General features: G+C 45.2%; 4 protein-coding genes and 2 pseudogenes across 4 annotated transcripts; all 6 read right to left on the bottom strand.

The window, feature by feature from the left end:
- Nucleotides 1-56,449: 56,449 nt before the first annotated feature.
- On the bottom strand, nucleotides 56,450-57,976 carry LOC136475329 (uncharacterized). Its single transcript, XM_066472872.1, has 2 exons — nucleotides 57,815-57,976; nucleotides 56,450-57,147 (listed from the first exon to the last, which is right to left on the bottom strand). Exons 1-2 carry the CDS (start codon nucleotides 57,925-57,927, stop codon nucleotides 56,538-56,540), a joined length of 723 nt encoding a protein of 240 aa, XP_066328969.1. The 5' UTR covers nucleotides 57,928-57,976; the 3' UTR covers nucleotides 56,450-56,537.
- A 5,690-nt stretch (nucleotides 57,977-63,666) lies between these two features.
- LOC136475328 (protein SMAX1-like) lies at nucleotides 63,667-67,184 on the bottom strand (annotated as a pseudogene).
- Nucleotides 67,185-74,628: 7,444 nt separating this feature from the next.
- Nucleotides 74,629-80,654, bottom strand: LOC136478503 (amino acid transporter AVT1A-like). The gene is made up of 12 exons (XM_066476981.1): nucleotides 79,955-80,654; nucleotides 78,093-78,373; nucleotides 77,794-78,008; nucleotides 77,319-77,342; nucleotides 77,038-77,218; nucleotides 76,717-76,936; nucleotides 76,496-76,631; nucleotides 76,346-76,365; nucleotides 76,095-76,240; nucleotides 75,791-75,834; nucleotides 75,300-75,362; nucleotides 74,629-75,134 (listed from the first exon to the last, which is right to left on the bottom strand). Exons 1-12 carry the CDS (start codon nucleotides 80,170-80,172, stop codon nucleotides 75,042-75,044), a joined length of 1,641 nt encoding a protein of 546 aa, XP_066333078.1. The 5' UTR covers nucleotides 80,173-80,654; the 3' UTR covers nucleotides 74,629-75,041.
- A 3,085-nt stretch (nucleotides 80,655-83,739) lies between these two features.
- Nucleotides 83,740-85,443, bottom strand: LOC136478504 (uncharacterized; annotated as a pseudogene).
- Nucleotides 85,444-87,979: 2,536 nt separating this feature from the next.
- Nucleotides 87,980-92,207, bottom strand: LOC136475327 (amino acid transporter AVT1A-like). The gene is made up of 12 exons (XM_066472870.1): nucleotides 91,988-92,207; nucleotides 91,598-91,854; nucleotides 91,288-91,502; nucleotides 91,004-91,027; nucleotides 90,700-90,880; nucleotides 90,393-90,612; nucleotides 90,154-90,289; nucleotides 90,038-90,057; nucleotides 89,778-89,923; nucleotides 89,362-89,405; nucleotides 88,884-88,946; nucleotides 87,980-88,778 (listed from the first exon to the last, which is right to left on the bottom strand). Exons 1-12 carry the CDS (start codon nucleotides 92,155-92,157, stop codon nucleotides 88,686-88,688), a joined length of 1,569 nt encoding a protein of 522 aa, XP_066328967.1. The 5' UTR covers nucleotides 92,158-92,207; the 3' UTR covers nucleotides 87,980-88,685.
- Nucleotides 92,208-97,199: 4,992 nt separating this feature from the next.
- Nucleotides 97,200-102,748, bottom strand: LOC136478502 (cyclic nucleotide-gated ion channel 17-like). Its single transcript, XM_066476980.1, has 6 exons — nucleotides 101,498-102,748; nucleotides 100,073-100,285; nucleotides 99,674-99,960; nucleotides 99,219-99,330; nucleotides 98,843-99,079; nucleotides 97,200-98,403 (listed from the first exon to the last, which is right to left on the bottom strand). The coding sequence occupies exons 1-6, from the start codon at nucleotides 102,077-102,079 to the stop codon at nucleotides 97,729-97,731; spliced, it is 2,106 nt and encodes a 701-aa protein (XP_066333077.1). The 5' UTR covers nucleotides 102,080-102,748; the 3' UTR covers nucleotides 97,200-97,728.
- Between the last annotated feature and the right edge of the window lie 25,387 nt (nucleotides 102,749-128,135).

Genomic DNA, 128,135 nt, shown 5'->3' with positions numbered 1-128,135 from the left:
AGTAGCTTAGAAATGCAATCTGAAATTCAGATTAGCTCAAACACTTAGAAAATTTCTAAGCTTGTGGACAGCTAGACGCTGCTGTGTTTAGCAATTTATTTGAAGAAATTGGGTTGAGGAGTGGTTTAGTGTTATGATTCGATTTAGTAGTTCCATATGCCATCTAAAGTGTAGTGAAGCCGGTTTAGGTTTAGGAGCAACGGTTTGGTCGTGATCAGCGCATTAAAATTCGTTCACGTCACAGCTTTGTGCTGTCCGATGCCATGCACGTGGTCACCACGCGTGGCCGACCCACGTCGCCGCGCGGTTATGCCTTGCTCGCGCGCGTGGCCGAGCACCGGCTGGCCATGGCCGCCGTGGCCATGCCGCGGCTTGGCCGCACTGCTAGGCCGCCTGTCCGCTCTGCGCCCGACCACCCTTGCCACCGTGGCTGCCGCTGGTGCTGCTGCTGCCTCCACGCCTGCGCCATGACGACGCCGCTGCCGCCACCGTCGCATCACCACGCTGCGCGCCTGTCGCTGCGCTGCGTCGCTGGCCCACCTTGACGCTGCACGCACGTGGCCATGTCGCCGTCACCTTGCCATTGATGGCACTACGGCGCGCGGGCCACGTCAGTCGCGAACATGCGTGTCTGTCGGCTAGTGCCTGGCCGTGGGCTGTGCCGGTCGCACCAACCGCGTCCTGCCAAGGCACACCCTTGCTGAGTCGCTGGTTGCCCCTCCCCCACCGCTCCCTCGCTCTCTCTCTCTGTTCGCGTCTCCCTGCCGCTGTCGAATCGCACCGGCGCCGCAGCTACGGGGGGGTCACCTCTCATCAATCCCTCTTGTCCGTGCCTCCGCCCTCACATCCTCTCTCCAGCCGCCCCCACCCCGCTTTGATTGTGGATTAGCCGAGCCTCAATTTTAGAGCTTCGCCCTGCCACCGCGTCGTTAAGACCCGTCACCGCCCGCGCTATGGCCAGCCTCCACCACTTTACCCCGCGCAAATTCCTCTGCTCCCTCTGCACCATGCGCACGCTAGTGGGAGCACTACCGCCTCCTCGCCGCTGTTGACGTGGCCGTGTTCACCGCGGTTCGTCGCCGTGCTCATCGCACGCACATGGCCAGCCCTGGTCAGGTAGTTGCCGGCCAAACCACCAGTTCGGTCAGGTTCGCGGTGTGCCCCTGGTGCTTATCCCCTATCTCTACCATCCTGTTAGTGTTGTAGCTCGTCGGGATGACTGCAGCGTCGTCGTGGGTGACCGCGCGCGGTGGCAGCTTGCTCTAGTGCGCCCCGTTGCTCCGTATCACCGCTTAGGGTAGGCGTTAGGGTTGTAGATGGGGTTCAGCTCGTTAGTTGGGTCGATGCGAGCCTCGAGTGGTAGGCGTACCGCCTAGTGCCACCAACCGCCACACCGGCAAGCGCGGGGCGTCTCGGGGACCTCTCCGGTGCGAAGGTGAAAAGATACAAGGGTTCCGTTGCAAAGTCGTTGTCTATAAAAATAGTACGTGTAGTGTTCGTGCTATTGTCTGATAACGCGAGGGCATTTTTGCAAGAGTGCCAGCACGCGGGCGGGCTCCCCACCGTGGACTACCTCCGCGCGTGGGTTGTGCCCCGCGTGGGCCACATTGGGCTGAAATCGGTTTATCTTTTTCGTGGAAAATAGAAATAGCTTTTTATTTTAATTCTGAGCTGAACTTTGGTAATTAATATAAAATAATGTAGATATCCAAAAATTGTGAAACTAATTTTGTTAAGTTCCTAAAAACATTTTCTACCTGTTAGTATAGTTAGTTCATACATATCTATGTGGTTGCTAAGGAGCATTAAAATAGTTGAGACGCTTAGTATTATATCGATTAATAATTGTAGGAATTTTTATGGTAGATTGGTGATAGCAAAAACCCTAAAATTTTTATAGTAGCTTCATTGTATTATTATGTGCTCACTGTAATTTTTGTAGCCCTATAATAGACTACTTAATATGGTAGCTAAATACCCTTTAAGGCTAAAGGAATAATGGCATGATATTGGTTTATAAAAGTTAAGCACTTGTAGGGTGAGCTTGAAATCTATTGGGTAGAGATAATGATTAGCTTTGTATCTCAGTCATTAGAGCTAGCTTAGTAGCTTAGCATGTGTATTCTTATTTTAAGAGTTACTGTTGCTAAAATTCTAAGTGTTGCATCATCATTGCATGCATGTAGAGAACGAGTTGGTGGAGTTCGTGACCGTCGGAGAGCAGGAGTACAAGGAAATTTTGAAGAGCAGTTATATTATTATTTTTATTTAGTAAATTATGATTATGTTAATCCTCTAATTTCAATTGGAACGGGAAATTTTAAATTGGAGTAGTAGTTATATTTATTTAAATTAATTTATGATATTGCTAATTTTCTGACCAGCGTTGATAATAGCAATATTATAATTTTGTTTATGAGTTTATGCATTAATTCTATTTTCTGCCCAACGGTGGTGTAGAATTAATATAGAAGAAGTTGTATGTTTTAATTTTGACCAACGTTAAATTAAGACATGCAATTATTATGTTAATGTTTTCTCACTATCTCTAACACTGTTTTTAGGACTTAACCCTATGGCGTTCATCTCGCACATTCCGCCTCTTGAGGGGGGCAACTATCGTGTATGGCGAGAGAAGTATGAGTTGGCACTTGCGCTGTCCAAAAATAACCTAGTACTCACCTCTTCGTGTCCTACTGAGCTAGTGGACCCAGTGAGGGAAGAGAATGAAACTGATGCCGATTTCACTGCTCGAAAGCAAGATCATGCAGAAGTAAGAATGGAATACGATATTGATCATAAGAAATGGGACATTTCGAACCGCAAGTGCTTGATGGTGGCTAAGTCCACTATTTCCGATGCAATGAGGCGATCAAACCCAGATTGTGACCACCGCCACTGAGTATCTCAAGAAAGTGGAGAGTCAGTTTACTGGCTCCTCAAAGGCTTATGCAAGCACCCTAATGAAGAAGTTATTTAATGAGAAATACTCTGGTGGAGGGATAAGAGAACACATATTAAAGATGAGCAACACAGCATCCAAGCTCAAGCCAATGGATTTAGGGCTCAAAGATGAGTTCCTGATTTATTTGATTTTTGCTTCTTTGCCTAATGAGTATGAAACCTTTGTTGTTAATTACAACATGTAGCCTGATAAGTGGGACATTGAGAAGCTCATTGCAATATGTGTGCAAGAGGAGAGGCTTAAAAGCTCACATGGTGACTCTACAAACCATGTGAAGGACAATAAAAGGAAGAATTTTAACAAGAATGCCAAACTTCATGGGAAAGCCCCTCAAAATGATCACCAGCAGAAGAACAACAATATCCAAGTTGACAAGGATCAATGCAAATGGTGCAAGAAGTATGGACATTACCAGAAGAACCGTCCAGAGTTCCTGAAGCCTTTTGAAGAGAGGTGAGGACATTATTACATTCATAGATAAGTCCTTATATTTAAGTTATGCAAAATCTACTTGGTGGATTAACTCAGGTGCAACTATTCATATTGCAAATTCATTACAGGGATTCCATACGAGGAGGACCCTGCAAAGAGGAGAAAAAAGAATTAAATTAGCAAATGGAGTGGAAGCTGAAGTTGAAGCCCTTGGAGATCTCTCTCTAGAATTACATGATGGTTTTGTACTTATGCTTTTAGATGTTCTTTATGTACCCTCTTTGAGAAGAAACTTAATAAGTGTTTCACGTTTAGATGATGATGGATATGATTGCCATTTTGGTATTGGCAAATGTCAGATTATTTTAAATAATAAGTGTGTTGGTCTTGCCTTCCAATATGACAAGCTTTATTTATTATCACCTTCTGAGAATGTGAATGTTGTGAGCATTGACAACGAGAATGCCTCTTCGTCTATGAATGCAAGAAATAAGTGGAAGAGAGTTCATGATGTATCATCAAAATTATGGTACTATCGTTTAGGCCATATTTCAAGGTGGAGAATAGAGCGATTGATTAAGAAATCAATTCTTCCGCCATTAGAATATTCAGATTTAGAACAATGCATTGATTGCATAAAAGGAAAGTATGTTAAGAAAATAAATAAAGATGCCAAACGAAGCGTAGAAATTTTAGAAATAATTCACACAGACATATGTGGTCCTTTTCCTATGAAGAGTGTGGATAGTTATGATTCATTTATAACTTTCATAGATGATTATTCTCATTATGGCTACATTTATCCAATTAGGGAAAGAATAGAAGCATTGGATAAATTTAAGATATTTAAGGCTAAAGTAGAAAATCAGCACATTTCAAAGATTAAGATAGTAAGATTCAACTGTGGGGGGAGTACTATGGTTGACAAACGATATGGCCAAGTTCCTGGACCTTTTGCAAGGTTCTTACAGTAAAATGGCATAGTTGCCCAATACTCTACACCGGATGAGCCTCAGCAGAATGGAGTAGCTGAAAGACACAACCGTACCTTAATGGATATGGTGAGAAGTATGATAAGTTACTCTACTCTACCGATAAGTTTATGGATGAAGGCATTAAAAACCACCATTCATATTCTTAATCGAGTGACAAGCAAGTCGGTGCCCAAAACACCATATGAGTTGTGGACAGGAAAGGAACCTTCACTTAACTATTTATGTGTGTGGGGTTGTCCTGCTGAGGCTAAAGTTTTTAACCTAAACATAGGGAATCTAGACTCCAAGATAGTCAGTTGCCATTTCATTGGCTAGCCAGAAAAGTCAAAAGGTTATCGCCTCTATTGTCCTGACAGACATACGAAGTTTGTAGAAACAAGACATGATGTGTTCTTGGAGGAAGAGATGATCAGGGGGAGCATGGTAGCACAAGAAATTAACCTAAAGGAGAAGCGAGTACATGTGCCTACTCTGATGGTTCAGGAACCATTCTTCATGCTACCTATTGCTGCTGCACCAACAGTGCAAGACACTATAGTGACAACACCTATTGTTAGTTCTCCTGTGACAACAATGAATGAACATGAGGAACATGTCCTTCAGGATCCCATAGAACCCATTGTCACACAAGAGGAAGAGCAACAACAGCCTCATATAGAACAAGCGTCAACTAACAAGGCCCCTAGAAGTTCTCAAAGAGTTAGGAAACCAGCCATTATGGATGATTACGAAGTATATGAATGTGAAGAATTTCAAATAGAGGGTGATCCCACCTCATTTGAAGAAGCCATGAGAAGCGCTCACTCATCAAAGTGGCTCAAAGCCATGCAAGATGAAATGAAATGAATGAGTACCAACAGTGTTTGGGACTTGGAAATAATTGCTAAAGGAGCCAAGACAGTAGGCTATAAATGGGTCTACAAAACTAAATATGACTCCAAAGGGAACATAGAAAGATTTAAAGCATGACTTGTGGTGAAAGGCTTCATGCAAAGGGAAGGCATAGATTACAATGAGACATCTTCTCTAGTCTCATGTAAGGATTCTTTTAGAATTATAATGGCGCTTGTAGCACAAAACGATTTAGAATTACATCAGATGGATGTAAAGACGACGTTCCTAAATGGAAATTTGGAGGAAAATGTTTACATGGCACAACCAAAAGGTTTTGTTATGGAAGGAAAAGAACGTATGGGATGCCGCTTGAAGAAATCCATTTATGGATTAAAACAAGCATTAAGACAGTGGTATTTAAAGTTTGACAGTATAATAAGGAAGTTTGGGTTTAAAGAAAATGTAGAGGACAATTGCGTTTATGCAAAGTTCAAGAATAGGAAATATATTTTCCTAATCCTGTATGTGGATGATATCTTACTCGCTAGTAGTGATATTAATCTACTACAGAAAATAAAAAAAGTTCTTGTCCTCAAATTTTGATATGAAGGATCTCGGTGAAGCTTCGTTCGTTTTAGGAATAAAGATTCACTGAGATAGAAGAAAGGGGGTTTTAGGATTATCATAAAAGGCATACTTAGAAAAGGTTCTAAAGAAATACAGTATGCAAAATTGTAAGCCTTCACCTGCTCCCATAGTCAAGGGCAATAGATTTGGGGAATTTCAATGCCCCAGGAACCAATATGAGATCGATCAAATGAAATTGATTCCATATGCTTCAGCTGTAGGAAGTTTACAATATGCTCAAGTGTGTACATGCCCTGATTTAGCGTTTGTTACCGGATTACTTGGCAGATACTAGAGTAATCTAGGAATAGAGCACTGGAGACTGGTAAAGAAAGTTATGCATTATTTGCAAGGCACGAAAGGCCTCATGTTAATGTACAGAAGATCTGATTCCCTACATATAGAGGGGTATTCAGATTCAGATTATGTGGGAGATGATAGAAAGTCCACGTTAGGATATATATTTACTCTCATAGGAGGAGCCATATCATGGAAAAGCTCCAAGCAAACTATCACTACATCATCTATGATGTATGCCAAGTTTGTAGCGTGTTATGAGGCCACAGGATAGGTGAATTGGCTAAAGAAATTTATGCCCGGGTTGAAAGTGGTAGACGACATACATAAGCCACTCAAGTTGTGCTGCGATAATAATCTAGCAGTATGTTATGCTCACAACAATAAGTCAAGTGGTGCTACCAAACACGTTGATATAAAGTATTATGTTGTGAAAGATAAAGTCCGAGATCATATAATTAGTCTTGAGCACATAAGTACAGAAAAGATGCTCGAGGATCCGCTTAAAAAAGGCTTACCACCCAATGTGTTTAGAGAACACTTAGCCGGCATGGGTTTACGGGAAAGCCTATTGAAAGGGGACCATGACACCTAAGAGGGGGGGGGGTGAATTAGGCAACTTAAAACTCTAACTCTAAACTATGCCCTCTTTTTCTACCCTTAGCAAAACATATGCAAAAGATAAACTATCTAAATTTGCAACTACGGTTTTGCTAGTATATTGCTATCTCTACCGCAAAAGGTGTTATGCCACCTAGGTTCCAAACATATCAACTAGCCTATCACTAAGCTAGGAAAGCAAAGCACACACCAAGATTGTAATGTAAATGCGGAAGCTAAAGAGTAAGGTAGAGATATGCAAACTCTCGTCGATGACTCCGATATTTTTACCGAGGTATCGAGAAGTGCGCAAGCTTCCCCCTAGTCCTCGTTGGAGCCCCTTGCAAGGGCCAAGCTCCCGGTCAGGTAACTTCGTGGATAGCCTCGGGCCTTCCCCACACGCAAGTGGGTTTCCGACGTGCCTTCTGGCAAGCCTCTCTCGGATGCTCCCCGCCGTCTTCACTATCAAGCTTCCGGCCAAAACACCGCGGGCCTTGTTCCCTTTGGTACACGGTGGCGGCCACACCACAAACGTGGTTGGTATGATCTCGCAAGACTACAAGCCCCTTCGATGTACAACAATGGTGCGCGCAAGCACTGAGTGGTAAGAGGTGTGCAAACCTCACTAAACACTAGGCCTAAACCTAGAGCAAGCGTATAAGCGGTGGTCTAATCAACCTAAGCACTTCGCAAAGCACCTACGCTAATCACCTAATGAATCACTAAGCACTATGCAAGTGGAGATCACTAAAATGGTGTATCAACACCCTTGGTATGTTTCCTCAGCTCTCCGCATATCAAATGGCCGGTTGGGGGGTCTATTTATAAGCCCCATGGAGAAAGTAGTCGTTGGGGGCGAAACCTAGCTTTCTGCTACTGACCAGACGCTGTTGCCATCCTGACTGGACGCACTCGATCGTCTAGACCGTTGAAGCTAGCATGTTGATCAGACTCGGCGCTGAGTCTGGTCACTTGCCACCGGACACGTCTGGTCATGTTTGCGCCTCTCTAGAACCTTTCTGGAACCGATCGGATGCTGCTGCCTGGTGCATCCGGTCATCCATCTGCCACGTCCGGTCATGCTAAAGGTGTTGCCGAGATGATGAACAGTGCCATCATCGTGTCCGGTCATGTTTCTTCTTCAGCGTCCGGTCGCTTGCTGACGCTTGCCGCTATCTCAGACTATTCATCGGATGCATCCGGTCCTTACGAAGGGCGCGTCCAGTCACCTCTGACATGCTTGTTTCTTCGTGGTCTTGTGTCCGGCTTGGTTCCTATCTTCGTGCTTGGACTTTGCTTGATATCTTAGGTCTTCTCTTGTGCTTCTAGGGTCTTGCTTATGGTGTTGATCGTGGGATCATCATGTCGCCTTCGTCCAAGTCACGTCTTGCACCTTATTGAACTACAAAACAATTACTTGTAAATTTATTAGTCCAATTTGGTTGTGTTGGTCATCAAACACCAAAATCCAAAGTAAATGGGCCTAGGGTCCATTTTCCTTACAATCTCCTCCTTTTTGGTGATTGATGACAACACGACCAAAACAAGCAAATAATAAAAATTTTGGAATTTAAAAACTATTTACTTGTTAGGATGCAATACAAAGGGCAAGGTTATATGATACTAAAAGATACCACATGTAAACATCTTTGGTAACTTATCTTGCCCTTGCAAATGTTCCCATGTGGCATTATGGATTTAAGCCTCCCCCTAACTCCATAATCCACTATCCTCCCTTTCTCGACCATTACCACTTGTAAATTATTACCATTACCACTTGTAAATTATTATGATCGGGCTTGCTTTTGGTCCTACAAATTCTCCCCCTTTAGAATCAAATACCAAAAAGGAAGACATTAGTAGTACAAGGGAGGGTCAAACTTTGTGATCCTTTGTTTGTGGAGTGGAATAGGTCACAAAATTTGACTCTCACATTATATAGACTAAGCTCCCCCTAAATATATGCACACATATGATGGAGAATGTAGTTTATGCATAATTGGCAAATTAATGCTCAAGGGAGTTTAATCTATATAATGCATGGAGAAAGCATATAAATACCAAAGTGAAATCAACATGATGATATCAGTTTAGAAATACCACATGTGGAAACCAATTTGATTTATACCACTTGCAATAGGTGGTGGATATTTGAAGTATGATGCTTAACTTCGGGGACTCTATTTTCTTTGCAATGAGACTACTACACATGATAAGCTTGAAAAGGTGTTAGTCTCAAAGCATCCAACTTGTAGAGTAACATCCCCCTAAATTTGTGCACACAAGTATGGAATACTTATACGAGACATGCACATTGATTTTAGAATAAAAATACCACTTGAAAGATGGCATCACACGAATGTGAGAATCATTTTTGAAAGTGATATTCGGGAGAAATTATCTACAATTTGGACTTTGGAACATATTAGATGAACAATTATAAAACAAGCTATGTGCCGTGCTCTTAAACAATTTAAACCATGTAGGTTTGCTCCAAGGATTAAGAATGAAACCGAGCAAGCCTACCATAAGATATACCTAGTGTATGCAAGACAAAAGATTAAACATGTAAATGCAAACCTAGGCATGAAAAGGAACTAGATGCTCATTGAAATGGCAAGAAATTAAATCTAGTTACCTAACATGGGAAGGGGAATTTGGGTCTATAGTATTCACTAACCCACTTGGCAATCTCCTTGTCCATAATGATGCACCCCATGAAATGCACCCATACTTTGCCAAGTCTCCAAATTCCCTGAAGTCCATCGGACTTCTCACTTCCCTTTAAGGATCCAAACCTTCTGGGTGCTCTTCATGTTGGAAATGATCTCCTTTGGCACCCAAATGCGTTTGGCCCCATTGTTAGCTTGCTTGTTCACCTTGATGGCCACCACCTTGTCATTTTTCTTCTTCTTGAAGAGATAAGGTGTGGAGGCCTTTTTGTCCACCTTGTTGGTGTAGGTGTTGGAGAGCTTGCTTGTTTCCTTTTTGTTTTTCTTAGTTCCTCCCCCATTTTTCACCTTGCACTTATAGGACTTGTAACCTTCCTTGTGGTAGACATAGCAAACCACAGTTTGTCCTTCATCAAGCTTCTTCACTCCCTTGACGGTGTTATCTTGATGAAGTTGGGCTTGCTCCGTCTTGCCTTTAACTTGAGTCAAGTCCTTGGTGAGGTGAGCCACTTCTTGCTTGAGTTGCTCATTCTCCATTGCGACCTCTTGTGTGCATGTTTCTACAACAACTTTCTCAACACAAACTTGGTTGCACAAGGGTGAGTCTAAACATAAATCATTACAAGAAGTAGAGGCATCCTTTTTAGACATGTCAAAAATTGAACCTTTCTTTTTAAGTGCCTCGGTGGGGGTTGTACCGATGGCTTCAAGATTAGCAACTTTATTAGTTAGCTGATCACAATGTTTGCACATGGTTTACATTTTAGCAAGCAAACTTTTATAAGCATCTTGTGAGCTAGCTAACTTTTCTTTTAATTTTTCATTTTTCTTTACAAGTTGCTCATCATTGATTGTGCATGCATTTGTTGTTGCACTAGCCTCAAGTTGCTCAATTTTAGTAGATAGTTCAATATTGAGATTAGAAAATGTCTCATATTGTTCAAGCATGATTTTATATGCTTCTTGTGAACTATCTAGCTTTTCTTGCAACATTTTTAGCTTCTTTTGTTGGCTAGTGCAAGCCTTAGCATATTTAAGATTTTCTTGCACAAGTTCATTAAGAGAAGGCATTTCATCATCACTATCACTCTCACTGGAGGATGAGCTTTCGTTACCTTGTGCCATAAGGCACACACGAGAAGAGCTTGATGATGAGTGCTTGTGGCCTCGCCTCTTACGATGGTCTTCTTCTTCACTTGAAGAATCATCCCATGACCTTATTGATGTGAGGGCTTTGTCCTTGCATGCCTTCTTCTTTGTCTTGGGTGTGGGCTTGTTTGGACAAACTTCCACAAAGTGCCCCAACTCGCTGTATCCATAGCATCCTTTCTTTCTTTGCTCATTTCTTTGATTGGTGAAGATGAAATCTTGAATTTGGATGGGCACACCCTTGACATTGAGTTTTTGGATCATCTTCTCCACCTTGTTGATAAGCTTGATAGATTCTTCATCAAGGTCGGAGGTGGAGGAGGAAGATTGATCATCATCACTTGATTCTTCTTCTTCATCATCATCATCATCTTCTTCTTCTTCTTCACTTGAGGAGCTTGAGCTTGAGCTTGTCTCAACTTGCTTGCCCTTCATCTTCTTTTTCTCACTACATGTGAGAGCTTTGCCTTTGCTTGATGAAGAGGCTTCTTCTTGACCCATCTTGCATGATATTTCAAATGCCACTATCTTGCCAATAACTATGGCCGGGGTCATGGTGCTCAAGTCCTCCATATTGTGAAGGATGGTGATGATGCTTGCATATTTCTTTTGTGGTAGCACGGAGATGATCTTCCTCATGATGTTTGCATCATCTAGCTTCGTTAATCCTATTGAATGGAGCTCATTGATATTAGATTCAAACGAGAATACATATCACGAACAAGCTCATCATCATTCATTTTAAAGGAATCATAATTTTGTTTAGCTAGACAATGTTTTTGCTCACGGATATTAGTTGTGCCGTCATGGAGCTCTTGGAGTTTTAACCAAATTTCATGTGTCGTATTTAAAGAGAACACTTGGTTAAACGCATCCATACTAAAAGATTCAAACAAGCAATTTTTAGCTCTAGCATTGAAATGAATTTCTTTTTCTTTACTCTTTGTGGGTTATCGGGATTTTTATTGGGTTTCATCCCGTCATGAGTGACTCTCCAAACACCCAAATCTACCGCACAAAGGTGACAAGCCATTCTACATTTATAGTGGGGGAAGTTAGTGCCATCAAAGTGCGGAGACCTAGAGGTATCCATCCCAACCACTCTAAATAGTGTTGGCTCAACGGCGGTGAAGCCAAAGGTCCAAATTGACCCAACCGGCTCCGATACCAATTGAAAGGGGACCATGATGCCTAAGATGGGAGTGAATTAGGCAACTTAAAACTCTAACTCTAAACTATGCCCTCTTTTTCTACCCTTAGCAAAACCTATGCAAAAGATAAACTATCTAAATGTGTAACTATGGTTTTGCTAGTATGTTGCTATCTCTACCATAAAAAGAGTTATACAACCTAGGTCCCAAACCTATCAACTAGCCTATCACTAAGCTAGGAAAGTAAAGCACACACCAAGATTGCAATGTAAATGTGGACGCTAAAGAGTAAGGTAGAGATATGCAAACTCCCATCGATGACTCTGGTATTTTTACCGAGGTATTGAGAAGTGCACAAGCTTCCTCCTAGTCTTCGTTGGAGCCCCTCGCAAGGGCCAAGCTCCTGATCGGGTAACTCCATGGATAGCCTCGGGCCTTCCCCACATGCAAGTGGGTCTTCGACATGCCTTCCGGCAAGCCTCTCCTGGATGCTCCCCGCCGTCTTCACTATCTAGCGTCCGGTCGAAATGCCGCGGGCCTTGTTCCCTTCGGTACACGGTGGTGGCCACACCACAAATGCGGTTGGTGTGATCTTGTAAGACTACAAGCCCCTTTGATGTACAACAATGGTGCGCGCAAGCACCGAGTGGTAAGAGGTGTGCAAACCTCACTAAACACTAGGCCTAAACCTAGAGCAAGCGCATAAGCGGTGGTCTAATTAACCTAAGCACTTCGCAAAGCACCTACGCTAATTACCTAATGAATCACTAAGCAATATGCAAGTGGAGATCACTAAACTGGTGTATCAACACCCTTGGTATGTTTCCTTAGCTCTCCACATATCAAATGGCCGGTTGGGGGGTCTATTTATAAGCCCCATGGAGAAAGTAGCCATTGGAGGCGAAACCTAGCTTTCTGCTACTAATCGGATGCTGCTGTCATCCTAACCAGATGCGTCCGATCGTCTCGACCGTTGAAGCTAGCATGTTGATCGGACTTGGCACTAAGTTTGGTCACTTGCCACCAGACGCGTTCGTTCGCGTTTGCGCCTCTCTGGAACCTTTCTAGAACCGATCGGGCGCTACTGCCTGGTGTGTCCGGTCATCCATCTACCGTGTCTGGTCACGCTGAAGGTGTTGCCAAGATGATGAACAGTGCCATCATCGCGTCTGGTCATGTTTCTTCTTCAGCATCCGGTCACTTGCTGACACTTGCCGCTGTCTCAGACTATCCATCGGACGCGTTCGGTCCTTACGAAGGGCACGTCTGGTCACCTCTGCCATGCTTGTTTCTTCGTCGTCTTACATCTGGCTTGGTTCCCATCTTCGTGCTTGGACTTTGCTTGGTATCTTGGGTCTTCTCTTGTGCTTCTAGGGTCTTGCTTATGGTGTTGATCATGTGATCATCATGTCGCCTTCGTCCAAGTCACGTCTTGCACCCTATTGAACTACAAAACAATTACTTGCAAATTCATTAGTCCAATTTGGTTGTGTTGGACATCAAACACCAAAATCTAAAGTAAATGGGCTAGGGTCCATTTTCCTTACACCTATGATTCCTGGACAATAAGGGCCTAGTTGAGAATTTGTTTCAAAATAGAGTGGTGCATTGTAGCTATTAATCTAATGGCACTTACCATGATGATGAGGTACGCTCTATGCACTGATCTGTGATGGAATGAGAAAAGAGAAAAATGTTTTAAGCTTAAGTCATAAGGTGAGATCAAGGAGGAGAATGTTAGATTGATCTCCTCCCGACTCGGTCCAATGACCGAGTCGAGGACTTGATCCGCGCCATGGTTGGGGGCGCCCAACCGTTTCATGGTTGGTGGGCCCTCATCGCACAGTGCCATATAAAGGAGGTGGGGGAGCCGGGGCTCAAGTCATGAGGTTCGCCTAAGCCACCATACTCCCACCTATAGTCCTACCCTAATCCGATCTAGAGAGGGTGCGCTGCTAGCGATGGGAAGCCCCACTGCCTCACCGTCGTTGGGATGCCACCACCCTACACCATGCTCAATGCTCTACAACCTCACCACCGACGCCGTGGATGGCTCCAGCTCCTTCGCCAAGCCCTCTGATGGTCGGTAACTTATCCCCTCTCCCTCTCCCTCTCTCTCCCTCTAGGTTTCTATTAGTAGTTCCTACATGATATCTATGCCAAGTTTCTAAGATAGTACCTGCTAGATCTACTCCTACTGGTCCACCACATATTGACAATGGTATCAAAGCCGATACTAGATTGTAGATCTAGTTTTTGGGGTCGTTTGATTATCAGCATGTAGAAGGAGGGGATTTAGAATCTCCAAGAACGGTCAAACCCTAACCCTAGGTTGAAACCCTAACCCTAAATCACATGGTCAGAAGGGGAGAGGGGGACCTATCTAGCTTCTTTCCTCGCAGATAAGACCGCCATCGTGCAGGAAGAAAAGGCCCCGCCGTCATGTTGGCAGGACGGTCCGAGCTGCCGCTCGACGTGGCTTATCCGAGGTGCGGGCTTGGACTCAGTGCACCACTGCAACGTGGATCAATGGCAGCACGCTCACCCTAGGGTGAACGCGCATGCCGGTGAGGGGGTCTGCAATGGCATAGATGCTTCCTCCTATCACCATCGTTGCTGTGTTGCTGCTGCGCTGACGACGAGAGAGAAGAGAGGAGAAGGGAGTAAGAGAATGCTCTAGGGTTTTGGGGACAACCGGCTGTCGCGCTAGTTTTATTCTAGTGAAAACGATGGTTGGCCGTGGATCTTCATCTACGACCAGCATCGGCCAGGCCAAATTGAGCCTAGGCGGGCGTAGGAAATTCTGGCCTAGGCCCACGTTGCAGCCTAGGCGCGGGGGAGCGCCGAGCGCGCGTACGAGGCCGACGATGTAGGGCCCGCTCACTGCTGCTGCTTGTGGGCCGCGCGCTGCTGCTGCACGTGGGCCGACGCGCGTGTAAGATGGGCTGCGGGCCGGTGTTATCAGCTCCCAGGCCGAATGAGAGAAAGGAATGATTTTTTCTTAGTTTTCATTTTTTCATTTTTAGCAGCATTTTTTGTCAATATATTTATACAGTTTCATCTCTATTCAATTTTGCACCAATGTGGATATTGTTTAGAGAGTAGATCAGTAAATAATGCTCCTAAAAAGTAGTTTATTTCATGTTTCCGCTGTGAATTTAAAGTTTATTATCTTCTAATTGAATTCAAACCAACAGGAGGTTTTTATTTTGAAGAGCAGTTATATTATTTTTTTATTCAGTAAATTATGATTATATTAATCCTCTAATTTCAATTGGAACGGGAAAATTTAAATTGGAGGAGTAGTTATATTTATTTAAGTTAATTTATGATATTGCTAATTTTCTGACCAGCGTTGATAATAGCAATATTATAATTTTGTTTATGAGTTTATGCATTAATTTTATTTTCTGCCCAATGGTGGTGTAGAATTAATGTAGAAGAAGTTGTATGTTTTAATTTTGACCAACGCTAAATTAAGGCATGCAATTATTATGTTAATGTTTTCTCACTATCTCTAACACTATTTTTAGGACTTAACCATATGGCGTTCATCTCGCACATTATTACATTCATAGATGAGTCCTTATATTTAAGTTATGTAAAATCTACTTGGTGGATTAACTCAGGTGCAACTATTCATATTGCAAATTCATTATAGGGATTCCATACGAGGAGGACCCTGCAAAGAGGAGAAAGAAGAATTAAATTAGCAAATGGAGTTGAAGCTGAAGTTGAAGCCATTGGAGATCTCTCTCTAGAATTACATGATGGTTTTGTACTTAAGCTTTTAGATGTTCTTTATGTACCCTCTTTGCGAAGAAACTTAATAAGTGTTTCATGTTTAGACGATGATGGATATGATTGCCATTTTGGTATTGGCAAATGTCAGATTATTTTAAATAATAAGTGTGTTGGTCTTGCCTTTCGACATGATAAGCTTTATTTATTATCACCTTCTGAGAATGTGAATGTTGTGAGCACTGACAATGAGAATGTCTCTTCGTCTATGAATGCAAGAAATAAACGGAAGAGAGTTCATGATGTATCATCAAAATTATGGTACTATTGTTTAGGCCATATTTCGAGGTGGAGAATAGAGCCATTGATTAAGAAATCAATTCTTCCACCATTAGAATATTCAGATTTAGAACAATGCACTGATTGCATAAAAGGAAAGTATGTTAAGAAAATAAAGAAAAATGCCAAACGAAGCATAGGAATTTTAGTAATAATTCACACAGACATCTGTGGTCCTTTTCCTATGAAGAGTGTGGATGGTTATGATTCATTTATAACATTCACAGATGATTATTCTCATTATGGCTACATTTATCCAATTAGGGAAAGAACAGTAGCATTAGATAAATTTAAGATATTTAAGGCTAAAGTAGAAAATTAGCATATTTTAAAGATTAAGATAGTAAGATCCCACCATGGGGGAGTACTATGGTTGACACACCTGATATGGCCAAGTTTCTAGACCTTTTGCAAGGTTCTTACAGGAAAATGGCATAGTTGCCTAGTACTCTACACCAGGTGATCCTCAGCAGAATGGAGTAGCTGAAAGACGCAACCGTAGTACTCTACACTGGGTGAGCCTCAGCAGAATGGAGTAGCTGAAAGACACATCCGTACTTTAATGGATATGATGAGAAGTATGATAAGTTACTCTACTCTACCGATAAGTTTTTGGATGAAGGCGTTAAAAACCGCCATTCATATTCTTAATCGAGTGACAAGCAAGTTGGTGCCCAAAACACCATATGAGTTATGGACAGGAAAGGAACCTTCACTTAACTATTTATGTGTGTGGGGTTGTCCTGCTGAGGCTAAAGTTTTTAACCCAAATATAGGGAAGCTAGACTCTAAGACAGTTAGTTATCATTTCATTGGCTACCTAGAAAAGTCAAAAGGTTATCTCTTCTATTGTCCTAACAGACATACAAAGTTTGTAGAAACAAGACATGATGTGTTCTTGGAGGAAGAGATGATCAGGGGGAGCTTTGTAGCACGAGAAATTAACCTAGAGGAGAAGCGGGTACATGTGCCTACTCCAATGGTTTAGGAACCATTCTTCACGCTACCTGTTGTTGCTGCACCAACAGTGCAAGACACTATAGTGACAACACATGTTGTTAGTTCTCCTATGACAACAATGAATGAACATGAGGAACCTGTCCTTTAGGATCCCATAGAACCCATTGTCACACAAGAGGAAGAACAACAACCTCATATAGAACAAGCGTCAACTAACGAGGCCCCTAGAAGGTCTCAAAGAGTTAGGAAACCAGCCATTACGGATGATTATGAAGTATATGAATGTGAAGAATTTCAAATAGAGGGTGATCCCACCTCATTTGAAGAAGCCATGAGAAGCGCTCACTCATCAAAGTGGCTTGAAGCCATGCATGATGAAATGAAATCAATGAGTACCAACAGTGTTTGGGACATGGAAACAATTCCTAAAGGAGCCAAGACATTAGGCTTTAAATGGGTCTACAAAATTAAATATGACTCCAAAGGGAACATAGAAAGATTTAAAGTGCAACTTGTGGTGAAAGGCTTCACGCAAAGAGAAGGCATAGATTACAATAAGACATCTTCTCCAGTCTCATGTAAGGATTCTTTTAGAATTATAATGGCGCTTGTAGCACATTACGATTTAGAATTACATTAGATGGATGTAAAGACGGTGTTCCTAAATGGGAATTTGGAGGAAAATGTTTACATGGCACAACCAAAAGGTTTTGTTGTGGAAGGAAAAGAACGTATGGGATGTCGCCTGAAGAAATCCATTTATGGATTAAAACAAGCATCAAGACAGTGGTATTTAAAGTTTGATAGTACAATAAGAAAGTTTGGGTTTAAAGAAAATGTAGAGGACAATTGCGTTTATGCAAAGTTCAAGAATGAGAAATATATTTTCCTAATCCTGTATGTGGATGACATCTTACTCGCTAGTAGTGATGTTAATCTACTACTAGAAATGAAAAAGTTCTTGTCTTTGAATTTTGATATGAAGGATCTCGGTGAAGCTTCGTTCGTTTTAGGAATTGAGATTCACCGAGATAGAAGAAAGGGGGTTTTAGGATTATCACAAAAGGCATACTTAAAAAAGGATATAAAGAAATACAGTATGCAAAATTGTAAGCCTTCACTTGCTCCCATAGCCAAGGGTGATAGATTTGGGGAATTTCAATGCCCTAGGAACCAATATGAGATCGATCAAATGAAATTGGTTCCATATGCTTCAGCTGTCGAAAGTTTACAGTATGCTCAAGTGTGTACACATCCTGACTTAGCGTTTGTTACCGGGTTACTTGGCAGATACCAGAGTAATCCAGGAATAGAGCACTGGAGACTGGTAAAGAAATTTCTATGTTATTTGCATGGCATGAAAGGCCTCATGTTAACGTACAGAAGATCAAATTCCCTACATATAGAGGGGTATTCAGATTTAGATTATGCAGGAGATGATAGAAAGTCCATGTTAGGATATATATTTACTCTCGCAGGAGGAGGCATATCATGGAAAAGCTCCAAGCAGACCGTCACTACATCATCTACGATGTATGTCGAGTTTGTAGCGTGTTATGAGGCCACAGGATAGGTGAATTGGCTAAAGAAATTTCTTCCCGGGTTAAAAGTGGTAGACGACATACATAAGCCACTCAAGTTGTACTGCGATAATAATCCAGCAGTATGTTATGCTCACAACAATAAGTCAAGTGGTGCTGTCAAACACATTGACATAAAGTATTATGTTGTGAAAGATAAAATCTAGGATTATATAATTAGTCTTGAGCACATAAGTATAGAAAAAATGCTCGCGGATCCGTTTACAAAAGGCTTACCTCCTAATGTGTTCAGTGAACACTTAGCTGGCATGGGTTTACGGGAAAGCCTATGATTCCTGGACAATAAGGGCCTAGTTGAGAATTTGTTTTAAAACAGAGAGGTGCTTTGTAGTTGTTAATCTAATGGCACTAGCCATGATGATGAGGCACGCTCTATGCCCTGATTTGTGATGGAATGGAAAAAGAGAAAAAGGTTTTAAGCTTAAGTCATAAAGTGAGATCAAGGGGGGGAACGTTAGATTGATCTCCTCCCAACTCGGTCCAACGACCGAGTCGAGGACTTGATCCGTGCCCTGATTGGGGGCCCCACCCATTCCATGGTTGGTGGGCCCTCGTCGCACAGTGCCATATAAAGGAGGTGGGGGAGCCAGGGCTCGAGTCACGAGGTTCACCTGAGCTGCCATACTCCCACCTACAGTCCTACCCTAATCCGATCTAGAGAGGGTGCGCTGCTAGCGACGGGAAGCCCCACTGCCTCACCGTCGCCGGGATGCCACAACCCTGCACCGCACTCAACGCTCTCCAACCTCACCACCGATGCCATGGACGTCTCCAGCTCCTCCGCTATCGACATGGAATTTTCGTCCCGTGCCGAGGACACATGAGCAAGCCGGAAGGGTCTGCTCGATGGAGCTATAGATCCGCCTAGCTTTAGCGCAGGGATGGTCGATCCTGCGCAATCCTCCTGAGATGTGCTAGTCAATTTGACCCTACAATTAACAAGGAGAGAAAGTTTATCCGTAATTTCAGGCGGAACATGCCGGTGTTGCTAGACTGTCCCGAATGTGTGGCTCTAAGAGCCGATATGAAAGGAGATTGACTAAATAGTCAATTCTAGCACATTCATAAGAATAAATCGGTTAAAGCTCATGGGATTGTGTAAGAAGAATCGGTTATCATTCGGAATGAATATCATTATTTAAACAAATATTGGTCAATGGCAATAAGATGTCAACAGTAATTAATTTATGCTAAGCCAATGACTGCAAGTAACCAAACTCCTTTATAAAAGAAACAGTTCATCATCATTCAACCATTTAATAAAGATAAATCTAGTGAACATATTAGATCTCATCTATCGCTATGACCAGTGGGGCATAAGGCAGAATCATGCAGGCCGTAGAAACAACAATAGACTCGATGATCCTAACTTATTACTAATATCAGTGGGGCATGAGGCAGAATCATGCAGGCTGTAATACAATAATAAGATCATGGGGCTAACACATCTTTCACCCTATTGCTACTTCAACAGTCTCATGACGTGAACTGTTCGTGAAAGCACTCGATATCGGCTAAAATAGCCGATTCAGGCATAGTGCGCAGTTAAGGTCATGCCCTCTTAGGAATAAATCTACCAAATAACGATCCCCACTCCACGGTGTTAATAGTAGGGTGTGAGGCAGAATCACACAGACCATGATAACGGGGCATGAAATGGTTTTCGCTAGCCAATAGATCTACTCAAAATTAGACACGCCTTAACCGCATGCTATGCACGATCAAGATTGATATAAAATAGCCGATAAAACATAACTCATCGTTTTAAGTATAGATTAGATCAGTTTAGATTAACAAACGATGGGTTAAAAAGGCTATAAGGCCGATCTAAATCAATCCCAATCGGGCAAAGTGATATTGCTGTAATTAAATAAATAATAAAAGCAATAAGCAATATCGGTAACTTAATGAATCTATCCGAAGGAACACCACCCTTAGATAGAGCCGGTAACTTGACCTTAATCTAGTTTGAGCAGTGGAGGTCGACCGGATCGATGCAGTCATACTTGAACTAGACAAGAGTCAATAACTAACTCATACCAGAGTCGCAGTGGAGGTCGACCGGATCGATGCAGCCGTATGAACAGAGGTATAAGCCATGACGGTACTTATAGACAAGTAGTGGAGGTCGACTGGATCGATGCAGCCATACTTGCTGAAGAACTCACTAAGATCTACTCTACTCCTACTCCTAAGGGGTGGCTGGAGCCAAAATAGTAAATAATTTGTATTTAATTGATTGTGTGTTTTTACAATAGCCGGGGTTTGATATTTATACCCGGGACCGATGCATGACTCCTATCTAAGCATGACTCATCACAATCTTTGGCCCTAAGATAAAACATTCCTAATTTAAGATAACTTGGACTCTAATCTTTCCCTTTTTGTAGAGTCCAACATGTCTTGTCCCGACGCCAATCGTAGCCTTTGTCATTATCTGTTGGCGCTGCCTGAAGAAAGCTGATTCCAGTGATGCATTCAAATCAGCTGGTTCTGATCTGCACACAATTGATTCCTTGATGGCATGATCTTGGGAGCTTTCGAGTCACTGTGACTCTTCTTCCAAATTTTGGTGTAAACACATGCCCCCTAATTTTGGGATAAAAGTAATTTTATTCCAAAATTATCATGTCTGTGCCCCCGATAGGTCCGCAGTCATGGGTAAAGAATCTTGATCTGGGGTCTACTATTTGTCGCTGTCTATACCAGCTCATGAGCTTATGCTTCAAAACTTTTACGAGAGCATCATTGCTTCACGGGCACTTGGATTCATCCTTCCAGGCCAGCTATAAAATGTCTATCTGACCCTGGCGAGAGCAACTCAACAATCTAGCCATGTTTCTCTTCTATCTACCTCCTCGAGTGCTTCCAACTCCGTTGGACCCTCCATGGTCTATCCTTTTGCTATAAAGATCTTGAGCGGTTAGAAGAATTCTTGTGCATAGGGTGATTGTGTTGCTTATTCTTGCGCCTCGTTGAGCAAGAAGACCAGTTATTACGGTTAGAACAATTCTTGTGATATCACTTAAGTCTTCTCTCCATGCTCACAAAGCCGTTCACAGGGGCTAGAATGGGTGGACACCTTCCCCTTGTTTGTCCTCCAAATGCCCATCGGGAAAGCCACAAGCTTCTTTCCAGCGGTTTCCCAGTCATCGAGAAATCAGTTGGGCATCTGTTAGGCAGGCGGCTTCTCCCCTTCTCTATCATGATTTTATTAATAGGCCAATGTGACTCAGTTTATGACTTTCGGCCCTGTGGGGATTCGAACTTCCTTCAATCCAAAGAAACCTTGGTGGGCTGCTTGCTGGCCAATGTAAATCTTTTGTATTCATCCCACGATATTATGTAACTTGGGGAAGCAATAAGTCCAAATTTGTTGTCTCTTCGTTATCTGTCCCTTGAATTCCTAGAGCGTCGATCTATTTCCATATCTGATTTTCAATTTCACACCTCGGTGAAATCTATCTCTTTGCCTTCCCGGGCTATATATACGGGCCATGGCTGGGGATTGAAAAGTAGCTCACTTCATCTTAAACCTTCCACGTCCTTAGTATAGTTCCTGCTTTTCCATAGGTTTGAGGTCATGGAGAATAGCAAGAGGTTTGCTGAGAAGGCCCTCAACGGACCTGCATCATCGCGCCAGTGCCTTCATCGTCAGGAGGGTACAACTCATGATGCCCCCATTATCTCAGGGGATAGGGCCGACTCCGTTCGGCCTTTAGGGTCCTCTTCATCAATAGCTCATCGTCAGCTCCATTGTTATCAAAGGAGGCGGATTGACAACAACGATCTACTTGCCTCCATTGATCGGCATGGCCAGGGCCTCGCTGAATGCCTCTCCCTTGCAGAATTGACTCTGGCCATGGTTCGATGTCGATCACCTCCCGAGGCCGATTCGGTGGAGGATAGGTTGGCTAAGGCCAAGGCCAGAATCATGGGTGAGACATCTATCATAACCTTTGCTTCCTTTCGATTTCATCCTCAAGATTCTGACCATCTCCCCTTTGAATCTTTTTAGATTTATCTGCCCAGCTGGAGAGCCTCCGATTGGCTACGGAGCATGTGGCGGGATTCATCAACGCTAGAGGCGCCGTCCCGGTGGTTTGCTTGCACGACATCCCAAACCATGTCAGGGAGGTTGCTTTGCATGGCGTTCACCATGGTGCCGCCATGGCGTTGGCTTCTGCGCAAGCCCATTCTAGCCATGAACTTCGGTTCCTTCCTCATGGTTTTCTAGCCGTGACGCTTCCTGGGGATCATGAACGCCTGATTGAGGATTTCTTCAGTGCTGCTAACTCTGTAGCCTTTATCTCCCAGGCTGATGACATAGTAGCCAAAGTGTTTTCTGGCCCAAAGTTTGTAATAGGTGATATTAGCAAACAATTTCTCCGTCTTGAGTGATTTTTCTTTTGTTTCGTACTTCACATTATACTTTGTCCGTGTTTGCTTTGCTCCTGTAGGTGATACACATCGTACCAGCTTTTACCCCTTCGGGTTTATTTTCGCACTAGAGGCAACACCCTTCTGGTATCAGCTATTAGAGCCGACGACCGAGCAAATTGGTTGTCAAGTATTAATCCAATGGCTAGGGTAATATTCCTTCAAATATTACCCATTTGATTGCTCTGCCGAATTCTTCTTCTCTTCTCAGTGTCTCCAAAATATAAGTATTACCATGCGCACAACGCTTGATCCAAAAAGGCCCTTCCCAATTAGGTGACCATTTGCCGAATTTGCTATCCTTTGACCCGATCGGCAATTTTACTCTCCAGACCAAATCTCCTTCAGAAAATTGCTCATTCTTGACCTTTTAATTGTAATATTTTGCAATTCTTAGTTTATATGCTTCAAGGTTTTTCAAGAGCACACAGTCGAAGGCAACTCAAGTCTCCTAAGTCATCCATCACAAAATTCTTGTATACTTTGGCTAACAAATCATTCGGCTCTCCTACTCTTGGCCCTCAAGGGTAATCCATCCCCAGTCTTTTCCAGAATCTTATTGCCATCGATTGTCATAAGTCCATCCTGGCTCAAATACCTGATGATATTCAACAAAAGAAATGGGAACTGCTGGCCAAAGTCAGAGCAGGTAGAGCCATCTGTAGTAGCCTCGAGAGCATCAGCTGAAGAAGACAAACAATAGATTGTAGAAGTTGATGCTACTCGGCTAGAAGTGTTGAGAGTGATTCAGGATGTTCTAGACTTGAAATCTGCATGTTAATGCGTATCTTGTGCAGAATCGATCGTACTCCCCGTTATTTAATTACACTTTTTGTTTCGGCTAAAGAGCCGATTTGATACAGCCGATCCCAGACTTCTAATCTTAATCCAATTAAGTCTGAAAACTTGGCCTTCATTAATCGAATCCTTCGATCTCCTGCCCTTAATTGCCCAATGTCATATTCTCATCGGCATTAGTGAAGTGGTGCTTCACCTTCTATTAATTGCGGTTGCCTTTTGCGCGCCCTAATGCATCCGCCTCTTTGCTTTATGTCTTCAAATATTAGCCGATGGCTTCGGCCTCGAACACATCTCCACCCGCAACTATTCCTTTGCTCTTCTCCGCCTACCGAAACCCTGTAGCGGTTTTCTTTCTCCCTTCCGTAGATCCAATCATCTTTCATGGCCAGCGAGGACAACCAAGGCAAGCGCGCGGCGGAGGAGATCCCGGAAGAGAACATGCCGATGAACCAGCGTCTTTGATGCATGAGGTGAGATTGACATTTCTAGTTTATGATGATGAACTATTGTGACTCGCCTACAGGTTTGTCATGAATGACAATCTTCATCCTCTCCCTAGGGTCGGTGGGCCTTCTGACGCCGCATCTTCTGTGCCGACCTCGTCGTCGGATTCTTCCGACTCCTACAATGGCGATGACGCCCGGTGTTACCTTCATGAGTGGAGGATGGTTTAGAATCATTATTCCAAGGTGACTTGGGAGAACGGCCAACTTGAAATTCACCTCGAGGTCTCTCAGGCTGCCCTTCATGCGGCCGAAGAGGAGGCCAGTGTTGTTCAGGCACGGCTGGCCGAATCCGATGCCATGGTGGCGGGTAAGATGAACTCCATGAGCGCTTTCACTTCGACTTCCATTGTCTTTCATGTTGACATTCCTTCTATCTTATGTGATTATCAGCCCTGGCAGTGTAGTTGGAGTCTCTCCAACTGGCGGCGAACGTGGCCGCGGATGCCGTTAATGCTCAGGGTCCCCTCATTGACGCTTGCCTCCATGGCATTCCAGCCCACATTCAGGAGATCGCCCTTCACAGCGTTCGTCATGGTGTGGCGGTGGTGCTGACCACGACGCAGGTCTAGACTAGGTACGAGCTCTATGCTAGGGAGACTGGCTTCCCAATGGGCGATGACCCTGAGGAACATGAAGACCTACTCGAAGAATTCATCATGGCAGTGGAGGCCATAGTGGATATCACATCTGCTCAGGATGTGGTGAACAAGGTCTTCGATTAGGTTGTATTTAGGGCGAACTGATGAATGAAATCTTCTGCTTTTCCATGATTGTCTTAGTGCAATGCCCTTGTGTATGACTGTTTTTATCTTTGTTTTTTGAACTAAAGGCGATACCTTTCTAGTACCGGCTATTTGAGCCGATGACTGAATGAGTCGGCTATCAAATGTTGATCAAGTGCTAGGATAACGTCCTTTGAATATTCTGCCGCAGAACTTTTCATACCAAAGGTTAACTGACTAATCAACCCAGGTCAAGCATCCCATTAAGCAAAACAGAATTTCTTTAAGAAACCTATCAACTCTGAATCACACTTACGATTCGACTTAGCATTCACATACGTCGGCCTAAACCCATCTCCAGGACTAATGCTTATTTTTTCTTAATCTAATGGCCGACGTGAAGCCGTGACTTCTACTAAAACAAACTCTTAGAGCCAATTGCTTGCATCAGCTGTTGGCTTTCATTGCTGATCTTAATGAAGCCTCCTTCCCATAACTTGCCAGAAAAGAACTTGAAGTCTCCTAGTTCACAAAAGACTAGATCGACTGTTGCGATGCTCACAGACTCATCAGCGCGAACCAGTTCGACATTATCTCCATGCCATTGAATCAAACATTGATGCATGGTCGATGGTATACAGCAGTTCGCATGAATCCAATCATGACCGAGGAGCAAATTGTACGACCCTTTTCCATCAATGATGAAGAATGTGGTGAGCAGAGTCTTGCTCCTGATTGTTAGTTCGACATTTATTGCCCCCCTGGTCTTAGACGTATTACCTTCGAAGTCCTTAAGCATCATGTCAGTCTCCATTAGATCTTCTGGTCCCTTGCCAAGTTTACAAAAAGTGGTGTAAGGCATAAGATTGATAGAAGCACCTCCGTCCACCAATATCTTGTTCATCGGCTTCCCATCAACAAAACCTTTCATATATAAAGCCTTTAAGTGTCGATGCTTGACTGGTTTGTCAAATATTGCTTGTTGTACAACCATCAACTTGGCAACTATCTCCTCATACTCTGACTCATTGAAATCCAAATAAACTTCTTGATTTGCAAGAGCTCTGAATTCTGATGGCAATAGAAAAGCCATTTGGATATTAGCCGATGGTTGCTCTCTATCAACTGTTTGCTTAACATGCCATACTGGAGGCTTGCCAGATGCCTGAGCCTATTCCATCTCTTTATTCCTTAGGCGTTGCACCCTTCTCTTCTGGCCTCTTATCAAACCTCCTGGACACCATTGGACTTCCTGCCAAACATATTCTCTTTCGTTGCCTTCTTCATAACCAGCCTAGTCTTGGTCAACAACTCGTTTTCCAAGCCGATCATGAACATGTTTATTTTTTAAGCGCCGATCCATGTTATTATGATGATATGTATCTTGAGCATGGATAGATCGGCGGTTGATTTGAGATTGCCTAAACTCCTAATATTGATTGCTGCATTCTGGACAGTCGTGTCTGGTAGGCTACTTCAAACCTTCATTCTAGCAATGTCTGAAGAAAGGACAATTCCAATGTGATTTAGCTTGTTTCCTTTCATACCTCTCTTCTTTCAGTTGACGCTGGTATACTTGATCCTTCAACCAATGCTGATAATCCTTTTCCTTCCACCACTGCCACTTATTCAACAGAATCCGAGATGAAACTCATGGCTTTGTTGCCCCTACTTTTGACGTTTTTTCCTACTCATATCGGCTCTTTTGCTTGTCGCGACACCTTCTGATTTCTCTATACTCGTCAGCCAATATTTATATCTTGGGATCAACTGTTCTAGCTTCTCTTGATCTGGTTGATGTTAGGACCTTAGTCTTTCCTTTGAGTAACCCAGCATCAACCATGTTTTGATCTCTTGGGAAAGGATTATCATCAACTTTCATTTTCCGAGGCATATCAAATTTGAGTCTCCCCTGCTGGATAGCCCTCTGTATATGCTGCCGAAAAATTCTACATTCATTAGTGGAATGAGAAGTAGCATTATGGAACTTATAGAACTTCTTATTCTTCAACTGATTAGGGGGCAACATAACATGACCATCGGGCAATTTGATCTGCCCTTCTCAAGTAAGAAATCAAAGAGCTTGTCTAATTTGGTGACATCGAAGTCATAGCTCTCCTCGACTCCTCTTCCCCAAGAATTTGGCACCTTTACTGTTTTCTTGCACCAATTCCATTTAGCCACAACAACCTCTTCTTCTTCATCTTCATATCCGTCATCGACTGAGTATGGATCATAAGCTTCGGCTACTACGGTACTCTTCTGAAATCGGGTATCTCTGCGCATACTCTGGAATTAGCTATTGAGCGCTGCCACTCGTTGAGCCAATTGACCCAAGTTATCAAATTCTTGTCCCAACAACTTTTCTTTCCACATTGACAGCATTCTTTGAATGGCTAAAGCAGCTAGTTGATCATCAGCCAAGTTTAAGGAGAAGCACAAGTTCCTGGTCTCTCGGAACCTCTGAAGAAACTCAGTGCCCGATTCATTAGTCTTCTATCTTATAGTTGTCAGATCAGTAATCTTCTTTTCTCTAGTCCCAGTATAAAAATATGTATGAAACTTCTTCTCTAGGTCAGCCCAATCGGTGATGGAATTGACTGGCAGTGATGAAAACCAAGTGAAGGCTGGCCCTAATAGGGATAAGGAGAAGAAACGAACTCGATGGGCATCCTCAACTGATGTCTCTCCCAACTATGTAAGATACCAACTGACATGTTCTATCATGCTTGTATTATCTTGGCCAGTGAACTTAGCGAACTTTGGGAGCCTGTAGTTTGTGGGAAGAGCGATCAAATCATACCATTCTGGATATGGGTGTTTGTACGAAAAGGTCAGCCCTTTTGGCTTCAGACCAAACTAATTCTTCATCATCTCGGTCACCTTCAGCAGCAACTCATTAGCATTCAAATTTGGATTTCTCTGCACTAGTTGACCCATCTATGGATTGAAATCCCATGTGCCTTGGTATCCTAGATTCAGAATCATGTGAAGGTTGTTATAATCTATGCCATAGTGATAACCCTATGGAATCTCCATATGTTGGGTCCTTTGCTGGCTTGCCGCTCGAAGTCTCTTATTGTAGACATGAGGATCTATATCTCTATGGATTCTTTGAATCAATGGTGCTATTTTTTGAGCCGACGACGGTATGTGGCCTGATGTGCCAAAATTGATCATTTGGTTCTAACCTTGCCCCGCCAGCTGTTGCACATGTTGTACTAACGGTCTAGGATTATACTGTATCTGATTCATAGTAGTACCTTGAGCTTGTTCAGATAAACCCTGAACTGTCTGGACATCACCATTACCAGCTGGTGCTGCTCCTTGATGGCTGGTACCAACTTGATTAGTCCCTTGGGTCGACTGGTCTGGAATGTTGTAATAAGCCAGCCCAACTTGACCAACTGGAAACCCATGAATTGCTTCTTTCATGGCGTTATGGAATGTGTCTAAGAAAGCTTCATTCTAGCTTGATATAGCATCATGAACAGATTTGTCTACAACTTCCTTAAAGAAACGCCTATCTTTAGCTTCAGTTGTATCTGTCTGCCCGTGTAATAGAACTCTTGGTAGTGGAAATTTCTGAACAATTGTGTTGTCACGTATTTTGGTGTAGGACAACGAACACTTGTTCTGAAACTCTTCTGTAGCTTTGCTAATGACACCTTTTTCTCCATCAGGTAGATCTTCATAATGTATCATAAGGATGTCCTTGTTGTGAACCACCATGCCGATTGTGGGGTCCCACCGGGTGTGCCAGGAACACGTGTCGACATAGAATTTTCATCCCATGCTGAGAACACACGAGCAAGCCGGAAGGGTCTACTCAATGGAGTTGTAGATCCACCTAGCTTTAGCACAGGGACGATCGATCCTGCGCAATCATCCCGAGACATGCCAATCAATTTGACCCTACAATTGACAAGGAGAGAAAGTTTATCAGTAATTTCGGGCGAAACGTGCCGGTGTTGCCACACAGTCCCGAATGTGTGGCTCTGAGAGCTGATATGAAAGGAGATTGACTAAATAGTTGATTCTAGCATATTCATAAGAATAAATCGGTTAAAGCTCATGGGATTGTGTAAGAAGAATCAGTTATCGTTCAGGATGAATATCATTATTTAAACAAATATTGGTCAATGGCAATAAGATGTCAACAGTAATTAATTTATGCTAAGCCAATGACTGCAAGTAACCAAACTCCTTTATAAAAGAAACAGTTCATCATCATTCAACCATTTAATAAAGATAAATCTAGTGAACATATTAGATCTTATCTATCGCTATGACTAGTGGGGCATGAGACAGAATCATGCAGGCCATAGAAACAACAATAGACTCGACGACCCTAACTTATTACTAATATCAGTGGGGCATGACATAGAATCATGTAGGCCGTAATACAATAATAAGATCATGGGGCTAACACATCTTTCAACCTATCGCTACTTCAACAGTCTTATGACGTGAACTGTTCGTGAAAGCACTCGATATCGGCTAAAACAGCCGATTCAGGCATAACGCATAGTTAAGGTCATGCCCTCTTAGGAATAAATCTATCAAATAACGATCCCCACTCCACGGTGCTAACAGTAGGGTGTGAGGCAGAATCACATAGACCATGATAATGGGCCATGAAACGATTTTCGCTAGCCAATAGATCTACTCAAAATCAGACACGCCTTAACCGCATGCTATGCACGATCAAGATTGATATAAAACAGCTGATAAAACATGCAGGAGAAGAGCACGGGCTCGGCCTAGGAGCGCCACCTAGTACACGCATGCCTCCTCAAGAGACCTGAGGGGACACAACTCCCCTCGGGCCCATCGGTCACATTCAATGGCCTAGATCCGCATGCATCAACTATTGCAGACCCTCCTCCATTAGATCTGCTCCACGTGGCCCGATGTCCCATCTCCCAAACAAAATGGGACGGTGCGGGAGCGCACGCCATAACTCCCTCCTCCAGGCATGGCAACCCAGGTGCCATCAACTGCCTACACAAGGCGTCAGATGAGGGGACGTGTCTAGATGCCGTCTCGGCCACTGACAGGCAGGCCCCAGATGGCCTCAGGGGCTGCACTGGCTCCTCAGATGGAGAGACACCCAACCCCCTAATCGATAGGCGCTCAGGCAGGCATGCCCCTAGACTTAGCCAACTTCCTAGAGTTGCCCCCCCGAGCCATTGAGCAATGGGCCCAGCGAGGGCCCCCACTCTAATCTCGGTGCATTCTCCACATCTCGAGCCACCAAGGCTCGGGGGCTCCCCGCACTTCGACCTTCAGCAGCCAGAGGTTGGCTCCAAAAGGCTGACCCGAGAGGTTTGAGACTCGTTACCGCAGCCCCCAGAAGGGCATGGTGTGCTAGGTGATCAGGTGGCCCCAAGCCAGAGCCTAGAAACTCTCGATCACCCAACCCATGGTGGGTCCTAACCACAAAGGAGGGTGCCTCTGAGCCCAAGGTCGGCCGACTCCTAGATGAGCACGCTGAGCCCTCACTCGGGTCACAGATCCACTGTGAAGGAAGAGCAGGGGGAGAACACCACCACTTTGGCTTGGCCCCGATAGCCGAGCACCCCCAGCATGACTAGGAAGCAGGCCCCACAAAGGGCCATGGGACTTAGACAGCGGAAGCTACCTCGGTCACCGAAAGATCGAGTTCAGCCCTTTGTCACCATCACCGGTCAGACCAAGTGAGGCCACGAAGGGCTCAGGGGCTCCTGCTGAGTTTCTAACATATGGGTATGTTAATCCTTGAGCTAACTTCTCCTGACTATGAGACCCCCGACCCACCCCTCCAGGATCGCTCGGGGGCTACACCCATCGGGTGTGCCCGCGCGCACCCTCTGGCCAAGGGGGAGGGCCGAGTCCGAGCATGCCCTGGCCTCTACTCGGGGCTCGAAGGCTCGACCGAGCCCTAGACACCCGACCGACGAGGGTTCAGACCTGACCCTTGGCTCTGCCTCGACCTTCAGCTCCATTCGGGGGCTCAGGCTCCAGAAGATGACACCCCAAGCCATCGAGGCTCGGGGGCTCCCAGGCGCTGCCCCTTGGGTGCGGCATTGTCGGCCGCACCCCTAACAGGGTCACGCACGAAGCGTGACACAAGGAGACAAACTCCTTCTCCATGGCTTCAAGGGGCTTAGGGGCTTCTGGGCCCATGCGTCAGCCCCTAGAGCTGGCCTCCCTAGCCACCAAAAGGACTCTAGAAGGTGCACCTAGGGGAGACCATTCTAAGCCAGCAGAGCCTGACACGTAGGGTGTCAGAGTAGAGCAGCCAGATGACACCCAGAGCTTCTTCGATGCCAAGACATCTTTGTGGTCCATAAGACATTGCTGCAAGGCCTCCCTAGACTCCGGTGTATGTAGACCATAGACACATTTCCCCCCAACCGTCTTGTACCTGACCTACCACAGAATATAAGGGGAGGTCAGATCCTACAGAGGGGGGAGGACAATCAGAGGCTGAATAGCCCAGAACATAGGGCATTCCACCAGACTCAATCCTAGAGGATCATGACCTGCTCTCGCCTAGCACCGAGGGTAGAGCACCACCACTCCCGTCATCTTCCTCCTCTTCGGTGAGGGGAAGACTCCACCGACAGCAAGGCAACCTAGGATTAGCACCGAGCTAACCCCCTACCAAATCTCTTCCTACTCTTAGTTGTAACCCCCCGATTTTGGATGCTCTTGAGTATAAGGATCATCAGCTGCTGGACGTAGGGCATCATCGGCACAAACCAGGATAAATCGCCATGTCCACTCTATGATTCTCGTGTTCTTGAGTCCACCCAAGCCACCAGAGGCATCACACTACTGACACCGATCGAACACAATGCTTGCCATGGTTTCGACCCCACAATAGGAAGTAATCATCTTGAAGTTAGACTTTGAAAAAGCGTTTGACACCGTTGAGCATTCAGTTATTCTGCAAGTTATGTCTCACATGGGCTTCCCTATGAGATGGATGATGTGGATAAAATCCATCCTCTCCTCAGGATCTTCTATTGTTCTACTAAATGGTGTTCCTAGGAAATTCTTCAAATGCAAAAGAGGAGTACGTCAAGGTGATCCCTATCACCTCTATTGTTTGTCCTGGCGGCCGAATTATTACACATTCTAGTCAATCAGGCTGCATCAATGAACCTAATCAAAATTCTAATACCACAGCCCTCTGGTGATTTTCCCATAGTATAGTACGTGGATGACACTCTATTATTGATGCAAGCTGATGCTCAGTAGTTGTTCTTTCTAAAGAGTTTGCTGCATAGTTTCTCAGAGTCCACAGGTCACAAGGTGAATTATCATAAGTCACATATGTATCCAATTAATGTCACCAATGAGAAGATGATTCATCTAGCTCGCACGCTAGGATGTGACATTGGCACGATGCCCTTCACTTATCTTGGTTTGCCTATGGGGACGACCAAGCCAAGGATTAAGGATTTCACCCCGATGATGGATCGTATAGAGTGTAGACTTTTTGCATGTTCAACCTAGTTGTCTTATTCAAGTTAGTTAGAGATGGTAAACTCTGCTATAACCCTGACCACAACCTACGCCATGTGCACTGTCAAGCTACCAAAAGGGGTGATTGATAATATTGACAGAGCTAGAAAATAATGTCTTTGGAGAGGCAACGATTCACAGAAGAAGGGAGGAAATTTGGTGGCTTGGGAAGTTGTGATGAAACCCAAAGAGAAAGGAGGACTAGGTGTCATTAACCTACGCCTCTAGAATGAAGCTCTTCTCCTAAAATAGCTAGTCAAGTTCTACAACAATGTTGACAACCCATGGGTGAAACTTATCTAGAACAAGTACTATGTGAAAAGTGCCACACACAACAAGGGAAGTTGGATCCTTCTGGTGGAAGGATGTCCTCTGTCTTCATGAGATCTTTCGTATAATTGCCAGATGCGAGATTGGTGATGGTGCAACGCTTTCTATTTGGGATGATCTGTGGGATGCGTCCAATCTCTCCCAAGATTACCCAAGGCTGTTATCCATTGCTTTTAATGTAGATGCTTCAATAAAAGAGATCATGCAGGCCGAGAACCTTGATGATATTTTGTTTCTACCACTCTCACAGCAGGCATTTGAGGAGTTCCAGCACCTCCAAACTTGATTGCAGAATCTATCGTATGATGACAGTATCACTGACTGCTGTGCACCAGTCTGGGGAAACAGGTATTCCTCACGTCGCTTCTACCAACATGCTTTCAAAGATGTCAAGGCACACATCATCTTCAAGAAGGTCTAGAAGTCCATAGCACCCCAAGAATTAAGTTCTTTGCGTGGCTTGTACTAGTTGACCGGCTAAACACTAAATCAATGCTCCGGCGGCGTCACTTGAATATCCAAGACAATGACATTTGTGTTATGTGCAATGATGGTGAAGAAGAGACCATAGAACACCTTCTCTTCAACTGCTCCTTCACCAAGGAATGTTGGCCAACACTAAGTTTTCAGTGGGACACCTCGCTACCACTCTAGAATCAGCTAGTACATGTAGGTACAAATAGTAATCTTCCTTTCTTCACAGAGGCAGGGTTGATTGCAGCTTGGGAATTATGGAAGATGCACAACGATAAGGTGTTCCAATGGCGCAATCCAACCCCTTCGATTTGGCTAGGCAATTTTACAAACCAATGTAATCTCCAGTCTTTGCATTTTAAAGATGACCTTAGGTCATCTTTCTGTGTTTGGCTTGATGCCTTCAGTGAAGTTTGGATGTAAGAACCCTCCTTTTCTTTAATTAATTTTAAAATCTCTCACTGTGGGGATCTCCCCCATAGTTTTTTGTGGTAAAAAAAACATGGGCATGTAGCAAGCAGCCACACTACACGAGAGCATGGCACGGGGCGGAGTGTCGCCAATGCAGCATAGCCTCACCATGCGCGTGGCAATGCTGGGGCAGGCAGCATGAAAAGCACTATAGGTCACGAGCACCACCTGGCATCGTTGCGAGCGACTACCGATGGGCACTGGTCTTGATTTGAGGGCGGCTAAGGGCAGATCAAATATTTAGACAGCCCTTGGGTGGTGGTGCTGAGAGCGAGCAACGATCTACGGGCTTGCGTCATGTGAGTGTGCAATGGTGCGACCTAGAGGGAGAGAACGGCTGGGGAGGTGTGAGCGGAGAAGGTGGGATGGCGAGTGGACCGACCATGTTGAGGTCTTTGGACTATTAATTGTTGGGCTTATCTGGGAATGTAGAAATAGGGACAAAATGAGATTTTTTGGGGGGTTGAATGTGGGATCTAAATACGGATGGGTATCTCATTCTACCCTTGTTTTCGATTTTTTCTAGAAATACAAAAACAAACAGAACAAATATGGAAAACAAGACAAATCGAGACGGAATATAACCTATCCGTTTCAACTCTAGTTTGATAGACCGGTTGCAAGTGTGAAGAGTAAGTCAGAGGCTTTGAAGTGATGGACTGTGTGGCGATGAAGCTTGAGCAAGACTTGGCATCGATGGACCGACACAATGGTGAAGAGCAAGTGAGGTCAAGATCAATGAACCAATATGGTCACGTGATGATATAAAGTGGATCATATCATTGTTGATCGTGTTGGTGCATGTGTTGCATCAACATTGGAGGAGATGGAATGGAATGCGCAAGACAAAGGTATAACCTATAGGGCATTTCATTTCACTGGTCATAGGTGTGTAGAGAAGTTGATGACCAGGTTTAGGATAGATGGTCATACTATCAAGAGGAACAAACTTGTTTGCATATCGGTCATCTAGTGCCACTTGAGCTATCTAACATTACGACATGCTAGGATTGAGTGGCGTGGTAAGAGCAAGTGAAAATCCTTTGAAAATATTTGGAAAAATGCTGACACATGTGCACATGATGTTGTACACTTGGTGGTGTTGGCACAATTGCAAAGGAGAAGAAGTTGGAGAAGTTTTGGAGAAAACTTGAGTTGAAAAAGAGGAGTGATGGCTCTTGGTTTGGAATTATGTATTTATCCTTTGTGCTTTGGATCAATCATGCTAGTGGGTTGTGTATCCCTCTGAGTAAGCTTTCCAAAATGTCCAAGATCATCGAAATCGGAGTTCAGAGATAAGAGTTATAGCCGTTTTAGCGTTGAAACGTCTGTGACCGAACGCGTCCAGTCAGTAGCAGCGAGTCCAGTCACAGAGTCCGGTCAGTGTATTTCTAAGGGTTGCGTAGGGGCTGTGACCGAACGATGGCACTGGGGCATGACCGGACGCACTTGTGCCATTTTTCAAGGCCTAAAAAAGCTGAGGAAGAGCGATCGGACGCTGCGGTGAGTCTGGTCAGTGTTGACCGGACGCGTTAATGAAAGTCATCTCTGGAACCTCTCTGTTCATGACTGGACGCAGAGAAAAGGAGGGTCCGGTCATGTCACCGAACGCGGCATTGCCTCACATTCGTGGGAGCCATTGGGTGAGAACGGTAACATTCAAACGGTTAATACACATGGCGAGTGCAGTGTGATTGGACTCTAGACTAGACACGTTCGGTCACTATAGCAGCGAGTCCGATTAGTGCGTAGAAGTCAGGATGAAGGGGGTAACGACTATTTTAGCACTTGGGGCTAGAAAAGAAGTGTGTGTCTGGCCTTAGATGATGCTTAGCACCCTTGAGACTTAGTGTCCATGCTTGGGGAGTGCTAGGAAAGCCTCTTACTCACTTGTGCTTGCAAGAGTGTGAATCTATTGTGAGTGAGTGATTCTAGTGCGATTGCATTGAGAGATTGCATCGAGTGGCACTAGGTGATCATGTTGCAAGCCAGTGGTGCTTGTTACTCTTGGAGGTTGCCACCTCCTAGATGGCTTGGTGGCTTATGACTCCGTTGAAGCACGCGAGAAGATTGTGCGGTGCTCTGGAGGAGGATTTGTGAGGGGGGTTGTGCTCACCCCGCGGGGATCGCGAAGAGCAACTCTAGTAAAGCAAGATGTGAAGAGCGTCAAGTGGTCTGGCCGGGTCAAGTGCTAGAGCTTGTGGTAAGAACTCTATGTGGGAGAGTGTGACTTGTGGGTCACCACTAGCAAGAGGACCGGCGACAATCTTGAGCTTGTCTCAACGGGGACATAGCTTGGTGGCAACCAAGTGAACCTCGGGAGAAAATCATCGTGTCAACATTGTCTCCATCATCCTCCCGTTGGTTTGCATCCCTAATACACAAGCTTGTATTTACATTCATATATATTATGCTTGTGTAATTGTTCATGTAATTAGTTAGCTTGTGTAGCTTACTACTTACCTTCTTGCTTGTGTAGCATAGAAGTAGCCTTGCTTAGTTTGTGTAGCTAAGTAATTTGAGCTCTCTAGTTTGGCTTGTGTAGCCTTGTTAGTGAGCATTGCTAGTGGGCTTAGGAGCTTTGCACTTTTGCATACTAGATTGTGTAGGTGCTCCCCGATTTGTTCAAAGTACTAGTTGCATAGGTTTGTGTGACCTTGCAAGCTAGAATTGGGTAGGAGAGCACTAACTAGCCCGGCACCTTTGTTGTCTAATTAGGATCTTTGTAAGATGCATGTGAACCTAGATAGAGGGGGTGTAGTCTTGGCTAGACTGATAGTTTTAATTCCGCTCTTGTTTCGGTTAGCCGACGCGATTAATTTTTAGAAAGGACTATTCACCCCCTCTAGTCCACCATCTCAACCCTATAGAGAGGAGGAGGAGGAGGACTTCACCAACTAGAGCTCTACTAGAGGGTGGATGAAGACAGGAGGCTAGACCATGTCTTTATAAACTTGTTTTCACAGTAATCAATCAAGTTGACCTCAGGTCTTTTGAATCGCTCCTCTCCCTTTCTTGATTTGTATCCGTTTTTGTTGGTTATGAGTTTTCTTGTGAAATTTTCGATCGGAGCACTTGGGCTTGTTTAGGGTTGATCCTTACATGTATGACACCTAAGGAACGTCTCTAGCCACTGGATTTGGCAAATTCCTCACGAGCACGAAGATCTAAGTTTTTTACCCTTTTGGAGAAAACCCCATTTCCTAAGATGCATTTTAAGATCTGCTTTGATTCCAAGGTTTCTAGGTGTTGATATTTTGGAAAAACATTCACAATGTCCTTAGATACATCCCTGCAAAATTTGGTTTGAATCGAACTTCATTTGGATTGATTGGGCCTTTTGGAGAAAAAGGCTTGGGCTGGTGTGCAAAAAAACCTGACCAAGCTGGTTTGTGCAGATAAATTGGCTAGGCTAGTTTGGCTGCACCTAGTTGGGTTTCGATGGCGATTTGCTTCTCCCAACTGTGTCTTTCGTTGTTTTGCATTCGCATCTTCTTCGTTGTGTTCTCTAGACCTCCTTGAGTGCATCTGGTGACCAGTTGGCCTACGTGGACTCAATTTGGAGAATTTGGGGTGTTGAGCGCTTTGGGGTTTGCTTGGGATATGGTTTAGTTTCTCATCAGAGAAATTTGCATTGGCTCCAATTCAACCCCCTCCCTCTGGTCGCATGCTCGGTCCTTCTGTAATTATGTGGCGTAAGAAATGATTTTGATGTTTCGTTAGCTCCTCATTTATGGATTCTGTATAAAAGGGGATTGTTTCGAGTTCTGCCTCTTGGGTGTGGTCAACAAACTATCTAATTTGACTTGGTCTCTTAAGTATTTAGTGTCAAATGACTGACAAATACACTTGAGACTTGATTAAATTGGAAGGTTCTACCACAATAGCCAATAATATGGGGTGGACTGCATCACGCCCCCATGGAGGAGGGCCTTACCCACCGTGCTTTGTTTGGGCTGATGTGGACAAGCATTCCTCTTACGCCATGTGCTGACCATGCCCAACCTCCACAAACCCAAAGACACACCCTTCTCCCTCATCATCCTTAGCTCCAACAAGAACTCTGATTCCAATTCCACAATAACCAATCATATGGTGTGTTTTTTATATGTCTCCTCCACTGCTTGACAAACTTCATAGACAGCTGGGGTTGTTCGATTGATGGATAAGCTAGCAGATTTTAGTTGTTTTAATAGTGTTTTGTGAGAGAAAATAAGCCGCAGTACGGCTGATAAGCCGGCTAATAAGCCGTAGTACTTTCAACAATGTTTTTCGTTCTCAGAACTATTTTGCATTGTATTCTTTCTTATGACAACAACCAAGCGAAGAATTTGACTCTTGGCAGAGCTTTGTTCTTCCATACAAATTGAGTCCACGCATCCGGGCTAGAATTTGCATTTTTCAATGCCCTATACAACAACGATGTGCCTACCCGGATAGTGTGGACACCCTCTTTGTTATGAATGGAGGGTAGTCATAGCATGGATATGGATCCAAGCTCCAGCGACTAGCCAAGAAACCAGTTAGAGAGGTACATTTACAGCCAGCGTAAGCCAGGATTCTTCGAGTCCTGAGGGTACCAACCGTAGGTACATTTACAGTCAGCGCAAGCGAGGATTCTTCAAGTCCTTACGGTGCCAACCATCCCGCTACTGCCGCCGCCATTGTACCATACTACCTTGATATCATATGGAGGAAACTCCTCCACCCTCTAGATCACCTTTGTGTGGTGGCACCCAAATCTTGGTATTTGCGGAGTTCACCGACACCTACTGCATGGACACGACGACCCATGTATGGAGATACCCATCCGTGGCAAGATTGAAGGTTTATTGGTTGTGAGTAAGGCTGGACGAAAAACTCGAAGCTCATTAGCTCGCTCGGCTCGTGGCTGGCTCGACTCGGCTCGGCTCGGCTCGTTATGATAACGAGCCGAGCTGAGCCAAGATTTTAGCTCGTTAGCTATAACGAGCCAACTTGAGCCAGCTCGCGAGCCGTTCGCGAGCTAAACGAGCCAAGCTTCCAGGAAAAAAAGTTTCAAAACTTATATTAGTTTTTGTATTACTTCATGTCTTGCACTTTACAATTGACTGGTAACTGGTCTAGACCCTATAAATTAACTGGTAACTGGTCTAGATGCATTTCTTTTATATTATTATTATTCTCAAACTTTAGATAAATACAAATATTATATTTTGTGTATTTTTTATACCTGGCTCGCGAGCTTAACGAGCCAGCTCGAGCTTTTAACGAGCTGAGCCGAGCTAAACTGGCTTTCTGGCTCGTTAGGATAACAAGCTGAGCCGAGCTAGCTCGTTATCTTAACGAGCCGAGCCGAGCCAGCTCGTTATCTAGCCTTAGTTGTGAGCCAGGTTAGCTCACCTAGGCTAGGCTGCTAGGATCCATGCCTAGGTGCGGAGCTACCTAGCAGGATTTTTTTTTATTTTTAACCATTTTTTAAACTATTTTTAAATCTAACATTGTTTGTTTTTTTTTCAAAAGTAACACTTTTGGACACATCTATTTGCATGGCGCGTAAATTCACGTTGACGCGCCATGCATGGTGGCGCGACATGGGACGGTCAACGGCCACGACGACCGCTGACGTGGCGGGGCCGACGCACCGTGCATCTGTAACATCCCCCATGTTAAAAAAATAATAATTAAGAAGGTGATCATGTCATCATTATGCATAATCATCACGCATCAACTCATGAGTGCATTTCATGTTTATATTATAGTATGCAAATGTTATTTTATGGAGTGTTTTATATATATTACCTGAAATAATGTTAATAATAATGATTAGGAAACTTTGTGAATCTTGATGTGGGAATCTTTTAAACAAGTCAAATCCTTCCTTAGTAAAAGTTTTATAATTTTTGTTGCAATGCTTGGTGTGGACCTTGTTTTATGATATGTGTTGACTTGTATGGATGAATCAATTTCAAAACATTTGTGTTTAATTAAATTTTCGACAACCCGAATTTCCAGCATTTAAGTTTACCCAGGGTAACCCAATTCAAAATCTAAGCACATTTTGGGGTTGAGTCTTAAAGCAAAAGTGTAGAGCTTGTCAAGTTATACAAAGTTTGTTTTTGGAGTTTTCAAAGTTGTTATGAAAAATTTGAAGTAATTTGAAAAGGCGAAATTCTTTAAATGTCCCCTATTTGAATTCAAATTTGCATTTCAAAATGTAGACCGAATTAGGGGGTGGTTATAAAAGCAAAGTTGTAGAACTTTGAATTTGGAACGACTTTTATTTTTGGAGATTTTTGAGTTGCCACATAAATTTGGGAGTAAATTGGCATTCAAAGCGAGTGGCAATTATGTAAATTCGGTGAACAGTAACCGCGGAAGCCACCTCACCGTCGGTGATCTTCGATCGTCTTCCAGTCGTCGCCGTGGCTGCCTTCGGCTCTGTGCTGGCTTGGAGAAGCTGCTACGTGTCGTCTTCGTGTCCATAGTCGAGCTTTAAAGCCAAACGCCGGCGCCGTCTCTCTATTTTTCTCTCTCAGCTCAGAACCCGCCGCCGGCCGAGCTTTCTTTGCCGGTGAAATTCATCGCCGATGATCAACCATCACCCAATAGCTTGCTCACCCAGCTTCGCTTGCTCCTTGCGATGCTCCCTCACCCTTATATGCTACTACTTCTGGCTAAATTGCCCGAGCGTTTGATTTTCGTCGCGGCCGAGCTGCCATGGCCGCCGAGCTCCACCTCTCCGTGGCCAGAGCGCTCTGGTGCCTATCTCCTCCTCCCGAGTATGGTTCTGAGCTCTCCGTGATACCGTGTTGCTCGTTAACTTATTCGTTTTACCTCTACCGCACAGAGCACGCTGGAACGACATCGTCGCCGTTCACGCCGCGGCCATCCGTCATGGCCGCCGAGCTCGCCTCCGCCGTGGCCGGCCTACTCCGGCTGCTCTCACTCATTTCTCTCTCTTGTTTTGCGCTTACCTCTGTGCCGTGATGCTCACAAGCAAACTGGTTGCTCGTCTTGTCCACAGGACACATTGGAACACAGCCTGCCGCCATGTCCGCCACTGTAGATCACCGGTGCACGTGGGCAGCCCTTCACCGGCCATCTCCGGCAACAATTCGTCCACACACGGGTGTGCACAGGTCCTTGCTTGCTCCAGCACCTCTCCTTCGCCGCCTGCGAGCATCACTCGACTGGAAATCGAGCTTCTCCGGCGTCCTCTGTTCTTCAAAATCGCGATCAGGGACTTCGTCTTCGAATTCGGGAATAGGGAGGGGCTTTTCTGTGAACCGCAGACTCATGTGAATAGTGTCTTTTGGACCTATTTGCTTTGAAATCGGCTGGAACTTTGAAAATTCATAGTAATTCGTAGGAAATTCGTAAAATAGCAAATGAGGACTTTTTGGAATCCTTGTGAAATTATCTATGCAGTAGATCTATAATATGGCATGTTTTAGTTTAAAGTTTTAGCTGCAAAAATAGATTTGTGCAGTAAGGTTGTAATGCTAGTTGAATTTGTTATTTTCCATAACTGCAGATCTAGGGCTCTGAATGAAGTGAAATTTTTGTGTCATGCTACTCATGTGATAGTTGATATGTGATAAAAATTTCATGAGTATTGGATGAAGTATGAGTGAGTTTTTGGTTTATCTCGCTCTCACATGATTTCTTGCAATAGCAAATTGTCTTTTTCATAGAGACAGCTATACTTATGAAAATGGTATGAAATTTGTACAGTAGACTATTGAGAGGATATTTGAGCTACTGTAATTTTTGTAGAATTTATTATGCATTTTTTGTATATATTCATAAATACACCTTGATGTCTAAATAAATTAAGAAATGCTTTAAGAAAATTTATTTAGAGGTGAGCACCATGCTTTCTGGTGTTCTTTAGTCATGTGTGAAATGTTGGTAAAGTTGGTTTTGCCTAATTATGTGTTTACAACATAAGTTAATAATTATTTTCTTGCCGATGTGGTTTATGGACAGATCTAGGAACTTAGCAAAGTTCTTCATGATAATGTGCTTTGTTGTGAAACTTGTTTATACAAATGTTGTAGATAATTCATGTATCTAGCTTCTGTTAAAATTTGGTGGTATTTGGCCTTGTGGTTTGTGAGTTATGCCTGTTTAAAGTTGGGTTTCATAAATGGCTGCTCTCTGTCAATTGTGGACCAGTTTCTGTAAATGGGTATATTTGACTTAGTTAAATTGAGAATCATGCTAAGATGATTAAAGATGAATTGTAGAAAATTTTGTAAGCTTTCCAGAATGTCTTGTTGCATGGCTATTGGGTTTGTATAACTCTAGTTATGATCCAAACATGAACCTGTTGTTTCCAGTCTAGAAATAGACATATGCTAGTATGGTTGTTTACTCCATGTGTTGCTAAGTGTGGCTTATGCCCTTGTTGATGGTCAAGTTATGATACTTGTGACCTTGTTAAACTTGTGTCATGCTTGCTTGCTCTCTATAGTTAGTTGTGTGATGTTAGTTAAATAGTAAACCTTGATGACTTAGGTTTTGTTTGAAATTTTGATTGAGTGATGACCTTGGGTCATTAGCATAAGATGATTCTTGGTACTTAAAGTAAGTAGTTGGGTTTATAAAAAAGGTTTAGTTAGTTTTGACTTGTAACTATACCGTGAAGGAAAGTTGTATTCAAGTTAGTTAATCTTTTATGCTTCCACCAATGCACCTCCATGCATCATGTCATACAATCCATCATGCTAAAACATGCATTATTTATTTACGTGTAGTGCATACGTGAATGAGAAGGTTCGCGTTGACTCATCTTCGGATGAGTGTCATCATTCAATGGTGCTCGTGTTGATCAAGTGTTGGAGAAGGTTCATCCATCAATGGTGATGCTGTCAAGTCTAACTCCATAATCTCTCTGTGGAACTAACCTTTTCTGCCGACCAAGGCAAGCCCCGGTTTATGCATTAAACCATTACCTTGTTTACTTTGAAAAGTTTATCACCTATGTTACCTATTGCATTAAGTTGATTATTTCAAATGTTACCTACTTGATGCATTGCCTACCTTGTTAATTGTTTACCATCCTTGAAGATGATTTCATTTACAAAGGCGTAGAATGCTTAGTATGCTTTATGGTAGGCTTTCAAAGTAAAAGTTTCGATACAATCAAAGATGGCATACTGGCCAAAGAAAGAAACAAGGTAGAATGAATTAGAGACTAGTCGGGTGATTTATCTTGAATGTTGGGTAATGTTGCCGACTATGTCGCTTAAAGGCCACTCATTGTGGATCTTCTGAACGAGACACTTTGTAGTACTGGTCACATACTCCGGTAAGCCTACTTCGGCTAATCCGATACTAAGACGAATGCCCACGCACTAGGAGTGGAGAGATGGCGGGAGTAGCGTGTACCCTCATGGCTGGAATGTGGCCGGATTGGAGGTGTGTTGTGCTCTCGGGTGGCGTGGAGATGGCTTAGTATAGGAGGATCCGGTAGCGAGGTTGATATATGCAAGATTAAGTTCTACATATGTTGTGTGATAAGGAATCCCTAGCTAGGACTTGAATCAATTCGAATTGCCGGTGCTCCGCGGATATGGAGACTCGTTTCATTATAGAAGCAATGTAGGACTGGTGAATTACTAAAACTTGAGAAAAGGAATGGAATGAGAAGGATTGGAACATGGGATATGAACACTTAGTTTGAGATAATGAACCAAGAAGACTTAGGGGAAAAACTTGAAAATAGGATCAAGAATAGTAAGCTTTTGGCAAAGAACTTTTGAATCTTGCTACATCCTTACCTTGCCCCAACACCTGCATCTCTAAAGTCTTTCACCCCCTTTTATGTCGGGTCAGTCTTGTTGAGTACTTTTGTACTCAGGGTTTGTTAACCCTTGTTGCAGATGAGTCGTATGCGCAGGCTTGTTTTGGTCCCTGCTGCATGTCAGTGTTTGAAGTCGATGACGATGAGGAATGATGAATGGCCTTTGGACAAGGCACTAGTTTGTATGAAAAATAATGTTAATGTAATATTATCCCGCTACTATGGTTGTATGACACTTATGGTTTTGTAAGGTTTGAAACAACTGGTTTGTAAACTATGTTATCGTAAGACTTTCGCTAATTTACTCTGATGTATATATTTGAATAAATATTGTAATACTGCAATGACTCTGTAATGTGATCCTGCTTGGAAATCGTGGATGATTCGAGGTTCCCCGAGGACACCCGACAGACTTCTTAAGTTACCATGAACATATGCATAGATGTCAAAGGTCGTTGGACAGTGACAAGTGCATGTGGGTCCTATAATTTAGGAGGTTCTGCCATAGCATCGTGGCACGGTGAGGCTTTACTTACCCATTGCGGCGCTGGCTCCCTCCCTCTGTCTGTCTGCCCGACTCGAGCTGAGGCCGCTCACGGTGCCAGCGCCATTGCCTCCCAGCTCCCCCACGACCATCCACGGCGTGGCTAGGCTGACGCGCCAGCTGCCATGGCGCAGCAAGGCTGACGCGCCCCTAGCCATGGCGTGGCGGTCAAAGCGGTAGCAAATGAAACAAGGCACTTCTGTTATGTTGTCACATGAGCCAAGTTATTTCGTCGTGTCGGTTTAACAAATAGGTCAGCAGGAAGGTTAAGTGCATGAGACAATCAATACACAAGTTCAGCAATACAAACTTGTACACGTCCTAAGTTCATCGCAAGTTCGACAATACCTCTGTTCGACATAAGTTCAGCAAGTCATAACTATGACACAAGTTCATCAATACATAACTTTGACATTACTCGACATACTACATGTTCCATCAGTATATGGGTGTCCGAGTACAAGTGCATCATGTCATCCTAAAGAACTCCTACGACCCAGGAGTATATGGGTACCGCGGATGTCGCTGCCTCTTCGGACGTGAAGGCAACACGTTAGGGGTGAACCCAACGTCGGTACGGTCTCACTGGCGATACACCCAGCGGTACTGCTGAGTGTAACTAGGACCCTACAATTATAATATAGGCATTGTTACTTACAATGTTTAAGTAATTGTGACGTATATGGCGAAGGGTTGCTTCAAGTACCTGTTCGTCGAACTATGTAGGAAATGGTGCATCACCAAGCTGAGACATCCCAATCTCATCGTCGTCCTCGTCCTCGTCCTCATCCTCGTCCTCCTCATCCTCGTCCTCCTCAACGTTGTGCTCCGTAGGCCCTTGCCTGCATTGTCGGGAGTACGAACATAAGAGGTCCCAGCAGCCATCGTGTTGGAGGAACCTGCTCGTGTCGACATAGTCCTCGAGCGTAAGGAACTAGACAGGCCCGGGTCATAGGGCATCTCCCACGGAGTATCCACGTAGCTGAGCTTCTGTGCCAGTTTCTTGCAGCTCCTCCTCACTTTCGGCAAAAAAAAGAAAACATGGATGAATGAGTCATGGGAACCATTTAACCACTGTCATGGCTTTGAGAATAGAATGTACATCGACGAAGACGTGCAGAATGTTGTGCGGCTCCTCTCTGGTCTCGTGAAGTCGCACTACTGCTTCATTGGATAGACTAGTCAACTATGTTGCTTGCATACACAATCGAGGTAAGTTCGTATCACTACAATTCTTAGGAACGCCGATGTGCAGTTGTATTGAATCTCAAATTTCTTACCACGTATCTCTGTAGCGGGGCTCTCTGAAGCTGTGTCTCCATCCTTGTCGCCTCGTCGTATGCATCATGGCCTAATTCTTCTTATACCTGTTCCTTCGATCATACCTACAAGTTTACCATAAGTTAGTGGTTGTATGTATGCACATGACTGCTAAATTATTATGTTATAGTCATCGCACTTGTGCAACTTTCTGTTGGTTGTGTACAGCGACGGTGAGCATGGCTGCAATCTTCTGAACTGCCTATACACCCTCATAGGGTATTGCATCTCAACCACGTGGAAGAAAATTAGTGGCCCGTTAAAAAGACACTCGTCCGACTCTTCCTCAGTGCGAGGACTCAGGTACCCGTCTAGCTCGAATCTAGACCAAGGACACCAATTCACCTGAAAGTTAGGTAACTACAGTTAGGTTTTAGAAATAATAAAAAAGCAACAACACCGACTAGTAGTATCCAAGTGGTCGTTACCTGGTGCTGTGCCAGGACGTCTAGCGTGTCCGAGTACTACATGTACCACCGCTTCGGGTTCCCTCTAACTACCTCCGCTTCTGTCCAGACGTACAGAGCAGTCGGTCCTACATCCACATGATTCCATGCCTGCATTGAATAGGATAGTCAGTCACAAGTGCGGCATCAAGTTTGAGGAAAATAAAAAATCAATGCACTTATAGGTAAACCGTGAACAACGGGCCTCCCGACTGGCCATCGCTCCCAACACCAAACATGTAGTAGGTGGGAGCAACCTCCTAGGTTGGCACCTCCTATACTGCGTTGGCAGGCAACGCAGAGCTGACGATAGATCCATGCTAGGACCACGCTGCCCTAGCTATACGCTCCTATATTCTCCCATAGCTGGCTCAATATGTTGAGGAATGCCCAGCTGATGGTGTTACCCGACGCGTTGAGAAACAGGAAGGAGCCTAAGAAGGGCCACAGCCACACCCTAGCATACCTCTCGATCTCCTGCTCTGGAGCGTCTAGGTGCAGCAGTGCCCTGAAGTTTTCTGTTATCCAGACCAAACTGACACCGGATGTTTTCCTAAAATTTTTGAAGGACAATTACATGAGAGCTGAGGGAACAAAAATAAACATTAAATTAGACAAAGACAATATGCAACATAAAAGTTATGTACTACACCCTCCATTTAAATAGCAAAATAATTTGCAGAATATGTAGATCAACGACAGACTTAGACCATAACATATATTTGTGATATAAGAGACCAACTAAAGACTTGCATGTGCTGGTGTCAAAATGGTAAATGTTTGGAATGTAGAAATTCTTACTTTGCTCTCTTAGCATCCTCGTCCTCAGGTGGTCTTCTACCACAGAACTGCTCCACTAAGTCCATCCAGTGATCGTTATCAAGGATCCCAGTCACTAGAAGACCCCCAACCGTAGACATAGAATCATCTTCACGTCCTACATCGTGATAGTCATCTCACCGCAAGGAAGGTGGAAGGTGTGGGTCTCTGGCCTCCACTTGTGGGTTTTTAATTCAATACAAGAAGCTTTTTAATTCAAACAATGAGACAAATCAATGCTTGGTACTTCCCCAAACATGTATCAAATCATACCTATCGACAGCAGTAGTGAGAAGTGTAGGGTCGAGGATCGTAACCTAGTGTTGAAGACCCGGACGATCTCAAGGAAGCCGGCATGTTGTATGTACGGCCGGTATCGCTCGTCCCAGTGGTGCGGCTGGTGCGTGCGTAGTCTAAGAGGTAGCAAGTCCTCCTGAAGCTCCGACAGGCGCTTGGATCGGTGGTCCTTGTCGTAGTGCACCTCAAGAATGGGGTACTGCGAATGATGATCCCCCGTCCTGGTTCAAATTTCAAATGGATGTGTTAGAACAAACATTAAGAGTACTAAAATATGATGGAACATTACTGTATAAAAACAAAGTAAATGTAAAAGGAATAAACTATTATGCAAAATGAGAGAATAAACATATATCATAATTGGTACTAACATAGTAGTTTTAAATAGCATAGCAAACAATTAACATTAATATAATAAAATGTATGCTATATGCACCTACTGCCCTTATCTTCTATGCCTGCTAGCCTTGTGACCAGATTCTTCGCAAACAGAGCAAAGATTCCTGCCACGGGTCTCGTTGAAGTCTCCCCCTCCGTACATGTCTTCGTTGTACCCTCTCATAGCATCCATGTCCCCCTTGAGTCGCTTCTTCTTCCTCCTACCCTTGCCTTCCTTCATTAGATCCGGATAAGGCACGTAGTCATAACCATGATAAGGTGGCCACTGTGTCGGGTCAAGGTATGGCTCGAAGCTCCTCTCCCAAATACTAACGGTGTTTGAACGAAGATACAAGGGTGACATATATGGTAGATCCTCAAAGTTGTACCCGCGAACCCTGTAGGCCGTGATCATATGAGAGCAAGTGACATGCATGATCTGAGGGATGTTGCAACTGCACTCTACTTTGTCAAGATCAACTTGGTAGTTTCATCCACCATAACGTTCGCCGCCCAAGCTTGTGCCACCCTTGCCCCGTACACTAAAGATATGGTGGCGGGGTCCATATGGCTCGGCGGTGGGCTGCTTGACCAATTTCTCAGTCTCCTTCAAATGTTCTGCTCCGGCCTTTCCAAATCGCCCCTGTTCAGCTATATTCCTCTACGCAAGTTCCCATCTCTTGACAAAATATTCGTGGCACTTATGAAAGAAGAACTCAACAATTCTAGACACAGGCAACAATCGAACTCTGGTGAATACACGGTTAAAAGACTCCGAGGAGTTAGTGGTCATGATGCCATACCTAAAACCCCCCTCGTCATATGCTAACGCCCACTTAGCCTTCTATTCCATCTGCGCCTCTAACCAGGCCTTACTCGCTTTATTTAGCATCTTGTCTAGTTCTCTCTTTGTCTCCTTGAACTGGTCCTCTGTACGTACACAACATAGAGCCTTTACCTTGTCACATACCTCCTTCTTCCTCTGACGCCGCCAGAAATTAGCGGCAAAGTATCTCATGCACCATCTGTGCACTAGAGGCGGGAACCCATCTATATGCTCAGCTGCAGCATTAAGAAGCCTTGGGTGACGGTCTGAGATCAAACATATAGTGCGAGATGGGCCAAGCACTTGTACACGTAGAAGCCGCATGAACCATGACCACAATTCATTGTTCTCTCCCTCTGCCAAAGCAAAAGCTAGGGGTACTATCTGGTCCTCCGGATCAACAGCAGCAGCCATCATCAAGGTGCCCCTGTACTTTCCTATCAGGAAAATGCCATCAACAAGTACGACTGGCCGACAAAACTGGAATGCATGTTCCATTTACGCGAACGACCAGAACACACGATGCAGGACATGCCTCAATGGGTCCCAAAAAAATACATCCCTCTGGTGTCCACAAACCATTTCAAGCCAGGGTTGTAGTAATGCATTGCACATAAGATGCGGGGCACCTTGCTGTACGCTTCCTCCCAACTACCCAACGAATCGCTAGGGCAATTTGCTTAGCACGCCAAGCCTTTTTGTACTTTACATCATACTTAACGAATCTAGATATGGACTGTTATAACGAAGACACCGAAATATCATTATTGTCATCAATGAGCCCCAATATACGACGGGCAAGGTATTGTGCAGTGAGCTGTTGATGATTTTCCTTCCCCCTATTTGATAGGCAAGTGTGGGATTTGACCACTTTACTTATCTCCACTTGCCATCACTCTATCTCTTTCGTGCATTTAATCTCCACATACAACTGTTTTTGCATATCACGTGGTATCTCAACTCCTGGTCCGAATGAGTGACGATGTATGGCCTATGGTGATACACAACATAGTCCTAAAGAAAGAGCTTCATCTCTGACATTGTATTGAATATCATCCCCTTACTAAGGATTTCTTTCTCATGGTCATACAATGATTTCCTACACATCTAGAGACTGGTGTCATAAACTGCCATATCCGTCATACTGACATCCCTATAGTTCGAAACGCCCCTGAAAGGTAATGTTCATCGACCTTAGTTGCTCAAGCTCTGTCGCTGTGTAAGGTGGTGGTGGAACATACTGTTGTGCTTCACTAATTCTGCCACATGAATCATATGGGTTATCATCTACTGGCAAATCTATGACTAGTCTATCCTGAGCCGACATAGCATGCAAAACCTCAGTTGGTACTGGTAATGGCATACCATGAATAGGTACTGGCATGGCATCAACTGGTGTGGGCATAGCATGTCTACCTCCCTGGTCATCATCTGAATCATCTGAATCACTGCTAACTACATCACCGATCCTGTCCTCCTCCTCCTGCTCTTCCTCTTCCCGTTCGAACTCGTTCACATCGAAGTCATTGCTTATACGGCCTACTTGACTTGAATGAAACTGCTCCTGCGTCAACTGATCATCCAAATCCATAGTACCCATAGTTGGTTCCACATGAACCCCACATTCTTGTTGAGTATCATCATCGAAGGACGGCCCCTCCTGAAAATCATGCATCCTGTACCCATTCTCCACAACCACCTCAGCCAAGGCCACATTGGAACCTTGGATTACCCTATTGTAGCGGGACTAGGGAGCATGGTCCCACAAGGGCATCAGCACGTAGTGTGCCCTAGTCTTTCCACTATCAAACCTCCCCTTCAGTGTATAATCACCGCCAAACGTTCCATTCAAATAGCCACAAAGGTCACTAAAGCTAGGAGGTTCATCAAACCATTCCAATTCTTCTTCTATATCCTCAAACATAACATCTTCTCCCCTAACACTTCGTAGAAAACTCTAACACAACAATCCATCTACAAAAGCATTTCAAGAAACTTCATCAAGTCGTCGAAATCGTCGTACGTACTGTCCATATTAATATTAATACCTATACTAATTATAACTATACTAACTAATCTAATATTAACACATATACAAGACTAACTACAATAACTAATTATACTAAATACAATAACTAACTAGACTCACTAACTGTACTCACTAAACTCACTAACTTTACTAACTATACTAATGTAACACATCGGGTGTTAGCCTTGCATAACTTGACTTACATAACATGAGCATGAGCATCAAGCATTCATAAATCATCATTTACAATTGAAACATTTGATCGAAACATATGAAACATTGCTTGTTATCTCGTGTTTCTTGGAACATATGCATATGATCTTGTACAAATGAATGCAAGTGGGTAATGCTAGTCACTAAAACACCTTAGCTACACTTAGGTTAACAAAAGGAACCTTGTTCATGAAGGCCACATTTCTTGATCAAGCACTTAAGTGATATTTCATGTGTTGACCTGGATAGCTCTATGAGTGACCACTGCATAAAATGATAGGATGACCTTGGAAATTTCTTAAACATGCTTAGGATATCATCATAAACAACTTTGGTATTTAGGGCTAGGGCTAAATTGGTCATTTAGTCATGGTTTGAGTATGTATCATGTTTTCAAAGTGACATGTTTGACTAAAGTTGAACTAGGTGTTAGGGACCTTGCATGGAGGAGTTCACTAAAGCAAAGTTGGAGTGTTTGACATAAGGAACAACTTTTATTTTTGGGTCATGGACTGATTTAGCTTCTAACATGCTTGAATGGGTCCCACAAAAACCAGCAAAATCCAGCTTTCAGCACTTAACAAATTTTCTAAGTGGTTGATTGACTGACAGCCTGACAAGCCAACATTGATCATGATATTACTTTGTTTCGGTTGAGATTTAGCACAAGTTCACTGAAAGAGAGTTGTAGATGGTATATCGGTCTACAAGTTCCATTTTTATGGTTTACGCAATAGAGCTATGGATTAGCAGTTAAATGAACATCAAAACGCGCTGTCAGGCATCACACTACTTGTCTGAATCGACTGAATCGCAAACGTTCAGTGGCCGACACCGGCAGAACCCGCGCGCCGCGTGTCCCCGACGACGGCCGCGCGTCGCCAGCGCTCTGATCACGAAGGCCACGACGCGCCTGGGCGCGGCCTTAACCCCGCCAGCACCTGTCCGAGCCGTCCCGCACCCTCCTTTCGCTTTTCCCGGCCTTCCTCCTCGCCGCAGCGCTGCAGCAAGCTCGTTCCACCTCCGCCGTCGCCATAGCCACGCAAGCTCGCGCCTAGCCATCCATTCTTCACCGCAGCAGCACAACTAGCTCCCCAGCGACCCACTGCTTCTTCCCGTGCCCGCCATTCGAGTTCGGTAAGCGTCAGCACCGTGCCAATGCTCACCGGAGCTCCGCCGTGGACTCCGTCGTCGTGGCCACGCCGCCACGGTCCTCCTCCCGCTCCGTTAGCTAGCATGCTAGGTCCCCCAGCGTTCCTAGATGCTCGTCTGCACCTTAGGTTGGGCCACCGAGGTCGTCGCCGGCGTACCGCCGACGTCCCGCCTCGCCGAGCCGCCATGGCCGCCGCCGCCGTCGCTGGTGTCGACGATAGGGTCGGCCAAGTAGACCAATCGACGCGTTAGGTCACGAGGGTCACACGGTGATGATGTCACCGCCGGCGTACTCGCCGTCGGCGAGCTTTGGCCGCGTCCGTCGAGCAGCGCCGCTGTGCTCTGTTTTGGTCTCGCTGACCAGTGGGTCCCGCGTGTCAGCGACTCAATATTTCAAATCCAGTTCAATTTAAATGCAGATTCACATGTGTTTTGTTATTTTTGTATCTTTAGTTTGGTAGCTCCTAAAATTGTGAAATAAATTTTGTAGTGTTCCTTAGGAGGTGTAGTATTTAGGAAAACTATGTTTTTAACATTTACAGTAGAAAGTTTTGGAGATTTAAATCAGGATTTGAAATGTGCTTTTGAATGCATTTAAATTTGTTTATTTTATATCTAGAGTTCCTGTGCTCCAAAAATTATGAAATTTTTGTGGTGAGCTAGTCTTAACATATATGAGCTTGGGTAAAAATTTGAAGACCAGTGCATGTGTAGAATTATAGTTATAGATTTTTCTTTTATGACTAGTCAATCCTTGCATGAATTTTTATAAATTATTTATGAGTCTAAAATTCATGAAATTTATTGGAGGTAATACTAGTACCATATGGATGTTAAGAAAAATAAAAAATCTGTTGCTTGACACTTTTTAATAGGATTTTCCATTTATGCTATTTCAAGCCTTGCTTCCTTATTATTTTTGTATAGGATGTTCTACTTAGTAAAATGACATGAAATTTTTATAGTAGTCCTTTTATAGCATTAGTAAGGCACTGTAAATTTTTGGGAATTTATGAAGTACATCTGATATATGTTTATTATTTAACCTAGATATCTAAATAAAATAATAAAGGCAATTAAATAAATAGTTTGGGCTCCACCATTATATTATATTAAATGTAATTAGTATGCTTAAACTGTTGGTAGATTAAATGTTGTCAAATTTTGAATGATTGCCTGATGTAGAAGTATTCTTACTTTATATTGCATGTTAAATAGTTTCCGGACTGATTCTAGAGTGTGATGAGTTGCATGTTGAAACTGATGTAGACTATAAAAATGGTTAATAACAAAGTTGTAGGGAATTTGATAAGCTTTCCAGAAAGTCTAGGATCACTGTTTTTGGATTTGTAGAACTCTAGTTATGAGTGAAACAAGTAGCTACGGTTTGTGGCATAGTCGATGCATTGTAGAAGTAGTTAAGTAATAATCGAGAAGAGATATGCACCTACTCAAACAACGCGATGCACTTGTTAACATATATGCATTCGAAATACTTACACCATACTCATGCATTTAGGATCGGAGGAAGAGATCACGTTGCTGGAATTCGAAGAACCAGAGGAAGGGAACCAGCAGGAGGATCCGCAAGCCACAGCTCCCGAAGGCGTGGAGCAGAACCCTGAAGAGCTTCCGGAGTGCCCTGACCATCGCCCTACTTCCTTTCTGTGAGGCAAGCCCCGGAGCATTATAAGTCTCCTAGTAATTTACCAAATGTTTACTTACGTATTTATGATTGATGCATTAGGTCATAAGAGTTGAATGAAACCACTTGATGCATGTACATTCCTTATCCAGATATTTCACCTTTAACCGGTATAGGTCCAGGATCGAATATATATGCTTAGCCATGCTTAGACCGGTAGAACTCGGGTGATGTCCTGTCACCTGCGAGATATAGGTGGATACCGGAGCACGGTTGGCTATATCTGCTATCGTGGAACAGAACCATGGGGTAAAAGTAAATTGAGACCGGACGGGAAGTCGATAGAGAAGCGACAAGACATGGAGGTCTTGGGTGTGGATTTATCCCCGTCTGTGTCGATTAAGGACCGTACCGTTGTTGGCGCTTCTGACAAGATTGAACGCATGCCTCTCACTTAGCTGGCCGGATAACTCGTTCCAACCGCGAAGCCGAGTAATTCAACTCAGGCCGGGAACCGTTTTGTTGTGCGCTCTTTCCGGGGAACGATCAGACTGAGCCCAAGGGCAGGCTTGGACTGAGCATCCTGGCATCTGGTGTTCTAGATTGTGCGGCGTAGTATGGACCCGCGAAATGTGTACCGGAGTTGTACCAAAGGTGACCTAAGACTATCGTGGCTGGTAGATCTGGGTTTGTGTTAGGAATAAATTCCCAGCTGGTTGAAATCGATTCGAATCGCCGTCTCTCCCGGATAGTGAGAAACTTGGCTAGTCCCAACATCGTAGCAACTATATTATGAAACATGATGGTTCAGATGAATATGGAATTACAATACCCGCTATGGTTACTATTGTATGATTCTAACTAATATACCACATGTTTGGCACAGGATAGTTGCTAATCTAGAAATGGATAGTTATAATTAACTTGATAAAGGAATCACAATTGTACAACGGTTAATTGCCTTTTACGCAAAATGTTGTCAAGTTCCGTCCACTTATACAGCCTTGCATAATCCTTGGAGTCATTTTATTTCTGGTTCATGACGGGTAAGTCTAGCTGAGTACCTTCTAGTACTCAGGGTTTATTTTCCCATTGTTGCAGATGGCACTGTGTATCATGGTTATTGCAAGAGTTGCTTCTATCCCGCCATGGATGAGGAGTAAGCCTTGGGCAGGCTTCTTTAGTAATCCCTATCTTTGCTTTTGTGGACCGTGATCTGGCTTGGCACTATATCAAACTATGTTGGAAAACTTTATCTTGAACTTATTTGCTTCCGCTTTGTTTATCAAACTTGGTTTGTAATAACTTTTATTCGTACTCTGATGAGGAAAAGTATCTGTGAACTTTATGTAACATGTGACATGTATGTTGAATCCTGTACGATCTTGGTTGTTGTAAATCGTTTATCGATACCCGTCGTGGTACTCGACGGACTACCAGGTTTATATGGGTTCAAGTATGACAGTGCGACCGCTTGCGGATTGCCATTGTACCTGTATTCTTATAAATTGGTCGGTTCTGCGATAACTAACTTACTATACTACCTATACTAACTAGACTAACTAACTTTACTAATTGTACTAACTATACTAACTTTACTAATTACACTAACTTACTATACTAATTATACTAACTAATCATTCAAACTATTTTTGCATCTTTACTCTAAGTAACAACAATTTTGATTCAATCAACAAATACACAAGGGGAGTACCTTGATAATGAGGAGAAGATTGGGGCTTAGCCAAATCCACCAATGGCGACGAGGTGACCGCCGATGAACTCGTTCACATCGAAGTCATTGCTTATATGGCCTACTTGAATTGAATGAAACTGCTTCTGCGTCAACTGACCATCCAAATCCATAGTACCCATAGTTGGTTCCACATGAACCCCACATTCTTGTTGAGTATCATCATGGAAGGACGGCCCCTCCTGGAAATCATGCATCATGTACCAATTCTTCACAACCACCTCAGCCAAGGCCACATTGAAACCTTGGATTACCCTATTGTAGCGGGACCAGTGAGCATGGTCCTGCAAGGGCATCAGCACATAGTGTGCCCTAGTCTTTCCACTATCAAACCTCCCCTTCAGTGTATAATCACCGCTAAACTTTCCATTCAAACGGCCACAAAGGTCACTGAAGCTAGGAGGTTCATCAAACCATTCCAATTCTTCTTCCATATCCTCAAACATAACATCTTCTCTCCTAACACTTCATAGAAAACTCTAACACAACAATCCATCTACAAAAGTATTTCAAGAAACTTCATCAAGTCATCGAAATCGTCGTACATACTGTCCATATTAATATTAATACCTATACTAACTATAACTATATTAACTAATCTAATATTAACACATATACAAGACTAACTACAATAACTAATTATACTAAATACAATAACTAACTAGACTCACTAATTGTACTAACTAAACTAACTAACTATACTAACTTACTATACTACCTATACTAACTAAACTAACTAGCTTTACTAACTATACTAACTATACTAACTTTACTAACTATACTAACTTACTATACTAATTATACTAACTAATCATTCAAACTAATTTTGCATCTTTACCCTAAGTAACAACAATTTCGATTCAATCAACAAATACACAAGGGGAGTACCTTGATAATGAGGGGAAGATTGGGTCTTAGCCAAATCCACCAATGGCGACGAGGTGGCCGGCGGCGGCAATGCCTGCCGCCAACGGGCTTTTTCTTGGAGCAGGAGACAGAAGGAGAGGGGTGCGGCACACCACCGGCCGGGCAAGGAAGCGACAGGGGGGCGCAGGTGAAGGAGACGATCGGGAGAGAGGCCGGCCGACGGTGGGGAAGGGGTCGCTGCGCCGACGACGAGCACCGCTCCTAGAGCGGCCTAGAGAGGGAGGAATGGGGAGAGAGGGAGGCCGGTGGTCGTGAGGGGGGGAAGGAGGCGTGGGCGCTGGCCTCGGCGGCGCCGACGACGCCGACTGGTGGACACGGGTGGCGGCGGCGGCGGCGGACGCGTCTCCCCCTCGATCCGTTGCACTCGAGTGTGACAGAGAGGCAATGAGGAGAGGGAGGCCAGGCCGCGGTCCTGTGTTGGGCTTCGTCGCGCCGTGGGCCGTGGCGCGGCACTGCCGCACCAAGATGTGCGGCACGGCAGCTCCTGCCACGTAAATGGCCATGGCCTGGGGAAGTGCACGTCATCGCCGCTGCCACGCCGCCATGTATGGCGCGGCAGCGTTGTTTGACCACTCCGTGGCAATAGACGCGGCAAAAAGTGTTAGATTTAAAAATTAAAAAGAAATCGGTGTCGGATTTAGAAATAGTTTACAGAAGGTGTTAAAAAACGCAGATTTTTTTTTATTTTTAATACTTTTTTTAAACTATTTTTAATTTAACATTTTTGGCAATAAGCGCAAAGTAGTTTCACTCATCGATTGAAGCGCAGAGCAGTTTCACTCATCGAAGTGCGAGGCATGGTGGACGCACATGAGCCACTCGCCATCGACCTTCTCGAACACATTAGTGGCCAGCTGCTTCCCCCAGCTGGTGCTGCCCTTGGTCCTGACCATCTCCAGGCAGGTGACGTAGCCGACGCCGCCCCGCACGCGCACCTCCACGTCCTGCAGGTCGATCTGCAGCGGGAACTCGTAGCCGGCGTCGCACACCATCTTCCAGCTCTGCATCACCATCTCGTACCCGGAGATCCGCCCCGCCGACGGGTGCACCACGTAGACGTGGTCGCCCCTGGCCCAGACCTTGTGCATCGCCACCAGGTCGCCGTCCTTGAACGCGGCGTAGAACCGCGCGTTCGCCGCTAGCACCGCGGACCGGCCGTCCTCCTGCAGCACGCGGAGCTCGTCCCGGAGCGCCGCGGCGCGCGCGTAGTCCTCCTCCTCGATCGCGGTCTCGAGCTCGCGTCGCAGGGAGTCTTCGTCCGGGCCGCCGCCGGTGGCCGCGCTCTCCTCCGTGCTTGGACGCCCTTCGGCTTCCCCGCTCTTGACGTGAGCGGTTGTGAGCCTTGTGACTCGGTGCGGACAGGTGCTTGCTGTTCGGAGCCCTGCACTGATGGACGCCGACGAAATGTTAGTTACAGCAGCAGGTTGTCAGCACGTTAACAATTGCCGCATTTACATTGCTGTCAAAAAAAAAGGCCTGTATTTACACATTTCCAAAGGGAAAGGAAATCGATGCAAAACAACAAAATTTTATGAAACCGATGACGTGAGCGCACATACGCTAGATTGAACTTGATGAAGACAGAGAAGAGAGGAAGAGGAGAAATAGGCAAATTTGTTTCGATTCAGATAAATCTTCTCGGCCACCTATTTTAGGAGTAAAGCTAAACATCATCAGGAAGACCAAAGCCAGAACAGAGGTTACATTATTCATTGAAAAAATTGTAAAAAGAAGAAGACATCTTCTATTGGTTTGCGTAAACTACTACTAGTATGTCTCTGATGCTGCATTTCCTTATTGTGAATTTGTGATGATGTGACTGGGGGAAGAACTCAAACCCTTAACGACGAGCTTAAGCATGTCTAGTCAATACAAGAGGCACACATCAAATTAATCAAATCCGAGGTCCCAAATTTGCCCCTAAACGCCTACTGTAGACACGCGGAAAGCAAGCATAACTAGGGCCCCAATTTCGCTGAATTACTTCTCGAGTGCTCGACTAAAGAACATTCTGCAAAATAACGCAAGACGGAGTTCAGAGGTGGGGCCTCACAAGCGCTTCGCTCCAACACGGAAGCAACCTCCTGCTGCCGATGCGGAGGTCGCAGGAACCGCAGACCTCCACGAAGCCCTCGCCGGAGATGTTGTCGTCGCCGCCGCCGCCATAGCAGTGGAAGGATATGGCCTTCGCTGTGAGAGTGGTGGACGGGTAAGGTTTTTCGTTTCCTCTGTTTTCTGCCCCCTCTTCCTTTCTCTGGGCCTTTTAGGCTGCTGATAGTTGGGCCCAAGACCAAGCCCAACTGCCTAACTGCTGATAGTTGGGCTTTCAAAGGTCCTGCGAACTGTGTTAGTCATATCGATCTTTTTTTTTAGAAAACATGCATTAGCACGTGCTTCGATAAATGGAAGTGGGAAAGCTACAAATCCAGAGTCATAATCACGGCGAGTTGCCGTTTATGACTGGGAGCACACACAACACACGATCCATCCTACAACCAACAAGATGATCACTATTCACTACTACTGCACTGCTGCAGTGTAGATCAAAAAGGCCAACAGAAGGGGCACAGGACGAGATCTGCATTTTCATCAGATTACGTGTTTATTTTAGCCTTTATATTAATCTATTTTAATCGCAATACGTACAGGACCATCTTTTTGAGAAATAACCCTTCACTTGGCTTGGTGTGACTCCTTGACTTGCCACTCCAATTTACTTGGTAAAAGAATCGGTTGATGGAGGGTCTGAGCGTCCACGTAAAACTCTTCTGACCCCTAGGATGCCTCTAAGACATGTTGTATCAATATGTTTTCTCTACTTTAATACAAAGACGCGCAAACCTTTTGCGTGATCGAGAAAAAAAAAACTAAAGGAGGCTTAAATAGTCTACTAATATTTCTATAGAGCACACTAAACTTGTTAGATAATTAGGGACTCTAATAATCATTACTCAAGACTAGTCTAACAAAAGCATCCCTACACAAGCTAGGAGCAAAGCTAAGGAATTAGCAAGCCAAACAAGCAATCTACTACACAGTTCTAGTAAGTAAACTAAACAACAGGTTAATCACTAGAGCACTCGGTGCCCCCAATACCAAATCATATAGATATATAGGCACTAAAGTGTCCTTAGTTTTCACGAATATCCTTGCAACATACACCAAGTTAAATCCAATATCTCAGGGGCCTTGAAAACCATGTGTCCTCAATGCAACTAACATTTTGTCATTATCATTGCAAAACAAAGTTAGCCAAGATGGCCCAATGGAGAACTTGTTACTCTTGGAGTTCGCCAGCTCGAAGACGGTCTAGAACTAGGTGACCTTTATAATGGAGATCTTATTGGCAAACTCTTAACTTTATGCTTGGTTTGATACCTGTCAATCCATAATGGAGAATGGTTACTCCCAGTGGATCTTGAGCCTTTGTGACTCAAGAGATCTCAACCCTTGGTGGGTGTTCCAACATAGACTAGGGGTAGTGGTAACTACTCACTAGAAAATTCTAGTTGTCTCTTATCCAACTCTTTCATTTTTCATATGTACTTTTATTGATATATTTGTGTGCACTTGAAATGTTGAGTTGCTCCTAGACTTGCTTTTAGTTCGGCAAATCTTTTGGACTTTTGCTTGTGTGTATGCTCATTAGTTTTTTTTTTTGCCTTAATATTTTAGCTAATTCTCGCTAAGGTGAAGTTGTTTTAATTAGATTAAGGTTTGATGTTTTAAATTTTGAGATTCTCAATTCACTAGCATTTGGTCCTTACGTTTTTTTTAAAAAAAAAGTAGTACTCCCTCGGTTCCAAATTGTAAATCATTTTGTTTTTTTTTCTGGATACATAACTTCTGCTACGTATGTAGATTTAAATTGTGTCTAGAGACAAGCCAGAACGACTTACAATTTGGAATGACCATGCAGTTGCATAGTTGCAAATGGCGCGATCAGTTGCAAGGCCCACTACTCTTCACAGCTCAGCGAAGCATTTCAAATCATTTTAGTTTCTTTTTCGTCCAAAAATGGTCATGGTTCTGTTTTTGTACAATCCGTCATTTCGGAGAAGCTATGGTTGCAGCGGCGAATCTAGACTAAACTGCTGCCGGGGTCGCACAGATTCATGAACTCAATTTGATGGGGTCGTAGCTGGCCGGAATACGCGGGGTTCCACTGATTCGTACAAAGTTATCGGGGTCGCATGACCCCGACACATGCATTGTGGCTTCGCCGCTGTATGGTTGAGACTTGACTCTTGAGAGTGGCAGGGACGTACGAAGCTGAATGCCCCAACTTGCTAAATTGCTAACCTCTAAAAGCAGTAAGCACTAGACACAACAAACACAAACTGGAGACAGGAGACTGGAGTAGCAGCTGCCGTGCTGTGCATGGCTGCATGCATCGGCTGATCGGCCACTTCTTGTTCTTGCCACTGTTGCCGTAGGCACATCTCTGCCGCCGCTGCAATGGTGTGCTGGTACCACCGTCCACCCACCGTCTACAGGCGGCATGGGGCTTGCAGGTGGAGTTGTTTGTTTTGTTTACCGATGGCATGGCAGGCAGGCGCTGAAAGCGGTGAAGACCGGAGTACCTGACCGCGGAGGAGGGGTGGTAAATTCACAAAGCTGCCGTGGCTTCAGTGGCGCGGACTTTCACGCGACCAAAGTCTGAAACGAGAAATGAAAGAATGAGCGGATTCAGCAGCAGCAGCTTCTTTCTCCTTCGTCGATTCCATTCCAACGGGTTGTAGGCTCGTAGCTGCTAAAGCTGCCGGATAGTTTAGCTCTTTATCATCTGCAGCCCCCAGCCCCCCCACCGGTGTGGGCGAGACCGCAAACGCACAAAGGCAGTTACGACCTGCTTAACGTGCGCCTCATTTGTCCTCTGGCACTTATCCCTAAACATGCAGCAGTTTTGTCCTTGGCGTCTTGCTCTCGAACCGCTTTGTTGCTACCATCTGTGGCCTTGTCTACCTAGCCACTCTCTGCTCCATCTCCTTGTCGCAAGCAAGCTTCACCTACTGCAAAAAGATAAAAGCTTGTGGTTTTATTTACTGGGTTCTAGTCATAAATTACTTCTGCCATTATCACTATCAACTTACCTACTAGAACTACTATATATGCATGCATATATTTCAGCTTGTTCATTCTTCTCCCATTACAAACTGCAGGATGGATGGATATGCTTAACATCCATGTATGTAACGTCAGTCGTCAGTAGATGAATTGAAGGAGCGTTACTGTATTTTCGTCTGTCTCACAAAGTTTCCATGTAGCCAGCAGACATGTAAGAAAAATGCTGTTTTCCGCATACCACATGGGCCAGCTGAGACCTTTTGTATATTAATGCATGTCCTTTCAGAGACTGCGTAGCAGAGAGTGGTTATAACGAAACTTACAGTGTGCATTTGTCCTCTGGCCCTTATCCCTAAACATGCAGCCATTTTGTCTCTGTCAGCTACCGCCGCTTAACTACTCTGTTTTTTACTACCTGCAAAAGGGATTTCAGCACGGAGACAAATCATCATTCCCTCTCTATCCCCTTCCATTTCAGCACACGATGTACCTACGACGTACTGCATGCGGCGTCATGCGGCGTGATGGGATAGCGTAGTATTGTTCATGTATTTCTAGGGGATAGCATTGGTGCTTGTGTACAGGCAAGATTGATTATTCAAATGCCCACAGCATCAGAAGTAGTTTGGATCTTGAATCCTTTCTCTCTCTCTTTCTTGGAACAAAAGGGTGTATAAAAGAAATACAACTAGCTGCCGCCGAAAAGACTAGCCAGTTAGGGCGGTGCTACATGCAATTCAGTAAAGTTTTTATTCCTTTTTTAAGGACAAGGTTCAGTAAAGTAGCATCAATTACATTTTGTAGATAATACTACAAATAGCTCTTACAAATAGAAATTCTTGGATGCCTAATTATATCGCCAGGGGGGGTTAATATTTGTTTAGGGTCCTGGGAACTCAATTGTTGCAAAAATAAGATTTATTAGGAAAAAAATACAGCATTTATAAAAACAACTCCCCCTACAGTGATTCATTTGTGTCTTTGCATCTTGCTCTCAAAGTTGTTGTAGATATATAGTTGTTTGAGAAGGATCTAGCTAGTTGCTCCTGTGTACGGTTTAGCCGCTATAGTTCAATTTAATCGGTGATTATTAGTTTGTTTGAGGAGACAGGTCACTAAATGTTATAGCCCATGATTTAAAACACTGGTCGAGGAGAAGCGTTATTAACATTATGCATGGAGAACAAGCAAAAACACAGATTTTGTCGCGTAATTAGCTCATCAGTGTTAGGATAGGCTAATTGTTCATCATCACACGATGATCGATAATCGCACATTTTGAGTCCTTGTTTATCACCCAAGTGGCATACTGCCTGAGCAAACAAGGTGGATTTATCACTAAACAATGTGATTATCACATTATACAACTGGGCTGGATGCCGATCCATGCCATGCAGAGCATCTATCCCTGCCTCCAACGCCGCGATCAAATTAAAATACACCAGGGCGCGCAGCAGAAATAATCTTCCATGAAAAGACGCTAGATCACGCAGTAAAAATATCGCGACGCAATTGCCGATGGGTCCGTACAGGGATGGAGCCATGGAGGCCGGCCGGAGAAGGTGGGGGTGAAGGTGAATCTTTGGAGGCCACTGCCCCCAAACCAATCGGATCCATGCGTAGCGGAATTAGTTACCGCGTGCGCCTGCGGTGGCTTTATTTCGCTTTTCATCAACTCTCGCGTCATATGCATGCTCATGCCCCGGCCGGCCCCCTTTTGGCTGGTTGGCGGATCGATGCGTAGCATGGATAAAGCGGCGGCGCCTCCTCGGCTCATCGGCCGGGTGGCAGTGGCAGTGGCAGCAGCGTGGGCGTCGCCGACCGCGCTCCCGGCCGCGGCCGGCCAGCGCCCCGCGTGCCCTTCGGCGTGTGCCGTGCGCGCAACTCGGCTTGGCACTGTCACTGCAGCTGCGGCTGCACTGCTGCGTGCCGCTTTCCGGGTCGTTGCCGGCCTCCCGAGGCGCGCGCCGCGGACGCGGAACAACCTGCCCGCTTTTGACCGCTCGACTTTCCTCGCCTGCTTGCCTGCGCCCTGCGCTTGGTATGGATGGTGGATGTGCTACACCTACACTACACAGTGCATGCTCCGCGGTGGCATGGCCTACGGCATAAGCTGTTGGATGATACTGCTGCACTGCCTGCCCTGCAGTTTGTGTGTGTGCATATGTCATATGTGTGTCTATATCTATCTATCTATCTATCTATATATCTATATATCTATATATATATATATATATATATATATATATATACACTGGTCGTTGGTACTTACAATGCAATGTGTCACTGTGCATGGGACAGTAGATATAGCATTGCTATATATAGAGTCTGTTAGGTGCGGCTCCGATCCGGCGATCCCACTCCAGCTCCGAGACCCGCTTTGGCACATGGGTGGATGAAGCCGCACCAAACAGTTGGAGAAGGAGGAGCACTTCTCCCCTCTAGAACAGGAGCCAAAGCCGTTTTCACGTACGAAGGAGACGTGATTTCAGTGCTTCTGCTCCAACTGAGCTCGAGTGGCACCAAACGCGCCCATGCTAGCTGCCATCATACCCGAGGCGCGTTACCATTCGTGCATCATGCATGCCATGTAACGTAACAATGTCGAGGTGGTGCATTATGATGATTAAATAATGATGACCGTCAATCCTGACCATGCTGTATGCTTCATGATGAAGCTCACCTGCTTTCATTAGCTAAATAACGGTAGAAATAACCAGTACTATACTTGCAAGTGTAGTAATGTACTAGTATTACTATCCTTTGGTTGGAGCACTTAGTTTCATGTTCAACTGCGTGCAGGCAGCAGTCGTAATCCTCTATAGGTTAACACGATTGTTCAGCATGCAGGTGTGAATCATCATAGATTGTTGCCAACTGAATCCATGATCTCCGTGAAATAGTACGTAAAAGCAAAATGGGAAAAAGGAGCTACTAGCTACCTAGTCTCTTGTCCCGTCCCTAGTTTATGATTGTTACTCCTCTCCAACCGAAAACAAAAAAAAAACTGATGATTCTGAAAAATTTACATGAATGTACTAATGTACACCGTGCTTGATCATATCTTGATGACCAGCAAATAAAGATGGAAAAACGTGGAGGTCGTCGGAGTGTGCGGCGCTTCATCAGTTGCCGTCGACCGTCACCGGCATCATCGGGAACATCTCGCCGTCCTTTCTCCGTCCGCCGCCTTCCACCGTCGCTCCGTCCACGTCGTTGGTGCTCAAGCTACGTTTGAACTGCCGTAAGCTGCTAGGGCACAGCACCTCGCCGGTCCACGCCTCCATGGGCGTGGCCGCCGTCGCTCCAGCTGCCCGGGCGGCACCGGCGGCTAGCCTGCCCAGCAAGCCGTCGTCGACGTGAACGGACCACCCGCCGACCGTGATGTCCCCGAACTTCGCCGCCGGCACCACCAAGTCGGAGACGCTCCGTTTCATCAGTGGCTCCAAGTTCACCGGTGGCTTGAACACGACCACTCCGTCCACAGCTTTGATGAGCTCGGACACGGTTGGTGGCGCTGAGCATCTGGCGGAAGCGGGCTGGCCGTACTCCTGCTCGTGCTCCACGGTGAGGTCACTGGACGAGTTCCGTGATCCCTCGCCGCCGCTGTCGTCTACGGCATCGGTGTGGTCATCGGACATGGACAGATTCAAGTCCAGGGGAAGCGGCTCCCGTGCCGAGTGTTTACGTGCCTTTGTGCGCCGGTCTCCGTCAAGCTGCTGCTCCAGCCTGCACCTCTTCCCGCCGGTGATCATCCCGTGCTCCAGGTTCCATGGCAGGTCAGGAAGAAAGGGTTCGGCTTCCTGCGAGTTCCTCAGGTGATCCGGCAACGGCGGCGACCACTGCGACATCACGACGAAGATGTTGGTGCCGAGAGCGGCGTCGCGGCCGTGCGAGTCCGAGAGCCGGCCTGACTCGATCGCACGTAGGATGGACCCGCGCACGACGCTGTCGGCGTGGTCGACGCCATCCAGCACGACGACGCGGAACGGGTTCGCCCGTATCGCCTCCGCCATGCGGTCCAGCGCCGTCTGGCCGCGGCACGACACGACGGACTCGCCGCCGTCGTCGCCGGCTTGCGGGTAGCCGAGGCGCACGGTGACGGCCCCCGTGCCGAAGACAGACTTGGACAGCGCCTCGGCCATGCTCCTCTTCCCGGCCACGTCAGGCCCGGCAAAGAGGACCCACGCGTCGACGTCGGCCTTGCCGAGCCGCCTGGCTTCGCGGGACCTGGCCTTCGCGATCGTACTGGCCACAGCAGCAGCAGCCTCGGGTTGCCATCTCACCGCCTCCGTGAGCCGTCTCATGAGCAGCTTATCGTCCGTCTCACACGCCGGCCTCTCCGCCGCCAGGCCAAGCGCAAGATCCGTGTCCACGGCACCCCTAGGCTGCACCGGTGGCCGTACCACCGGCGGCGGCGCCCGCATGTTGGCAAGAATGGTAGCCCCGTTCCACTCGGAGCAGGTGACCAGCGGCGGGCGGGCATGCGAGTGCAGCTGCGCGCACCGGTCGCGCCACCGGCGTCGCAGCTCGTCAGCCTCCCGCGCCTTCTCCTGAAACAAGAAGCGACAGTTCCACGTGTCAGAGCGTACGTTGCCACGTACGACATACAGGAGTTGTGAGACGTGTACGACGTGTGCGCGACACGACGTGCAACAACAACAACAACTAACCGACCTGCGCGCGGTCGGTCGGGCGTCCGCTGCTCGGCGTGCCGATCTGCAGCCACAGCGACATCGGTTGCTCGGCCGGACAGGGAGCACGCTCCGATGAAGCCATCTCGGCGCGCTCGCGTTCGTAGCCCTCTATGCAGGCGCTGCAAAGGCTCGGCGCCCGTTGCATTGGGGACGTCATCGCCGTTGACAACACCTCCACCGAACTGCTCAGGATGCCCCTGTTAGCTCCAACACTGTCACATCATCAGGAAAACAAACATAGGAGGATTCAGTGAGCAACTGTTCTGTGTCAGCTGGCTCGGCGATGCGTGCAGTGATTGCGGCGGAGAAGCAAACCTCGGCGAGAGCCCAAGCGGTGGTGGCGGCGGCGGTGGAGGCCTGGGCGTGATGGGCACGGCCTGGAGGTCCCACTCGCTCTCCAGCGCCGGGTGATACACTTGGCATTTCATGTACGTGGCACACGTCGCCGTGCCGATCACCCACACGCGGTGCTCCCCTTCGCCGGACAGGTTCAGAACGCGCGCCATCTCGTCTACGGCGGCTCGCGCCGTGTCGAGCACCACGTCCCTCCTCTTCTCCTGCTGCTCGCCCTGATGAGCCGCGCATCTTTCCTCGACGAGCCACTGCAGGTTGCCGAGGTTGACCACGACGCCGGCGCTGCTCGATGCGGATCTCACCGCTTCGCCGAGCTCCTTGATCTTGGCGGTGAGCTGTGCCCTGTCCATGTCGACCGGGTCGCCGAACTCCTTGGGGAAGGAGATGACGCGCGCGTTGCCGAGCCGTTGCCTCTGTATCAGCGTGACCACCTCCTGCACCACGGCGTCCACGTCCACCGTGTCGCCGACGAGCACCGGGTTGCGCTTCTTGCCCCGCTTCAGCACTTCCACCACCTTGGCCACCTCCTCCTCCCGGCCATGGGAGGCCTGCCGGTGCATCACCCTGGCGCTGACGTACGCGCCGGCGTCGGGTGCCGCCGGGTCGGAGAGCGACCTGAGCATGGCGGCCTTGACGGTCCGTGCTAGAGAAGGACGCCTCGCGCATGACGCGCGCCACGGACGGGTCGTCGAGGATGGCGAGCACGAGGTGCGGCACGCCGACGCGGTGGTCGTCGGCCTCGACGCCGCCGCTCCCGATGCGGCGGTGGTGCGCGTAGGCGCGCTTGAGCGCGGCGGCGAGCGCGTTGGAGAGCGGCGGCGCGGCCGCCGCGTGGAAGGCGCCGCCGTCGTGGTGGTGCTGGAGCTCCGTGGACGTGGGGAGGCGGTCGAGGGCGACGGAGAAGCAGAGGTCGAGCGCGCGGCAGCGGAGCGGGTGCGGGGACGCGAGCCCCGCGGCGCAGGCGTCCCGGAGCAGCGGCGCCGGGCCGGACAGCAGCGCGGCCGCCGCGTGGAGCGGCGTGGTGTGCGCGTGGCGGCGCCTGGACGCGTCGGCCGCGGCGCGGGACAGCACGGCCGCGGCGTCGGGTGTCAGCGGCGGCGCGGCCGACGGCAGCGTGGCCACGGCCGGGGTCGCCGCGTAGGCTCTCATGCCTGTGCTCTCGTCGTCCGCCGCTGAGCGCGGTTAGTTATCGACGGGCGGCTGATGCCGCGTCGCGGTAGCGGTGGTGTTATAGGTTTAGCGGCGGGCGGGCGCGGGGCGGGAGGTGTACGTGCTGGGTCAGCCGGTGTCGTGGGTTAGTTTGGTGTCTGCTTGGGATGTGATCGAGCTCCAAGTCGTGGAGTGGAGTGGAGTGGTGGTGGTAACTGCAGCCTGAGCCTGCAGGTAGTAGAACACTGGGCCAGGAAGCGTGCGTGCAGCTGAAAAAGAGGCGGGGACAGGATGGAGATTTTTTAACGTGCTAGCATGTGGTATGTGCTTCTGCCAGAGTGGGGCCGGCGCGTCAAAGCGAAGCATGAGAACCATTCAGATTCGGCCCTTTTCCAAGATTGCAGATTGGAGCTTGTGCTCCGGATGTTCAGTTCCAGTCAATTATTTCACTGGCTACTAGTTAAACCATTCCGACAGATACATATCTGCTTTATATATTTTTTAAAATAAATTCGTTAGTCGTCATTTTTAGTGAAAGACGTTACAGTGCTCAGTGCGCTCTCGGATAGATTTTATTAGCTATTCATATATTGCTTCCCATGTAGGGATGACAATAAAGAAATTTTCCATGGAGGAACGGTTCCCCATCCCGATCCCTTCTCTCTATCCTGTCCAGTCGTCATTTTTAGTGAAAGACGTTACAGTGCTCAGTGCGCTCTTGGATAGATTTTCAACGTGTTTGGCTGGTAGACTGCATAGTGGATTTCGGATGTTTTCGAATGATTCAATAGTATTCTGTGAGAAAGAATAAGCTAAAACAAGCTGACACAAGCCATAACATGACCAGCCGAACACCATCTTTATTAGCTATTCATATATTGCCTCCCATGTAGGGATGACAATAAAGAAATTTTCCACGGTGGAACGGTTCCCCATCCCGATCTCTTCTCTCTATCCCGTCCAGAATAAATCCGACGGGGATCCATGTCTCTACTTTAGATGGTAATAATCTGACCAAAAGATACTTAGATGCGAGCAGACTAATGGGTCAACGATCACAGGGTTCAAAATGGGCGATCAATTTTTAGACATCCTAAAATTTCTTTTTTTGGAAAAAAAAATAATTACCACCGTTTTTGTTTTTGCACCCTCCGCCGAGAAACATCTGCAGCGTCCATGCGCCCACTGCACTTCCCTCCCCGCTCTTTTTCCTGGGTGTGATATCAGGAGTTCAGGACTGACGTCATCTTAAAAAAACAAAATATTTATTTCAAAATGCTATAACTTCTAAATGATGTATCCATTTTCAATTCCATTTGCACCGGTGTGTTCTGCGTGACGAGACGAACAAAACTAGATTCCACTTGCATATGTTTCAAAAAAAAATATTTTTAGCAACAATTTATGTGTACCAACTTATGAAACACAACTTATATACAAAAGTTATGAAACATAACTTATGTATAAAAGTTATAAAACACAACTTATATATAAAAGTTATTAAACACAGAGGAACAAATTAACTTATAACTTATGCAAAAACTTGAAACATAAAAGTTATGAAACACGATTTATGTATAAAAGTTATCAAACACAACATGTGTATATAAGTTATTCTATAAAACTTGTGTACATATGTTATTCTATACAACTTGTGTACATAAGTTATTCTATACAACTTGCCAACATCGCCAAAAAGAAATTAAAAAGAAAGAAAAATGAAACGAATACTAAAAAACACATATAAGTTATATTCAAGAATTTAGATGTATAAGTTAATATCATAACATATTAGCAAAAAAATATGAAACTAGGTAAGAAATAACTTATAAATATGTAGATAAAGATTATCACCACAACTTCTCATCATAGCTTTTACGGATTTGTGGTCATAAGATTTAATTAGATCAGAAGAAGGGAAAAAGTGAAAAAAGAGAGAAAAATAGTGAAAAATAAATAAATAAACATGGTGCACAACATCATATTATACGTGTACAACTAGTACATAAATCATATACGATCATGTAAAATAGATGAGTTAATGTGTTAAAAATAAAAAGACAAATGAAAAAAGCAGAAATAAAAACAATAAAAGAAAAAAATAAATAGAAAAAGATAGAGGTACCTGCTTGTCCATAGAACGGCTCTAGTACTGTGCAATACGCCGCGGGAACGCTGATGGAGTCCCCGTTTGGGTTCCTTGCACCAGGGTCCAATCTCACGGAAAAAGAAAGAAATAACGGACGGGAAAGGAAAGTAACCGGTGCACCTGGGTCTATCGTTCACGTCATTCGAATTGGGCGAACGTACGTAAAAGTGGAATTGGGTACTTAGATGTCCAAAGTTTTTTGTTGAGATTGTGCAACTGAAGAAGATACAACTTATCATGTAGTATTCATGTTTTAACTTAGTGCACTTTACCTTGTGTTTCCTATAATTCCGTCGAATGTTATATATGGCATTAAATTGCCACTGTTTCCATTGGCTACATGGAGCCAAGACCTTCTTGATAGTGCTTTTTGTTCGCAGAATAACCCGTTTACTTCGTTAATAAATAAACTGTAGGTCTTGCCTGTTTACTTCGTTCATAATAAAGAGTGTGTCTATAGAGACTCGAGTGGTTTGAGCAGTTTTAACCACTCATGTGTTGAATTAAAAGTAGACGTCACTCTATATGTTGTAGGAACAAATCATAAAAACTGGTAGATTTCAAAATTGATGTGATTTGCAGCATCTGAACACTCAAATATTCATATACGATCTTACATGCACGCTTGTCAGGTTTCTTCCTCGAGCATACAAAGGTGAATAGGGTAAACTTTTTGGCACACTTGAGCATACTGCACTTTAACTTGTTCAACTTTATAGATTACAAAATAACTCAAAAACTGAAGTATGTTTTAAACAAAAAATTAAGAGAAAAAATAGATAAGCTAAACAATGAAAAAAATATAAAAATATTCACATGATTTAGGTGATGGTTGTGAATCATGTGGACTTGAAGAGCCAGGATAGGCATAGGACAAAGATTTTCACATGAATCTTTAGTTACATCAATTCTACTTAGAAGTTACACCAAAATAATCATTGTAGCTTTAGTACAAGTGCAGTGTAAATTTAGTTTTAATTGATAGTAACTAAAATTGGAGAGAGAAGAATTTGACCCGAATCTTAGTTCCTTTCGCACATGCTATTTAGGAAGAAGAAAGGGAAAGGAAATAAAAAAAAACAGGTGTGAGAAAGAAGATTTTACCTGAGCATGATATACATAGCGAACCGAATACATTGTATGGATTTGAACAAAGCATATGCAGAAGAAAAATAATCAAAGTAACACAATTTGAGATTATTTTATGGATTGCAAAATAACAGTAATTACTTGGGCCTTCAATTAACCAAACATATCAAAATAGGAAAATAACAAAAACACAGAAAAAGAAAATTGACAAGTAACAAAAGTACAAAAAAAAGTGTTGTTCAGAGCGTAGGGGATTTCAAAATGGAACATGAAGCTTCAATTTGTGCTCTGTTCGTTTGAACTGCTTATCAGTCATAGTATAATATTTTTCTCTCACAACAAAATAGCATCAACCAGCTTATCAGTAATAGAAACCATCAGCCGAACAAGGCCTTGTTTCCTTTAAGGTAGTTTCGCCAACACTCTCCATGTCGCTTTCAACTCACGTACCTGTCTCTCGGCGTGTACGATGGCAGTTCCTACATCCTCGACACCACCTCCATGATTTGTAGAGGCTGTTGTGTCATGTGGTACGGTTGGTGGTGAAGATAATTAGCTCCACAGTTAAAAGGGCTGCGTGGTGGAGTAGGAAGAAGTTAGCTAGGGGAGTGTGCGTGTCCAGCCAGAGCCCCGGCCGGATCGGAACGTCGATATGACGACGCAGAGGCGCCGCCGATTGATATATAAGGGAAGATTGATCGACGAGTCGACGACGGGGAGTTCACTGCTGTCCAATGTAAACATGCACGCCATGCATGCATGGGTGCATGCACAAGCACGACACCTGCAGGGTTTGTACAGCAGTTAGTACGTTTCGCTGTCATGCATCCATGCACGCACACGCACGTCGCACGGAGGCACCGATCGTCACTCCAGATCGTCACCAGCCAACCAAGAGGACGCCACGCACTCGCGACGCGTTCGATCTCGCTCGCTCGTTCGCCGCATGGAGGCACGCAGCATAAGGGCGGGCGCAACCGGGCCAAGGCGCAGCGCAACAAGCCGCAAAGGGGGGGCGCCCCTGTGGCGCCCATCGTGGAAAAAGGGGCCGGGAGCACCAGTAGAGAAACGACTTTTGATCTTTGAAATTTAGTTTAAGTCCTGATATTTTTCGTGCCCGGGACTAGAGAAACCTTTAGTTCCGGTTGGTAGCTCTAACCGGGACTAAAGGTCCCTGCCCAACAGCTACCGAGGTGTGTCAGAGACACGTCAGTGCGAGAATCTTTAGTTCCGGTTTGAGATACGAACCCGGACTAAAGGTGTGACTTTTAGTCCCGATTTGAGACACGAACCTGGACTAAAGGTACCTTTAGTCCCGGTTTATGTCTCAAACCCGGATTAAAGGTGTCTCTAAACTGAATTTAAAAGAAAAGCATATCTTATCTAAGTAAGATGTGTGGTGGTAAGTGAGATGGTAACGCGTACAAGAGCTGAAGTGGGATGTCGGAGGTTCGAATCTCCACGGCTGCAACTTTGCATGCATATGCGCTTGCGCGCACGGAGCATGGGAACCCGCGCGGTCGCCCGGCCCCGGCCGGGCGACCCTGTTGCTCACAGCGCCGTACTGTACAATCGATCCCTCCGGAGGCCACCACGACGACGTACGATCCCGATCCGGCGATGCCCGGCCCACTGCCGCCCGGCCCGGTCGGCCGCCTGAGGCGAGATCCAGCCGCTATCTGCTTGTCCGCCTTCTCGGCGCCGAATCATACGCATATGCAATGCAATGGTCGACACACTCGCAGCCGGCAGGGGCTGCCCGGCGGCATCATGATGGAATGAGTGCGATGGCATGGCCCGGCGCGCGCGCGCGGTCATCTTCGTTCTTCTCCCACGTACAACTGATACACATAGCTGAACTGAAAATTAAAGGCACGCGTGTGTTGATATCTGCAGCAGTGAAAAACTGCTGATGAGCTAGGTTGCCCATGACACTTGGCTTTTCTCATTTATCGCGGTCTCCTTTTCGGCAAAGGATGACGACTCGTCGAGCTAATAAGCACAACTGCGGCTTCGCTTGTAGCATCAGATGGGGGTGTATTTGTTGGGAACAGCCGTGTTGTCTCATTTCTTTTCCGGAAAGAAGCTAAACCCAATATCTGCTGTTAGGGAAACTAAATACCTTTTTCTGAAAACAAGCAAACTACTATCACATCTTTGTGCGTGGGTCTTCAGGCTCCTCAAAAGAATGGTCTGGTCTGGGCTGGGCATGGATCTGGGCTCATAAGGTTCAGGCTCACGTCATCAGCCTCGGCCCAAGTATGCTGCTACCTAGTGAGTTGAGTACTCGACAATATCACGCCTTTCAGATAGGAATGATGCGAGCTATCTTGTCACATAATTCAAATTTTCCCCTTGCCTTTTTCCATCCCCACTCCCTTTTTTCTTTCTCTTTTGACGAAACTAAACTACAGTGGCCTCTGTGCGTGCGTAATTATTGAGGAAAGGTGAAAAAAGTGAATCACAATCGAGCGTGCATGATTCCTGTAAGCGCCAATAATTTAAAGCGGCCTAGTAGCGTGGTTTATGCACGCATAATTTCACTACCTAGGCAGGCCTCTTTTTATTCTTTCTGGCGGTTCATGCATGTGTCTTTTTAAGAAGTGTAGTCGTAGGTAACCTTTTTCCCTATCCCTCAGTAGTAGTCTTTCAGTGGACGGCACTTTGGTGGTGAAATCATGCCCATTCATTTCATGCCATTGCCATGCCATGGGATGCAAGCAAAGCTGTGTGTGTGTGTGTGTGAGAGAGAGAGAGAGAGAGAGAGAAAGAGAGAGGGCACCGAGAGAAAAAGATGGCCGTGTTGCGTTGCGTTGCATTGTGCTGCTGCTGCTGCCCCCCTTTTGGGTTGCTTAAGTTACCGTGCATCTGTCTGCGCAACTCAAAGTAGAGCATGATGAGGAATAATGACCTGCCTGCCGCCTGCCCGTGCGTCAATCCTTAGCTTCAAGAAACAAAGTTGGTGCAAAGTAAAAGCGCAAATCGCATCGGGCCATCATAGTCCACGCACCCACCCACAAAACACACCTAAATAAAGTTTCCTCCTTTTAACCACCATGATTAGCTCTATCAAGCCTTTAACCAGGCAGTAAGTGCTAGCTTTTTTTATGTATATAAAAATCATTAAATTATAGTATATAGAGTAGTGATGCATGCAGGCAGGCAGGCAGGAGTACGTTTTAACCATTGGAGGAGATGGAGAGATGGGGGATGGGGGAAGGAAGGGAAACACTCCAGCTCAGGCAGATGGATTGAAAATTGCATGCATGGCCACCAGTAAAGCTGGCAAGCTTTATAATTGATTGCCCATTGAGGGCCTCATCTCTCTGTGTCTCTACCTTTCGCTGCGCTGCGCTGGAATAAAATGTGAAGGAAGGAGCTGTGTGTGTGTGTGAAGGCAGGCACCTGGGGAGGGAGGGAAGATAGGTATTTGAGTCTTGACAAACGACCAAAGAGGATGGATGATGCTCCCCTGGTCCCAGAACATGGATGGTGAGGGGTGTGGCAAAAAAGACGGCATGGCCATGCCCTTTTTGGGCGAGAAAGGAGAAAAGGCCAGGGAGTTTGAGACACCAATGAAAGGAAGAGAAAGGATTAGCCACTTTTGAGGGCAGAAAGATTGCACTACTAAAAGTCATGAGCAAAAGAGCTCTTGTCTTTTAAGATGGAAATGCGAAGTGGGATGCACTCTGCAAAGATGCCCGTCTTTGCATAAAGGCAACACACACGAACTCCTCTTTAATCTTTCCCTCCTCTCTCTCTTTCTTGCTACAGGGATCAGACTATCAAAGGAGAGAGAGAGAGAGAGAGAGAGAGAGAGAGAGAGAGCAATTCAGATTCCTTAAAAACAAAAACAAATGTGAGGTGGCAATGGAAAGTTGGAGCCCCATAAAGGGGCAAACTCCGGTTGTGTGAAAAGTTCCGCAAAGCAACCCCTCCACTCCACTCCGTTCTCTTTTGCGAGTGTGGGAATCGTCAAGCTTAACAATCCCCTGCTTTCTTTATTTTTTGAAACATCAATCCACTGCTTTCCACTGCCAACACGTTCGCTCATTCTTGCTGCAGTGCGAACGAATATTGGCAGTGTTTCAAGTTTGTGCTACAGCTCTCTTTAAGACTTTAGGAGCAGCACTGCTTTCCTATATCCACTTAATAAAAGCACGAGGCGCCTTTTTAATCATTTGAGTGCTTGCATGCAACGAATCATCACAAAAAAAAGATTCTCCAACACCACATAAAGGGGCTGCAAAGTAGACGTATGCAAAAGGAAATGTGCTATCCTCTTAATCTCAAAAAAAAAAGTGCTATCCTCTTAGGCCATAGAACAGAAGGGTCCAGTATGCTAGCAATCAATCCTAATCCAGCAAATAAACAAAACAGGCCTTCCCTTCCAGGCTAGAAGAGGCATATAACCATAATAAGGCCCAACCCAGCCCACCTACGAGGGAACACCGGAGGAATGGTATCTTCAAACTTTCAAAGCTGATTCATCGACTCCAAAAGCCCAGATAAAGTTTATGTGTAGATACCTAAATTGTAAAAAGCAGAATCTTACAGGAACAATCGGCAGCACAGGAACTTGCTACGGTACAATGAAATGATAGAGACGCAGCTAAAAGGGGGGCAATGATTACATTATTGCAAGTGGATATTCAGCTTTTTTACTGTAGTAGACTATTAATAATAATCTACGGGAAACTCGGTAGTTCTAGCAAAACTTTTATCGTACATAAAACCTGACCATTAGACTCTGCAGACAGCAATTGTCGAAGAGCTTAGTAGTTTTCTGCAATCCTTTTCACGGATGAGTACGTCCCCAGGGCAGCACTGATGACCCCCAATATAATGATACCGATGCTTGCGATTACCTGAAATTGGAGATTGCGAAGCAACCATATCAGCGACCAAGTTTGCAACATTACCACCGTAAGAATACTTCCACCAGGCAGTATCATCAGAGATCTCCAGTTGAGAGCCCGATATGCGGAGACGGAAATTCATTTTGTGACAACTGCAATTTGACGGTCATTTACCTGTGAACAAGTTGCTTTATTCTGTGCGATCTTCAGGAAGCACAAGGCTGGCATTATGACTGCCTGTAATTATGGAAAATATACACCCAATCACATTGTATAATAAAATACGATTAATCTATCATCCATGCCAATTTCTTTGGCAACAAATGAAATAACAATGCATGGTATATCAGAGAGTTCTGTCTGACAGCTTTGTACGAGGCTGTTAGCTGTAATAATCAAACGATGCATGATACATCAGGAAAAGAAACCAAACAATGCTATTATTTCTCTTGCATTAAAAATGCCATCAAACGGTTCACATATTCACAAGTACTAAGTATATGCAAGTTAGGAAATTTAGATATGAAGAAAAGTGTCAATACTGTTCTTATAATTCCAGCATAGCAACCTTTATCTCGACAAGTTTGCCACTTCGTACGTAGTCTCACAACACAGCTCAGTACAGTGATAACAAGTTAAATTAAATGAAAAAAGAGATGACTTACCACAAGTATACTAAGAAGAGATCCAATGAGAGCCATCACAAGACCTGAAACAGGAAGCAGATAGTTCAGAAATGCAGGGGTTCAGTCAAGACAGTAAACTGAGATGCCACTTGAAGTATATAGAGTTTAAAGTTGCTTAAGTTGAATTTAGATTATGTAGAAGAAAGCAAAATCTGGTTTAGTTTGTACTGTACTTGTAAAAAGTTTGTATACATTAATGCGATACAATATACTGAATTTTCAGGATAAACACAAGTAAAGAGTGATGTGGGATGCACAACTCAGTAAATGGGTGCATGCTTACCAAAGAACGGCAGAAGAAACGCAATGCATACAGTTGATGCAACAAGGGCAGTCCTCAGTATAATAGAGCATGATGTTTCGTTCAAAAAACCTTCAGGACGCAACTCTTCTAAACTTCGAGCTAATGGGTTTAACAACAAGGCATATCTGGTTGTAATTAAGGATAAAGTAATTCCACCAAGATTTAGAACAATTAAAGTCAAAATGTTATCCTAGAAAACTGAAATTTTGAGGTTTTGATGATAAGGATACTTGGTGAAAGGGTTGATCACCTGAAAACATACAAAAACATTACTGAGTAATATAAAGGAAAGAGTTAAGAAAATTCTTTTAAAAAGGTAATATAAAGAAAAGATTTCTGGAATTTGAGAAAGTAAACTTAGGTCTGGATGCAGTTGTTACCGTGGTCCATAGTGCAACTTTTGAGGCAACCAAATGCTTTGGAAGGTTTAAAGTGATTTGTGATAAAGTGTTCTCTCCAAACATGAGAAAGCCAAGGACAGCAAAAGAGCCATATATTGCTGTGCAAATTGCAAAACTGCAAAATACCATCACACCTTGAGAAAAAAATCATTATTATTCAGTAACAAGGTAAACTGAAACAGGAATCAGGCCAAACATACCATATGAACAGTGCTTTAGGGAACTTAGAGCGATCGGACATTGACTGATAGATATTTGGAAATACTGAATGCCCAGAGTAGCAAAATCCATAAATACCAATGGCAAAGGGCATGCCACTCCAGTTTACAACCTTCCCAGTTGAATGGAAGCCTATACCATCAGTAGCACCGACTAAACCAACAGACAGGAATACGAGAAGAGTTGCAATCACACCACCCGCTGCATGCATAATTAGTTAAAACCATGCGAAGTCATTTGATCCTTATTTTAATATTACTAATAATACTGTGCAAAAATAAACAAACTATCAACAGTCAGACCTGAAAGGTATGAGAGCACTCGAAGATCTCGCAGCCATACTGTTGGCAAGACTAAAATAGCAGTTAACACTCCGAAAAAATGCTTCCCATCAACATGAATCCCAAGCCAATCAAAACCAGCTTTAGGAAAAATTGATGTGAGGTTATCACCCTCCAAGATAATGAATTCCACACAATATGTCTGCACCCAATAAATAACATGATAAAAGGAAAACTTAGTCCTGTGTTAGGTCTCTAAAAACATAAAACACTAAACGACAAACTAAATGGAAGGTACTTACATATAGCTCAGTATACAAAATAATCTGCACGAAAAATAATCATCAGTTCAGTTTTTCTTTCCTACAAATAAAAAAGTTTAGAAAAAAATCTCATGCATGAAACAAAAACAAAGAGGGATGCGAATTTTTCTAGCCTTGAGGTGCGAATGGTTGAGTGTAAAATCTTAGATTCATTCATGTGATATGCACTATGAACAGGTGTCATCATTTCAAAAAAGGAAAAAAAAAGAGTAAATAGTTTGAGTAGGTGTCTATTTTTGCCAAACTGCAAACATTCAGATACGGAAGTGATCAAGGTTAGGTGCTGATCGTTGACAATCAATACAACAGTAGACAGTAGCCCATGCAATGAAAGCGTGTATGGGGAACAAAGATCAATAGTTGCTTGTACTACGCATTGTGACATGTAACTTTGGTAGGTGCACAGGCATCTCTACATACTATTCCAAATGCTTCTAAAGATACCAAAACTTACAGATATCAACAGACGGCCAATTCTTCCAAATGCAGCCTCCCCAATGTCTGGATAACTTGAGATACCATCTTTGCTCTCAAAACAATGTTTCAGAAGAATTCCAGTATAACAGCAAACAATCGCAAAACATACTAGAACTGCAAGGCCAGTCCATCCAGCTTCATGAATTGTAAATGGGGTGGAAAGAAGGCCAACACCAGCAAGTACATTAATCCCTGCCAATTAACGAAAAGAAATATGTATCAAACATGTTCAATATAGCAAGTAAGTTGAACACTTTTGTATTCAAATGATGGTACCATTGAAGACTGTTTGTGTCACACTGCACCCTTGACTAATGTAGATTTCTCCCGTGTGTTGCAACTGAAATGAGACTCTCTCATCTCTTATTGAACTAAGGGTTTTCGGCAAGTTTTTAACAGAATCTTGCTTTCCATCAGCCTTGTCCGATACTAGAGGCAACTTCAGGTCAGAGCCCAGACCACTACGACCAAGATCGAGGAGTGAGTATTTGCTTGTAGAAGGGCCCAAGTAACCGAAGCTCGGTGATGCGGCGATTGTGTAGGTGTCAGTTGTTTCCCTGAAAAACAAAGAATATCATGATCACATTATCTGTACTGTACATATTGATCCACGAATAATCTTGTAGCATAACGGCTGGAGTTCATTCATTAAGTATGATCACCACTAGATGCCAACAGATACAGAAATTGTGCAATGTCTCAAGTTCTTGGTGCATCAACTAGCATGAACACAACCTCGACCAATAAATCTAAAACGATTGATTTGGTAATAGCAGGATCAGTTCTTCATTTAAAAAATATAAGTTACAGGACCAATATAGTCCTATTAAGAAAGTTGAACGATACATGCATCATCTGTTTTCAGATGCCAAGAGAAGCCAAATATGTCTTTTACATCCCCTCTGGGCCATGTCACGTGTCCTCTTTTAGAATAACAGGGACTAAACTCCAGTCCACTGCATAAAACTCATGACAAAATACATGTGTAATATGTCAACAATGGTAGCACAAACAATGCATGAACCTGTGGTCATCATGCTTATCGGCGTGACGCCTCAATTTTTAGAACTTGCAGCGTTCAGAGCACCTCCCGCTCCCAAGTGTGCATTCTAGTGCATTCCGATTAGACGTGAAAAGGAACCTCGGGAAAAATACCAACAAGACACGTGTGAGTGTTCAATCTACGGCCGAACCAGCCGTCCATTCCACATCCCGTCCCAATCACGAAATTGACGATTCAACCAGGCCCACTAATCAACATACTCTCCTGCGTGCAAAGACGCTGGTCCAGTTGCTTCAATAAGTTTTCTTCTTCGTGTGGAGGGTGTTTTTTCTTACTTAGGCATTTGTGTCTCTAGAAAACTAACCTAGATACGGAATCTGTATTTTCCAGTGACCGTTTTTCTACCTGTTAATACAATGAAATGTACTCTCCTGTGTGTTCGAGAAAAAAATATAAAAAATATAATTCTCACTTTTTTGACGAGTTAAATAATTTTAAATTTGACTAAATAAATATATAAAAATACTAATATATAGGATACTATCTTCGCTTTAGAAAGCATAAAGTTCTAGTTTCAGGCGTTGAATTAAATGAAAATTATTCCATAACGAGTCATATAATATTTATTTCGTATGACATGTATTGATATTTTTTACATAAATTTAGTTAAAATCCAAGATAGTTTGACTGAATACTGATCTAGAATTATATTCTTTCTAGGACGGGAGGAATTACCAAACAAGTATGATTGGCTAATTATGGTATATATTTTTTATAAAAAAATATTTAAAGATACAACGCTGATGTAATTTTTAATTAATTTATTTAAATCTTAATTTTTTAAGTTGTTTTAATTTTGGAATTGTATTTTTTTAGATAAAGGGAGTACTAAAAACAGGGGAATCAACGAAACGACCCCGCCGCCGCCATCAGTGCATCTCCATCACCGGAGCCGCTCGCTACGCACAGGACTACTACAGTAGTCTACCGGTAATAAATACTAATAAAAATAAAAAATAGTAAATAGAACAGATTGCTGATAGTAATTGATTACTCTGTTAATCAACAGAGTAGTAATAAAAAAAGCCGCGTACGTAAGCGGCGTTCGAGCAAGGAATGGCAACAGCGCACGCACCTGTAGCTCTGCGGCCACTTTTGGGACTGGAAGGAGCGCGGCGAACCGACGGCGTCGCCGTCCGGGTCCCGCTCCTCGTCATCGTCGTCATCGTCCTCCCCGCGGTCCTCCTCGGAGTCGCCGCAGTCCTCGAAGCTGCGGCGCGGGCTCTCCTCGATGCCTCCATCCTCCAGCATCAACTCCTCCTTCTCCTCCTTCCGGGGCTTCTCCTGGGCCATCTCCGATCGCCGCCCGCCTCCCCGCCTCTCTCTCACACGAGTTTCGGCGGTCGTCACAACTAGCCCGCACCCCGCAGCGTGGATCGGAATTGCGTAGCGGAGGCGAAGAGATGACGAGCGAGGGACGGTTCCGGAAGAGACGAGCGGAGCAGGGGGGAGGCTTTTAATGGCCACGCGACAGGATTGGAGCCGCGCGCCCGCGCCGGATGGGAAGGGATTAGGGATGGGATCGCGCGTCGCGACAAGGCGGCCAGGCGCGGCCTGCTCACTGCTCGCTGCTCGCTGCTCGCTGCTCGGACCTCGGAAGGAGGCGGGGTGGGCCCGTGGGGACACGAGGGACGCCAGTACGCCACCCGGCCTCCTGTGTCACCGGCTTGTGGGCCACGGGAGAACGTGGCGCCGCCAAACGTAACGTCCGGAGATGGGGAGAGAGAAGTGGTGTGCGGGACGCGGCGGTTCCGGGCATTTTGCTCTGCCTGATTGGCTCGGCGGCTCTGCGCGCCTGTGCTGTATGGCGGTAAAACTTTAGCAGGTTCGGGAGGAGATGTGTGCTGGCTTGGCTGGCCCGTGGGCGTGGCGGGCACCAGATACAGATGGCCTGAGTGAATTATGGTACTGGGCCACAAATTCTTCAGTCTGACTGCTGGTTCGGCCCGTCTTCAACATGTGAAAAAATTCTGATTTACTGGATAAATGCCCGTATAAAATATAGTCAAAGGATGTTTTGTTTTTTAACAGTATTGGTGGTGTTAGTCTTTTCTCTCACTGATGCGTGAGAATTATTATTTTTCATTCGATTAACCCGTAATAGTGTGGAGACCATCATATTGAAAAAGAATCATTATCAAAGATAAACATATTTAGCAAATTATTAAAATTAGCAAATTCGAGTTAACAGATAGACATGCGGGATGAAACGGTGTAGTTGATGAAAGCTAGTGCTGTTCGCCGACGATCAGACAGCAAGGAGTAGCTTTAATTTTTTTCAGATTACGTGCTTCAAAATTAAACTGGTCGTATACGTGTTTTTTTGGATTAAACAAACGGCGAGGTGGCACGTGAGCCTAGGGCTTCCGTTTATAGACCTGACTCGGACTCCGTGGCTGCACTGCACCCGACACAGACTCCGCAGGCCCCGATGGATTACGGCAGGTAGAGCGAACGATTAGTTGATAACGTTATAACAGCTACTAAGGAAGGGGAGCCGAACTGGAGTCGGGATGTATTTGGTATTATCGGTAGATGATTACTTTAGAGTCTTTTTAGGTGCAGAGATTATGTAAAAGCTCTGTTTGTTTATTTTTGTTCGAGGGAATGAGTCATGCAATGAGTCCACCTTGTCCAACCGACCAGAACAGATCTACCACACATCTCCACAGGTAGTCACTTGTGTTCAAAAATATCTTCTGGATGGGAGGTGTGATCGACCGTGCACCGGGTTTTGTTTGACGAACGAATGCCCTGCCTCCGGCAGAAGGAATATGGCGAGGCGACCGACCTGCCACACATGTCTGAGTCTGACGAATGCCCTGCCTCCGGCAGAAAGAATACCTCTAGGACCAGGACGCGTCGTGGTCTCGTGGAGCTGCAAGTGCAGGTCCGGGACAAGCAGCCGGCAGCTGGCCTGGCGGGGATCGATCGATTCGCGTGTGGGTTTTCTAGATTATCTCGTCGATCACGATCGCGTGGAGGGTAGAGATTACACATGCTAGGGGTACGTACGTAGGGCAAGCCGCAAGCCAGGCTTCTGGGCAGTGGGAGCAAGACTCAAAAAATGGGTCTCGTCGGAGGACCTGCTGCAACTTGGGTCGGGCTCTGGACATACGCGCCCGTCACCCGAGCCGCGTTTATTTCTGTTTGTCGCTCGCTTTCTCTTGGAATGAAATGGTGGCGAGATCAGATCACCGCCATGTATGGTTCCGCGTCACATTACTCGCTCATCCGCCGCCGGTGCGTCGGGTCGTGCAGTATGCATATGCATGCGCTGGAAGTGACTCAGCGCAGCGGTGGGCGCGCGTAACTGGCCCGTTGTCACACGGATCTGACTGCATCTGAGCGCGCGATGCCTGTCTATCGACAGCGTTCGGGCTCGGGTGGGTTAATTAGCTGTGGTGCTGCTTTGGTTTGCCGCCTGACCTCCAGCAACCGGGTGGTTAGGAAGCGTGTAATGCAGAGGTCAGCTGGACTGCGTGTGTGGGAGACGTGTTTGGAATTTTGCCGTCGGATCAAGCTAGCTGCAACTGCAAAGGACCGAGCTGTCTTGAAGTTTACTCGACGAAATCTTATCCGGAGAATGTCGCCCTGGGCGTCAAATAAAGGACCCAGCGATCCACGTCATTCAATCAACCACCGCAGGAAGGCAACACAGCCCCGCTCCATAGATCGGCCGGGCACGCCAAAACAGCCGCGACGCCTCACCGCGGTCCCCTGCTAATTAACCCAGGGTTCCGCGAGGTATTTTAGGCCTGCTTTTTGGAAGCAAAATTCAGAGATGAACCCCCCCTGTGAAGAACTAAGATACTTAACTAAAATAAGGTAATAATATCCTCATAGATTACCCACCCAGGAAGAAGTCCGGAAACTAAGATACCTTTTGGACCGATGGATGTGCTAGCCTAGGGTTCCGCCATTGTCGTTGCCGGCGGTCAGGGACGAGAACGGAGCGGAGATGGTAAAGGGACGAGGATATGAGGAATCCCACGGTGTTCTTTTTTGCATAAAACATGCGTGGGCCATGCAGCTGTGGCCACCGTGGCGTGCCACGTTGGGTGAAGCGCTGTCCCGTGGAAGATTTAGATCAAGATGAGACAACTTTAAAAGTTCAGGTAACTGATTGTGAATGCAGCATTGAAGTTTAATTCTAAGAAAACAAGTTACAACAAACAAAAGCAGGCCATACGGAATGGAGAAATTGTTTAACTCTGATTTGAGCGAAAGGAAACAAAACGGCATAAATTCAAGGTCAGACAATACCCTATAAGTCTATAATGATTTAGTACGTAGTATCAGCAAATACTGGTCACTTTTGTACTTTGCACCATAGCAGCAGATCTATTCAGTAAACTAGCTAGAACTCAATTTCATTTTACACTGCTTCAAGGAAAGAGCAAATATAGATATGTACAATCCCATTAATTAACGATAATAATATTAGTAAAGATACCTGCATGAACTTTATCCAGAAGACACGACATGGCAAGGTTGAAAAGGAAAAAAAAAAACTACTAGCCGATTTCTTGGTTAGCACAATTAGTTCGCTTTGCTGTCCCCTCTCTCTGCTCAAAAATAAAGATACCAAATCAAGGAGTAGCAGTTAAAAAAAGACACAGAATTCATTTGTCCATAACTAAGAGTTACCATCAAAATTGTCAACTGGCGACACATCATCTTGTACTGTTCAGACGAAAACTCTGCAGCCATAAGCCAGCCTTGATTGGAGATTCACATAATTTACATTATGTAGGAAGAGAATGCTGAGGAGCAAGCTGCTTTCCAGATAACAATGTATTGTGTGCAGGCGCAAGAACATCCTTCTTCCTCAAAACTATCACAAGGCGTTGAGGCGTTGAGCAGTGCGAAGCTCATCTTCAATTGCGTCTCTCATTAACAAAATCATCCAAGTGGATATGCAACTATGTATACTAATTGGGTGCCATCAAAGTAAAAAAGGAAGAAGAATTCCATGATCAGTCTCGGTACAAATTGACCAGCGAGGGCAAATGAGAAGACCTATGCTTTTGCACTGTTGAACTATTCAGCTTCATGCTACTTCATCAAGAACGAAGTTAATTGGATTAAACATCCAACAGGAACTTCGATCGGATGGTATTTTCTCAGATTCTGAACACCTCAGCAGCTGACCAACTCCATTGAAATCCGCACAAGCCTTAGTAGATATTCACACTTCGGAAGTTAAAATCCAGTACTGTTTTTACTGAAGAAAGACCCTCAACTCTATTTTCATGATTGCCAGCAGCAGAAGCAATTGCCATGTGCGACCTACGAGTAGCCTCAGGCACTATTGACATCATTTGCATATGAAAACCAAAGAATCATTAAATCCTATATAGAATTTATGAACCTTAAGGAACGAAAAGTTGCATAACAATAATGTATGAGGTGTTAGTCTGTGGAATGGGCAAGTCCTAGGATACCCTAAATTTTATGCCTAACCTTCTGATTTGATCAGGAATGGTATGAACTGATCCATTCCCGTACCATTCTATATGGACACAATGTCAATCAATTGAATAAAAGATGTAAGGTCATGCCATTCAGATGAACCCACAATGAAATGATGAACAAAACCATTCAAGAACAAACCTGTTCCTCCGGCTAAACAAGGCACTAGCACTCTCTGACAACCTCCAGCTAAACAAGGCACTAGCACTCTCTGAGGACAACTGAATCAGATATTCACCTAGAAGCAGAACCAGTTGCTAAAGGTGAAATCTAGCGACAGCAATCATCACATCTCATAACGACAATTAACCATTGAGTACATAGATATATGCCTCAAGCCTTGGAACACCACAACAAGGCACAATTTTTCATAATTCACTCATGAATATGACCTAATCAGGCAAGCCTCGGCGCACCTCACATGAGCTCCTCCTCCTTGCGGAGGTACTCCCCGGCATCCGCCTGGTGCAGCACGACGACGGCGTTGGTGTCGGCCTTTCTGCAGTCCTGCGCCGACCTCGCGGCAATGCCGAACCCGAGCGGGACGTCGGCCATGGACATGACGACCACCCCGTCCCCAGCCTTGGTGTTCTCGGTGATGCGCGCGAGGGAGGACTTGGGCACGGAGTTACCGAAGAGGAAGGAGCGCTCAGTGTCGGGCTTGAGCCAGACGCGGCGGCGCGCGTGCGCGGCGAGGAGGTCGAGCGCGTGGACCGTGAGGTGAAATGCGCCGTGGTGGGTGAACTTGCCGATGGGCGTCCCCACGCCGGCGAGGCGCGGGCGGGACACGGCGGTGGCGCGGCGGACGAGCGCCTCGGAGGCGTAGTAGACGCGATTGCGGTGGAGGCGGAGGCAGTAGCGGCCGGGCTCAGCGTCGGGGCCCTCCACTGCGGGCCGCTCCAGGAGGTGCTTCAGGTTGGGCCCCGTGAACCTGAACAGCTTCTCGAATACTTGCGTCGTCTCCTTCTCGTCAAGAGGCCTCATGGCGCGTCGGCGGCGGCGGCTCGGCTCGGGGCGGATGGAAGTTTGGTGCGGGACGGCGGTGGGAGGTGAATTGGGGACGGACGTTAGGGTTTCGAGGTGAGAGGATTAGAGGGTTTGTGCATATGACTTGAGGCAAGGATGAAACAGAGTGCAGCCCATCAAAACAGAAAAAAGGCCCATGACTTATATCACTCGGCACAACTCCCCTCCGAGGGCCCAGCATAGTGATGCTCGTGGTTGGCTTCACGAGAGCATCTCCGACAGCCTTTCGAAATATAAATCTCTAAATTATCATTTAAAGAGTCATTTAAATAGAAATTATTTTCTATATCTTTTTATTCTTCAATAGTTTTTCTATATCTCATCCGCACTCTAGAGAGTTATTCTCGTCTTCTATTTTTAAGTAGCGAAAAATCCACAATAAAAGATAGCTATATTTGGATAACCATTTAGAGAAGCTGTTGGAGGGTAATTTTTCACCAAAATCTCTATTCCTAACGTTTAGGAATGATATGGAGAGTCTCTTGGAAATGCTCTAAGGCAGTCGCAGTTCTCCGGCATGAGGATCTTGTGCCGTTGACAATCAGTGTGGTTGGTTTGTTATGCGACAAGCCATACATGAAAATATATTTTTCAAAGCTCATTGTCGACTCATAATTTTGTGGAGCGCTTCATTGCGGACTTGGAATCGGCTACACCTAGGGGTGAAAGTGGTATGGATAATTCTCCGCTCCGAATCCGAATTTTAAGGATATGGAGAAGTGTTTCTAATATCCGTGCGGGTATGGATAATCTGAATCCAATTATATGCAGATGCGGTGTAGGATATGAGATTGGCGAAATCCAGCGGATATGGATTATCCGATGCTTATAATAGGATAATCTGAATATTTTAAGGAGCTCAAGTGGCAAGAATACAAGTCAGCTCTGTCCATGACACAAGCATTATTATATTGTAGCCCACAATAATGCTCGTCAACTATAGGCTGGTACATTGAAATTACAGGCGATGAAAGAATTATCATCTACCAAAGTAGAGGACTGGTACACGGCAAAGAGTGAAGGCAAAGTTTTGCCTAATAAAATGACTTTTACACACTTGTTTTATACTCATAAATTCAAACTGAGCACTTGTATTAATTTTATGAGCTCTTAAAACGAAATGGTGGAATGATGGTAATTATTTCGCGTTGTACCGCCGCTTTATGGCTTTGGTTAATAAACGGTTTCTCATCATAAAAACAACACGTAAGCACATATTATCCGACTTAAAAAAGTCCGCTCTGCTCCGACACCGGTCCGGATTCCTACCATTTCCGACATCCTAAAAAATCCGTATTCGCATCCAAATCCTCCTGATATTCGATCCGCCCCGAATCCGATCAAGAAAAATCGATTAGGATATGGGGAAGCTATTATCCACTCCGCTCCGCTCCGTTTTCATCCCTAGCTACACCAAATGTGCAGAAGAAAATAGGGATGCCGGCTCGGAACCCTCACTGGATCCCGCCCCCTCAAAGCATGATGAAGATAAATGTCGATGCTACACTATCCAATAATTCTTGCATTGCGACAGTGGCAGCGATTGCAAGGGATGAGGCAAGCACCTTTCTGGGAGCGTCTCCAATTGTGATGGAAGGAGTTTCAGATCCGGAGATGGCGGAAGCGTTGATCTGCAAAGAAGGTCTAGCTCTCGCAAGTGACCTCATGCTTCAGAAGGTCAGGATTACTAACGACTACGCAAACATAGTGAAGAATATGCGTGGCCCGATGATGAGTCCATATGGTCACATCACCAGAGAGATTAATGCTGGCTGGTATGGCAAGCTTCGCATCGGTGGAGGTCGTCTATGAAAGTAGGAACTCGAATGGTGATGCTCATAGATTAGCTAAAAGCTCAATTTCTGAATCTGTAGGGCGGCATGTTTGGCTGCTTTTTCCTCCAAATGAAGTTTGTACCGATTACTCTGATATATGAATAAAGCGGTACTTATTCTAAAAAACCTCTCCTCCGAGGGCAAGGCTCTAGCATCTGTTTGATCATCCGGTCATAATTGGATCAACTTATGGGCATCTTAGGCGTTGTTTAGATCTATTAGCTGTTAATAGTTAGCTAGCTAGTTTAGTACAGCTAGTGAAATAGTTGTTAGTTAAATATTTAACTAACAATTAGCTAGACACGTTTGGATTCAAAGAGAGCTAACTATTAGTTGTATGAATCTAAACAGGACCTTAATGTGGATGTGCTTTTTCTAGGTTCACCCACGCTGTTCTGAGAGGGAACTACTGGGAGGTTCCTTTTTCTGCCATTTGGTAGGATGGTGACTGCAACATGTTCGCCCCTTGATCGTAGCTTATAGTACTCTTATCTGGCTATTTGGAGTTACAAGTAAATCGTTTTAGCAAATAGGAACTAGAGCAATAACAAAAGTGTTGCAACCTGGAACTTCGTGGACATCATCAAAAGGAAGTTTGAGGGCATATCAGTTGAATTGAATGGATGATCGAAGAAAAGGTTCATAGGCTTCCTTGTGGAATATCATTGGCAGCTTCTAAATTCAGCAATGCTGATGAGGCCTTATGCTTTCCCAGCAAAGATGATCAAAAGAACGTTTGGAGATACTTATGCTTTTCCAGCAAACTATACATGTCTTGCTACACCGTTTCTTTTCCTGTATATTGTTATGTTCTATACAAATACTCTGTGGTAAGTCTGATTCATGTTGTACGTGTGCTCGCTCTGACATATTCTCCAAAGAAATTGATAGTAGGAAGTTAGTATTGTCCATATATGTTTTCCTATGTGATCAAAGAATCCTACTTGCTCTCAAGTACATGAGGTGCTTTGACGTGCTATGGTTCTGTCAGGCATATATAAAGGTCCAGTTTGGTAGAGCGTCATTTGTAGGAGCTGGGCATTTCAAAATAAACAACCCCGCGCCATCGGTAGGCCGGCCACGCCCAAACTGCTACGTCCTCGCCCCCGCGACGCCTGACCGCGGCTGCAAGCCTCGGGCCTCGGCAACCGGCGACCGCCGCCCGCCGGCACGTCACGGTCCCAGGCATCATGGCAGCAACACCAATTCATGGAAATGCGAGCAGAAACACCAAGTCTTCATAAAACACAGTCACGCACAGAGGTGCCCTCTTATTGCAGGCCGACAGGGCACGATGGTACCCTGTACAGGCCGGGACGGGCCACGAACAGACCGAATACAGGTCGCACTTCTGCATGCACGGTGCAGTACATACAAGGGAGGCCTAGACACAGGGCACGATGGCGCCCTGTGCAGGCGCGGCGGCCGGGCCATGGCAGACCTTGGTCTTTAATTTGGACGTTGCACTTTCTAGTAGCTTTCGGCTATCTTGGCGATGGAGTTGTACGTCCCAAGAACCGCGCAGACGGCGCCCAGAACCACAGTCACGACGCTTGCGATGACCTTCGGTAGCGGCAACGGATCGGAGTGACAAATAACCAGGTGTCAGTCACTGGAGTGTGAACGACGTTGTCATGTACTGTCTTGAGAGAGAGACCCAGTGTTTACCTGCAAGCGTGTCGCTTTATTCCGAGCGATCTTCAGGAAGCACAGGGCGGGCATTATGAGCGCCTGAAAATGATAGGCAATCATGCAGATACAGTGTTAACAACAAACACGTCTATTGCTCTGTTTGTCATCTCCGCATGCTATGGTACAATAACACGCTGTGGTAAGAGCAAGACTGCTGTTGTCCCGGGATATGATGTTGAAACTTGTTAATTCTGTTAGTTATCACATTGCTTTTCATCAGATATATAGAACACCTTCGTTTTTTCTATAAAAATGTTATGTAGAACGAGGTTTCAGAATCTAGCTAGCTAGCTTTGTTTCAGTAAGAACTATATTTGACTTGAAAGCTTTGTTTTCTTGCACTTTGTTTTATTATACTAGCATGACCATTAAGGTCCTATTTGGAAAAAAAAATGGCACCCAAATTATACTACCGTGACCAGGCAAGTAGTGAAAGTGAAGAGAAGCAACATACCACGAGTATACTAAGAAGAGATCCAATGAGAGCCATCACAAGACCTGGTATGTGCAATACAACTCAGAACCACATGTTCATTCATAAGAAACAAGGAAAAAATGAAGATGCATAAGTCTCCTGTGTATTTTTAGAAAGTATTTTCACTGCCTAAGAAAAGTAAAAGTCTTGTATATATATGCTTCCTTAACAGCAGAGAATCATTATTCATTCTATAGCTTATGAACCTGCTTAATATGAGCAAATAAAGATCAAATTGTTTCTGAAATTTAAAATGAAGCATGTTTTCTCAAGATTTCTGAACATCAAAGACGACTATGTTTTAATATGTTAACAAGGTTAAACATACAAAAGTTATTGATAACTACTGATGCAGACAGGACTCCACGTTTAAGCATAATGCGCCAGTTACATACCAAAGAATGGCAGGAGAAAGGCAATGCATACGCTTGATGCAACAAGGGTAGTCCGCAGCGTAACAGAGAAGACTCTATCAGTCAGAAACCCTGCTGGGCGCAACTCTTCTATACTCCGAGCCAATGGGTTTATCACCAAAGAATATCTGCAAGCAGTTAAGGATGAAGCAATCCTTAAAGGAGACAGACAATTTCAGAAACACAATGTGGTCCTAAAACCCTCAAGTTTCTGAAGTGATAATTAAGATGTGTAAGGATACTTTGTGAAAGGAATGATCGCCTGAAACAAAAAAAAAGGCACAATGAGGGTATATATGAAGGAACACAAAGGGCTCTCAGTTAATTGAATCAGGGCAACCAACAAAAAAATAGTTACCGTGGTCCACAGTGCAACTTTTGACGCAAATGAATCTTTTGGAAGATTCAAAGTTATTTGTGACAGAGTTTTATCTCCAAACATGAGGTAGCCGATAACAGCTATAGCGCCATATATTGCCGTGCATATTGCAAAACTGAAAGCACGATTAGACATAACAGTGAGAAAAATCATTACTGAACAACAAGAGTTACTCCCATCACAATGCAGTTCAAATTGACATATAGCTATCTACATACCATATGTAGAGTGCCCTGTTGAATTTTGTGCGATCGGACATTGACTGATAGATATTTGGAAATACTGAGTGCCCAGCATAGCAAAAACCATAAATACCAATTGCAAATGGAATACCATCCCACTTCACTACTTTCCCTGCCATATGGAACCCTACTTTGCCAGTAGCACCAACTAAACCAACAGATAGGAAAACCAGAAGTGTTGCAAACACACCACCCGCTGAAGGAATAATTAGGTATATCAATCAATCAGTTATAATATGCATGAAAAAACTGAAAAAATGAAGTTGGATGAGAGCAGCCAGACCTGAAAGGTAAGATATTACTCGAAGATCTCGCAACCACACACTGGGCAAGACAACAAGAGCAAATAGAACTCCAAAGAAGTGCCTCCCATCGGCATGAATTCCGTTCCAATCGAAAGTGGTGCTCGTGAAAATTGACGCCAGATTATCACCTTCCAAAATAATAAACTCCACAGAAAAGGACTGCAGTAAAAAAGCATAGATAACACAAATATGAAAAGAATGCAGTCATGTATTTAACCAACAACAACAGCAATAAAAAAGCAAGTTATGCAAAATATAAGGTAGGGAAAATGGGTTTCTTACATAGAGCTCGGTGTACAGAACTATCTGCACAGACAAAACACAAACATCAAATGGTTAGGGCCCTGGAGATTTTGGTAGATATTATTTATCTGTGACAACAACTCTGTTTTATCTACGCAATGTGAGATAGTCAAGAAGGGAATGCAGAAATTACTAACAGTGTTTTTTTTCTTCTGAATTTTGAAATGAGAACAGGTGCTGGCTCAGTGCTCACACGTTCTCAAATCCTATTATTAATTTTTATGCAATAAATTAAATTTCGTGCTAATGAAACCAGGACTTACAGAAATGAGAAGCCGACCGATCCTTCCAAAGGCAGCCTCCCCAATGTCTGGGAAGGTTTTCACACCATCTTTGCTCTCAAAGCAGTACTTGAGGAGAACTCCAGTGTAGCAGCACACCACAGCGAAAAAAGCCAGAACCACAAGGCTGGCCCATCCGGCCTCACGAACCGTGTAGGGAGCAGAGAAAATGCCAATACCAGCAAGCACGTTGACCCCTGCCAACGACAGGCAAAACATGAGACACGTCCAATCCTAGGAAATTCAGTAAGTGCCATTTCAGTTACAGTACATTGCAAGGGTAGAACTGTACCATTGAACACGGTTTGCGTCAGATTGCATCCCGGAGTGATTGGGGCTTGTTGCAAACTATCTGAGCATTTCCCATCACTTAGCACTGAACCGAAGGGTTCTGCTTCTGCAAGCAAGTTCTTGGCTGAATCTTGCTTCCCCTGTGGCTTGTCCGACAGGAGAGGCAGCTTCAGGTCCGAGCCCAGGCCACTGCAGTCACCGCCGCCGACGTGACCGAAGCCCGGAGGCGCCGCAATGGTGTAGGTGTCAGTCGCTTCCCTAGTGGGGTTGGAAAATAAACGACATGTCACATGTGAACACAAGATCGTTTACTAATCGTTTCGGAACAAGATCGCCCGTGCCTTTCGAAGAAGGAATGAGATCGTAGAGAATGCACCGCGCGCGGACGTACCGGAAGCTCCGCGGCCACCGCTGGGAGTTCAACGAGCCCGCCTCCACCTCGTCCTCGCTGTCGCCATTCCTGCCTAGTAGCGGCGGCGGGACGTCCTCGATGTCTCCGTCCTCCTCCTCCATCACGGAACGCTCCTCCTCCCACTCCGCCGCCGCCGCCGCCGCCGCCATTTCGCTCTACCTCAGTCGCTTGGAGATGAGGAAGGAAGACGTCTGGGAATGTTTTTAGGCGCGGTGCGGCGGCGGGGGGGAGGGGGCGGCCGAAATATAGGGAAGCGCACGCGCGCGGCGAGACCGCGAGCTGCTCGGAGCAGCCAGTTGGCTTTACTGGACGCGCGCGGCGGTGAGGCTGACGTGGGGGCCCGTGAGGCCGTGACCGGACGCGTCAGCCGCCGGCTGGTGGGGCTGGCCTGGGGCTCGGTGACCTGGCTGTGTGTACTTGGATTTGGGTGCTCTTCGATAGTTCGATCACCTGAAGCTGCATGCTCCAAATTGACGCATGCAGAGTCAACTTTTCACTGTACTAGCCTACTATATGTGGCATGCAGAGTGAATGAGTGAGTTTTATCATACATGACCAAATCGCTCATCATGCATGCATGCATGAACAAACTGCCAAAGAAAGTTTCATCATGCATGACGCACGCATGCATGCACAAAAATTCATCATAGACCAAAAGTTTCACAAACAAAAAAAAAAATACAATATATAATGGCTGAAATTCATAGGCCAAAGGCCTCGGCCCTGCTGACCAAAGCGTTCGGATAAGGATTACTTCTACTTTACCTGTATGGTAGCAGCACGGGAAAAAGGTAAAATACACTATGCATCGAATCGAAGCATCAAGCCACCAATAAAACTAAAATACTTGCTGTGGCAGGAAAGGAATTAAATTATTCCCTAAAATAATCAAATGCAATTAGAAAGTAGGAGTACTAATTTTGAGATGTACTATATTTGACGAGCCAGCATGCATGATACAGATGATACACAGGATCAACGAGAGCACACCGGCCTCTGTCTATTTCTATTTGTCCTATCTTCACCACGGGTTCGGTGTGCATTGGGGGAGTAGGTAAGATGATCAACAAGATATGCATGCAATTGTTCTTCCCTGAGATATGATAATTATCACTGACAAGATGGCACAATGCATGCATGATATGTCGACATGTATAATATAGGTGTCAGGCCAGATCACGTCCAATAAGCTACCAGAGCTCCTAGCTCCTAGCTCGTTCGTGTTGGCTACATCGATGGGATATCACTGGGTTGATGTGTGCATCACTGGACCTATCGATCGGGGCAGGTGTGATAAGTGATGGGCCGGGTGCTCGACAAAAACAAGCGCACAGTACGTGCAGCCAGTAGAGGCCGGCCTGGCGTGTGCACGACAAAAAGGATCATGCATACATACTCGTACACGGTAGCAATTATTTCGCTGGCTCTACGTTATCCCTGACAAGACCGTTCGTTCGCTCGACATGATAGCTAGCTAGTTATATATGGAACAATGGTCGCTGATGGCCGGACGTGCTTTGCTTGATGCAATTGCACACCATTTTTAAACGTATCCCTCAACTTTAGTGGGCACGTAATAATGTGCATGGACGACGATGCCCTGCACCTGCAGGGACAGCCGGACAGGGAGGGAGGGAGGAAAGAAGGCGGTCCAGACTCCAGACGATCGAACGGACGTACAGGGCAGCTTTTCGGCTACGCGCCAAGTACGCGCGGCGTATTGGTGAGACGGATATATGGAAAGCTGTCGGTATGCCATGTGCCAACTGTATCGTGCGAATTAGCATGCAACAGCTAGCTATGGTATCAATCCCTACGAACATGCATGGCCGCAGCTGCAGCAAGAATCCGGCCCTACGTCAAAAGAATTTTTTTTTTAATTCTCATTCCTCCAGCATCAAACAATTTCAGTCTAACTAATTAATAAGGCTCTTTTTGCATTGATCCGATTATATAGTCTACGATTTAGTTGGCCAAAGTTAATAGAAGGACTAAACTTAGACCACTTGAACTTATTACTTGTGTAATCTAAAGTTTTTTTTTATAAGGTTGGCGAAACTGTAAACCTCTTGTTTGGAGTCTCAAGAGTTAAAATAGTCTAAAGATCATGAGATCCAAACAACTTGAATGTACATACAAAAGAAATAGCATTTATAGCACCAAATAAATAGCATTAAATTAATTATATAAAATATGTTTTTACTAATTTCTTAAAAGTATAAATGTCGATATTGTTTCTAGTAACGTGATCAAACTTAAAAAAAAGTTTGACTTATTCTAACCTAGAAGTGTAGTTCTTTTAGGATGGAGGTACATACAATTGGCGTGATCAAAGGCCAGATGCATGAGTAACATGCACGAGGTTCTTGTCGTTGGCTGCTTGAGTCGTGTCATCTCAAGGCGGTGAGTTGTTTGTTTGTTTACTAACTTTATTACTTGCCTCAAAATAACGTCTCGGTTTTCGAAAAAGCAAATTTTTTTAAGTTTGATTACATTTATACAAAAAAATCAACATTTTGTATCTCCTTATATGTTTATTATGAAAATATATTTTAATTAATATTGATCTGATAATATTTATTAAGCATCATAATATTAGTATATTCTTTTTGTAGATAATGGACTTGATTAGCGTAATAGAGGATATGAACAGACAGCGGATTATGTATTCTTTTTTTTTTCTTGAGAGAGAGGAAGACAGAAAACTGCTGTGAAGGTGTTGTACTTGTACTAGACACCGCCATGGCGCCATCCACCGGAGTCATGCTGAGCATGCCCACATGGCGAGCTGGTCCTGCCCTCCTCAGCCCTCACCTCCATTTCAGAGCATGTATAGGTCCGCCTGAGATGCGTGCCGTCAGCGTCCCACGAGGTCCTGTATTCTGCGGCGGGTCCCCACGCTTGCCTCCGGCAAGAAGGCCCTTCCGCTCGTCTGCGCCTCTAGCCTTTAATTTTTTTTCCTTTTGACGAGAGAGAGAGAGAGAGAGAGAGAGAGAGAGGAGGTTCTTCATGTTGGATGCAACATCAGCCCAAAGCTGAACCGCCCAACGGCTGAAGAAGGATAAAGTGCACATTACCTTTCTCAATTTTTGTAAAAGTTTGTTTTTCCTCCCTTAACTCTAAAATCGGATAAACCACTTCCCTAAACTTTTAAAACCGTTCGTTTTACCTCCGTGACCGGTTATAAGCGATTTTCAAAGGCGGTTTTGTCTTTTTCTTTTTTATTTATTTTGGCTGAATCTTTGAAAAATCATAAATGGAAAAATCTATTTTTGTTGGACTCCACATGAGTAGATATACATAGTAAACATATAATATGATATGCTTTAGTACAAAACTTTTGTTGTAGCTTTAGATTTATGATTTTCTGTAATTAATTCATAGCTGTAGTTTCTATGGTCCAATTGTGGTGAATTTTTTATGGTGGTCTAGTTATTATATGCTTTAATTGTAGTAAAAATTGCATACTTGTTTCTATTTTTACACACTTTTAACTATTTTAAAACTATTTAATAAGCATAAAACTATATAAATCTATAACTCAGTTATACATTATCCAATAAGCATGAATTTTTACTACAGTTCCATCATATAGTAATTATCCCACCATAAAAATTTCACCATAATTGGATCATAGAAACTACAGCTTTGAATTAATTACACGAAAGCATAGATCTAAAGCTCCAGCAAAAACTTTGTACTAAATCATACCATATTATATATTCACTGTGTAGATCTACTCATGTGGAATCCAAGAAAATTGGATTTTCCATTTTATGATTTTTCTATGACTTACTATGATTTTTCAAACATTCAGCCAAAATAAATAAAAAAGAAAAGGACAAAACTACCTTTGAAAACCACATATAACCGGGTCAGGGAGGTAAAATGAACGGTTTTAAAAGTTGATGGAGGTGTTTATCCGGTTTTAGAGTTCAAAGAGAAAAACTAGATAGTTTAGGGAAGTAAAATAGACTTTTTCCGCTGAAGGACGCATGGTCCATCCTTAGACGCAACTTATAAAACAGCCCAACTGAAAATCGCTGAAAAGCGCATGGCCCATCTTGAAACATGCAAGTCCACACCAGCTGCAGGAACTTGCAGCCCATCTGCTGAAATTTAGTTTTTTCTCAAAAAAAAAATGCTGAAATTTAGTGCATGTTTGGTTGGAGCTGGGGGAAAGTTGTCTAACCAAATCAGATGTCTGAGATTATTGTCTTTACCAAACAACTTTCTCAAGGTCTGAACCAAATAGACCCTCACAAGACATATAGGTCATTATTATCTAAAAAAAAGCACATATAGGCAGGAGCAGAGCTCAGTGGAGACAATACTGGGCTTTGGCCCTGTTTGCCCGCGACCAAACTTTGAAGACAAGAGAAGCCTTAGACTCTGCTAAAAAAAAGCCTTAGACATTAGGAGTCAATGAGTGATAAGTGATCTATTTTATCACTTTTGTACTCAGTTCTCTGAGTGCGACGATCATGTCACCGTTGAGCAAAACTTACTCCCTTCTGAAGTTGATTAGATTTATAAAAAATATCAACAATACTTGTATCTTCAGGCAATTTATTATAAAAATAGATTTAACGATATATCTAATGATATTAATTATACACTATAAATATTAATATTTTATTATAAATATTTTGGTTAAAGTTAAAAGAGTTCGACTTCTCAAAAAATGAGAACGACATTTATTTTGGGACAGAAAGAGTAAACCACAAGGAATCATGACATCTCACTAGTTGTCAGACGCCACCTGAGAGGATGACACCTATATTATATTAGTTCTAAAACTCACATGTCATGGTGCTTCCTATGAAAATGGGACCCTTGCATTCATACCACTATTTTTTTATCGAAATTATAGCCTTGCCCCTATTTTTTTTAACTTTATGAATTTACTCCTACATTTTCAGAACGGCACCATATCATGCCCTCTTAGCGTAATGATATGGGGGTAACCATATCTAAATCATATATGTGGTAATCCGAGCACTCCTTATGTAGCCAACTAAACACATTAGTTACACCAAACAAACCGCATGATGCACGACCTGATGAACGAACTAGCAGCTTACACGAGCAGAGATCGTGTATGCTCAGACCCTGAGCCCAGGCAACAATTGATTGTAGTACAATTTCGTGTACTGTAGCATAAGCCATAACATATCGCAGGATCATTACATTTGTACAGTTAACAAAAAATACATTATAGCGTGACCCTGCTCAAAAGCAGCCACAGCCCACAGGTGCATTTGTTCATGACAGAGCAGTCTGTGCTAACATTTTGCCAGAAGCCACAGCCTCATAATTTACAGAGTCCTCCACGGTCACAAACAATGTAGTCACACCCTTCAATGTTAGATGTTTATAAGTCTATGTAACGATGTATTCTTTTTCTTTTCTTTTTTCAAGAAATCTATAGGCACAGAGACATCTGAATATACAACATGAACGTAGCTACTAGTTAACTTACAACCATTCAATCTATACCAGTCAGAAGCTTCATCACACTTTGATTGAGATTCGAGATACCTTCCACACATCCACAGATGGGCTTTCATTGAAATTCAAGTTACTTCCTCACATCCACAGATGGCACCCAAGTTCAATTCACTGTAACTAGTTGGCTTGTAACCTCCTTCAAGAACCAAATAAGACTAATTCACAATAGTCAGCTATGACCACTGTACTTAGCATAAGCAAACACAACTCTAGTCTTCAGGTTCAGCTGAGAAATCTGGCTCATCTGGCTTCGTTAGCTTAGGCAACTCTTTCATGTTCTGAGGCACTTTTCTAGTCCTAGCTATGAATTTTTGAGCAAGACTATTCTTGGGCGGAGAATCGTCTTCTTCATTATCCACTTCATCTAATCTAATGGAATTGAACGACTCCCTCATACTCAGGTCCTTAGCCATCTTCCTCCTCTTGTACCGTCTCCAAGCAGCTTGGATGAAGCATGATGCCCATGTTCTCCAGTGGTGCGAGTAATACCGGAAAGTGTGTTGCAACTTCTTGCTGTGCAGCCGCCTGAACTGGCTGGCAACAAACTTGAGATCCTCGGCCTGGAGTGCAAAGGCCTCCACTTCTATCAGTGCCTTCACTGTCCGAGTGGATGATGGCAAGTTTGTAGTAGGCCTGGGGACAAGAGCCCATCCAAGAAGTTCCTCACCACAAAAATCACCAGGTTTCAGGGTAATTGAATTGAAGAAGCCAGTGCGGCCACCATTTGTTGTGGAGCTTTCCAATTTTCCACGGATGATGAAGAGCATCTCAGTCACTGGATCGCCTTCACGGACAATGTATGTGCCTTTTGTGCACAGTGATGATACAAGACGCTCACAGATGGCATCAAGAAGTTGATTATCCATCTGGGAGAAAAATGGAACCTGCAGCAATGCGATACGAAGCAACATTACCATACAATTATGTAGAAAGCAATAGTATAGTGCAACTGTACCAGGAAGGAAAGGGTATGTATTTGGATTGCTATAAAATATGAGTGCGGATTGTCAGCAACATTAGAGTGGTGTACTTGAAAGACATTTCTTTTGTATAATGAAACTAGGGCCATAACACCCATTGTACCACGACATTTCTTAGCTACAAGTGTATCCTAGAAATGAGAAGCAAATCACCTAAATTTTCTCTCGCGACACTGGAACTATGATGCTCACTTCTGACATAGAAAAGATACCACAAAAATTCAGGGTTATTATGGTGATAGACAAGTTTGGTATATGCAGAAATGAAGTGGTGGTAACCATCATCCACAAGACAAGCATAGAAGTTTCAAATACATTGACAAAGGCATGTAAAAGCATTTACCCGTCGAACAAGACCCAGGCAAAGGTGGCGCTTAATGTCACGTCGAAGGTCTGCAGGCAGAGCTTGCAATATTGACTCTTCGTTCACACCCCTAGTTGCAAGCCACTTGTACTGGATAAATCGTCTCACCCTTTCCCTCAGTTCAGAAGGAAGTTGACGATGTCTCATCCATTCCTCAGTATCTCTTTGCTTTAATCTCCATTCCTCAACCCTCACAGTAATAGATTGCAGGTAGGTCTTGACAATAATCATCACGTTGTAAGATAGAAAATTCCAAAATAGGTTCAAATTAATACAATTTTCAAAGTGATTATTAACGTTCACGTATAAAAAATGTTTACAACACAAAGCATGCAGTTAAGTGGATAAAAAGTACCTGCACATTTCCAATCAAATGCGCAAACAAGACAAGACCAAGTACCGCCAAGAATATACAATACAGTGTCTCACCAAGATAGGTACTCACACTAAGAGTCTGACCGTAGCAGCTGTTCGAAAATGAAAGCAATATATAGCGCGTTAGCAAAAAAACATATAAAGTTATTAACTTAGAATTGGTAAAGTAAAAAAACATGAGAACGAAGACACAGTAAAGAACTACTGAATCAGGTAGAAATTTCAAAGCTTAAACATGAACTTGCAATTGCAAATTGAAGAGTAAGATCCTAACATTTTGTCGTAACACATGACAATATGTTGTTCTTGTCAAGGTCCCCAACCCATACAGTGGTGTCAAACAACATTTGGTTTATGCAAGGAACATGTAAAATAAGTTTCCATCTGGCACTCTAATTTGAACCATAATTATGAAAATGCCTGCTAAGGACATACCTTAAATTCTGCAACCCCCACCAGAGGGAATAGAAATACTTCATTGCAAAACTTTGAGCAGGGGCTTGATTAGACAATGCAGGCCCAAACATACCAAAATCAAAACTAATAGTGCCATCGCTAGCATTACATTGACTGAAGACAGCAGTTGTATTCGCCCAAGTAGCATTAAGTGTCGTGTCACAATCTAGGTAATTAATATGACAATCAGTTTCACTCAAGCAACTCGTCTTCCAGCAGAATGTCTGGCGATCAACTGATAGCAGATACCATAGTGCACCTAGAACCTGAAAGAACAAAGAAGAGGAACAAGAGATGAACAGTTTGCATCACATCTAACAATTAGCTACAACAAGATACGGAATGATGAAACCACTTGAGTGCATATGAGTATCATACATGACTAGCTATCAGATAGAGCACCATGTTGTATGCAGCCCCTTCCCAAGCGGTCTTTGCGACAACTCCAGTAGCTTTGACAATTTCATAAGTTAAGGGGAATATCAGGTACAATCTTGGAAGATACTGAGCAAGAACTATGAGCACCAAAATGTTATTGTTGTGCTCAGCAGAGGAATACTTTATGACTGGTATCACAAACCAAACAATAATCTGCACAAAAAGTGGAAGATGTGTAAGTTAAAGGTACAGTCCAAACTGGAAACAGATAAAAACGATAAGAGGGTTACATGCCAACGTTTTTGTATCAGGTTTCTTGTCCATATGAATGGCTGTGTGTTTTACATTGGTTCGCCAAGCACTGTCCGGATCCTCTACCTTCATCAGGACTTGGGGGACCATCATTTTTAAACAACACAGGCAGAGTTCCCAAAGAGAACACAGAGAAATGGTTTTCTCCTTTAATATTTTGGCCTCTAAGGCTTGTATAGCTGAATAAAAATGAACTAGGACAAACTGCATATTTTAACTAAAAGTGGCAGGGGCAAGCCATTCATTAAAAGAGAGCAGAAAAGGAGGCTCTAGGCTTTCAGTAGACAGATGTTGTGCGCACAATAGGAGTTTCATATTTAAAAGCCAATTGTAGTAACTAGTAAGCTCATCAACTGACAAACTAACATGAAAGTGATATTTGAACGGTGTTCAGTACTGGAACACGAAAAGATATGAAGCGATAGGAAGTTAAAGTTTAGCTAAAGTACAGACGGGACATACAATGATATGTGTTTGGCAATGATGCAACAACGATACTAGTCAAACCGTATTGGAATGGATGTAGTTACCTGTTTCCAAAAGAAATAATGCATGTATCTATAATTTTTATAGCAAACCAGAAGTGCATTGGATGAATGTTTATCTCTTATAAGCTCCAAAATATCTAAGAGTGTCACTTAAATCCCATTTTTGAAAAATGAAGTTCGCTGTAAACCACAGTTGAATATGGCGCCTATTTAGCCAGAGTAATCTTTTATGGAATGCCTTCTTTTCAGATAATGAGGCTAGGATGGTAGAACCTGGAAATAATTGTAATTATATTGTCTTAAGTGTTACCTGAGCAGCATTAACAAGTATCTATAACAAGTTCTTTAAGAGTTAAAGGGGGGCCGTTTGCATTGCATCAGAACAGCATAGAGTTATTACAATCCCAGGTTCAAGTTTAACATATATCTATACCTAGAATTATTAGCATATTATCTGAATTGCAACTGCCCGGTGAGCTTTAGTAGTTTGGTTGTATCCAGACAATAATTGCCTAAAATAAGATCAAGAATAGCGAATACTCATGACAAACCAGCTTATCAGCAAGGATCATAAGTAGTATAGTATAATTAACAAGAACAAAAACCAATAGAAGCACCAAGTTACCTGTGGCAAAGGCAATGCAGCCGCCACATCAACAGCTAAGTCAGATCTGATATATTTGCACGCAATTTCCTTGGGATCTGTGACAAGGTCTCCTCTTCCAAACACCCTCAGAGTCGAGCTCGGGTTGATATATGCTGTTCTGAACTTTATTATGATGTGCAAGACATACAATAAATCGGCAATCGATCTGAAGAATGTAACACCGACGGCGAAACGGGTGTCTGTTCCCACACAGAATTTGGGGCTGCCGTAGCTGATCTTGGGCACATAGAAGTAGAGGGGGTCTATAAATAGCGCGACGAAGCAGGAGAAGAGGAAGATGCGGTTCCATGTCAAGATGAAGTCGCTTGACGGGTCAAAAATCTTGTTGTACCACTGCTCATCGCTGGCGACAAAGGCCCTGTGCTTCTTCGAGGTCCCCACGCTTAGCTTGCTAGCAGCCAGCCCCGCCTGCTTCTGGTGAATCGGTATGGCTGGCCTCATTGGCGATGGCCCCGGCGCATCAGCTGCTGACCCCCGAAAAATCCTGGAGACTACTCTGGTGCTGCTGCCCCACCACGCAGCGAACAAATCGCAGTCCATCGACGACTTGGAAATTGATTGCTGGCAAGCGTAGAAACGGAAGACCAGGGCGGAACTAGCCCTCGGAGCAATCCATCGGAGCGAGCTTCCTTACCAGCAAAGAGGAGAAATACATCCGAGCCCCGTGTGGATCTGCACTTCCGTGAGGAGGACGAAGGCCGCCGCGGCGACGGTGGAGGAGGACGAGCGAGGGGACGGAGCGCGAGAGAGCAACTGGCCGCGACGTGCTCCGGCGGAAGGAGCGTGGCGATGCGCAAGCGGGGCGCGGCCAGGCGAAGAACGGCTTCGCTTGACGGCGCTCGTGGCGGGCGCCGGGAGGCCGGGACGAGTACCGGGCCGCCGGCGACGTGCCGGGGACCAGCGAGGCGAATCCGGGATCAGGAGGAGGCAGGGGCGAGGTGGACAGCGAAGCGAGTCAGCGGAGTGGAGCAGAGCCGGCGGCGAGGAGTTCGAGGAAGGAGCGGGGCCGGCGCGCGTGGGGCGTGGGAGCGGAAACTCCCGGACCGGATTGGTGCGGATGCGGACGCTTCGCCACCGGCTTAATTACTTTGTTAGTCGCCGCTAATTGACGGGATTGGGGTTAAAACTTGGGGTTAGTGGCGCAGTTTTCACTGTGGTTAGTGCTAAGCGCGGACGGTAAATGGAGTTTTCCTCCGGGGACACGGCGATAGCCGGTAGGCGGCAGTGATCGCCGAGAAATGGAGTTTTTCGCTGATGGAAGTTGGCAAGTAGTCGCCGAGAGCGAGAGGGAGACGAGCGTTCATCTACAACGGAGTTGACTTGGAGGGCTTTGGGCCTGTTTTGATCCATGGGTGCATCTCCAAGATTCTTTATATCTTCATAATTTACATGAATGGAGATTTTAGTGAAAAATACACTCAAACAGTCTTTTCAATTGGATATCCAAATATAGGTATCATCTATTCTAGCTTTTTCGCTAGCCAAAGATAGAGAGCGATGATGTGTAACATCCCAGATGTTCAAAAGCAGTTAAAATTTGATCAAGAGCATCATAAAGCATAACTATCAAGTGGTGTTTCATTAATGCATATTATGTTTCAATAAGAGCATGTCCATGTTGCACATTTGATGTTTCATGTGTTGCTTTGTAATGTTTCATACGTTGTCTAAGTGATGTTTCATTTATAGCTTTGCTATGTTGCATATATAGAGTTTCATATGTTGCATATGTTGTTTCATATGTTGCATGAAATGTTGACAACAATACCTATTAAGGTTCTTTGTGAATTTAAATATGTGAAATTTTCTGACAAGTAAAACTTTGTTAATGTTAACTCTATTGTTTAAAGAGTGCTCTATAATATGGAATAAAAGCTTGTTAAAATTTTCAATTCAAAATATGTTTAAACTTGAGCTCAGAAATTGAATTCAATGTTGTTTTCCGTACTTAGCCATTTCTTTCTAAGTCAATGAAAAGCAGTGTTAAGTTCAATTTTGGGGGAATTATTAAATGAATTTTCATAAATAAAATTTGTCCAAACTTGTTCTATTGCTTGGTAGAATGATTGACCTTTGTTATCATGTAATTGGTTGTTGTGTTTGATCATTGTTTGATCACTAATTAATTAGCCAAAGTTTGCTAATCAAACTGTTCTTCTCAAAACCCTAACTAAACTTTGTTTTCAGTTTCAAAGTGCATGTCTTCGACAATCAAAATCTTGCAAACCATCGAGAGTTTGATGTTGGTGCCTTAAGCAAAGATGGAGATCAAAGGTTGATGAACAACTTTGCTTAAGGGATCACATCACGCTTAGTAGAGAAATAGGGAGATAGAGATAGTGGAATTGGCGCGGTCAGGCTGCTACAGTAGGTCGGCAACAGCTGCCACGCAGCAGCTTGTCGCCGACGCCACCGTGATCGTTTTCGCTGCTCTCTCGCACGAGCACGTAGCTGCTTCGCCTCGATGCTTCGCAAGTAGGAGCTTGACGTCCAAAAGCCGTGCCTGCGTTCTTATAACGCCGAGTCGGCCACCGTGCTCACCTTTCCCTCTATTCCGCCGCCGCCGTGCGCCTCTGCTTCGCCGATGCAATTCGTCGTGCCTGCTCGCCCTCTGCTTGATTGCTCATGCACGTAGTCTCGCCTTGCCGTTGCGCATCCGCTCGACCCACTCACGCCACCTCTCTCCATCAGATTCACCCTCGGCGACGTTTCCCGCCGCGGTGACCTCACCATGGCCAGAGCATGTCAGAGCAACTTCCTTCCTCCTAGCGCTTGTCCTAGCTCCCTAGTGATGCAGTGATGCTCACCAACCTTTTGTTTTAACCTCTACCGCTCAGGTCACGTGGGAACGCCGTCGTGCCGCCAGTCCACGTCATCACCACCGCCGGCAGCCGCCTCTGTTCCTTCCCCGCTTCGCCCGCACGCGTTGACTAGTCGTGGTGAGTTTCCTCGTGCTTACCAAAACCCTAGCTAGGCCGGGCTCACGCCGAAGTACCACGTCCACCGCCGCGCCGCCGTGTCAAGCGCCACTGAGCTGCCATGGCCGTGGCTGTGCTCAGCACAAACCCTAATTCGATCAATGGGTATGTAGGATCTCTGGTTAGCCTAGAAGGGGGGTGAATAGGCATGTTGAAACAAAACTTGAACTTTTGTCAAATTCAACCCACGGCACAGCCGCTCTATTCATGCGACACTACCGTGCTGCGGCAATACCGAGCCAGACAGCGGCACTACCGCACCTGCAGACAACTTCATGATGTAATTCAAAATCTATAAAAGGAATCTTGGATCCAATAGGTTACTGAGGTCCCTGCAGGTATATTGAACATAGATCGACAACAAGAAGTGGTAGGAACACCACACACAAGTAGATCGACCTCAAACCCTAGTAATTACCTCAACAACAATATGAATCACAAGAATGTAAAACAAGCACAAGGTGACATAATGATTTATCCTATGGTTTAGCTCGCCACTAAGGCTTGCCTAAGTCCACATTGTTGAGGTTAGCCACTAAGACTTAGGGCTTTCCAACCCTTTCTCGTTCTTAAGTTAAGAGACTTAACTCTTGAGATGAGAGGTGAGTTTACTAGTTGCATGAGTTGATTACAAACTTCCTAGGGTTACCACACAAGTTGGCAAGCTCCTCGGGCGACGCTCTAGCCAGTTAGGACCAAGCTCCAAGAGTAACAAACACAACCGCTGGCCAAAACACGAACCAAGTGCTCTTTAGAGTTTGGGAATCAGTGGATTTGCTCTCTAATCGAGTTTGGTACCTTTTTCTCTCAAGAATTGTTGGAGAAATCAATGGAGAAGCTTGGGAGTTCAAGGTCACCAATGGAGGAGAGAGAGAAGCACTTTTCTATTTCTGCACAAGCTGAATGGTTGAGGAAGAAGAGAGAGACATTGGGGAGGAAGGGAAAAGGTATAAATACTCTCAGCCCCCAACAGTCACTTAAGTCACGGTAGTGCCTCTCTCCATGTGCGACACTGTCATACCAGGCAAGACAGCAATGGTAAGAGTGAAGTGCTGGTTGTCTTAACTGTGAAACTAAGGATATATGTGTAGGATTAAGCACTTGGTAGCACATATTAGCTTAAGCATTGTGTCCCCCTTTATAGTACGGCTCTTCCTATACTCAAATTCAAAATATAAAAGAATTTAAACCTTCTTTGAATTTAAAGCCATCAACATTTGTAATTTAGGGGCTCCTCCGTTTCATATAACATCCTTGATTATAGATTCCCTGCTTGTTATCTCGATAAATCTCATTAGTCCTCTAATTACGTGGTCATTGTAGAGCCTCAATTAGAGCTTGATTACACTTTTAATCTCTCCATTTTTGGTGATTGATGACAACCCAATTAGAGCTTACAAAAGATAAGCAATAAATACTGAGATTTTTGAGCCATGGGTGTAGAGCCTCTCTCTAAATATGTGAATGGAGAATTTGAATTCTCAAATTGGCATAAGAGGCCAAGATTCACATTTTTAGTGAAAGTGATGGAGCTCCCCCTACATCCATGCTCCTATGGGGTGTAGCACACTTGTGTCAAAAATATAGCCGTGATGCAACTGACAGTTCATGCACAATAAGATAGTTGTGACAGCTGGGTGCGGTACTGTCGCTCGTTAGCCGCAGCACTGCCAGGCCTGGGTGCGGCACTTCCGCATTTGCTGCAACAGCACTGATAAGAACAGGCACCACACAATATGTAACACATATAAAGAAGTACATTCTAGAACAATTATATCACAAGCTACAGCATAGATTAATACATGTCCATATCCCACACATATAGAGTACTTAGGTAGCATTATTACACATATAGAGTTTTGATCGCCTCTCAAACTCTCAACCTAGCGAAGTCTACTCTCAACGGATAAGAACCTGAAGCTCCTACTACAGCAACCTCTCCATGGCGTCGAAAAAGTTATTGACCCCTCTAATTTTCCCCCCCTTTAGCATAAAGCACCAAAAAAAGAAGAAAAGAAGAAAGACCAATGAACTCACTCCTCATCTTCTTGGATGTTCTTCTAATCGACATCATCGCCACCAACACCTGCAGCAGCCTCCTCACCACCACCATTATCATCGTCGTTGGAGGAGGACACCACCACCCTCCCTTGGCGATGGGTGGTCGAAGTGTGGCGCTTACGCCTGGTGCTCCTCCTCAAGGACTGCAAGGTAGAACTCAACGTCGTTTGAGGGTCAAGCTCTGACTGCTCCTGCTGTTTCTCCTTCTCCTCATCCTCTGAATCTATTTCGGAGAGGCTAGGGAGGTTATCAAACCTCGATGGTGACTGAGCTGGAGGAAGGAGTGGCAGCCCTGCACGCTCTCTAGCCTCCCAGTTGGCCTCATGGTTCTTCAACTAGTCCTCATATGTGGTCCTCGCTGCATAGGTGCAAGTAGTGAAAATGGCCTTGATCCATTTCCCAAACTTCTTCATCTTCTTGTCCTTGCGAGGCCTAGAGCGAGAGGACTTAGGCACATCTTCAACTAATGGAGAGTGTCTCACTACCTTGCTAGCACCTGATGCTTGGGTTTTCTTAATCTTATGACGATGTGAAGACCATCTTTGTCAAACTTGTAACCGATGACCCTCTCAATCATAAACATGAGATAGGGGGCATAGGGCAGCCCCTTTCTCCCATCATCCATGGCATTTTTTAGCTCATGCCACATAAAGTGAGGGACATTGAACCTGTCACCTCTAGGAGCAAATCTAGCAAGCACATTTCTCACATACCCATTAAGATCTAAAGCTGCTCCATCCTTGGAATTGATAGTGTGCCTTATTAGGTTGTTCAAGATATAGTAGTAGCTTTGCAAGCCACTAACCTTGCCATCTGCACCTCTCCTATCAATCCACATGTATGTAATACCGTGGATCTCAGCTCTAGCCTCATCATGGATATAAGTGAAGCCCCGCTCCTATTTACCAAAACCAAGGATCCAGCTAAAAGTCACAAAGTCAATCCGATAGTGTCATCCCTCAGTCATCTAGTGTATCTCATTAGTATAGATGTCACAGAAGAAGGTAACATGGAACTGGGCTAGCACTTTCTCATTCCAATTATACTAGAAGCTCATGATGTCAGTGAGGCCAAAAAGCTCACAAGCCTTGATTACTTTGTTGAATTTAGGCTCATTCTTCTCCTTTATTTCCTCCTAGTCAACATACTACATCTTGATAATCTTGGACTTCTTGGAGTTGAAGATCACAAAGGTATAAAAGTTAGAATGAAACTCATTCCAAAATCTATAGTCGGCCCCCAAATCCTTTGGCTGCTCAAAAGGATTATTCTCATGTGCTTCTTCTACCATCTTCAGAGTACTCTCTCATATAGCCTCTATCAAACTCCTTATGGTGAGGAGGAGTGTCTGGGCAAGCACCAGGAGGAATGGTGCGGCTAGCCCTATGCAAATCCTCCTCTTCTTGGATCAACTGCTCTCTCCTCCCCCTATCTCTGACATCCCCTCTTGCTGCTGCACTGCTACTATCAACTACTGTCCTGCCACGACCACGATGAGGGGCTTGCTTGTCATGAGGCTCGGTCAACTTCATCTTCCCCTTCCGGTCATCTTTACCTCTGGAGGCATCTATGCACAATCATAGAATGAAATAAGAAACTACTTTAATGGGGTGTAGAAGTTAGCCTATAAAACAAGTTAAGTAATCAAGAAGAGTCAAGATGCAAGCGAGGGAAGCAATTGATATGGCACTGCCACTAGGCATGCGGCACTGCCGTGTGGCAGAACCGCCCAAAATAACTCACTTACGGAGGCGCTCATCTACCACTAGACACTAAGCACCCCGAGAGCGAGCTACATTAGGCGAATTCCGTCAAGCACACCCCAAGAGAGAGCCCAAATAATCCACATTTTTTCCACAGGATCCAATAATGAGACAAGTTTACATTACTTAGTCCATTTCATACATCTAGAGTTCTTAGAAATATATTATTACAGTACCAAATTCAAAGTGCGAAAATTTAACAACGGAATGAAAAGAAACAGCTATCGATAATATACAAGGATCTGTCTGTGCCCACTAGAAAAATCCTTCACACAATGGCTACTCCTCAAGCAGTACCTGCAATAGGGGTAAATAAACCCTGAGTACACAATGTACTCGCAAGACTTATCCGACTAGTGAGAATAATTTCCTGACTCCAAGGAATATGATAAGCTTTATGGTTTGTTGGGTTCCCTTTTTGCGGAAAGCAATACTAATAGTAAATCCTTATTTATGTTATTATTAGCAGTCAAGATTAATTCATTATCTAGCCATTCTATGTAAGCACATGTTCTACTTTCAAGCAAAAGTTGAGCAAATAGTTCCATTTCATCACCTTTCATCTTTCAGTTCTTACTACGGTGCTAGACTGTAGACAAGCCGTACCGGAATGCTGATGATTCATGAATCAATGTGCCCAGTTGGGTACCCCGAAACACATACCCCATTTGTACCCCAGGCACAAGTAGGACCAATCCATCACTTTCCTATCATGGGGTCTAGGTCCCCATCCAAACTTGGACTCCAAGCCCCCGCTCCTGAGTCCTAGACTCAGTACGGTGCTTAGACCTCCACCATCCCCACCTCCAATCAGTCAGTCTAGAAAGAGCCAGAACCCATGACAAGAGAGCAACAAGCCTTCCTTGTGCCCATACCAAGTATGTGCCTGGGATAATAAGTCTGTGACTTGCCTAGAACCCAATGCAATGGCCAATCCTTAACCGACACAGACAGGGAAAATGTGTAACCAAGCTATGCCCCATTGGCCGTAGGACATAACCTGTTACACCCACCAATACACATACCATATCCCTGCCCGGTCTCCATTTTTCCTTTCCATCTTTTTATCATGAGTGATCATAATAATCACCTATTGTGAGTAACGGCAGGTTACTCACGCTACCGAAATCCTAAGCATAGCAGCTACTCGACCTATACTAGGACTCATAGGTAAGTTTATCTATGCATGTAGTTTCCATAAAAAGGCCTGTAACATAAATGCACCTCATGTATATATTAAGTGATCATTAAAAAATAAGGGTTATGCACCAGGGCTTGCCTTGGGCAGGCGGTGTTTCAACAAAGTCAGCAACTGATGGCTCCAGAGTTCCCTCCTGTACGAGAATCTCCTCCTCATACTCCTCAATGATCTCCTCGTACTCCTGTTCGCCCATAGGCACGAACTCTACCAACTCGTTATCTACATGCATAAAATGATGATGCAACACTTAGTAATACGGCACTAGCAACTCTTAAAATAAAATACAGCTATCAAGCTACTAAGTTGGCTCTACCGACTAAGATGCTAAGTTACATATTGTTACCACTAATAGGTATGAAACATTGCATGCATTATCTTAGCAACTAAAGGCATTCCTATTCTTAATATCGATTTACTCTATATATGATAAAATAAGGAGTACTAGCTACTCTATTTATCAACCAACTCTAGGGCTACAAAATTACAGTGAGCACATAATAATCTAATGAACCTACTGTAAAAATTTCATGGCTAAAGCTATCACCAATTTGCCACCAAAATTCTTACAAATATTAAGCTAAATAAAACTAAGCGTTCCTCAATGAATTAATGATTCTATCATTATCACAGATAACTGTAAACTAACTACACCAACAGATAGATAACATTTTTGTGAACCTAACAAATTTTGTTTTACTATTTTTGGACACCTACATAATTTACTATAATTTTCCAAAGATCAACTCAAAATTAAATTGAATAAACACTTACAAATAACCTGGAAAAAGGAAAACCAAAATCCATCCGCATGGCCCACGCACGAGCAGCGCGCGCATGCGCGACCCGCCAATGTGGCCCACGTAGGGCGTGGCCCAACCGCACGGCACGGCCCACGATAGGGAGGCCCGCGCGCGCCGTTCACTTATGCGAAAATCCCCTTGACCTACCGATGAATCACCCTACGACCTACGACACTATTCCTATGGTCAGTTCTTTTACAAACACGTCTCTCCCCCCTTTTCTTCTTTACCACAGGTAGGTCCTCTGGCTACACCTGCGCGCACCGATGTGGAGGCGCTGGCACAAGACCGACACGTCGGCCATCCTGACCTCTTCCCACCCCCGATAGCGAGCCGATGCTCACCTAGGCGCAAACGCGAAGCGGTGGGTGGCGAAGCGATGATCGGTGACATGGTCCAGAGCCCCCTCCCTGGTGGCGGGCAACCTGCGCCAGCGGCAACTCCGTTTAGATGAGCTCCACCACCGGAGAAGAAATATAGTCAGCGGATAAGCTATAGGGTCTCAAAGTGGTGGTGCGTCCGAAGACTACCCCAGTATTGCTGGCCACGTGCGCGTGGCAAGGCGACGGTGAGCCATGTAGACACGACCGCATCAGCGCCACAAGGGAAATAGTGAGGGCTCGGCTAAGGTGCACACATCAAGGAGGGCTGTGTGGCGAGGCTGGGGGTGCAAGCAATTGGGCTCAGGAAAACCAGGCGGGTAATGCCCACGGCAATGGCAGCTAAGTCTTAAATGGCGCGACGGCGGACGCCGGCTCCAAATTGGAGCATGCCTAAGCACGATTGGACCTAGTGCGGGGTCAGTTGGCCAAAAGACTTGAAGGCAGAGTTGGAAGCGCGCTGAATTGAATGGACACGACCTCACCGAGCTAAATTAAAGGCGCGGCCTGGCTAGCTCGACAACAGAGGAGGGAGGGGAAAAGAAGGGAATAGGGTTCGGCTGCTTGCCTAAGCCTTGGCAGGATGTGATGACCGCACCCGAGCAATCATTGCGAGCCAGCATAGCCAGGAGAGGGGGCATACCCGCATACGGGCGGTGACAGCGCAGCAGAGCAGCCATGGCGCCATTAATGGCAAATGACAAGCGGTGGCCTTGGCAAGGCCACGTGCACTAAATTGAGACGGCAGTGATGCATAGGCGTAGGCAGATGCGACAGCAGCGTGCAGTGGTGTAGGCGGATGCGACGGCGTGGGGTAGCACGGTGACGGGACGACAGCACAGTGACATAGGCAAACGTGATGCAAGCAATGTGGGCGCACGTGGGTGACCCAGCACTCGTGACCTCGGCTAGCAGCAGCATGACATAGCGAGGTAGGAGACAGCAGACTAGCCAGGGCATCGGGCCCACGATGACAGCGACGAAGTAGAGCGGCCAGGCCCGCCGGCCCCCAACGTCCCGCCGAGCGTGGGCGTGCTTGCGTGCATGAGTCACATGCTTGGGCACAGCAGCGACAATGCAGGCCCTGCGTGGCAGTGTGCATGCATTGGGCGCGCTGGCGCGGCGACGCCAAGAGCCGAGGCATGGTGACCGCGCCCAGTCGCTGAAACCGGCTGGAACGTGCCATGCATGCTTTTTAAAGCATCGGAATAAACCTAAAACATTGATCTAATCAACAAACCACCTAAGCCATTCTTAAGAGGGCATATTAGGCTATCAAAACCATTATATTACAGAAATGTAACTTTTGTTTTGTGTTTTCGATGATCGTTTCAAGTTACAGAAATTGATCTACCCTTTATATTACATGCATTAACACATAACCATGATGCTCATAATATGTTTTAGCAAAAGATTTATAGTGTAACACCGAGGGTGTTACAAATCTACCCCCTAAAACAAAATCTCGTCCTAAGATTTCATGTGCCTAGTGTGGGAAAGTAGATAAGAATTACATTTCAATGTAGACAACTACCTCGGTGAACTAGAAAGAAGATGGGGGTAATGCTTCAAGATATAGTACTCTTGTTCCCATGTGGCTTCATCCTCCGAGTGGTTTTGCCACTGAACTTTGTAGAATCTCACCACATTGTTCCTTGTCACTCTTTCTTTTTCATCGAAGATCTTGACAGGATGCTCAATATATGTCAAGTCAAGCTAGAGGAGAAGTCCTTCAATTTCCACAGCTTCATCAGGTACTCGCAAACACTTCTTCAACTAAGATACGTGGAACTCATCATGTACCACCGATAAAATATCTAGAAGTTGGAGACGATAAGCAACTGGGCCACACTGCTCTAAAACCTTGTAAGGATCCACATATCGAGGGGCTAGCTTGCCACAGAAACCAAACTGATGCACCCCTCTCATAGGAGACACTTTGAGGTACACATGATCCCCAACTAAAAACTACAAAGACCTTCTTCGCTTGTCCGCATAAGCTTTCTATCGGCTCTGAGCTGCCTTCAAATGACTCTGAATAACACTGACTTGCTCTCGAGCTTCTTTGATGAAATTAGACCCAAAATATCTATGGTCTCCCACTTCAACCCAGTTAAGTGGTGTCCTACATTTCTTCCCATACAGAGCTTCAAATGGTGCCATACGAATGCTTTCTTGATAGCTATTATTATAAGAAAACTCAGCTAAGTTCAAGCATTCGTCCCACTTCTCAGGAAAAGAAATGGCACAAGCTTTAAACATGTCCTCAAGTACTTGATTTATCCTTTCTATTTGGCCATCAGTTTGTGGATAATACACTGAACTACTAAGGAGACTAGTACCAAGACATTGCTGAAGTTGCTCCCAAAAACGGGAGACAAAGATTGACCCTCTATCAGAGATGATAGTAAGAGGAACTCCATGTAGGGTCACAATCCGATCAAAATACAGCTTGGCATGCCTCCTAGCTAAATATCTAGAATCCACTAGGAGAAAATGAGCTGACTTGGTAAGGCGATCCACAATGACCCAAATAGAGTTATAGCCCTTAGATGTGCGGGGTAAACCCACAATAAAATCCATGGAAATATCTTCCCATTTCCAAATAGGAATGGGCAAGGGCTGCAAATATCCTAGAGTACGCATGTGGTCTGCCTTAACTCACTCACAAGTGTCGCACTCCGCGACATACTTGGTGATATCTTGCTTCATATTGGACCACCAATATAAGTGGCGCAAATCATGGTACATCTTGTTACTGCTAGGATGAATAGACAATTTGGAATGGTGAGCTTCATCCAAAATCTTTCTTCTAATCTCCTCATTTGATAGAACCACCAATATGTTCTTGTACCTTACTACCCCTTGCTCATCAACACTAAACTGAGGACCATGCCCTTCAGCAATTAATTTCTTAATGTGAGGAATTTCTAAAGTGTTTTGCCTTTGCTCCATGATAATCTGCTCAAGTAAATCTGAGACTAAGGCAATGTGAGCTAGCACCTCAACATGGTTGAGAGACAAAGGTGCTTCTTCAACCTAATATGATTTTTGGCTCCAAGCATCAGCCACCACATTGGCCTTTTCGGGGTGATAATGTACCTCTAAGTTATAATCCTTGATCAATTCCAACCATCTCCTTTGCCTCATATTTAAATTGGACTAAGTGAAAATATATTTGAGGCTCTTGTGATCTGTAAAAATATGAACCTTGTTTCCTAATAGATAGTGCCTCCAAATTTTTAGAGCGTGCACCACGACAGTCAGCTCTAAATCATGGGTGGGATAATTCACCTCGTGCTTTTTTAGTTGGCGTGAAGCATAAGCTATCACACGCCCAGCCTGCATAAGCACACATCCCAACCCCATCTTCGAGGCATCACAATATACATCAAAAGGTCTATCAGTATCTGGTTGGGCCAGGACAGGAGCAGTGGTAAGAAATTTCTTCAAAGATTGGAAGGCTTCTTCATAAGCCGGGCTCCAAACAAACTTGGCCTCTTTCTAGAGTAGCTTGGTCATTGGCTGAGCTATCTTGGAGAAGTTAGGAATGAAGAGTCGATAGTATCTAGTGAGACTAAGGAACTGACGAATCTGGTGCATTGACTTGGGAGACTTCCAATTTAGCACATCTTGCACCTTAGTTGGATCTACAGATATACCTTGAGGTGTCTGGACATGCCCCCAAAACTGCACTCGATCTAACCAAAATTCACACTTACTGAATTTGGCATACAACTTGTGTCCCCTCAATTGAGTCAGTACTATCCGAAGGTATTGGGCATGCACTTCCTTGTTCTTGGAATATATCAAGATGTCATCAATGAATACCACCACAAACTTGTCCAACTCCAGCATAAAGACCAAGTTCATGAGATACATGAAGAATGCAAGAGCGTTGGTGAGACCAAAAGACATGACTAGGTATTCATACAGCCCATACCTAGTAGAAAAAGTTGTCTTTGGTATATTTTGTGGTCGAATCTTTATTTGATGATAGCCTAAACGAAGATCAATCTTGGAGAACACCTTGGCACCAGCTAGTTTATTGAACAAAGTATCAATACGAGGTAAGGGATACTTGTTCTTAATGGTTACCACATTGAGAGGGTGGTAATCCACACACATCCGTAGAGTGCCATCCTTCTTCTTCACAAAAATGGCTGGACAACCCCATGGTGAAGAGCTAGGATGGATGAATCCCTTTTCCAACAACTCTTCTAACTATTTCTTTATTTCTACCAATTCCTTTAGGGCCATGCGGTATGAGTGTCGGGAGATAGGAGCAGTGCCAGGCTCTAACTCAATCGAGAACTCCACATCTCTATCTGGTGGCAACCCAGGTAGATCTTTAGGAAAGACATCCGGGAACTTGTAGACCACAAGAATAGAGGCAAGATCAGGAGAAGCTTCAGCATTAGCAGCAATAGGTAAGGCTGGATCTGAGGGCATAAGAAGAGACATCCTATCCTTAGAAGAAGGAAGCCGTAACTCAACAACTCTCTGCTTCAGATCCAAAACTACCCCATATACACGCAACCAGTTCATTCCCAAAATTGTATCAATGCCTTGCCCAGGCAGCACCATGAACTAGAGACGGTAAGTGTGAGTGGCTAATACTAAGCCCACTGTGTCCATCCAAGTATTAACACACAATTGTGCACCCAGAGTACTGATTCTATAGGTAAAAGGTATAGCCATAAGAGGTATATTGTGCCGGTGTGCAAATCCCATGCTTATGAATGAATGTGATGCATCAGAATCAAACAACATATAAGCTGGATGGGAATCAATGGTGAACATACCAGCCATCACCGGTTCGTTTTGCAATATTTCCTCAGCCTCCATGAAATTAACCTATCCAGATCGGCTCACTAGCACTTTCTTCTTTATAACTTTTCGCTTGATCAGGCAGGAGTTAGCTGAGGGCTGAGCAGACTGGGTAAGCTGGTTTTGTAGGCACTCCCAGGCATAGTGGCCTTCCTTGCCACACTTGAAACAAGCACTAGGCTTGTTCCCCTGTCCTTGATGATGGGACCTGCTGTCCCTGAGGCTGCTGATGTTGCACCTACTAAGTTGGTGCACGATACTGAGTGGAAGAAGCCTAAAAGGTCTGTTAAGGTTACCGAAACGAATGCCCACCCAAAGACTGATAGGGCACCTGCCTGACAACCTATACTTTCTACGCCTGGGGTGACTAGAAGACCTAGTAGACACCCGCTTGTGCTTCCATTCTACCTGAGAGTCATGCTGCAATCCCTCCATGGCAATAGCAGCATTCATCATTGCCCCAAAGGTCTAATAGTTTCCTGTATATAACTCCTTCTACAAGATGCAAGAGAGCCCGCGATAGAAATTGTCCCTCTTCTTCTCATCCGTATCAACGTGAGTCCTAGCATACTATGACAAGTGGTTGAACTTGTTGACATAGTTCATCATGGACATGCTTCCTTGCCTCAGGTCTAGAAATTCTATCAACTTCCTGTTTAGAACACCAGCAGGAATATAATACTCTCTGAAGGTCATAGTTAACTCCTGCCAGGTCACCCGATGATCCACCGGCTACATGGCATTAAATGTGTCCCACCATGCACTAGCTGATCCCAACAAGTATTGTGCTACAAAGCAAACTTTCTACTCCTTAGTTACGGTGAGAAGCTAAAACTTTTGCTCCAGGATACGAAGCCAATGCTCCACATCTAGGGGCACAGCCATCGGTGTGAATGTGGGTGGGTGCGTCTTTAAGAAATTCTGATAAGAGCAGGGTCCCTCAGGACCACGGGCACCACCCCCGTTCCCACCATTGCCCCTGTGGCCTACATGGGTGAAGCCACCGATAGCCTGTGCCAGCAGCTCCATGACATGGGCTAACTCATGACGAGCAGCCAATATCTCCGCCATCATCTTCACATGAGTCATTGGAGGTAGTGGTGGTGGTGGAGGAGGAGACAGAGGTGGGGCCTCATGGCTCTCCCCGTTGTCGTTTCCATTGCCCCGACCACTTTCACCTTGGCCTTCGCTAAGACCGTGTCTCGCTCTGACACTAGTGCTCCCGCGACCGAACCTCAAGTTCATCTTAAAATAGATAGGAACCAACCATTTAGGACAACCCTCTAGATCTAGAATAAGAGATTAGAGAAATGATAAGACATTTATTGAAGCATTCTTTTACTTATCCTATCAATTTACTAATCCAAATTATACGTGTAGGGGGAATTTAGTTTTAAGTAAGATTCCCTTATCATGATGCATGCATCGGCCTATACGCTCACTCAAGCCGAAATATAACGGCATTCACAAAATTTTCGGCACATCACACAGTCACTTTCCGCTTTGCTAATGATTATTACGCAGCATAAGTCAGTGTACCTGCAGAAAACTGATTAGATAAAACCAGTGCCGCTATCCTAGATAGACCATATTGCTAGGGCTTATACTTATTTAGATAATTTTATCGCATCCAACTTTTCGCAAAACTTTTGTTGGTCAAATTTTAGGTTTTGAAAAAGAGTGATGAAACTCGTAAACTCATTATTTCCTTTGGTACCAACCGTGGTAGAACCGCCCAAAATAACACACTTACGGAGGCGCTCGTTTACCACTAGACACCAAGCACCCCGAGAGCGAGCTACATCAGGCAAATTCTATCGAGCACACCCCAAGGGAGAGCCTGAATAATCCACATTTTCCCCATAGGATCCAATAATGAGACAAGTTTAAATTACTTAGTCCATTTCATACATCTAGAGTTCTTAGAAATATATTATTACAGTACCAAATTCAAAATACGGAAATTTAACAGTGGAATGAAAAGAAACATCTATCGATAATATACAAGGATTCGTGTGTGCCCCCTAGAAGAATCCTTCACACAATGGCTACTCCTCAAGCAGTGCCTGCAACAGAGGTAAATAAACCCAGAGTACATAATGTACTCGCAAGACTTATCCAACTAGTGGGAATAATTTTCCCGACTCTAAGGAATATGATAAGCTTTATGGTTTGCTGGGTTCCCTTTTTACGGAAAGCAATACTAATAGTAAATCCTTATTTATGTTATTATTAGCAGTCATGATTAATTCATTATCTAGCCATTCTATGTAAGCACATGTTCTACTTTCAAGCAAGAGTTGAGCAAATAGTTCCATTTCATCACCTTTCATCTTTCAATTTTTACTATGGTGCTAGACTGTAGACAAGCCGTACCGGAATGTTGGCGATTCCTGAATCAATATGCCTAGCTGGGTACCTTGAAACACACGCCCTGCTTGTACCCCATGCACAATCAGGACCAACCCATCACTCTCCTGTCATGGGGTCTAGGTCCCTATCCAAACTTGGACTCTAAGCCCCCGCTCCTGAGTCCCGAACCCAGTGTGGTGCTTAGACCTCCACCATCTCTACCTCTAATCAGTTGGTTCGGAAAGAGACGAAACCCATGACAAGAGAGAAACAAGCCTTCTCTGTGCCCATACCCAAGTATGTGCTCGGGATAATAAGTCTGTGACTTGCCTAGAACCCAATGTAACGGCTGGTCCTTAACCAACACAGATAGGGAACAAGTGTAACCAAGCTATGCCCTGTTGGCCACAGGACACAACCTCTTACATCCACCAATACCCATACCATATCCCTGCCTGGTCTCCATTTTTCCTTTCCACTATTTTATCATGAGTGATCATAATAATCACCAATTCTGAGTAACGGCAGGTTACTCACACTACTGAAATCCTGAGCATAGCAGCTACTCGACCTATACTAGTAGGACTCATAGGTAAGTTTATCTATGCATGTAGTTTCCATAAAAAGGCCTATAACATAAATGCACATCATATATATATTCAGTGATCAATCAAAAATAAGGGTTATGCACCAGGGCTTGCCTTGGGCAGGCAGTGTGTCAACAAAGTCAGCAACTAATGGCTCCAGAGCTCCCACCTGTACAAGAATCTTCTCCTCATACTCCTTAATGATCTCCTCGTACTCCTGTTTGCCCGCATGCACGAACTCTACCAACTCGTTATCTACATGCATAAAATGATGATGCAACACTTAGTAATACGGCACTAGCAACTCTTAAAATAAAATACAGCTATCAAGCTACTAAGCTGGCTCTACCGACTAAGATGCTAAGTTACCTATTGTTACCACTAACAGTATGAAACATTGAATGCATTATTTTAGCAACTAAAGGCATTCCTATTCTTAATATCGATTAACTCTATATATGATAAAACAAGGAGTACTAGCTACTCTATTTATCAACCTACTCTAGGGCTACAAAATTACAGTGAGCACATAATAATCTAATGAACCTACTATAAAAATTTCATGGCTAAAGCTATCACCAATTTACCACCAAAATTCCTACAAATATTAAGCTAAATAATACTAAGCGTTCCTAAATGAATTAATGATTCTATCTTTATCACAGATAATTGTAAACTAACTACACCAATAGATAGATAATATTTTTGTGAACCTAACAAATTTTGTTTCACCATTTTTGGACACCTACAGAATTTACTATAATTTTCCAAAGATCAGCTCAAAACTAAATTGAATAAACACTTACTAATTCCCTAGAAAAAGGAAAACCGAAATCCATCCGCGCAGCCCACGAGCGAGCGACGCGGCCCACGTAGGGCATGGCCCAACCGCGTGGCACGACCTACCGGTGAATCACCCTACGACCCGTGACACTATTCCTACAGTCAGTTCTTTTACAAACATGTCCCTCCCCCTTTTCTTCTTTACCATAGGCAGGTCCTTCGGCTACACCCACGCACACCGGCATGGTAGCGCAGGCACAGGACTACCACGCTGGCCATCCTGGCCTCTCCCTGCCCCCGATAGCTAGCCGATGCTCACCTAGGCGCAAACGCGAAGCGGTGGGCGGTGAAGCGATGATCGAAGACGTGGTCCAGAGCCCCCTCCCCGGTGATAGACAACCTACACCAGCGGCAACTCTGTTTAGATGAGCTCCACCACCGGAGAAGAAATACAGTCAGCGGATAAGCTATAGGGTCTCACCACGATCCTACCCAAAGTGGTGGTGCGTCTGGAGACTGCCCTAGTCGATCCGGCCATGTGCGCGTGGCAAGGCAACGGTGAGCCACGTAGACACGACCGTGTCAGCGCCGTGAGGGAAATAGTGAGGGCTCGACTAAGCTACGCACATCAAGGAGGGCTACGAGGCAAGGCTGGGGGTGCTAGCAATTGGGCTCGGGAAAACCAGGTGGGTAATGCCCACGGCAATGGCGGCTAAGTCTTAAATGGCATGACGGCGGATGCTGGCTCCAAATTGGAGCTTGTCTAAGCACGATTGGACCCAACGTGGGGTCGGTTGGCCAGAAGACTTAAAGGTGGAGTTGAAAGTGTGCTAAATTGAATGGACATGACCTCATCAAGTCGGATTGAAGGCGCGGCCTGGCTGGCCCGGTAGCAGAGGAGGGAGGGGAAAAGAAGGGAATGGGGTCTAGCTACTTGCCCGAGCCTTGGCGAGACATGACAACTACACCCGAGCAATCATTGCAAGCCAGCATAGCCAGGAGAGGAGGCATACCTATGTGCAGGCGGTGACAGCGTAGCAGCACAGCCATGGCGCCATTAATGGCGAACGACAAGCGGTGGCGTCGGCAAGGCCACGTGCACTAAATCGAGATGGCAGCGACACAGAGGCGTAGGCAGACATGATGGCAGCATGTAGTGGCGTAGGCGAATGTGATGGCGCAGGGTAGCATGGTGACGGGATAGTGGCGCAGCGACGCAGGCAGATGTGACGCAAGCAATGTGGGCACACGCGAGTGACCTAGCACTCACGACCTCAGCTAGCAGCAGCATGATGACACAGCGAGGCAGGTGGTAGCGGACCGGCCAGGGCATCGGGCCCACGACAACAGCGGTGGAGCAGAGCGGCTAGGCCCGCTGGCCCCATCGTCCCACCGAGCACGGCGGTGCGCATGAGCACGGTCGTGCTTGCGTGCGTGAGTCATGTGCTTGGGTGCAGCAGCAGCGATGCGGGGCCTACATGGTGGTGTGCACACATTGGGTGCACCGGCATGGTGACATCGAGAGCCAAGGCATGGTGACCGCGCCCGGTCGCTGAAACCGGTTGGAACGTGCCATGCATGCTTTTTAAAGCGTCCGAATAAACCTAAAACATTGATCTAATCGACAAACCACCTAAGCCATTCTTAAGAGGGCATATTAGGCTATCAAAACCAGCCATGAAACCATACCACTAATTAATCCAATTCTCCTGCAAAAATTATCAAACTTGGCTTTGTCAAACCACTTTTCAAACTTACGAAATCGACTAATTCACGATCGGGTCCGCGTCAAGTTTGATTCCCAAGCTATTAGGTAAGCTAGCTAGTGAATTCATTTTTCAACCTCAAGTATTTCATTGTCATCTACAAAGCTTGTACTACAAACTTTATTAAAGTTCTATATATGCGTTCTATAGCATTTTCGCTTAATAAAAATTGATTTAAAACCCTAAGTGATATAACTTGACTATGAAATATAACTTTCGTTTCGCGTTTCTGATGATCATTTCAAGTTACAAAAATTGATATATCCTTTATATTACATGCATTAACACATAACCATGATGCTCATGATATGTTTTAGCAAAAGATTTATAGTGTAACACCGAGGGTGCTACATGCCACGCCTAAGAGTGGCACTACCGCACCGGCTGTTTCGCCAGGACTGCATCTTGCTTCTTTTTGTTTACCTAACTTATCTCATAATCCTACTACTGTCCAATGTCATAATCTCAGCAAGCCTAGTTCTATGAAGATATGGAGTTACACAAAAGGGTGCAAGATAGGGCTGTGAATGAGAAGTATGAGAATTGGTGACTAAATCCAATCAATATCGAGTCACAAATCGAGTGAAGCTGCAATCTTGTCAGGAACGGACTGCTGCTCACGGCACTGTCGCGTCTGCCTGTGGCACTGCCGTAAAGGTAGATTCCACTCCACCCATGAATCTCCATATCGATTCAAGTTAATCATCAATCCAATATCCAATCGATTCACACTACTACCAGAAAGCAACATACATAGCCATAAGACCTCCATTGCATAGATCAAGATGGTTCTAGGGTTATACCTTTGGAACTCATGGATTGAGGACGAAGAATAAGACCAGTAGCTGGCATGGCATCGCTGGGGCATGGCACAGAGGCACGGCGATGGTGGGGCGACGCGGACGCGTGATGGAGAGACAGAGCGGTGCATCAGGTGAAAGAGAGAGAGGGAGTTATCTAGAGCCAGATGGTGTTGACAGAATATGCTCGGTAGTCCACTGAGGGGTATCCCGCGATGGTAGATTTGTCAGTGGGGGTGCGCGTGATCAGGAACGGGATGGTGACACAAGGCGTAGAGACAGCAATTTAGACAGGTTTGGGCCATCTAATCAACGTAATACCCTACGTCCTGTGTCTTTGGTGTATTGTATTGATCTAGATGACCAAGTAGCTTATCCGCTAGGGGACCCCTGCCTCTCCTTATATACTCTAGAGGGGTAGGGTTACAAGTAAAGTAGCCTATTTAGTACTATACAATGTCTTGTGGTGCACGCCGAGTAGCGCCGTGCATGCCTTGATCTTGTGGGCTGGGCCACCTCCGATGGTGCGGCCCATGTCTTGGGGGCCATACCCCCAAAGCTAGTCTCCAAGCCTGACAGTAGGTAACGTAGTCACGTGGTGCCAGGGTTAGAAAGTAGAAGACCAGCCGAACAGGTAGCTAGTCCCCGAGCGTAGCCTCAAGATGAGAACAAGCACATTCACCGCAAGGTGAAGTGTGCCCACTTAGTCCCTGAGCCTGCTGGAAGATGAAGAATGAATCTTATAGCAGGGTCAAAGACAAAGAAAGCTTGCTAACACCGTCTGACATGCGCGTATCAAGACCCCAGACGCGCCGCCCAAGATTAGCACCCTGATCCGAACAGCATGGAGCAGCTTGATAGCACACTGATGAGACATAGCAAGATCCGAGCATCGAGGAGTCTCCGGCGTAGTTGGCAATGACCGAGCACCGAGGAATCTCCGGCGTAGGTGGCGATGTCCGAGCACCGAGGAATCCCCGGTGAAGCTAGCAAGGTGCGAGCACCGAGGAGCGAGGAGTCCCCGGCGTAGGCGGCGATGTCTAAGCACCGAGGAGTCAACGGCGTAGGCGGCGATGTCCGAGCACCGAGGAGTTCTTGACAAAGCTAGCGATGCCGAGCATCGAGGAGCGAGGAGTCCCCGGCATCACTGGTGATGACCGAGCACCGAGGAGCGAGGAGTCCCCGGCATCGTTGGCGATGACCGAGCACCGAGGAGCGAGGAGTCCCGGCGTCGCTGGTGTTGACCGAGCACCGAGGAGCGAGGAGTCCCCAGCGTAGGTGGCGATGTCTGAGCACCGAGGAGGGAGAAGTCCCTGGCGTCACTGGCGATGACCGAGCACCGAGGAGCGAGGAGTCCCCAGCGTAGGCGGTGATGTCTGAGCACCGAGGAGCGAGGAGTCCCTGGTGTCGCTGGCGATGACCGAGCACCGAGGAGTACCCAGCGTAGATGGCGATGTCCAAGCACCGAGGAGTCAGGAGTCCCCGGAGTCGCTGGGGATGACTGAGCACCAAGGAGCGAGGAGTCCTCGGCATAGACGGTGATGTCCGAGCACCGAGGAGCGAGCAGTCCCTAGTATCGCTGGTGATGACTGAGCACCGAGGAGCAAGGAGCCCCTGGCATCGCTGGTGATGATCGAGCACCGAGGAGTCCCCGGCCTTGGCGGCGATGTCCGAGCACCATGGAGTCCCCGGCGTCACTGGCGTTGTCCGAGCACCGAGGAACGAGGAGTCCTCGGTGTCGCTGGCGATGACCGAGCACCGAGGAGTCCCCGGTGTAGGCGGCGATGTCCAAGCACCGAGGAGTCAGGAGTCCCCGGCATCGCTGGGGATGACTAAGCACCGAGGAGCGAGGAGTCCCCAGCGTAGGCGGCAATGTCCGAGCACCGAGGAGCGAGGAGTCCCCGGCATCGCTGGCGATGACCGAGCACCGAGGAGCGAAGAGTCCCCGGCGTCGCTGGCGATGATCGAGCACCAAGGATTCCCCAGCGTAGGCGGCGATGTCCGAGCACTGAGGAGTCCCTGGTGTCACTGGCAATGTCCAAGCACCGAGGAGCATGGAGTCCCCGGCATCACTGGTGACGTCCGAGCACCGAGGAGCGTGGAGTCCCCAACGCAGTTGGCGATGACCGAGCACCGAGGAGCGAGGAGTCCCCGACGTCACTGGCGATGACCGAGCACCGAGGAGCGAGGAGTCCTCGGCGTCGCTGGTGATGACTGAGCACCGAGGAGCAAGGAGTCCCTGGCGTCGCTGGCGATGATCGAGCACCGAGGAGTCCCCGGCCTAGGCGGTGATGTCCGAGCACCATGGAGTCCTCGGCGTCGCTGGCGTTGTCCGAGCACCGAGGAACGAGGAGTCCTCGGTGTCGCTGGCGATGATCGAGCACCGAGGAGTCCCTAGTATAGGCGGCGATGTCCAAGCACCGAGGAGTCAGGAGTCCCCGGCGTCGCTGGGGATGACCGAGCACCGAGGAGTGAGGAGTCCCCAGCGTAGGCGGCAATGTCCAAGCACCGAGGAGCGAGGAGTCCCCAGCGTCGCTGGCGATGACCGAGCACCGAGGAGCGAAGAGTCCCCGGCGTCGCTGGCGATGATCGAGCACCAAGGATTCCCCGGCGTAGGCGGCAATGTCTGAGCACTGAGGAGTCCCCGGTGTTGCTGGCGATGTCCGAGCACCGAGGAGCGTGGAGTCCCCGGCGTCACTGGTGACGTCCGAGCACCGAGGAGCGTGGAGTCCCCGACGCAGTTGGCGATGACCGAGCACCGAGGAGCGAGGAGTCCCCAGCGTCACTGGCGATGACCGAGCACCGAGGAGCGAGGAGTCCTCGGCGTCACTGGTGATGTTCAAGCACTGAGGAGTCCCCGGCATAGCTGGCGATGTCTGAGCAACGAGGAGTTCCCGGTGTCGCTGGCGAGGTCCGAGCACCGAGGAGTCCCCGGTGTAGCTGGCGATGTCCGAGCACTGAGGAGTTCCCGGCGTAGGCGGCGAGGTCCGAGCACCGAGGAGTCCCCAGCGTAGGCGGCGAGGTCCGAGCACCGATGTAGCTGACGACGTCTGTGCAGTGAAGTGTGTCCACTTAGTCCTCAAGCACGAAGTATTCGTGCGCCGAGGAGTAACCGGCTTAGCTGGCGATGAAGCACGAGTGACAAATAGTCTGGTCAACTGGTCGGCGGCGAAGTGAGCATTGAGTAGAAGCGACCGGTGAACAGTCTGATCAACTGGTTGGCGACGGAGTCCATGAATCAAGCGGTCTGACCAGTTGATCGGTGGAGAAGTCCAAACACCAGGTGGTCCAATCACCTGGATGATGACCCTATAATACAAACATGTAGAATGGGTAGTACATGATGTAAAAATAAATGAACTCTGGAGAAAAATCAGCAATGGTAATGAAATAACATATGCAGCTTGGCAATCAGTTGGTGTGAACACTTAGTGTTATTCTGAAGATGTATTTATATTTAATATAGACCGCCCGACCAGTTAGTGTGTAGCTAAGTCTCCAGCCCTAGCTAGCCCACAGTCCATAACATCGAGCGTGGAGCCCGTACACGTGTAGGAGGAACAGGCGTGACCAAGGTGAAACATCCTCAATTTTCCGTGAAGGGAAAATCCACAGAATGAATTATAATATGATGGAACCATTAGTCGATTCCATCATATTATCTTATATCAGTCGATATCACAGTTATACATCATAAGATTACAAGATAAAAGGTATTATATCATTGAGGAACACACCTATTACAGAGTTAATCTAGTGGAAGTCTATCGAGTGAAGGCTCCTCCTTCATGGGCATCATAAGAGTTGGCGTAGTGCTGCGTAGATTCCATCTTTGAACCAAACTTGAGCATAGGCACGAGACCTCCTAATCCTTCTAAAGTTAACACCTCTGAGAAGTAGGAAATCTACACACCGCTAGATGTGTGCAGGCCATGGTCAGCACCGATGAGCTTTAGCTAAAAGAAAAACAAGGGATCTAGCGATCCTAATATTTGGTTGTGGTTTGCATCCTTAGCGCATGAGAAGTAAATAAACAATAATATATTAAAGATATCTAGTTTTGACACATTCCCATCCACCCACACCCACATCCATCCATATCCATCCACTAGCCCATCCATCTCCACCATCACCACATCTCATCTTACACACTCAGGTCGATAGGCCGACTCCCTCTCGGCACTTGTCTCAACGGCCCGTAGCCCCAAGGCTCATGACCGGGTAATACCCCAAACCCTAGAGGGAGGAAAGAAGGACTCATCTCCTATCTAGTTTAAGTGAAACCCAGGAAAGGTCCATAGTCGACAAGTCAGCATATGTATAGATCAATCAACCATACACTCTGTAGAGGTTTTACATACCCACAAGATTAGCCATCCTTGGAGTCTAGAATCTCCTAGGCAGAATTCCGGTCGCTTGCTAGCCTAGAACGATGCCACCCTACCTCTCAGTCCTAGAACATCCCAAGTCTAGTCTGGGATGGCTGATACTATGAGTCATAGACAGAGCCAGGGCCCTCCGGATGTCAAGAGCCGGGTCCACAAGGCCTCCTAAAGTCTTAGAAGGGTGTGGGGAAAAACCATGTGCCCCGTACCTCCTTTCACACATTCGCCTAGTAGTAGTGGCATCGCTCTACCAAGTAGTCCGACCGTCCCACACCATATAGGGCGAGTGGGATGCAAAGGATTCCCGGTGAGTCTGAGTACTAGTAAGTCCTTAGGGATTGACCAAGCCAGAATGTCTTCATCAGGGTTTCCATTTTACGTGCCACCATAGCACCTCCACCCTAGGCTCCTCCCATCATAGGTTCACACCCAAGGCCACCTCCAATTACCATTTACCCACCACAGGTATTCCATATCCAGGTGCCCAGGTAGCACCACATGGCAAGACTCGCCCCAGGCTCATCGTTATTCCAGCTCGGTCGACGCAACCCTCACTCTCCATGCACCCAAGGCACACACGTAGCACGCTCATACACCATTGAGTCTGGCTTCCCAAGCCAAACCATTCCCAGGGGTTCACCACCAGCATCACATCCCCGATGTAATGCGAAGTGGAGTTAATAATAAGTATAGTGGTGTAATATGCAAGCAAGCAGGCAAGTCAGCATGTATAAGTGAGCGAATGCGCAAAGCAGGGTGATGTGGTAAGTGGGTTGCATCAGGGTGATAATGGCTCAGGTAGTAGCATGCATCAATATACTAGCAAATGATTAAATATAAAGTGCTTGCAGTTCTAGATATTATGTAATGTCTAATAGGCTTCTCTAAAAGAGGGTGCTGCCATGACACCTACGATGTCAAGGTAGTAGTGGTACAAATCTTCATTAGTTGATGTAGTCGATCAGCAAGGTCTCCTCTTCCTAGGGTCCTGTTGTCGATCACATTCTCCTTCTCTGTTAGATTCTGATCCAACATTGTCCTCGAGGCAAATTCCTCCAAAACACACTCAAGGCAAGAGAACAAACAATATTCCAAAAAGGCGACAAGACCTAGAAGGAACACAAAGAGGAAATGACTTTGGCCCTCTCGGCTGATATCCGATCCATGGGCCAGAGAAACAGGAGTGGTTGTTCACTAAGCATGGGCTTAAGTCAAGGCCTAGCCTGTACTTCCCGGGCCAACTATGGTCGACCTGTATAGCTTCGAGATAAATGGTCAAGACCTCAGCTCATCCTAAGCAAACACCACGGCTCATGGTCTTTTGATCCGGGTGTCATAGGGATTGACGTGAATTGAAAGGAGCGGCTATACAATCCCAGTCTCTCTCAATCTGTACGCCATTGTAATTGATGAGGACCAAGAAAGGGTGGGGCAAGAGAGAAAGGTATGGCAAAGGTCTACTCCTTCCTATACACACGCCATGGCAAAGGACGAGGCATCAGAAAGGAGCGACACACAAAAGGACACGAGTGCTCAATCCACTAGTAGGGTACCAAGACCTAGGTGCACTAAATGCACTAAGACACCCTAGGGTTCTTAGCAGTGTGGTTGTCACCACAAGAACCACAGAAATGCTATGGTCCAATTGGGTACAAACATACAAGGGCTTAAGCACGAAAGAACCAAAAGAGAAGAACACGAGATTCACCTTCCTTTGATCCACTCGCCCTAGAAGCCGACGAGAATCAAAGGAATGGAATCAAGAGCGCAATAAACCCCAAACAAGCAAGGGGCTCAATCCACATCTTACTGGATTGATGAGGATTGAGAACCAAAGAGAGAGAAGAATGGAATCTGTACTCTTTCGACCAACTTGTCATGGAACGGATGAAGGTTGGAGAGAAGAGTTA

This window comes from Miscanthus floridulus, chromosome 8 (genome assembly GCF_019320115.1).
Source record: "Miscanthus floridulus cultivar M001 chromosome 8, ASM1932011v1, whole genome shotgun sequence".
NCBI lineage: Eukaryota > Viridiplantae > Streptophyta > Magnoliopsida > Poales > Poaceae > Miscanthus > Miscanthus floridulus.
The sequence above is the reverse complement of the archived record's forward strand: the minus strand, read 5'-3'. Positions and strand labels throughout refer to the sequence as shown.

Bases quoted from the DNA above. Each gene is read 5' to 3' on its own strand.
- LOC136475329 (XM_066472872.1), bottom strand. From the start codon at position 57,927: ATGGCGGCGGCGGCGACGACAACATCTCCGGCGAGGGCTTCGTGGAGG. The intron at 57,148-57,814 runs GTGAGGCCCCAC...GGCGTCCATCAG, and splicing joins CGTGTTGGAGCGAAGCGCTT to TGCAGGGCTCCGAACAGCAA.
- LOC136478503 (XM_066476981.1), bottom strand. From the start codon at position 80,172: ATGGCCCAGGAGAAGCCCCGGAAGGAGGAGAAGGAGGAGTTGATGCTG. The intron at 77,219-77,318 runs GTAAGTACCTTC...TATTGGGTGCAG, and splicing joins TTTTGTATACTGAGCTATAT to ACATATTGTGTGGAATTCAT. The intron at 76,241-76,345 runs GTATCCTTATCA...AATTACAACCAG, and splicing joins GTGATCAACCCTTTCACCAA to ATATGCCTTGTTGTTAAACC.
- LOC136475327 (XM_066472870.1), bottom strand. From the start codon at position 92,157: ATGGCGGCGGCGGCGGCGGCGGCGGAGTGGGAGGAGGAGCGTTCCGTG. The intron at 90,613-90,699 runs GTCTGGCTGCTC...TTATTCCTTCAG, and splicing joins AGTAATATCTTACCTTTCAG to CGGGTGGTGTGTTTGCAACA. The intron at 90,290-90,392 runs GTATGTAGATAG...TCGTGCTTTCAG, and splicing joins AACAGGGCACTCTACATATG to TTTTGCAATATGCACGGCAA.
- LOC136478502 (XM_066476980.1), bottom strand. From the start codon at position 102,079: ATGGACTGCGATTTGTTCGCTGCGTGGTGGGGCAGCAGCACCAGAGTA. The intron at 99,961-100,072 runs GTATGATACTCA...TTGTTCTTTCAG, and splicing joins TCTATCTGATAGCTAGTCAT to GTTCTAGGTGCACTATGGTA. The intron at 99,331-99,673 runs GTATGTCCTTAG...ATTTTCGAACAG, and splicing joins TGGGGGTTGCAGAATTTAAG to CTGCTACGGTCAGACTCTTA.